This window comes from Dendropsophus ebraccatus, chromosome 10, assembly GCF_027789765.1.
Source record: "Dendropsophus ebraccatus isolate aDenEbr1 chromosome 10, aDenEbr1.pat, whole genome shotgun sequence".
NCBI lineage: Eukaryota > Metazoa > Chordata > Amphibia > Anura > Hylidae > Dendropsophus > Dendropsophus ebraccatus.
In genome coordinates this window covers 74254623-74367830 of record NC_091463.1, presented here as the reverse complement: position 1 = coordinate 74367830, position 113208 = coordinate 74254623, and the positions used below count along the sequence as shown (strand labels likewise).

The 113208-nt window shown below is 45.5% G+C and overlaps 2 protein-coding genes and 1 long non-coding RNA gene across 6 annotated transcripts; 2 read left to right on the top strand and 1 right to left on the bottom strand.

Moving 5' to 3' along the window:
• The first annotated feature begins 4120 nt into the window (after positions 1-4120).
• On the top strand, positions 4121-79908 carry LOC138766047 (uncharacterized). Its single transcript, XR_011358671.1, has 3 exons — positions 4121-4220; positions 79610-79740; positions 79822-79908. It is a non-coding gene; the product is annotated as an uncharacterized lncRNA (long non-coding RNA).
• On the top strand, positions 19476-45068 carry LOC138766046 (calpain-1 catalytic subunit-like). Its single transcript, XM_069943361.1, has 20 exons — positions 19476-19758; positions 22099-22168; positions 22636-22754; positions 23120-23253; positions 25344-25512; positions 26130-26213; positions 26605-26690; positions 27548-27622; positions 28542-28702; positions 30987-31138; positions 31515-31526; positions 32360-32568; positions 33967-34009; positions 34904-35024; positions 36208-36272; positions 36488-36556; positions 39342-39420; positions 39973-40089; positions 42684-42742; positions 43687-45068. Exons 1-20 carry the CDS (start codon positions 19519-19521, stop codon positions 43711-43713), a joined length of 2091 nt encoding a protein of 696 aa, XP_069799462.1. The 5' UTR covers positions 19476-19518; the 3' UTR covers positions 43714-45068.
• Positions 43889-90160, bottom strand: BICRA (BRD4 interacting chromatin remodeling complex associated protein). Of its 4 annotated transcripts, XM_069943357.1 has the most exons (16): positions 90136-90160; positions 89871-90052; positions 65874-65919; positions 62362-62404; positions 61694-61759; positions 56685-58613; positions 55538-55846; positions 52945-53640; positions 52005-52299; positions 50958-51067; positions 49266-49391; positions 48796-48857; positions 48411-48559; positions 48171-48265; positions 47111-47213; positions 43889-46722 (listed from the first exon to the last, which is right to left on the bottom strand). In XM_069943357.1, exons 3-16 carry the CDS (start codon positions 65912-65914, stop codon positions 45527-45529), a joined length of 5220 nt encoding a protein of 1739 aa, XP_069799458.1. In that variant the 5' UTR covers positions 65915-65919; positions 89871-90052; positions 90136-90160; the 3' UTR covers positions 43889-45526. The 4 variants fall into 4 exon arrangements, with proteins under 4 accessions (XP_069799458.1, XP_069799457.1, XP_069799459.1 ...); XM_069943356.1 differs by having other exon boundaries at positions 89871-90147; XM_069943358.1 differs by lacking the exon at positions 49266-49391 and having other exon boundaries at positions 89871-90147.
• Positions 90161-113208: the final 23048 nt, after the last annotated feature.

The window sequence follows — 113208 nt, the reverse complement described above, 5'->3', positions numbered from 1 at the left end:
TGTGATTTCCACGGAACTTACGTAGTGCTGCAGGCTGAAGGGATCCCTAGCGGCTCCGTAGAGAACTGACATGTCAGTTTTCTGTGGCCGCTGTTCAGTGAATAGCGACCACAGAAAACCCTGTCAGTGCACACTACGGAGCGAGCAGCTCCGGCCGTACGCTCCATAGTGTGCTGTGGGGAGTTCTGATGTGGGCGCACACGGATGCGCTCGCATCAGAACTCTGCGGCGCTAAAGATCATCATACCGTCCGGGATGATCTCCTCTGAGACCGTCCTTTCTGTGACCCGGCCGGGTCACAGAACGGCCGGTCTCATACATAGTGTGAACATAGCCATATACTGCATGTGACATAAAACTCTATGTAGGCCTGTATATAAAATAAGAGGTACAGGGGGGAAACAGTGTTTATACTTTTCTCAGGCCAAACTCTATAGGGGGGCATTTTAAAGTATTTTGGGAAATAATGGGAAATTATAAAGATGGAAAGTAAAGTAAAAAGTATTTTATGTTCTACGCAGAGTGGAAAGAATACACTACTTCTTGCAGGACGTACAGCAGCTGAAAAGTACTGGAAGACTTTTTTAATAGAAATAAATTTCAAATCTGTATAACTTTCTGACATCAGTTGATTTAAAAATACATGTTGCTCCTTTATTATACTGTGTACTTTTGTGCCTTCTTTGTCTTGTCAGTTTGCACGCTTATGGTGATTATTCTCCGAGGCTCCAAAAATAACCTTTTGATCCAGTCTGTTGCTGAAAGTTTTTTTTATTGTTGTATTGTTACATACTTGTGTCAATATATACGGAACTATTTTTACTTGAGTACTTTTCTTAACATTTACTTCTGTACAAGTGTTTGGATTGTTTAACCCTTTAACACGGCAACAATATTTAGATTTTTTTTAACTTTTATTTAATTTTGCGTTTGAGATGGACTTTTTTATAGCACCTTTTATTTTACCATATAGTATAGTACCAAGTATTGCAATTTTCATTTTTGCACTTAAGCTTTTTCCTCCTTGGGTTTAAAAGGCCACAGCGCTTGCATTTCTTCACCTACAGACCCACATGAGCCCTTATTTTTTGCGACACCAATTGTACTTTGTAATGACAACTTAATTTTTCCATAACATATGCTGGAAAATTGAAATTGAAATAAAAGCAATTTTTTCCATTTTGGGGGATTTCGTGTTTACGCAGTTCGGTAAAAATGACATGTTATCTATGTTCCCCAACTCAGTACAATTACAGTATAGGCATGTTCAAGTATAAGCTTTATTTTACCTGACAGCTCTTAAAACAATAAAAACCTTTTAAAAACTAAATGTGTTTAAAAGTGCCCTATTCCCATCCTTATAACGCTTTTATTTTTTGGTCTATGGGGCTGTGTGACGTATAATTTTTTCCGCCATGATGTGTTCTTTTTATCGGTAGCTTTCTTGCGTATATGCGACTGATTGCTTTGTTTTGCAATTTTTCTGGATTTTATGTGACCAAAAATCTGCAATTTTGCACGTTGGTATTTTTGGAATGCCATAATTAATAGTTCAGTTCTGCATGTGGCGAAAAAAAATATGTTTATTTATTTATTTTTATTTATAAAATGGGAACAGGGGTTGATTTAAACTTTTAATATGGGAAGGTTTTTTTTTTCATTTAAAACAAACTTTTTTAACTGTATTAACTTATACCCCACTAGGGGGCACCAACATACACTTTAATGATTTCTTATACAGATCAATGCAGTATACTGCATTGATTAATTAGATCAGTTTTCAATTGCAATGGCCTGCTGGACCCCATTGCAGCTGCAATCCCACCACCAGGGAAGGCTATTGAAAAGCCATTTAAATGCAGCTGTCAGCTACAGTATATAGCTTTTATTTTACTGCTTTGTAAACCTAGTCTTGGAGAGGTATTCCAGGAAAGATTAACTTTTCCCCTATTCACAGGATAGGGGGTCACGGGGGGTCTGGCCTCTGTACCCCCCACTGATCTGTTATGAATAGAGCACTGGGTCGGCACATGATCTACGGCTCTATTCATTCCTAGTGAGCGACAGAAAGTGCAGAGTACATCGCTCTTCTGGTGTACTCGGTGTATCGCCCCCCCCCCCCAATCTAAATCTATTACCGTCCGTGTCTGCGCCGTAATGGTGCTGATCCCAGCTCGGCACTCTATTGTTTTCGGCTGCAGCAGCCGAAAGCAGTAGAGTGCCTATCTCATGGATCTATACAGTATTACTATACTGCATAGCTCTCAATGAGAGATCAGTGTGCTCATACTAGAAGTCCCCCAAAGGGAATAACTCTAACCCCAGGGGGCTTCTAGTATAAGTGTAAAAAAAAAAATGTTTTATTATTAATAAATAATTCCCTCCCCTAATAAAAGTTTGAATCACCCCCCTTTTCCCATTTTATAAATAAAAATAAATAAGTAAATAAAAAAAACATGTTTGGTATCGCCACGTGCGTAATCGCCCAAACTATAAATTTATTTAATTGCTGATCTCGCACGGTAAACGGCGTTAGCACAAAACAAGTGCAAAATTGAGCATTTTTGGTTGCATCAAATCCAGAAAAATTGTAATAAAAAGCGATCAAAAAGTCTCTATGCGCAATCAAGGTATTGATAGAAAGTACAGATCATGACGCAGAAAATGACACCTCACATAGCACATAGATCAAAGGATAAAAGCGCTATAAGCCTGGGAATGGAGCGATTTTAAGAATTATATATTTCTTAAAAATGGTTTGAAATTTTTACAAGCCATCAAATAAAATAAAAGTTATACATGTTACATATCGTTGTAATCGTAACGACTTGTGGAACATATATAACAAGTCAGTTTTACCTCAGGGCGACGGCGTAACCCCCCCCCCCAATAAAAAAAAAAATGGTTTTTTTTAATTTAACCACACATTTAATTTTTTTCCTGCTTTTCAGTGTACTTTATGCATAAATTCAGCCTGTCATTGCAGAGTTCAATTAGTGATGCAAAAAATAAGGGCTCATGTGGGTTTCTAGGTGAAAAAATGCAACTGCTATGGCCTTTTAAGAACAAGGAGGAAAAAGCGAAAACGCAAAAATTGAAATTGGCCGGGTCCTCTAAGGGTTAAACTACCTTTTCCAGAAGGCTAAGTGAAGAAACAGCAGTTCTGACATTGTTCTTTCGCTCACTTACAGTGTTCACCATGCTGTGTAAATAACCTTAACTTTTAATAGTTTTGACATTTCTAATACCATTTATGTTTGTTTTTCTATTTTGGTACTTTATGCTATGTACACACTACATACGCTGTGGAACACTGCCTTATCTGCTATGGGATCCCGGCTGGAGCATATACACATAGTATATGCTCTGGCCTGGATCCCATACGGCGCCGCAAAGAACTGACTTCAGTGAATTGCGGCCGCAGAAAGACCTGTCAGTTCACACAATGAAGCGAGCGGCTCCGGCTTCATTGTGTGCTGCGTGAAGTTCTAAAGCGGGCGTGCGCTGCTACGCCCGCATCAGAACACTGCATCCGGAAAGATCATCTTTGCAGAGACCGTTCGATGATCTTTGCAGAGACCGGCCGGTCCAATACGTAGTGTGAACATAGCTGTAAGGTGTATCTGACAAGACATATAAAAGAATTAAAGGGGTTGTCCGGCGAAAAAAATTATTCACAGAATAACACACATTAAAAAGTTATACAACTTTGTAATGTATGTTATGTCTGTGAATGGCCCCCTTCCCCGTGTTTCCCCCCACCCACGCTAGACCCGGAAGTGTGGTGCATTATACTCACCGCATGTCGTGTCGTCCACGGTCTCCGATCGTCAGCAGTGACGTCTTCTTCGTAAGTTCGGCGGATCTTCCCGAGTGCCGGCCGCCCTCTGCAGCGTCATCCGAAGCTCAGCCGCGATTGGCTGAGCATAACTGTGCTCAGCCAATCGCGGCTGAGCAGCTGATGACGTGGCCGCGTCATCAGCCGCTCAGCCGCGATTGGCTGAGCACAGTGATGCTCAGCCAATCGCGGCTGAGCGGCTGATGACGCGGCCACGTCATCAGCTGCTCAGCCGCGATTGGCTGAGCACAGTTATGCTCAGCCAATCGCGGCTGAGCTTCGGATGACGCTGCAGAGGGCGGCCGGCACTCGGGAAGATCCGCTGGCCTCCCGAAGAAGACGTCACTACTGAAGATCGGAGACCGTGGTCGGCACGTGACAGGTAATGTATAGCGCACCACACTTCCGGGTACACGGGTGGGGGTGGTGGGACACGGGGAAGGGGGCCATTCACAGACATAACATACATTACAAAGTTGTATAACTTTGTAATGTGTGTTATTCTGTGAATAATTTTTTTCGCCGGACAACCCCTTTAAACCCCCCCAGCAAACAAATAATGGCTGCAGTTTTCAAGTAAGTGAGACACCTTGTGGCTGAATGTATAGCACTGTATTTCATACAGAAAACAGGCCGGTCTCTATACGTTGTGTGAACATAGCCTATAGATGCAAATGCAATTACGAATATACAACTGTGATCACATTAACAACATTCCATAGCCATTTATTTTCTTGTCTAAATGCCTATCATTTAAAAGAAACAATCCCTTATCTGTGCGTATAAAAGGACCCTTGGGGGGAGATTTATCAAACATGGTGTTCAGATTCCACCTTTCATTCCTCACAGACTCTTTGGAAAATGAAAGATGGAATCTGATTGGTTGCTAGGGGCAACTGAGCCAGTTCCACTTTACACCATGTTTAATAAATCTCCCCCATAGTGTTTCTGCCACAGAATCTGGAAAGACATATTCTACATTATTATACATCAGATTCCCAGCAGCCCTTGTTTTTTTTTTGTTTTTTTTAACACTTTCAACATAAAAAAATGTTGCTTAAAAGGGTCTTGGATTCATTGAGAATCTAATGAGGTTACAATAACTATTTCTACCCTCTAAATAACATTGTTCTTTAATCATGTATTATCAAAAGACAACGTTTCAACATCCGTCTTCAAAATCAATGAGCTGACACTTTGTTTTACATCCTTGCATCTATTGCAAATGGAGTTTAAGTGGCTTCTAATGAAGGAAATCTCTGCACCTATTTTTGCTTACAAATCTCCTATTAATTGATTGATTAGATTTTTAGTTACTCATCCATGGGGTTGCTATTGTCCCGGCCGGCACTATTTTCTTGTGAGTCTGCACCATTTTCTGCCATGGTATCCATGCTATTAGTTTCCTGCCCACTGCAATTCTTTCCATTTTTAAATATTTTACCATTTGATTCTTCTTTTACTGGCAGGCTTTCTGATCTCTAGCTTTGGGTGCCATTTTTTATATACTTAATACTTTTCGAACCCAAAATATGTTGTTTTAATATCTTCCTACAAAATCCTAAGTGAACACCTGAGAGATATAAGTTCCACAAATAGTGTCCCTGTGCTGTCACTGGGGTGACCGAACCCCACAGATTCCTTACATACCCGGTCATGATTTGACTGTGGCATGTAAAGGGTTAAACTGTGTGGGCTTAAACTGGAGACCTTTAAAAATATGGCACCGTAGCCCACCCAAGTCACTTTAGTGGCTGCAAACCTATACAGCTGGTCACTAAAGCACCTTTTATACGGGCCTTTTATTGACAAGGATTGTTGCTAGAAATCGCCCATGCAAAAGTGGTGGCGATCAGCAGAATAATGGCCGCCCATTGGCTGAACGCATCTTTTTTTGATGCTCCTGTGTAAACAGGAGATAGCCAACAGATCATCTCAACCCACACCGTGGATTAGGAGTTACAAGCGTGCAGGACAGTATCCACTACAAAAGACAATGAGCTAGGAACTCATCCGGGTGGAGCAAAGTTACTAAAAAGTCTATGAACTCCATCTTGCAGCGTGAATGTCAGCCAGGAAACCCTCAGCACTCTGCTCATCCCAGGTAACTAGGTCTGGGGCCTGTGTCACCTATTAGTACGGTTCAGCCAACGCTATTGACAAGGATTGTGTTAGGGCCACGGCGGCGTCCCGTGCTCCGGACCGCCGCCGCACCCTCTCTCCCACTTCTGCAGCAGCCGGTGTCCATATGCAGGGACCCGGCGCTGCTGTTGCTTCGGCCCCTGGGGGCGCCTCACCTCACCGCGCTCCTGCCCGTAGCTGTGCCGGCCGGCGCGCGCGTCCGCGCCTCCTAGGGCGCGCTCGCGCCGGCTGTCTCAAATTTAAAGGGGCAGTGCGCTCCTAATTGGCTTGATGTCAATCACTCCCCTATAAGTTCCAGCCCTGCCCCCTTCCAGGTGTTGGAGCCTCTACATGCTTCCCATAGCGTTTGGCCCAGCTCCCTGTTGTTCCTGATTCCTGTCCGCTACCTGGTCCCTAGTCCTTGTTCCTGATTCCTGTCCGCTACCTGGTCCCCAGTCCTTGTTCCTGGTTCCTGCTCCTCTGTCACACTATCGCTCCTGTGTTCAGCCTGTCACCTGCGGCTACGCCTACAGACCTCTGCCAGCACCATCTCCTGCCTACTGCTCCTGCCTCGCCTGCTGTCACTAGCAACCAAACCAGGGTTAGCGACCTGGGGGTCACCTGCCGCAGCAAGCCCATCCCTCCTTGCGGCGGGCTCTGGTGAAAACCAGCGGCCCCTTAGACTCCGCTCCCTGGTGCGGTTTTGTGCCATCGCTAGTGTCGGCCCAGTGGATCCACTACTCCAGGCGTTACAGTAGGCTCCAACCATGGATCCCGGTGAGGTGCCTGATATCCGTGAAGTAGCCCGAGTGGTCGCCCTACAGGCTCAACAGATCCAGCAACAGTCACAGCTGATCCAACAACTGACTGCAGCCGTACAGCATCATTCTACTGGCTACCAGAGTCTACACCAGGTTTTCCGAGAGAGAGGAGGAGGTCCGGCAAGAACGGCGTTTGAGTCTGCCCCGTCACCATCCCCTGCTGGCACCGGTGTTCCAGAATCCCGTTGCTCCTATGCCCCAGTCGTCTCCAGAAGTTCCTATGCAGGTGGAACGAGCTCGCCTGACGACTGAGGAGAGGGCCCGTCGACTGGAGCTGAATCTCTGCCTCTATTGCGGTGGCGCTGATCACTATCGGCAGAGATGTCCCCAACGTCCTCAGCGTCCGGGAAACGCTCGCACCTAGGTCCGGTGGGAGAGGCCTCCCTAGGTGTGAATGCCACCTCTCCAAGGTTGACTATGCCAGTCTCCATCCAGACTACTGCCCTCATCGACTCTGGCGCTGCTGGCAGTTTCATTTCTGCTTCGTTGGTCCAAAGATGGCGGCTACCCGTGATCCAGCTAGCCCAACCCCGGTCTATCTCTTCGGTCACGGGCGAGATTCTTACCGAAGCTGTGCACTGCCAGACTGCACCTCTAGTCCTCCAGGTGGGCGCCTTACATCAGGAGAGGATCTCCTTCTACATCTTGCGCCATTCCTCTTCCAACATCCTGCTGGGTCTCCCTTGGCTGCAATTACATACCCCTAAGCTGGACTGGAGAACTGGGGAGGTTCTCAGCTGGGGTCAGGACTGTCCAAATCGGTGTCTGAGGTCTCCTCAACCCAAGTGCTCTACGAGGTCACCTGCTTACGCCAAGCCTCTATCCGGACTACCAGAGGAATACCAAGACTTCGTTGATGTCTTCTCGGCCAAGGAGGCAGACTCTCTACCACCTCATCGGCCCCATGATTGCCCTATAGACCTTCTTCCAGGAACTTCTCCTCCACGTGGTCGAGTATACCCTCTCTCTCTGCCCGAGATTGAAGCCATGTCCTCCTACATCCGGGAGAACTTACAGAAGGGCTTCATCCGTAAGTCCACGTCTCCCGCTGGCGCTGGATTTTTCTTTGTGCAGAAGAAGGATGGTTCCCTCCGCCCATGCATAGACTACCGGGGCTTAAATAAGGTGACTGTCAAGAACCGCTATCCTCTTCCGCTAATCCCCGAACTATTCGACCGTCTCCGTGGAGCTAGGATTATCTTCAAGCTGGATCTCAGGGGAGCGTATAACTTGATCCGTATTCGTGAAGGAGACGAGTGGAAGACCACTTTCAACACCAGAGATGGGCACTACGAATATCTGGTCATGCCATTCGGCCTATGCAACGCCCCAGTGGTCTTCCAGGAATTTGTGAATGATATATTCCGCGATCTCCTCTATGTCTGCGTCATTGTCTATCTTGACGACATCCTGGTCTTCTCCCACGACCAGCAGACCCAGGTGTCACATGTACGGCAGGTTCTACGAAGACTACGGGCCAACCATTTGTATGCCAAGCTGGAGAAGTGCGTTTTCCATCAGTGCAGCCTGCCGTTTCTTGGATACATTGTCTCCGACCAGGGCCTACAGATGGATCCAGCCAAGCTCTCAGCGGTTCTCCAGTGGCCACGTCCTGTGGGACTTAGAGCTATCCAACGTTTCCTTGGATTTGCCAACTACTATCGGCAGTTCATCCCTCACTTCTCTACCCTGGTCGCACCCATAGTGGCTCTCACCAAGAAGAAGGCGGATCCCAGATGTTGGCCTCCAGAGGCCGAACAAGCCTTCAATAGCCTAAAGTCTGCCTTTGCCTCTGCTCCTGCTCTAGTCCGTCCGGATGTCTCCAAGCCGTTTTCTCTTGAAGTCGATGCATCTTCTGTGGGCGCAGGAGCCATCCTCATGCAAAGGGACACATCAGGCAAGACCAGAACCTGCGGGTTTTTTTCTAAGACTTTCTCCCCTGCCGAGAGGAACTATACGATTGGAGACCGTGAACTCCTGGCTATTAAGTTGGCACTGGAGGAGTGGCGTCATCTCCTAGAGGGGGCTAGACATCCGGACCACAAGAACCTCCTCTACCTCCAATCGGCTCAACGCCTCAATCCCCGGCAGGCCAGGTGGTCCCTCTTCTTCTCACGGTTCAACTTTACTATTCATTTCCGTCCAGCCGAGAAGAATATAAAGGCTGATGCATTATCCCGAGCATCCGATGTCATGGGGCAAGAGGAATCCCCTCGTCACATAATACCTCCCGATCGCCTAGTACCAGTTGCCACTTCTACTCTGCAGAGACTGCCTCCCGGTAAGACTTATGTGCGCCCCGCACTCCGAAAACGCATCTTGAAGTGGGGTCATTCCTCTTTGGTGGCCGGGCATCCGGGAGCTCAAAAGATCGGGCAATTGATCTCCCGTCACTACTTGTGGCCCAGTCTCCTTCAGGATGTCAAGGACTTTGTGGCTTCCTGCGCAGTCTGTGCCAGGAACAAGTCACCCCGTCAAAGACCTGCCAGCCTACTTTTGCCCTTGCCAGTCCCGGACTGTCCCTGGCACCACATAGGGATGGACTTCATCACGGACCTACCTCCATCCGCGGGCAATACAGTCATTTGGGTGGTGACTGACCGCTTCTCTAAAATGGCTCACTTCGTGGCCCTTCCTGGACTACCCTCTGCTCCCCTTCTGGCTCAGTTGTTCTTCCGACACATCTTCCGCCTGCATGGACTTCCTCTTCACATTGTGTCCGACCGAGGCTCTCAATTTGTCTCCAAGTTTTGGCGTGCCCTCTGCTCGCAGCTCCAAGTGAAGCTGGACTTCTCATCTGCCTATCATCCCCAGACCAACGGGCAAGTGGAGAGAGTCAATCAGATCCTGGGTAACTACCTACGTCATTTTGTTTCCAGCCGCCAAGACAACTGGTCCGATCTACTTCCATGGGCAGAGTTTTCTTATAACCATCTGGACTCGAGTTCCACAGGCAAGTCTCCTTTCTATGTGGTCTACGGGCATCACCCTCGTTCTCCTCTGCCTCTCTCTCCATCATCTGAGGTTCCTGCCGTGGAGGAATTGATCTCTAACCTTCAGTCGATCTGGGAACAGACTCGACAGTCCTTATTCAAAGCCTCTGAACGCATGAAGGACCAGGCAGATAAGAAGAGGAGACCTGCCACAAACTTTCTCCCAGGTGACAAAGTATGGCTCTCGGCCAAGTATGTCCGTCTCAAGATTCCCAGCTACAAGTTGGGTCCTCGATTTCTTGGTCCTTTCTCAGTGCTAAAACGCATTAACCCAGTCACCTACAAACTCAGTCTACCCCCTACTATGCGAATCCCGAACTCCTTCCATGTCTCCCTCTTGAAGCCAGTGGTCCTCAACTGATTCTCCAGTAAAGCTTCGTCCTCCACTCCACAAGCCGTCTCTGACGACGTATACATTGTTGAAGACATCCTAGCGATGAAAACTGTCAGAGGAAGACGTTTCTTCCTAGTGGACTGGAGAGGTTTTGGTCCTGAGGAGAGATCCTGGGAACCCGAATCTAATATCCTGGATCGGGATCTCATCAAGGAATTCTTGCAGACCAGAAAGAGGGGGAGGCCAAAGGGAGGGGGTACTGTTAGGGCCACGGCGGCGTCCCATGCTCCGGACCGCCGCCACACCCTCTCTCCCACTTCTGCAGCAGCCGGTGTCCATATGCAGGGACCCGGCGCTGCTGTTGCTTCGGCCCCGGGGGGCGCCTCAACTCACCGCGCTCCTGACCATCGCTGCGCCGGCTGTCTCAGATTTAAAGGGGCAGTGCGCTCCTAATTGGCTTGATGTCAATCACTGCCCTATAAGTTCCAGCCCTGCCCCCTTCCAGGTGTTGGAGCCTCTACATGCTTCCCATAGCGTTTGGCCCAGCTCCCTGTTGTTCCTGATTCCTGTCCGCTACCTGGTGCCTAGTCCTTGTTCCTGATTCCTGTCCGCTACCTGGTCCCTAGTCCTTGTTCCTGATTCCTGTCCGCTACCTGGTCCCCAGTCCTTGTTCCTGGTTCCTGCTCCTCTGTCACACTATTGCTCCTGTGTTCAGCCTGTCATCTGCGGCTACGCCTACAGACCTCTGCCAGCACCATCTCCTGCCTACTGCTCCTGCCTCGCCTCGCCTGCTGTCACTAGCAACCAAACCAGGGGTAGCGACCTGGGGATCGCTTGCCGCAGCAAGCCCATCCCGCCTTGCGGCGGGCTCTGGTGAAAACCAGCGGCTTCTTAGACTGCGCTCTTTGGTGCGGTTTTGTGCCATCGCTAGTGTCGGCCCAGTGGATCCACTACTCCAGGCGTTACAGATTGTTGCTATAAATGCCAATCGCCCATGCATAAGTGTTGGCGATCAGCAGAGGAATGGCCGCCCATTGGCTGAGCGCATCTTTTTTTGATGCTCCTGTGTAAACAGGAGATACACATCGGACAATAATATATTTAAATGGCTGCACAAACGATACAGTGATCATTCGTGCAGCCTGGAAGCGTGATTTACTGTGTCTTCTAAAGGCACTGCAAATAACTCACTTGCGTCCTTGCACTGCCACATGCAAAAGAACCCTAAGTAAAGAAGCTATATTACCCTCCAACACCATTCGCTGCTACCAGCCCGCAGTACTAAAGATTGCCCCAAAATCAGACCCATTTCCAGTCTTCCTTGAGTTCCATTGCTCACCACCTACAGGTTATGCGTATACCAGCCTGTCTTATCACATCCCTGGTGCCAACCACTGTAATCCAACATGACATCAGGGCCCCTCACCCAGCAACATCTACAATAAAAACAGGACAAACAAGTATCTAGTGTTAACTAAACAACATATATATGTCTGCTTAAATACAGTCAGAGCAGACAAAACTGTTTCTCAGATACAAACAATTAAAGGGTCAGACAACTAATTACAAAGGGCTCCTGTCTTGAAAGGAAGAATTTACAGTTTGCTTCCCTTCACACACAATCAGGGATTTTTTTTTTAGTTAAAGTGTCACTGTCGTGAAATTTTTTTTGCAGAAATCAATAGTCCATGCGATTTTAAGAAACTTTGTAATTGGGTTTATTATCCGAAAAATGCATTTTTATCATGAAGATGCAGTTTGAAGCTCTCCCCCCTGTCTTCATTGTTCTCCTATGGAGAGAGCTAAAGAAAAGACCAAAACAGGACAACAAAGAGTTAATCTACAAATCCCTCACGGGATATCTCCTGTGACAGTCACCAGTGACCTGTCTGAGCTCGGATTACAGCTGTCACCCAGCTCTGTGCCTGTAATCCTCTGTTATCTGCTTTCTGCTGCCGGCTAACTCCCTCCTTCCTCCTCCCCCCTCCCCTCTCCCTAGAGCAGACAGGGGACGTCTCCTGCAACAAGTCACAATTTTCAGATTTTTTGGAGTGGATGAAAAAGAGGAAGGAGGGGGGGACCTGGGAAAAGGCTTTTTACATGCAGATAATGGCAGATTTGGATAATAAACCCAATTACAAAGTTTCTTAAAATCGCCTGGACTATTGATTTCTGCAAAAAAAAAAATACGACAGTGACTCTTTAAAGCTAGAAGTGAATTAAAAAAGAATAGGAAATATGGGAAAGTAAGGATTTCAATTTATCCTCCTTGTTGGATCTACTTCTGACTTTGGCTCAAAAAGTTGCAGTAGCAGTTTTTAATAAAAAGAAAAATGCTGTGTCTAATACCATCAATATATGGTAAAAAAAATTCAGGCATGTCTTAGAAACATGTCAAAATTTTTCATCAATCAGGGTCTGGGGGTTGGGACCCCCCACTAATCTTTAGAGAGAAGCTCTTGGCCTAGCACTTCACTCCCCAGCTTGCAACCTTTCCCTTCTCACTGCAGGTGACAGTGTCTATTGTCTAAGTCTATGGGGGAGATTTATCAAACTGGTGTAAAGTAGAATTGGCTTAGTTGTCCCTAGCGACCAATCAGATTCCATCTTTCATTTTTCAAAGAATCTGTGAGGAATGAAAAGTGGAATCTGACTGGTTGCTAGGGGCAACTGAGCCAGTTCTACTTTACACCAGTTTGATCAATCTCCCCCTATGTGTCCTGTCTTTTACATCAAGATGGTGATCACAACAAGCCAGGGAGAGAGGAGCACAGCTATGCCCTTCTCCTGGCTCTAATGATCGGTGGGGTTTGAACACCCAGACTCCGACCAATCAATATTTTAAAATGTCTCTGTGAGTCAATGAAGAGATCTATCGACAATCCCGTTGACCATACAAATAAATGATTCATCTGTGCCATGTGGGAAAAGATCTCAGTATTGTGAGGTCTCAGTATTCACTATAGGGTATAGGAAAGGGTTTTTTAAACCGGACAAGCTTGTTCCTCCCTCTATGCTAGTAGTAATAGGAAAAAATATATGGTTTCATTTGTAGATTACATTGTCAAGCCGGTCACTTGCTAGATGTTGAGGTGTGACGCCAGATCTATGGTGGTTGGCCGAGATACAGCGGGCCTTAAGATGTTATGTTGTGACGCCAGTGCCGGTTGGGCACACAGGTGTGTTGGCACGCCTGTTTTAGTTTAGAAGGCTGGTTGTACCTTGTTCCCCTGGGGACAGTGTCCTGCAGGGCTGCTACTGGTTCCCTTAAGATGATATCACGGTGGGCCGGAGTGGTGTGGTGACCCTCCTGGACTATTGGAACTGCCACCCACAGAAAGGGGAAACGTCCCAAGGATGTGGTGTACACTGTGTCGGTGTGAGTTGAAGAATCACAGAGTCTCTTTATCATAAATAATCTTGAAAAGTACTTGTGTGCAGCAAGTTATACAGATTTGTTTTAACAGGGTGCAATACACTTGATAGTTCCCTTGATAAAGCACTTGATAAGACACTTGCCAATACAGCAACCAGATCTGTGATAGGGATACAGTGAGGAGTACAGTCGTGCCGACTGAGTAGCGTGTTGAGAGATACAAAGAATCAGAGGAGAAGAGAGGAGGATTTCGTGAGAGTCCCAACCCAAGTAGTACTGTGCTCTGCCGGGATGAAGTAGAAGAATATTTAGAAGAAGAAGAAAATACTTGTGCCCGTGTATTGACTTTGGGTCTTCACACCACCTAATGCCCACCACGTCTATGGAAACAACGGCCATTAGTTCACAATGCATAGAACAACAATGGCTGTCTGCAGCGATCATCAAATTAATGTTCGTGTTGTGGTCATTATTTAGCAAACAATGGCCGCTATTTTACGTTGTTCACGCATAGATTTTTTCACTGTCCTTTCAACATCTTTTCAATTAAATACAATGGACCTTTTAAAATTAGCCACACTCAAAGAGTGTCATCAACCTAAACTAAAATAATGCACCAACTGCCGTCATTGTTAAACGACTACCATAATTTGGAGTATCAATTAACAGCCGCTGAAAATCGTTGTGTGAACATGGCCGTATAGTGATATAATAAATGGGCCTCCCTGTCCAGGTCTATTACTCATTGGGAATAAAAGAGGGCGAGGAGGGATCATATCTGCCCTTATGGTGCTTTACACAGAGCGATAATTAAAGATTTCAAAGTAACAATGTGTTTTTTATAACGATCAGTGTTTAGATGGATTGATAAGTCGTTTGACAAAATGGTTATTACAATCGTTTTAAGATCGATTAAAGGGGAAGTGCGGCGCTAAGAAATTATTCACAAAATAACACACATTACAAAGTTATACAACTTCGTAATGTATGTTATGTATGTGAATCGCCCCCTTCCCCATGTTCCCCCACCCCCGCGTCCGCATCATCAGCTGCTCAGCCGCGATTGGCTGAGCACAGTTATGCTCAGCCAATCGCGGCTGAGCAGCCAATGACGCGGCAGAGGGGGGCCGGCATCAGGGACGGCTGCAGCGATTCGGCCGGCCTCCCGAAGATTATGTCGTTGACAGAAGATCGGGGATGGGGACGACGTGTGTCAGGTATGTATGGTACACTACACTTCCGGGTCCACGTGCGAAGGTGGGGGAACACGGGGAAGGGGGCGATTCACATACATAACATACATTACAAAGTTGTATAACTTTGTAATGTGTGTTATTTTGTGAATAATTTCTTAGCGCCGCACTACCCCTTTAAGCCTATTGTGTATGCCCCGCCGGTGAGCAGGGATAGACGGCTGGTCACAAGCTAGCTGGTACAGCATGACTCCACTAATGTAGTGATTGGCAGAGATATAGCTCTGCCCGGTGGTAGTTTGTTGTGAGGCCAGTGTCGGTTGGGTACACAGGTATGCTGGCACACCTGCTTTTATTTTAGTAGGCTTGCTATACCTTATTCCCCTGTGGACAGTGACCTGCTGGGCTGTTGCGGGGTTCCTTGGGTAGTTATCACGGTGGTCCGGAGTGGAGTAGTGACCCACCAGGACTATTTGTACTGCCACCCACAGAAAGGGGAGATGACCCAAGTAAGGTGTATTTCCTGTGTCAGTGCTTAGTGAAGAATGACAGAGTCTCTTTAGCATAAATATAATCTTGTTTACTGTGAAGATACTTGAGGTAGGCAGCAGATAATACAGCTTTGCCTTGATACACTTTACACTTGATAAGTTGCTTAATACTTTAGAGTCCAGATCTGCACCGAGAGTTGAAGGAGTGTTACAGTCGTGCTGACTGAGTTGCGTGATGAGAAGTAGAAAAAAAGGATCAGAAGAGTAGAGAGGATGATGTCGAGAGAGTCCCCACCCAAGTAGTACTGTGCTCTGCCGGAACTTCAGAGGTAGAATAAGTAGAATACTTGAGAGTAGAGAGAATACTTGTGCCTGTGTTTTGACTCTTTTGGTCTTTGCCCCACATATTGCCCACCATTGTTGGATGACCCGTCCTAGAGGGTGACAAAAGCTCCAGACCTTGTTACCTGGGATGATCAGAGTGGTCAGAGTTCTCTGATGACACTCGCGCTGCGAGATAGAGTGCATAGGCTTCTAGCAACTTTGCTGTATCCGGATCAGTTCCTTTACTTCTTTGTGGATACTGTCCTGCACTGTGTTCCTCTTTGTCCACGGCTTGGGTTAGGATGATCCCTGACTTGTCCTCTCTAGTTGTAGCTTAAGAGTGCGTTCACACGTACAGGATCTGCAGCAGATCTGCAGGCATAGATTTGAATCTGCAGCAGATTTGATGGCCTAGAGTTGGTTTGCATTGAATCTGCAACTTCAAATCTGCGCCATTAAATCTGCTGCAGATCCTGTACGTGTGAACGCATCCTAAGGCTGGGTTCACACTATGTATATTTGAGGCTGTATTTGTGAGGCTGTATAGCAACCAAAACCAGGAGTGGATTGAAAACACAGAAAGGCTCTGTTCACATAATGTTGTAATTGAGTGGATGGCCATCATTTAATGGCAAATATTTGCTGTTATTTTAAAACAACGGCTGTGGTATTGAAATAATGGCCGTTATTTACTGTTATATGGCGGCCATCCACTCAATTTCACCATTGTGTGAACAGATCCTTTCTGTGTTTTCAATCCACTCCTGGTTTGGGTTGCTATGAGGACCTGACATGAGGACCAAATACAGCCTCAAATATACATAGTGTGAACCCAGCTTAACACTGCATAGTGTGGAGTGAAGTTACTTAAAGAGAAACTGTGTCTAGATGCATGTGCTGTCTGTCTAGACCTCAACTTAGACTGGGGACCTGGCAGGAGCCAGGGCCCAACTGGACTGCTGTAGAGAGTGTTCTATCTTGCGTCCTTCCTCTACAGAATCCAAAGGCAAAAAACCCTACACTTCCTCTACCCATGTGACTTCCTTCCTACAGCATGCGTAAACTGTGCTGTGAGTGGGTGAGGAGTGTGTGTGAAGAAGTAAAGAGAGAGAAGATAGATGAGAAGAGGAAAGAACTCTGATTGGTGTACAGACCCATGTGGTACATGAACAAAACAATAACCCTTTGGTTCCTACAGCTGTGTAATATCTGAATATACGTAGTTATAACAACGACATCTTGTGGCAAAACTCTGGTACTACTACATTACCATTCTTACTTAAAAGTACAGGCTTTTGCAAAGGGTGTAAATAGCAACACACATAGGGTGATCGTACACTCAAAGCGATTGTTGTCACAAAAATTTGAATGATAATCGCACGGTGTAAAGGGACCATTACAGACAGTCCATTGACTGGGCAAATTTAATGGGAATGTATCAGCTACGTTCTATCTGATTATGGACGACCCCAGCCCTGTGATGTCTAAATCAGAAGCTGAAACCTGTGTGTGGAAAGGTGGAGAAAATAAACAGACATGCTATCAGGTTATTAACAGTAATAAAACTCATTGATCATCATTGTGTTTCAGGATGAGGTCAAACTGCATGTGATTCCAGTAATCTTCTCCTTCATGGTAAACATTAACCCAATGATTAATCTAGTTGGAGCCATCTTGGAAGAATATGACTTCATAGACCGTGTTCACACTGTGTTTCTGTATATTGTATAATCCTGTAATAACTGTAATGTATTCAGACCTGCTCTCGTGTAAAGTAACTAAAGAAGGTTTCTACTGACTGACAGCAAGCAGAGTCTGCCCTGAGCACCAGCATATGTCTTCATGACAGGCTCCAGCTTCATAAATGTTTGATGTAGAACCATCTCCCTGATGTTACTGGTGTTACTGGTGTGGAATGATTCCCCTGCGGTGTCACCTGAGCCCAAGTATGACAGCTTCTATGAATGTAATGGCAGGGGGAGTGTGAACCCGTCACTTGATCTTACTGACATACATATAGCTAACTACCTGTGAAGATTCCAGCTACGGACGCTCTGTTGTGGAAACACCCCGGACAGTTTTAAATTACCTGTTTGGTGTTTTTTTTCTTTTATTTTCTGAAGGGCAGAGCTATGCAAACAAAGTGTGACTAACATATAGCAGCTCGCGGCTCAGGTTCTCACACTATATTGTATTTGTAGCTAAAAGTAGAGAAAAACCAAAGGGCTATGTTCACACTCTGCAGCTGATTAATAATACATTGATTGGTTTTGATTGGCATGGCCGAGTGTTCCTGTGTTCTCTAGGGCACTGTTTCTCAATTCTAGTCCTCATGGGCACCAACAGGTCAGGTTTTAAGGATTTCACAGGTGATATAATTATACTCAGTGCATCAGGTATTACCACAGGTGTTCTTTGTATGGGATATCCTCAAAACATGACCTGTTGGTGAGGCCTGAGGACTGGAATCGAGAAGCACCAATCTAAACCGACATCACCCGTAGTGGTTGGTCGAGAGAGCCCCATAGACCTAAGACTAAGTTCACACAACGTATCTTTTGTATTACTCACGGCCGTAGTTGTAAATTGCAAAAACACATAGTAAACACTGAGGCCGGGATTCCAACTGTCCACATGAAAAACTGACATGTCAGTTTTGTGTGGCCGCTATTCATTGAATAGCAGCCACACGGACCTGTAAGTTTACAAAATGGAAAGTGCTGCTCTGGCCGCACTCTCCATTGTGTGCAATATGAATTGGGATGCGGGTGCAAACGAAGCACGAATGGGTGCCTTAGGCCGGGTTCACACTGTGTGATACACCGGCCGTTCTGTGACCCGACCGGTTCAAAGAACGGGCGGTGTCAGTGAAGATCATCCCGGTTAGTACTACAGTACCAGCTGGATGATCTTAATTTGTGCTGAATTGGGATGCTGGGGCATCCGCATGCGCCTCCATCCCAATTCACCATAGCTGACAATGAAGAGTGCTGCCGGAACCGCACTCTCCATTGTGTGACCTGTCAGGCTTGTGCGGCTGCTATTCAATGAATAGCGGCCACACAAAACTGACATGTCAGTTTTTCGTGTGGCCGCTAGGGATCCCGGCTGGAGTGTATGCTGTGTGTATACACTCTGGCCAGGATTCCCTCAGACTTCAGTGCTCGTAACTTTTGTATTAATCACAGCCGTGATTAATGCAAAACTTACGTTGTGTGAACATAGTGTGTTAGACCCACTGCTGCCTTCAGGGCCCTATTACACAAGACGATCATTGTGTGGAAAATCGTTATTGTGTTAAAATTTTAACGATAATCGTCCTGTGTGATTGCAGGCAACAATCGAAAAATCGTTCATGTGTCGTTGATCGTTGATTTAGATCTGGCACTAAAATCATTGTTAATCGTTCGCTAATTGTTCGCTAATCGTTCGCTGTAATTTCCACATTCGTTCACTAATCGTTCAGTGTAATTGCACTGATCAGATGGAGTAAACGATCGTAGCAATGATCAATGCAACGATCATAGCTAACGATTACGATTCTGTGTAATATGGTGAACGATTTCAGGTTTACGATAAAAAATCTAGTTTGCGATCGCTAATTGGTAAAAATTGCTTTGTCTAATAGGACCCTAAGAATTCTGATGACATCAACCCATGATGGCTGTTGGCCTCGTCTCTCGTGCCTCTCCTAGGATCTGTAATGTGTGTGCGCTGAATACAAGGGAAGTGGGGGGTATAGAGGATGGGGCTCATCCACTCTACATATGAATGCTGTAATTGCACATAATGGGAAGTCACTGGGAGTTACTTAGGTATTCACACTGTAGTTTTTGCTCTGCCATTTACATAGCTGATCTTCCCACAGTTGATTGTAATAGTAAAAGGCAGGGAAGCCGTCCATTGTCCACCGCAGGTAGGAGGCTTATCACTCTGCTTCTGCTCTTTGTCACCTGGCCCCTCCTTCCTCCTCTTCAGAGAAACATATACACCTGCGGCAGCTACTCTGGTGGCCTCAGTGATCACCATGGCCTTCACACCTTCACCCATTACTGTGCGTCTGGTGCACGATGAAAATCTGAATCTTGGAAAGAGGAATGTTGATCCCTTCCTTGGACAAGACTACCGGACCCTGCTCAAGGAGTGTGTGCAGAAGAAGCATCTTTTCGAGGACCCACAGTTCCCTGCTGGTCCTTCATCTTTGGGGTACAACCAGTTAGGACCATGGTCTCCTGAAACCAGGGGGATCAAGTGGAAAAGACCACAGGTACGGAGCCAGGATGGGGAATATGGGTATGTTCACACTCGGCAGATTTTCCCAATTGATTCAATTGATCTGCCGCTTGTGAACATAACCCAATACTGAATACACAGGGTGTATGCATCCTATAGAAGTAATGCAAATAACAATCGTATGATTTGGATTCTCTCTCCCTCTCTCTCTAGATATATAGATATAGATATATATATATATATATATATATATATATATATATATATATATATATATAGGCTGGTAATTTTTTTCCCACTAGTAACAGAACTCTATTCACCTGCTTCCATGTTAGTTCTCTTTCTGGGAAAGCTGCGTGACGACAAATACTATTTCCACTATAACTTCCGTAAGGTTACTTATGCATACTTTTGAGAGACCACAATGACAAATTTGCCTTTAGGAGTCTAGAAAAACTATGTGGCAGAACCAGTGGTAGCCGCAATGACGTCCAGATTGATTTTTATCCATCTGACCAGACATATCCAGAACTAACTCAACATCATTGCTTTTACTTGCCTGACAACAAATCCCACTTCCCCCGCTGTGCTAAATAAGTCAGAAAACCTGTTTTACCCTATTAGGTAATTACTAAGTAGATGGGGGTCTCTGTTCAGAACCTTAATTGCTAAGCCAGTACATAGAAAGGATGCAAAGAGTGTCTTTCATGTTAGACAACCTGACGCATCCATTCATTATTAAACGCTTAGCTCATTCATTTCTGGGCAACTTGTAATACCTCCTTTGTCCTGTGGTGGTGCTGCAGGGAAACTGAACACTTGCTTCAGGACTCCCCCACAGATCAGAGATAATTAAAGGGACATCTTTTGATCAAACCTCTGATAATGAAATAGGCTTGGCCAGATTGTCCCTTTAAGTCAACATATAGAAGTATTAGAGTATCTTAAGATCCACATTATGTAAAACCATTTAAATTGTTTAAGAAAAGGACAGTTCTAAGGAAAGTGTGGATACGTTATTAATGGATGTTACCTACCCAGAGCCTGTTACAATGTACAATATGGTGGTAGTATTATCACAGGTTATTGTAGTAAAGGAGGAACTGTATGGAGCTATCTTGTTCTACCCTGTGTCATCTCTATCCTCCGCACTCTCCTCCTCTTTTCTTATCTCTGTTTATCCTGATTCCTGGCCAGACAGTGACATTACCGGCCCCGGTGACTTCTACCATACACAGTGGTCACCCAATGTTATTGTATACGTCTTATCGACTTCATGGTCATTTCATGCATAGTTATCAGTTCCGTATTTGTTGAAGTATAGGGTAAATATACAATACAAAAAAGGCAAATATACTTTACAGCCAATGCCTTGTAGTCAGCTTGTTTCTCACAGTACATATATATATATATATATATATATATATATATATATATATATATATATGTATATATATATATACACTACATGTATTGATAGACTATGTTTGATGTATTCCAACTTATACTGGAATACATCAGTATTCCAACTTATACTGGTGAGAGAGCCCCAAGATGCGATGTGAATGAGGCCAAAGAAACTGCTGAAGCATCTAAGTATCCCGGTTAAGGCAGAGCAATAGGAGGGGCTTCTATCATCATTGTAGGAAAGGGTTCTTTACTGTAAAGGTGCCCATACACTTCCCTATATACAATGTTCGCAAAGCATTGTTTACTTCTAATTTTACATGACATATGATAATTCGTGATGAGCGAACTGGAAAAATGCCTATGGGGACTGGATGCTGCCCTATGGCCGCCAGGAAAACATAGATACAGCTTATGGCTGTATCCATGTTTTCCAGGACTCCCTTGGATGGCATACACGGTCCTTTTTCCGATGTTATCTCATCACTAATGATAATGTAACAAGAATACTTTTCCTTTAAGAAATACAATGGAAGTGAGAAGAAGTGTTTCAAGCGGACTGTTGGTTATAGCCGGACCTGTTTGGCAGCTGCACCTTCTATAACATTTATCTATAGTATTACCGGTCGTGTTTGCACTGCTCTTTATACTCTGTATTAAACCATTTGTAAAGTTGCAGACCGTATCATACAGGACTACAATAGAGGGGTGGGGCTTGGTTATAATTGCCACAAACCAGCATGGTTTATACTATATAGAGTAACATTATGGTCTGTAGACAACAAGATAGTAAAGAGTGAGTGGAGTGGTGGTCGAGCATGCTAACTTTTTAAATCTTTGGAATTTATTTTTTGCCTTTGTGTCGCCCATTGAGTAGGATGAGATTGTGCGAAAATTAAAGAGAAAAATAGTTTTTGACTTCTACCCCACTCTTCCATGACACTCTGACCTTCTCTGTCCGCTCTAGGAGATCGTCCCGTCCCCGCAGTTCATCAGCGATGACATGAAATGGACAGACATATGCCAAGGACAGCTGGGTGAGTGCAGTAATAGAAGGTGCTGCAGGAATGTGCGGGACATGATAACCAAACAGTGCAGTAATTGCTGGGTGTTGTAGTGGCCATTTACACATACAAAGCAGGGCGGCCATTCTTACATGGCCCATAGAGGGGGGATGTGTGTGGAATCAATGCATTACAGTACAGACGTGCAGCATAATAAAGTGATGTTTTTATGGCTACCGAACCTGTGGCTCTCCAGCTGTGGCAAAACTACAACTTCCAGCATAACCGGACAGTTTGGCTGCCTGTGCATGCTGGGAGTTGCAGTTTTGCAACAGCTGGAGAATCACAAGTTGGGGAACAGTACTTTAGGAGGGCAACTATACCCTGAGTGGTCAGCAACTGCTCTTGGTAAATAAAAAAAAAAAGCTACTGACCACAGTGTAAAGATGTGTGGAGTCAGAGGATGTAGTCATATTCATCGCTTGTACTTTTTCTTTCAGGTAACTGTTGGTTTCTCGCTGCAGCTGCTTCCTTGACCATTTACCCCCTTCTACTGGAGCGTGTGGTTCCTCCCCAGCAAAGTTTTACTAAAGATTATGCTGGAATATTCCATTTTCAGGTGAGGGGGAGGGGGGCTTGCCTGAAACCTGAGCCAGAACGCTCTGCATTTGGTGGCTGAAGAAGTAGGATGCAGCCCTAGGGAGTCCTGGAAAACATGGATACAGCCTATGGCCCTCTCTTTATATGCATAATTAAACACAGAGAGCTGCCAATCACTCAACTGAACCGCCCATATGACTACTTAGACCAGAATGAGCAGAGATTTACCTGAATAAATAACAAGTTATCCTGGATCTTTTCTCACAAAATTATTTATCCCTCTGCTCGGCTCCTCCTGACCTGTAACATGCTGCCTCCAGGTTGGACTAAATTTCCAATGTGAAAGGTTCCCTTTAAGTGAATCCTGCCCATTTTTCCTTCCAGTTCTGGCAGTACGGCCAGTGGGTTGATGTTGTGGTTGATGATCGTCTCCCTACAAGGAACGGAGAGCTGGTGTTTGTCCATTCTGCGCAGAAGACTGAGTTCTGGCCGGCCTTGCTGGAAAAGGCTTATGCCAAGTGAGTCACATTATCAAATGTTTTATCGCTATTTGCAGATTGTAAACAGAGTCAGCTGCCAGTCCATATATACTTAAAGGGAAGCCTCATTTCTTTTTATAACTATGGAACAACATTAGTTTGGGTTGTAATTACTATACTTTTTTATTATCAGCCATTTAAACATTCATTCAGTAGGTGGTGGGAATCCAGGGTTGGCCTAAGGACCGTTTTATACGGCCCGATGACTTCATGTAAGCAAGCCCTGATCTGCTAGATCGGTGCTTGCTTAGGGCCTTATTACACAGATCGATAATTGGGCGATTCAGGCCCATTCGGCCGATTATGACTCTGTGTAATAGAGACAAAGATTGGCCAATGACACCGATCATCAGCTGATTGTGTTTTTTGGTCCTGACATAAATTAATGGCCGTCGACCATGAATCGCTATGTGTGTTATTTGTACGTGGCCGACGGCTGAGAATTGTGTAAAAAAACTAATAAACATTACCTCACCACGGCCCACCATCTTCTTCTGCCCTCTTCTCGCTTCCCAGAGCCACCACTGTAACTTCAGAGCGCGTCTCTGAACTGACAGGCCACTCAATCACTGGCCTTGACGGCCCTGTCCTCTCAGGTCAGAGACCCACTCTGAAGCTACAGCAACAGCTCCGAGAAGTGAACAGAGAGCAAAATAACCCCCGAGACTGTAAAGAGGTAATGTATACAGTTTAAGGGCAAGGGCTGCACGGATATCGCTAACGATGTCTCTGCAGTCCTTGCTAAATGATTATCGAGCCGTGTAATAGACTCAGTAAGCGAGCGCCAATCTAGCAGATCGGCGCTCACTTGCAAGAGGCATTGGGCTATCTAATACGACCCTTGCTGAGCCCACATACAGCACGATAATTGTGCAGCAAGGGCTGCACAGACATCATTAGCGATGTTGGTGCAGCCCTTCAAGTTATACATACCTCTCCCCGGCAGCGTGCCAAAGCTAGCAGGACACCAGAGAGCATGGAGAGGTATGTATCATTTTAGAATTTTTTTACACAATCATCAGCCGTTGGTCGTGCATCACTATTATACGTAGCGATTAGCGCCCGGTGACCGATGATTTTAGGTGCGGATTTAAAGACACGATCAGTCGTAGTCTTTATTAAATGAAACAATGATCTGCTCTGTGTAATAGGGCCCTTAGATTGGATGCTGCCCTTACAGTGTAAGGGTACTATTACACCAACAGATCTGACGACAGATTATCTGCCAAAGATTTGAAGCCAAACCCAGGAACAGACTATAAACAGAGAACAGGTCATAAAGGAAAGACTGAGATTTCTCCTCTTTTCAAATCCACTCCTTGGTTTGGCTTCAAATCTTTGGCAGATAATCTGTCGTCAGATCTGTTGGTGTAATAGTACCCTAAGGCTATGTTCACACAACGTATATTTTCGTCAAATCACTGCGTTGTACAATGGCCTTGATTATTAAGAAAGTATACGTTACCTCTCCATCTATGGGATCCCGGCCAGAGCGTATACACATAGGAGGACATGTATCAAGTGGGGAAATGTGTTTTTTCGGCGGAAAGTGCCGACTTGTGAATGATTTTATCCGGAAATGGTCAATTTGCGAATAAAATATTCGCAAATGGGCACTTTCTGCCGGGTACGCCAGGGGGGCGGGGGTGTGGAGGGGGTGGAAAAGGGGGAGCGGACTCAGAGTCCGTGCGAATTATTATTGTTATCTCTTAAAGATACGCAGAAAACCTACTCTAGCTCTCAGCTGGCGTAAGTTTTCTGCCGTGCGCACCGATGCGCACAGGATTTATGTTGAGGCAGTCCGCCTCTACATAAATCTCCGTAGTGCTGGAGCTGCGGGGACATTTTTAAGTCCGGCGCAGAAAATGTAGTGTGCTGTGGGGAGTTCTGATGCGGGCGCGCACGGATGCGCCCGCATAAGAACCCTGCGGCCAAAAAGATCCCCCGGCCGGGTCATGGAACGGCGGGTCTCTTACATAGTGTGCACATAGCCTAATAATACAAACAATTACCAAATATCATTGTTGCAAAGCGAATGTAATATTTAACGCAGCCATGTTTGCTTCTAGGTTGAACGGCTCCTATGAGGCTCTGAATGGAGGTTGGCTCAATGAAGCTTTTGTGGATTTCACCGGAGGAGTGGACGAGAGTGTGGATCTCAAAGCTGCTCCTCAAAGCCTGTTCCAGATAATCCAGAAAGCTGTAGAGAAGAGGTCGCTGATGGGAGCCTCAATCAATGTGAGGAAACAGACCTGGTGGGAGTGTTAGGCCCCTATTCCACCGGACGATTATCGTTTAGATTATCGTTAAATCGTTCAAATCTAAACGATAATCGTTCGGTTGAAATGCAGTTAACGATTAACGACCGAACGAGAAATCATTGATCGCTTTATAAGACCTGGACCTATTTTTATCATTGCTCGTTCACAAAACGTTCGCATTGAATAAGACGATCGCAGTAGATATGAACGCGATAGCGAAGAAATAGCGAAGAAAAAACTATCGCAAATACGATCATGAGTAACGATTATCGAATTATCGATTATCACTCATGGAAATGAGTGAACGTTTTCAGGTCTTTCGCAATAGCGGTCGTTTGAGATCGTTAATCGTTAACGATTATGCGAACGATAATCGTCCGGTGGAATAGGGCCCTTATACTGGGAGTGTATTGGGGCTTCAAACCATTGTATGTATAATCTGATGTGGGCATAAGAAAGATTTTGGTAATACAAAGGCCAAACATATTCACGGTTTAGTATAAAAGTATGGGGCCCTATGACTGTATGTTTCTTCTAGGACAGAAATGTAGGAGTGCCTTAAAGTGACATAATAAAATCAGAACTTTTTTGTAGATCACGGACCAGACCGAAAGTGAAATGAGAACCCCAGAGGGACTTGTGAAAGGCCATGCCTATTCCATTATAGGTGTCGCAGAGGTAAAGTCAGATATTGTATATATGTATTTTATTATATTTATTTTGTGCTGTTGGGTTCAATTTCCTCAAATAATTAGAGGGGTTTTCCGGGCTTAGAAAAACATGGCCGCTCTCTTCCTGAAACAGCACCTCTCCTGTCCTCAGTTTTGGGGCAGTTTTTGCAGCTCAGTTCAATTGAAGGAAGTGGAGCTGAACTTTTAACCCCTTTAAAAATTTTGTTTGAAAAGTTCAGGATTGTGAAGTATGACAGGTATGCTGTAAAGAAATGAAGTAATGAATATTATTCAGAGGTATAAAAATAAGGATCTAACACAGATCTATTATACAATTTTTTTTTTAGTACAATTTGTTCTTTATCACGTCTTACATGTTTTGTTGTCACATTTTCTAGGTTGAATATAATGGGCGCAAAATCCCTTTACTCAGGTTGCGAAATCCATGGGGGCAAGTGGAGTGGAACGGACCTTGGAGTGATAAGTGAGTGTACATGACAAGTCTCATTGGGAAGGCATCTTTACTATAATCGGTGTAGAATATTATAGAACTTAACATTAGAGATTATCGAAAATCGTGAATTTTCAGGTTCAATCAAACTCGAACCATCTCGAACCTTTGCCATTTGGTTCCCGATGCCTTCCCGTTCCCTGGGGAAGGTGGAGACAGCCCGAGTACCGCCTAGAAAACAGGGATACAGCTTATTACCTAGGCTGTATCCCTGTTTTCCAGGCTTTACTCAGGCTGTCTCCACCTTCCCCACGGAATAGGAAGGCATCGGGAGTCAAATGACAAAGGTTCGAGTTCGATCGAACCTGAAAATTCCCGATTTTCGATCATCTCTACATAACATTACCCGATAGAGAGACAATGATAATCAATCAATGGACCTATTTTTATCGTTGCTCGTTAGCAAAACGTTTGCAAATCGTTCCCATTAGATACGAACGCAATAGCGAAGATATAGGGAAGAAAAAACGACTGCAAATACGATCATAAGTAACGATTATCGTTCCATGGAAATGAGTGAACGTTTTCAGGTCTTTTGCAATAGCGGTCGTTTGAGATCATTAATCGTTAATGATTATGCGAACGATAATCGTCCGGTGGAATAGGGCCCTAAGCCTTCTGCTGTCGTTCAGCTTGGAGACGTCTGGTTTCACGTTCATTATCAAAGAACCTTTTGATCATACCAGTTCCCCATTGTAAGGACAGATTGTAAGTGTCACATTGTTTTGCATATGTAAGCAATATAACTGTGAATCCAAGGGACCTTCCTGAGAATTAGGGCAACAATGGACATTTATCATCTAACACTGCCTCGTAATCTCTGCTTCTAGCTCCTCCATGTGGTCAGAACTGGACAAAGCAACTAGAAAGACCCTCCAAGTAACATGTGAAGATGGTGAATTCTGGTAAGACGCTGCTGACCTTTGACAGTTAAAGGGGTTATCCAGCGCTACAAAAAAACATGGCCACTTTTCCCCCTACTGTTGTCTCCAGTTCAGGTGTGGTTTGCAATTAAAGGGGTTGTCCGGCGAAAAAAAATTATTCACAGAATAACACACATTACAAAGTTATACAACTTTGTAATGTATGTTATGTCTGTGAATGGCCCCCTTCCCCGTGTCCCACCACCCCCACCCGTGTACCCGGAAGTGTGGTGCATTATACTCACCGCATGTCGTGTCGTCCACGGTCTCCGATCGTCAGCAGTGACGTCTTCTTCGGGAGCTTGGCGGATCTTCCCGAGTGCCGGCCACCCTCTGCAGCGTCATCCGAAGCTCAGCCGCGATTGGCTGAGCATAACTGTGCTCAGCCAATCGCGGCTGAGCGGCTGATGACGCGGCCACGTCATCAGCTGCTCAGCCGCGATTGGATGAGCACAGTTATGCTCAGCCAATCGCGGCTGAGCTTCGGATGACGCTGCAGAGGGCGGCCGGCACTCGGGAAGATCCGCCAAGCTCCCGAAGAAGACGTCACTGCTGACGATCGGAGACCGTGGTCGGCACGCGACAGGTAATGTATAGCGCACCACACTTCCGGGTACACGGGTGGGGGTGGTGGGACACGGGGAAGGGGGCCATTCACAGACATAACATACATTACAAAGTTGTATAACTTTGTAATGTGTGTTATTCTGTGAATAATTTTTTTTCGCCGGACAACCCCTTTAAGCTCCATTTACTCCGATGGAACTGAGTTTGAAACCCCACCCAATCTGGAGACAAGAGAGGGGAAATGTTTTGGTAGCACTGGATAACCCCTTTAACTCTGTTCAGTTTATTGGTGCTGGGTCGCCCGCTGACTCTCATCCTACATATTCCCTTTCAGGATGCAGATGGATGACTTTATGCGCTGCTTTGATACTTTGGAGATTTGCAGCCTGACGCCAGACTTAGCCTGTTGTGATTATGCCCATCCATGGAACGCCAACTCTTTTGAAGGCACATGGGTGAGAGGGCACAATGCTGGAGGGTGCCGCAACTACACAGGTGAGGAACCATGGGCTCATTGATATTTCACATGTTTTTTGTTTTTGTTTTGAATTCTAGAGACTGTCAGGGCATGATGGGAGTTGTAGTTTTTTCACCACTAGAGGGCACTGTATCATCTAATTAAAGTAGATGACCATTTTTAAAAGCATTTTAACAATACTCATGTCCCCATTATCTATAGCTGAGAGTTACATCCCCAGAGCACCGTTATACTTGTATATTTGCCTAGTGATTTTGCTATCCTTTTAGCAAAAACTGGGAAGGAATGCACAAAAGAGGTAGGCTCAGACTCTGTACTCCTAGGCCGTGTTCATACAGAGAATTTTTACCCGTTTTCACCATAAACCTGGGTAACAATCAAACATTTTTATGCTATTGAGTTCTATTGAATGGCAGAAGATGTTTAGACATATATTCATTTTACCCTGTAAGAATTACATGTCCTTTATTGTGGATAATTTTACAGAAAATTGGCAATTTCCATGGCCAGTATTTCCAACCGTAAAAAAAATGGCCATTTGTTTAAAAGAAAAAAAAAAGAAAAAAACACTTTTTTTTTTTTCTTAATTTTTTCCCCCCATAAAATACTAAATGAAAAAGCAAATGTGAACGCTGGCAAAAACAATGTGTGAACATGACATAAAACATAAAAAAGTATGTATAAACTATGTATAAAAATGGAAATGTGAATAAATCCATTTGAACGTATTGGCATGTTTGTTTTTTCTTCTTTTTTTTTCCAATGAATCAGTAGAGGCCCCATATCTAGAAGTATGAAAAGCTTCTTTTATTTAGTGCTGTTCTGGTTGGCTCAGTATACAATATGTATATTCAGTGCTGTACTGGTTGGCTCAGTATACAGTATATGTATACAGTGCTGTACTGGTTGGCTCAGTATACAATATATGTATACAATGCTGTACTGGTTGGCTCAGTATACAATATATATATATATATATATATATATATATATATATATATATATATATATATATTCAGTGATGTACTGGTTGGCTCAGTGTACAGTATATATTCAGTGCTGTACTGGTTGCTCAGTATACAGTATATATTGAGTGTTGTACTGGTTGGCTCAGTATACAGTATATATATTCAGTGCTGTACTGGTTGGCTCAGTATACAATATATATATTCAGAAAGTGCTGTACTGGTTGGCTCAGTATACAGTATATATATTCAGTACTGTACTGGTTGGCTCAGTATACAATATATAAATTCAGTGCTGTACTGGTTGGCTCAGTATACAGTATATATATATCAAGTGCTGTACTGGTTGGCTCAGTATACAGTATATATATTCAGTGCTGTACTGGTTGGCTCAGTATACAGTATATATATATCAAGTGCTGTACTGGTTGGCTCAGTATACAGTATATATATTCAGTGTTGTACTGGTTGGCTCAGTATACAATATATATATTCAGTGCTGTACTGGTTGGCTCAGTATACAGTATATATTCAGTGCTGTACTGGTTGTCTCGTGAATAAGATTATACCTGGGGCTAAGCTGAATTTGTCAGATAGTCCCTTGGCAACATGAAGAATACTGGAGCTGCATATGGCTCTAGGCCACAGGTGTTAAAGGCCCTATTCCACGGAACGATTATCGCACGTATTCGGCCGATATCGGCCGCTACGGACTATAATCGTCCCGTGGAATAGAGTGCAACGATCAGCCGACATCGTTCATGTCGGCTGATCGTTGCAGTCGCTTGTTTTTCAACATGTTGACTGATATAGCAGTGATCTGCTGCCGTCGCTCCATTGAATAGGAGCGTCGGCAGCAGACGCTGCTATATCCTATAGGCTGCCCGGACGATCAGCGATCCCCCGGGCAGCCCCCCCGCAGCTCCCCGCCGCCCCTCCCACACTCACCCACTCGCTGCTGCCGCGTTGAATAGCGGCGGCAGCGAGCGGGGAACGAGGAGCAACCGAGCGCTGAGAGCGCTCGTTTGCTCCTCTAACGACCCGTGTAATAGGCCCTCCAGCAAAACCACAATTCCCATTACGCCTGGAGAGCTAAAACTTTGGCTGTCCAGACATGATGGGAATTGTAGTTTTGCAACAGCTGAAGTGCCACAAGTTGGACCCCCCTACTCTAGGATGTCACATGAGTATCAGCGCTATATAGTTGGCTGTATCTGAGCAGCTCAATAGATAGGATTGATTATATTATAGACAGTGTATTGCATTGCATTACTATCCTTTCATGGGACATATATTATATTCTCTTAGTTCTTTTATATTCCTCTACACATAACAGGCACATTCTGGAGCAATCCTCAGTTCCTGGTGACGGTGAAAGGAGACGAGAAGAATCCCTGCACCCTGCTGGCTTCTCTTCTACAGAAGGACAGACGGAAGGCCAGAGCCACGGGGAGAGACTTCCTGGTTATCGGATTTGAGATCTACAAGGTGCAGTGTTGTACACAGATACATGGAGTTATTTATCACAGTTTTTATGAATAGTCTTCTATCAATGTAACATATGTTACTAGTGTCAGTGATGGAGGGCAAATTCTCCTCTCATTTACCCCAATGTAGAATATGGGCCAGTTTTAACTGGAAAAGTATGGGGTCGTCTTATACACCCAGTCGTCTTATACGCCGGAAAATACGGTATATGCTTTATAGCATATCTATGGGATGTATAGTAAATGTCTGACAGTCCTCTGCTAACCACATCTAGGTAACATCTCTTATTTATAACCATATGACAGTCCTGTATATAGTATTATCTCTGTCTTACTCTCTTCTGTCACAGATCTGATTTTACTGTATTATTTTGCAGGTGCCGGAAAAGGTGAATACTAAAGTCCTTTCCTAAGATGTCCAATTCTTCAGACCGACCGTATAAAAGCGTACACCCCTTCACTGACTGTCTATGCGATGCGTTGTCCCCTTCTCCCCACTTATTTTACCACCATTGCTCTATCTATTCACTGTACAGTTATATGTATGTTATATTCAGATCTTGGTTAAAGGACAACTCCAGCCAAAAGGTATTTTTTTCTATATGTTATTCTATGAGCAAAGTTAGACAAAATAATGTACTCTTATTATGAGAAATGTACATATAGTGCTATTTCCCTCCATTTAGTAGATCAGACAGGCTTCAATTTCTCTAAAAAAAAAAAGTGATCACAACTTGGGTGAATGTACCTAAAGTGTCCAGCAGGGGGCGCAGTATATTTAGAAATGTCATGTAAAAATGATGTTATCTACATATACTGTACCCCCTACTGGACACTTCAGGTATATATGTGCATTTCCCATAATTAGTGAACATTAGGAATTTGTCTAACTTTGCTTATGTAATAACATATTAAAAAATACATTTTGGCCCAGAGTTCTCCTTTAATCCCTATCACCACTTGGTTCTACTGTGATTGATCCCTACTCTAGTGATGTGCAGCGCATTGATTCTTGTTATCGGTTTGCCATGTGTGTGACCAATCTTGGTGTGCCGTTTTACTGGACTTATATATCACACAATACATTCAATCCTACGCATCCCTATTATTTTATGCACTACGATATTCCCCATTGTAATGCAGTATATCATTTATTGGTGTGCGGGATGACATTTATACCAGTATCCATATTATGTGACACCACTTATTTGACCTTTTCTAGTTTGGTGACCTAAGCCTGGTGTCCCAAAGAGCCACAGCCATCTCCAGCCTGATCCCTATGGCCCTCACACCGTATATAGCCAAGCGAGATGTTACCGGCCGCTATATGCTGCTCCCCGGACAGTATCTGATCATCCCTACAACCTACATGCCTCAAGAGGAGTCTTCCTTCAGTTTAAGGGTGTTCACCGAGACTCAGCACACACTCAAGTAAGAAAGCACTCACCACTAATGCTGTGTTTACACGGAACGATAATTCGCCCGATCATACGCTTAACGATTTCGAAGAAACAATTTTTTTTTAATAATAATCAGCGTTTAGACGGAACGATATATTGTACGGAAAATTCGTTTTGCGATCGCTTAAGCATATCTCGCACATAGGAAAAATCGGTGAATGACTGTTTACACGGAACAATCAGCGAATTTTTTGCGAGCAACGATTTAGAACATGTTGTAACATCAAAATGAACGATTTCTCGTTCGTCGCTTGATCGTTCGCTGCATTTACACGTACGATTATCGTTTGAATTTAATCGTTATCGTGCAAATTTGCACGATAATCATTCCGTGTAAACGCAGCATTAGGGCCCTATTCGCATTATTGTGCGAAAAATCTTAAAATCGTTCGCATTTAAACGATAATTGTAATGTGTAATTGCAGGCAACGATTGAAAAATCGTTCGTATGTCGTTAATCGTTTATTTAGATCTGAACCTAAAATTATCGTTAATCGTTCGCGGTAATTCCACGTTTGTTCGCTCAAGTTCCGCGTTTTTTCACTAATAGTTCAGTGTAATTGCACATTGTTCATTGTTTTTCTGGGATCAGAAGGAATAAACGATCATAGTAACGATTGCAATAACGATCATAGTAACGATGGTAACTAACGATTACCGCTCTGTGTAATATGGTGAACGATTTCAGGTTAACGATAAACAATCTCGTTTGCGATCGTTTATCGTAAGTCATTAAAAATCGCTCAGCGTGATAGGACCCTAAGGGGCCGATTTTCGCTCAGTGGAATAGAGAGAACGATCAGCCGATGATCGTGTCATCGGCTGATTGTTCATTTAGGTTCAGACCTAAAATCGTCGTTCGCCACCAGCGCATCACTACAGTTGAATAGCGGTGCGAGGCGGCGACCAACGATTTCAGCAGAACCATACATTACCTGTCCGGGCACAGGTCTTCTTCTTCTCCCGGTCCCGCGCGGCAGCATCGGCTTCGGAGCGGGGCTGTCTGAACTGACAGACCGCTAAGCCAAACACTGGCCGGGACCGCCGTGGCCAGTGATTGGCTGAGCGGTCTGTCAGTTCAGACAGCCCTGCTCCGAAGCTGCTGCGGCTCGCGGGACCGGGAGAAGAAGACCTGCGCCTGGACAGGTAATGTATGAAGCAAGGGCTGCAAGGACATCGATAACGATGTCCCTGCAGCCCTTGTTTCACGATCATCGGGGGCCGCGGAATAGGCCCAGTAAACGAGCGCCGATCTATCAGATCGGCGCTCGTTTACGACGTTACTCGTCCGGTGGAATAGGACCCTTAGTCTATGCAGGACAGTCTCTACCTCTGGTGGTTATATTAACCTCTCTATGTTCCTTCTCAGGGAGGTTGACTGCAAAGTAAAAGCAGAAGGAAAAGTGTTTCAGGTACGTTGTTTTAGAATTGTACATGACATCATACAGGGGGCTCCTATGGGGTGGGGGTCTTGCTCACATTGGCCTTTAAGTATGTTTTAAACCCAATCACTTCCCTTTTTGCTAAGAAGTATACAGTCCTTACATAGATGTTCCTATGAAGTAGACAATGCTAAGGACTCATATCCAGACCTTATAACACCATAGAACCATGGTAATATTTTACTATGGAGGTTCCTGTTCCTCATGTTTCAGTAGAGGTGTTTTCTGTACATTCTCCATGTGCCACTCTGTGAATAAATAGTTCATATTTCCCAGGGAGCAATGCACCTAAAATTTCACTGCATTGAGCGCTTTAACCAGCAGCCGGCAGTGATATCTTTGGCTGGTCTCAGTGATCTGTTTTATTGGATGTCAGACACAGATCAATTGAGAATCAACTGTGTATACCAGTCTGGTAAAAAAAAAAAAAAAAACCCTCATGATGGGAGTAGAAGCACATGCTACCATCTACTTCAAGAGTCCATACAAAATAACATGGTTTAATTTCCTGAATTACAGCATTACACTTTTTGGCAGGTCTGCGATAATACAGTTGTTTGGGCTTTTGTATTGTATCTTGATGCTCTTAAAAGTACCCCCCCCCCCCCAATTACACAAACCCTGTACTTGGGCCCATGGATGTTATTGTACCTCCTCCCTACCTGCATATAATGCTGCTGTTCTCTTTTTCAGCATTGGGGAGTATGGAGCTTTAAGGAGTTGGGGACCCAAATTGTTACGGCTACCTCTGCACCCCCATATAGCTTTGCCATTACTTAGCTTGTCAGCATCTGTAGATGGGGGGGGGGGGGGGTAGTGCCCATTGTCTCATATTGCTACATAGGTTCTTGTTCTTTCGTCCAGGAGAGTGAACTTCGGATGAGCAAGGAAGAGTTAAGGAAACATTTCATGCGATTGTCTGGTGGGGACCAAGAAATCAGTCCAGAGGAATTACAGACTATCCTGGTGCAAACTACCTCAAAACGTAAGACCGAGCCCACTAGGGTTTTCTAAAGGAAAAACAGGGACTATATATCTTTTTTAATACTTTCATTCCTTTAGACTTCAAGTGACTCCGAACCCACAATCTGACCGTTCCCCAAACCGCTTCTACCGCCGGATAGCTTTTTTTTTTTAAATCCAAGATCTGGCTTGGGGTTCATTCGGCAGATGATGCAGTTATTGTTCTAAAAAAGAACTTTTACACTTGCAGCCCTGTGTCAAATTGGCGTGGCCTAGAGTGTCTGTGCCCTAGGCCTGCACCGCCTCTCCGTCCCTCCTCCCCGCCCTCTTCAACATTAGAAACACCCCTGGAGGGATTTTTCCTATTCATCACTGTGCACATGTGCAATGTTCAGACAAGTAATGAATAGGAATAATACTGCCTGGGGCGTTCCTAATGGTGAACAGGGCAGGGAGGAGGGATAGAGAGGCATCACAGGCCTATGGCACAGACACCCTAGACCAAACCAATTTGACACAGAGCTGCAAGTTTAAAAGTTGTTTTTTAGGACAATAACTGCATCACCTGCTGAAAGATCTTGGATTAAGAAGCTATCCGACGTTACAAGCTGTTTGGGGGAGGGGCAGATTGTGGGTTCAGAGTCGCTTTCACATCTATTGCTGGATACAAAAACAAAACAATTCAGCTTCAATTCACTTCAATGAATTTTGATCATTTTTGGTCCAAGCTGCAGAACCTCTCACAGCCCATAGGAAGGAGTGGCGCCATGTTTTTGTCATTTTATGCAATTCCTCTAAAGGTAACGTGTTATCACTTTAATTCAACCCGCAAATCTTCAGGGCGGTCCTAGCCGCTTCCCACAAGCCAAGATTGACAGATCTATGTTTGAGTATAGGGAGAAATCTATTCATCAAGTCTTGCAGAAGCCACTGGGGTCCATCCCAATCACTCTTGGTTCAGGCAGCATGAAAATGATGACAGGATTGCATAAAATGAGACAAAACATGATTCCGCTTCTCCATTAGCTGTGTGTAATGCAATTCAAGTGAACTGAACTTCATGAATCAAACCTTATTTTTGGGGAGCTCAAGTACGTACTAAGTCATCATGTCTAACATCTACTGTTCCTGAGTTTTATTATACTCCAGAGCTGTATTTATAGTTCTACTTTTCATGTATTGTCTTCCTTCCTGCTTTTTTCTAGACGCACATCTGAAGACGGATGGGTTTTCCATTGACACCTGCCTCCAGCTGGTGGGAATCGCAGATGTATCCTTACCCTATCCATGTGGTTATTAGTTTATAGGCACCATGTGTCACCATGTGGTAAAATAATGCAGGTGTTATAATCCAGGTTGTGCCTTATAGTTCCACAATGTTCATAAAAGCTTATGAAGCAGAATGTAGTCTTACAAATAGTCACCATGGTGCAGTATAAAATCACCGCGTGTGACCGCCGCTTCTCCTTAACACGAGAACCACAGCGCAGCGGGAGCGGAAAGCTGAACTTTGAGGAGTTTAGACATCTCTGGAGCAAAATCAAAGAGTGGGAGGTAAATATCGGATCATTCTCAATATAAAGAGAGCACTATATAGATCTATATATGTATATAAAAATATATGGCTGCAGATCTACATATACAGTATAGGAGGAGCTATAGCGCACACACACACAGTATAGGAGGAGCTATAGCGCACACACGCACACACACAGTATAGGAGGAGCTATAACACACACACAGTATAGGAGGAACTATAGCACACACACACAGTACAGGAGGAGCTATAGCACACACACACACACACACAATACAGGAGGAGCTATAGCACACACATACACAGTACAGTATAGGAGGAGCTATAGCGCACACACACACACAGTATAGGAGGAGCTATAGCGCGCACACACACACACACAGTATAGGAGGAGCTATAGCACACACACACACACAGTATAGGAGGAGCTATAGCACACACACACACAGTATAGGAGGAGCTATAGGGCACACACACAGTATAGGAGGCGCTATAGCACACACACACACACAGTATAGGAGGAGCTATAGCACGCGCACACACACACACACACACACAGTATAGGAGGAGCTATAGGGCACACACACAGTATAGGAGGCGCTATAGCACACACACACACACACACACACACACACACACACACAGTATAGGAGGAGCTATAGCACGCGCACACACACACACACAGTATAGGAGGAGCTATAGGGCACACACACACACACACACACACACAGTATAGGAGGAGCTATAGCACACACACACACACACACACACACACACACACACACACACACACACACACAGTATAGGAGGAGCTATAGCACGCGCACACACACACACACACAGTATAGGAGGAGCTATAGCACGCGCGCGCACACACACAGTATAGGAGGAGCTATAGCGCACGTGCACACACACACACACACAGTATAGGAGGAGCTATAGCACACACACAGTACAGGAGGAGTTATAGCACACACACACACACACAGTATAGGAGGAGCTATAGCACGCGCGCGCGCACACACACAGTATAGGAGGAGCTATAGCGCGCACACACACACACACACACACACAGTATAGGAGGAGCTATAGCACACACACACAGTACAGGAGGAGCTATAGCACACACACACAGTACAGGAGGAGCTATAGCACACACACACACACACACACACACACACACAGTACAGGAGGAGCTATAGCACAGACACACACACACAGTACAGGAGGAGCTATAGCGCACACATACACAGTACAGGAAGAGCTATAGCACACACACACAGTATAGGAGGAGCTATAGCACGCGCACACACACAGTATAGGAGGAGCTATAGCACGCGCACACACACACACAGTATAGGAGGAGCTATAGCATGGGCACACACACAGTATAGGAGGAGCTATAGCACACACACACACAGTACAGGAGGAGCTATAGCGCACACATACACAGTACAGGAGGAGCTATAGCACACACACACACACACACACACACACACACACACAGTATAGGAGGAGCTATAGCGCGCGCGCGCACACACACACACACACACACACACAGTATAGGAGGAGCTATAGCGCGCGCACACACACACACAGTATAGGAGGAGCTATAGCACGCACACACACACACACACACACAGTATAGGAGGAGCTATAGCACACACACAGTACAGGAGGAGCTATAGCGCACACACACACACACACACACACACAGTACAGGAGGAGCTATAGCACACACACACAGTACAGGAGGAGCTATAGCACACACACATACACAGTACAGGAGGAGCTATAGCACACACACATACACAGTACAGGAGGAGCTATAGCACACACATACACAGTACAGGAGGAGCTATAGCACACATACACAGTATAGGAGGAGCTATAGCATACACAAATACCGTATAGGAGGAGCTATAGCATACACAAATACCGTATAGGAGGAGCTATAGCATACACAGTATAGTAGGAGCTATAGCACACACATACACAGTACAGGAGGAGCTATAGCATACATACATACAGTATAGGAGGAGCTATAGCATACACAAATACAGTATAGGAGGAGCTATAGCATACACAGTATAGGAGGAGCTATAGCATACACAGTATAGGAGGAGCTATAGCATACACAAATACAGTATAGGAGGAGCTATAGCACACACACATACAGTATAGGAGGAGCTATAGCACACACACATACAGTACAGGAGGAGCTATAGCACACACACATACAGTATAGGAGGAGCTATAGCACACACATACACAGTACAGGAGGAGCTATAGCACACACATACACAGTACAGGAGGAGCTATAGCACACACATACACAGTACAGGAGGAGCTATAGCACACACATACACAGTACAGGAGGAGCTATAGCACACACATACACAGTACAGGAGGAGCTATAGCACACACACATACAGTATAGGAGGAGCTATAGCACACATACACAGTACAGGAGGAGCTATAGCACACACATACACAGTACAGGAGGAGCTATAGCACACACATACACAGTACAGGAGGAGCTATAGCACACACATACACAGTACAGGAGGAGCTATAGCACACACATACACAGTACAGGAGGAGCTATAGCACACACATACACAGTACAGTATAGGAGGAGCTATAGCACACACACAGTATAGGAGGAGCTGTAGCATATACACACATACAGTATAGGAGGGGCTATAGCATACAGATCTACATAGACAGTATGGGAGGAGTGGCAGTATACAGGTCTCCATTAACAGTATATACTACGATAACTTCAATTTTCTGTTGCAGCATACATTTACAAAGTACGACTGTGACAGATCAGGAACAATGGATGTACAAGAACTGCGTCTGGCACTGGAAGCTGCTGGTAAAGAAAAAGTTGTATTCCTCCCCAAATGTAATGTAAAATTTATCAGTAGGATTTGTGCAGAAGGCCAAGCTTAAAGGGATAGTACCTATACATACCCTTTAAGTCTGGTTTAAACAATATGTGACCTGTATAAATACCTAAGTATCACATGGAACCCTACATACAATAGTCTCAACAGCAGTATCCCTGCTGCAACAACAGGAGGTTCAGCTACAGATGAGCGCACCTCGAGCATGCGTGACTCTGATCAGCATTTGATTACCACTAGCTGAAGAAGTTGGATGCAGGCCTCTACATGGACAGTATAGGAGGAGTGGAAGTATACAGGTCCTATGTAGCCCTAGTCTAATCGATGGGTTTTCTCACCTGCAACCATTGTAAATCTGTTCTAAATCACTGCCCCCAACCATGTACATACCTGCCATCATGCAAACAAGTGCTATATATGATATACCCTCAAGATAGGACTCTGGCACAGTCGTACAGGTATAAGATGCCATTGTGATGACACAGCAGTACCCGGGGTATAACCTATATCTCTTCCTCCAGGTTTCCAGCTGAATAATAAACTTGTGGAGCAGCTGTGTGTGACATATGGAAATGATCTGAGACGGGTGGATTTTGACAGCTTCCTATCGTGTCTGGCACATCTTGTGGGTGTTTTTGGTGAGTAAGAAGCCTACATAATACTAACAGTCAAATTACATTGGCTTATAAGGGACTGTCTCATAATAGAAAACTCTTATATGTGGGGCCTATGGTGATCAGATTATAGAACCATCATCTCTAACCCTTGGGGCTAAGTGCATAACACTGGAAGCTGCATCTGCTCATATCATTTGCATAGAACAGCTAGCTATTAGAGATAAGCGAACCTCGAGCATGCTCCAGTCCATCCGAACCCGATCGTTCGGCATTTGATTAAGGGTGGTATTACACGGGCCGAGCAGGGCCCGATAATACCTGTAAACGAGCAGCGATCTGCTAGATCGTTGCTCGTTTACTGGACCTATTACACGGCCCGATAATCGTTTGACAAGAGCTGCAAGGACATCGTTACCGATGTCCTTGCAGCCCTTGCTAAACTGGCATACATTACCCATCCACGTTCCAGGGCTGCTCCTGCGTCCGCTTCTCCCGGGGGTCCCGCGCGCTCTCTAGCGTCACAGCAGCCTGTCAGCTGGTAGGCCGCTCAGCCAATCACAGGCCGGGACCGCCGCGGCCTGTGATTGGCTGAGCGGCCTATCAGCTGACAGGCCTCTGTGACGCTAGAGCGCGCGCGGGACGCATGGAGAAGCGGACGGCAGCAGCAGCCCTGGAACGTGGATGGGTAATGTATATCGTTAGTCGCCGGCCACGCACCGCTATTACACGCAGCGGTGCGCGGTCGGCGCCCGACGAAAATAGGTTCTAAACTTTATCAACGATCAGCCGATGATCGTTGTCATCGGCTGATCGTTGCATTTATTACACGGAGCGATAATCGGCCGAATCGGGCCAATTCGGCCGATTATCGTTCCGTGTAATACCACCCTAAGGGTGGTATTACACGGAACGATAATCGGCCGAATTGGCCCGATTCGGCCGATTATCGCTCCGTGTAATAAATGCAACGATCAGCCGATGACAACGATCATCGGCTGATCGTTGATAAAGTTTAGAACCTATTTTCGTCGGGCGCCGACCGCGCACCGCTGCGTGTAATAGCGGTGCGTGGCCGGCGACTAACGATATACATTACCCATCCACGTTCCAGGGCTGCTGCTGCCGTCCGCTTCTCCATGCGTCCCGCGCGCGCTCTAGCGTCACAGAGGCCTGTCAGCTGATAGGCCGCTCAGCCAATCACAGGCCGCGGCGGTCCCGGCCTGTGATTGGCTGAGCGGCCTACCAGCTGACAGGCTGCTGTGACGCTAGAGAGCGCGCGGGACCCCCGGGAGAAGCGGACGCAGGAGCAGCCCTGGAACGTGGATAGGTAATGTATGCCAGTTTAGCAAGGGCTGCAAGGACATCGGTAACGATGTCCTTGCAGCTCTTGTCAAACGATTATCGGGCCGTGTAATAGGTCCAGTAAACGAGCAACGATCTAGCAGATCGCTGCTCGTTTACAGGTATTATCGGGCCCTGCTCGGCCCGTGTAATACCACCCTAACGGTGGCTGCTTTAGTTGGATAAAGCCCTAAGGCTATGTGGAAAACATGGATATAGTCATTGGCTGTATCCATGTTTTCCAGACAACCTTAGAGCTTTATCCAAGTTCAGCAGCCCCAGTTAATCAAATGCCGAACGATCGGGTTCGGCTGGACTTGAGCATGCTCGAGGTTCGCTCATCTCTACTAGCTATGTAATACAGAACGGTCAAAGTCACGGCTCTCCGGCTGTTGCAAAACTACAATTCCCATCATGCCAGCACAGCCAAAGGGTTAGCTCTCGAGGCATGAAGGGAATTGTAGTTTTTTTAAGCAGCTGGAGGGCTACAGTTTGACACTCCTGATGTAATACATCAGGGTTGGGGAACCTTCGGCCCTACAGCCGTTGCAAAACTACAATTTCCATCATGCCTGGACAGCCAAAGCCAGCAACAGCTGGAGGTCCGAAGGTTCCCAATCCCTGTATTACATGGACAGCACAAACAACTACTCTTCATGAGCAGCTTACAATTCAGGCTCATGGAGTGGGGTCTGAGTAAAGGACCGACCTCTGTGACATCCATATACTCTAATCTCAAAAGGTATGGGTTCCTCTCTGAATTTCTTGAATAATGGGGGAGATTTATCAAACATGGTGTAAAGTGAAACTGGCTCAGTCGCCCCTAGCAACCAATCAGATTCCACCTTTCATTTTCCAAAGAGTCTGTGAGGAATGAAAAGTGGAATCTGATTGGTTGCTAGGGACAACTGAGCCAGTTTCACTTTACACCATGTTGGATAAATCTCCCCTAATGTGTCTAATTTAGATCCCACATACCTGTAAAAGTCATGTGCTACACAGTTTTACTACAAAAATACCCATGGTGAGGTGTTTTTGGCCATGCAGCCAAAAATAGGTGAAAATAATGCTGTGTGTATATCAACCTGAATCCAATGGCGGCTTGTAATAGGGCAATCTGCTGCTTGATTTACCTATGGAAACTCACTTTAGGGTGGGTATAAGTGGACACTTGGGGCCTGTAATAACATTGCATTCCAACTCTCCTTTACAAGTTACAGAATGACAGCTGCATTTTATAACCAGGTTGTAAACTTTGAATGTGACCATTACAGATAAGTGCCGGAAGATGGACCAGGACAAGGATGGTGTCATCACTCTTGTGGAACAGCAGGTACGATTGGCAAGTCACGATTTAGATATATCACCAAAAGTTTACTGGTTCTCCCCAAAAGGTGGCTTAACATTCCCACCAACGCTGCCATGATTTACAAGACTGAACCTGAAAAGGCATGGCTTCTATAAAGTTCTGCACATATGAGGTGTTTCAGAAGTGTTCCTGGGCTCTGCAGGGGTGGGGCTTATAGGTCTACAGTAATGTGTTTCAGCCTAGGAAGTACTGAATATAGGTTCCACCCTCTCAGGAACGACTGCCCTCTGCTTTATGTGTAATAAAAACACTTCTACATATGACATCTCTTATGTAAAAGTCTGTTTTGTGTATTACAAAATATTGTTCTGTGGTCAACCTTTAGTAGGCCAAGGCAGGGCATGGCAATGAAATCCCTGCAATCGGCCCAACTGAGTGTGTCAATGCATTAACACAGGAAGCTAATAATGGCAGCCATAATATATATATATATAGTTTGATATTAACCTTCCGTATTGGGGGCAATTCCCATAATATTAGGTGGCACCAATATATACAATTTCCTAATATTTTTGCCACATGTGGAACCATAGACCTAACTATATGTCCCTCTAAGGGTGCATGCACACTACGGAATCCGCACTTACAACCTTCCGCTCATACCTGCTCGCGGCGGTGCGCATCTCTGCCCGTGCCATAAACACCATTTTATGGCTGGGCCGATTCGTCTGTGCCTAGAATGGAGTCTGTGGCACAGGCGGAGAAGGGGCCAGCAACGGAATCCGCAGCAGCCTTTCTGCGCGTATTCCGTAGTATGCATGCACCCTAATAGAGTGAATACATTATTATTTTCAATTGTGCTATAACCAGCTACATTTACTGACAGACATTTTTATGTAACCCACAAAACCTTATCAATACTGTTTATATAGTGCACTTATACATATATGTGACCTTATTATTTGCAGTGGTTGCGGATGACGAGTCTTCAGTGAAGCCACCAACCATCACCAAGTTCTCGACAAAGGATACTGACCCGAGATGATGGACATTACCTTTAAGTTAACGGCTGTAGAACTCTGCATGTCTCTGTAGACGCTGTCAATAAATGAAAACTTTACCACTGTACCATTCTGAGACATGACAAACACGGGCACGGACGCCTTCAAGCAACTTTTGAAACTCTGTATTTTTAAACGTTTTTTCAAAAAAAAAAAAAAAATCATATACAGGTTTTTAAAAAGGAGCAAATTTAATTTACACAGAAGTACTAAATGTACATCATTCTTTTAAAAAAATCATTCTACATTATAAATACAGTAGAAATTCTTTTATAGTACTATATTTAGACCGTAATGTTGGTTGGGGATCGGGAGGGTGAAAATGAATGGGGGGGGGGGGAATGGGCATTAATGAGTTTGGAAACTTTGCCAACGAAAATAAATACCTAACTGGCGATAGATTACTAGGATATATAAGGGAGCAGGTGTCAGAGTACGTCTGTCTGGATGGGGGGGCCTCTGCTCGAGTTTAGGAAGTACACAATGTAGATGACTCCACCCTCGCTCTAGTCACCAATGTATAAACCGTATGGACAAGCTGAACAACACTTATGTAACTTTCACTGACATTAAATATTCCTGCTATTGGTCCATCATTTCTCTTATATTTTTGGTACAATGTGTCTGCTCAGCTACATATAGATCACTCCCAGCCTCTGTAAATGTATCACAGGGAGAAGAGATTCTGCACAGTTTTGGTGCCGGAACTAATTTTAGGCAGATTCCGATAACACTGTATAACAAGAATGCTGAAAGTATGCCGTATCAATACCAAGTGACAACATCCAGGGGACGGCTATTATTTCCACCTTTTTTTTTTTTTTTGAGGCTCCTAGGCCTAAATTGACAAGTTAGATTTCGTGAATCACCATTTCCGCTACCTTCCACGAGCCTCTTGACACTTGATTCTCCCTCACCAACTTTGTACATACAAAAGGAACTCTTACATCCCAATCCAGAGCAGACGTACAAGCCCGACTCTGACCGAACTGAGCGGTTACCCGATCAAAACATTTACCACCCCCCTCTCCAATCTTGGTGCACCCCAAAAAAATAACAAACAAAAAAAGTGAATATTCCATATTTAGTTGTCCGTGTGCACTGTGCATTCATTTGCTATTTTCCCAGATAGGAAAATAATAATAAAAAAAATACAACACAGAACATAAAAAAATCCCCTGACTTGATGCTTGAATAACTTAAAGAAATATCATTACAATAATTTTAATACGCTTTGTTTTGAAGCCAGTCCCGTCTCTCGAGTCCCTTTCCATCTCCTCATTAAGGTCATAAGTTTTATTTAAATTTTTTTTCTTTTTCTTTTTTTTTTTCCTTTTTATTGACAGTTCAAGTTGAGATGAGAAAGAGATGGGAAGGAGGTAATAGGGAAAAACAACAAAAAAATAAAAGTTTTGAAGGCAACAGATCACCGGTTGTATGCGTCCTTTAAAAGGTTTTTTTTTTTTTTTCTGCAGCGGCTGGGGAGAAAAAAAAAAGTTGTCTCGCTTTGAGACATTACTACAATACAATGCTTTCCAACAGGGAAGAGGCACAATCTCTCCATAGATCCATTCGCCGCACGGTGCGGACGATTGGGAAAAAGAATTGAGGCTTAATCCGAAAATGTGCGCCCCCTGTCCCCAGGTACTGCAGCATCGCGTGTCACGTCCATGTCATGAACATCTGTCTCCCCAGTCAACGAATTGATTTACTTCTGACGGCTCGCTCAATAGTTTCCTTCCACCTGTTATCTGTTTAACGTCCTGGCCCCCAGGCCTCCGTTGTGGTTGGGGGTGAGGTACGAGTCTGTGCGGTGGACTGGTGAGGAAAAGGGAGAGGATGAAGAGGAGTGATGGTACGAGGATGGCGCTGAGGAGCGCAGTAGGGTATTGGAGCCTCCACCGCTTTGGGGCTGCTGCAGATTGAGGATACTGTCGATGGCGCTCTGAAGGTGCTCATTCAGGGTGTCATCCTGGGGGCTGTCACTGGAAAAACTGGCGTTATCCACATCGAACTGCTCTGACTTCAGCCTTTTGGCAGAGGGGAGTGGCATCTCCCAGCTCAAGTCGCTCTCATGCTCTGTTGGCTCAGTCTTGATTACCCGTCTGTAGAAGCCCGGATCTTCATCTTTAACTTCTCTCCTTGCACTCATGGTCGTCTCCTCATTTTTTATAGCCTTGTTGTCCCCCCTGCTGAAGAAGACCATCTTGGAGCTGTCCTCTTTCTTCCCTTTCTCAATCTCAGAGACCCCTTGCGTCTTGTGGGATGTTATTACACTCCGTGAGCCATCCTCCTGCTTCACAGCCTGTGCCACAACTGGTACTGGAGCTTCCACCTTCGACCTGGTGTCTGCTGGTTTACCCATCACAAAGGCATCCACATTCTCTCGATATGTTTTGCGCAGAGGCAGCCGACAGTATGTTGCCAGAGGTTTCTTTTCGACAGGTGATGAATGATCTAGGGTACCATTCATCTGTCCTGTGGGAGTGGTGGTAGTGGCTGGCGCTGGGTTAACTATAGTCTTGATAACAGTGCTGGCAGGAGTTGTCGGAGGAGCTGGCGGCTGCGGAGGTGGGGGAGGGTTTTGGTGAATGGGATCCAAAGCTGTATTGTGGACGACTTTGCTTAACCCAGCCTCTTGCTTGATCTTCAGTTTTAGCCCAATGCGACTGCGCGCCTCATAGGTCTTGATTGGAGGTCTGCTGCGGGAAGGGAGTGCATCATCATCTGCGTCGAGCGAGGGTGAAGCTTTGGCCCAAGTCACGGAGGGGGACCCACCACTGTGCTTTATCACTAATTTGGTAGGGTGTATTGGTGTTGAGGTCTGTACTGCAGCCGGTTTCAGGATCTCCGGTGCTGGGGCAGGACAAGGGGAAGACGACACAGAGGCCACAGGGGGGGCTATGTTTTGAGACCGTGAGGAAGAGGAGGATACATATTCATCTGTAAAAGAGAAAACACCAATACGTTAACTAAAAGCAACCTGCAACTCAGTATTTCCCAACCTCTAGCCCTCCAGCTGTTGCAAAACTACAACTCCTGTTATGCCTATTTGTACATAAGCTGGAAAGCCACAGGTTGGGGATCACTACTGTAACTCATTGTACTGTAGCGACAAGATTACATCACCATCACAAAGTAGCTCTGCTCCAGAAGGAAGGAAGACAACAGTCTCTCTGGTGCCACCTATAGGTAGCCTTGTATAAATCAAATCAATGTTTGACCCACTGCCTGGGAGACTCACTACAACAGCTGGGTCTCTGCAAGAAGAGTCAACACTTCCCAAGGGAATCACTCAATAATGACATCAAGTGATATGAACAGCAGATACCTGGTCTTTCCTTTGCCAATTGCCGGTCTGTGGACAAGGCCACTTTCTCCTCTTGGATAAACATTCTGTCAATCATTACCATTTCTGCAGAAGGGCTCACTCTCTGCAGGAGGAAGAACACAGATGTCAGATAAAACCAAGTGTGCAGGCATCAATTTATCACTGTCTAATGTAACAGTGACCTAGCTGCTTGGCATAGCAAAAATATTGGACATCCAGAAAGCCTCCTGATCCTGTTACCAGCGTAACACCAAGCGCACTAATAAAGTCATTACTTGCATTAAAGGGGTTTGGTGGGATAAACGCTCAGTGCTCATTGATCTGTTTGTATACAGCTCACTTCATGGAAGAGCTGCATATGAGTTGTGTACATAGAGATCAATGTACATTACTCTTCCAGAGTGAGCAGCATGCCCTAGTGTGTAAGTGTGTGTATAGAAAAACCCAGGCTGTCATAAAATACCAATGATCACAGCTCCGGGGGCTTACCTAATAGGAGTAAATAGCAAGTGTGCAGTGTAAGACTATAGACAACCAATCTGCTGATCAAACTATAGGATACTGATCTATGTGAGTGAATACCTTCTAAAAGACTATGGACATGTATGTATATATGTATGTGTGTGTGTGTTTCTATGTACGCTCACAAGGTGGCACCATCATAGGTCAGAGGTAATTATATTTTTATCACCTTGCTTGGCACTGTGCAGAATCTTTGTTTTGATGCTACCAGAGCATGCAGTGGGTGGCATTACCAATGTGGAGTACTAAAATCATCATGACTATGTCACACACTGCCCCTTTTTTTTACAGCTGTAATAGCTGCACACTGCTGCATGACACACAAGGTAAGCGAGAGAGCCAGGAACGGCCATGTGATGGCATATACTACAGGGAGGGGAGACATCTGAACATGGAGTTATCATCAGGATCACAATACTGCAGGAGAGACCTGCTAACAGAGGCATTTCAGCTACAGAATTTACAATGGTAAGTGCCAAATCAATCATCATTTACTAAAAAATAAGTCATTGTTTCCACATGTGAACGGAAGGCTTACCCTAGACTCTTCCAAAAGCAGCAAGCGATACTTGTTCAGCATGGCCTGTGTGCGCTTCAGGAGTTGTGTGGATACTGTTTCAAACTCATCATCCACTGTGAACAAAGAATAAGGAATGGATGAGGCACGATCGCTTCTGCACATAAAGGGCACAGTAAGAGACGTCTCCGTGATCACTGTGATAACTACAGAGGCTGTCAGTCACAGCATGGATGATGAAGCTAAATGAGACCACCTTACCCTTCTTTAGATCATGTTCGGCGGGAAGCAGGCCCTGGTACACATGGTAAGGAAGAAGTCTGTGCAGGGTGTCTTCAAACGAGTGAAAGGAGGATTTATAATCCGGGTGTAGAACGGCACCCTGGTGTTTGTGTAACTGCTCCAGGAAGCTGGGAAAAGAAATTACACTATTAAAGAGTGGGGCAACAATGAGATCCATAAACAGGGCAAATCACATATCCTCCTGGTTTGTGTAAGTAAATGCAGTAATCATCCCTGTAAAGTGACAACTAAACCTGCTGGGAAAAAGAATCCTACTACAAGACAAAAGTGCAGTAAATCTTCCCCATGGTCTCAATGAGATTTCTGAGTCATCCATATTTCAGTCCGCTATGCACACACTCACCAGGCTTCCTTGCTTGGCTGTAGTGTTTGAAGTTTCTTCAGGGCTCCAAATTTACTCTCAAACTAAAAGGGAAAACATAGTTAACAAAAAGGAAGCAAAAAACCTTCTATTCATAAAGACACTGTAACTAGCCTGCAGTCATCATGAGAAGAAGCAAAGAAGCTTTACAATGAATCCAGTGATAAGAGAGAACTTAGTAGTCTCTGATAGTTGCACCAGCATGATTATTAGATCTCACCATCAGGAAAAGGGAACTCTACTTATAATTATACATTAGAAACAGATCACTGATCTCAGGGAGACCAGCCAAACGATAACCCTGCCAGCTGCCGGTTAAAGCGCTCAATGGTACAACATGGCACAATATTTTTTTATGCAGTTTTGGCTACTAGGAGTAAGGACCTGTAATAATTATTATAGCTGTCATTATATAGAACCTGCAGCTGGCACGTCTCCTTAGTTGCATTTACCTGTGACTGAGTCTGGACCTGGCCAGTAGGAACAATCTGCTGGATCCCCTTCCCAACCACTTGGATCTGCAGGGAACCCTTTCCTAAGCTGATGCTAGGCACTGAGCTGATGACACCAGGTTTACCCTGGGAGAGGAAAAAAAATATAAGATTACAAAAATGCAGAAAGTCTCCAAGTTCATCATTCCATGGGCTTTAAAGTATGTATGATCAACTAAGCCTATATAGAATGTATATAATGACACGCCTATTGACAAAATCATGTTTAACAAAAGCATAGCTGTGTGCTTCAAGCCCTAGGGCAGGGATGGGGAACCTTTGGCCCTCCAGCTGTTGCAAAACTACAATTCCCATCATGCCTAGACAGCCAAAGCTTTAGCTTTGGCTGTCCAGGTATGATGGGAATTGTAGTTTTGCAACAGCTGGAGGGCCAAAGGTTTCCCATGCCTGCCCTAGGGTGTCTATAACCCACTCAGCCATACGAATGCTGTGCAGGACGGCTTCTATCTGGATACTATTAGAGTTATCCTAAATCACTATACAAAGCCTGTCCATATTTCCTCATATCAAATCTGCAGCCCTACAGCTATTGCAAAACTAGGATGGCCAAGGATTCGGCTGTCCTGGCATGATGGGATTGGACTGTTGCAATAGCTGGAGGGCTGCAGGTTTGACACCTGTACTCTATGGGGGAGATTTATCAAAGGGTGTAAAATTTAGACTGGTGCAAACTGCCCACAGCAACCAATCACAGCTCAGCTTTCCTTTCAGCACTGCCTAAATCTGAGCTGTGATTGGTTGCTGTGGGCAGTTTGCACCAGTCAAAATTTTACACCCTTTGATAAATCTCCCCCTATGGGTATGTGTAACTTTAAGAGGTGGAAGTCCCGTCCGAGCACGCCCACTGTCATAGCCAAAGTAAACAGCTGCTGCAAAAAAGCAGCTTTTTTGATGCTTATCATGTAATAAATTTCCCCTGCAGTCATTGTGGACTTTCTAGTAATTGGTAAAGCAGTTCCAGCACACCTGAATCCAGTTCTGCATTGGTACAGCCACCTTTATAAAGAAAAGGTGGGGGTGTAATCAGATTTAAGCAAATCTACAGAAAGATTCACTAATTCAGTCTTTGGAAAGGTGTCTCTGCTTACCAAATATTCAGATTCCCCAGGTAAGTCTAGTATGGCATGGTCCTAGGGGACCTCACACTTACATCAGACTTCTCCAAGGAATCAGAACATTGGAAAAGCACAATGACGTTTATAATAAAATCGGGTTAGGCAAATTCTAGTGTGGATTCAATCAGCTTTAGCTGTAATGGATAGTTAACCTCTAATGTATGAACAGTATGAATATAGTAAAAAAATTAAAGGGTTTTGACTTGTGTAAAAAGAGGATCATACTCATACACAGGTATTCTATCTGCACTAGCAGAAAAAGTGTATACATTCTGCCTGCTGAGTTCTGAAAGCCGAAATCTCAACTACACCTGTATATAGGCGCTATATTCTTATCTCTCCACTAGGAGGCAGAAGTGTGCTTAACAAACTGCAGCTCCTCTCCTAACATAATAGGGTAACATCACAGTTTCTCCCATTCTCTGTATACACCACGTCCTATGTAAAGTCTCAGTTTATATACAGCAACAAAGTACACGTAACCCTGCTTGCTGTGAAGATCACATGGGCGTCTTACCGGTGTCTGCACAGGAACTGCACTGACAGGTTTCCCCTGCACCCCAGGGGTTTTGATAGCAGTGCTGGGGTAAACATTGGAGTCTTGGGTCCCAGGAGCAGCTGCAGCACCTGTGAATCATGGAGACCATGAGATATTAGTTGTAGCAGAGAATCAGAAACTACATCGGTGCTATAAAAAAAAACAGTATATGAAATCAGTATAAATGAACCAATAGTGTTTGATGCAGTTTTAGTTCCCACCACTGCAGGCAATGAGCTACATACAGCAGCAATACAAATTTCTCTCCCATTACGGTCCATGACAGATACATCTTGCCTGACACACTGAAACAAGATCAGCAGCTGCATAAATAGCACTAGGTCAGGACAGCTTTTTAACCTCTGAATATAAAAGATATAAAGTTTCCATTCACAGACAGCAAGCTGAAACCTTGAAGCGTGAAAGAAATTGAAACAAAGTAAACTGGAAACTTAGGAGACCATTTTCATTGTTCGATGGTTAATGGGGTTATCCAGGGTTAGGAAAAGCAAATTTATCTCCATTCACTTCAATGGAACTGAACTGCAAAACCCACACCCAAACCCAAGACAAGAAAGGTGCTGTTTCTGTACGTTTAAGGCTGGGTTCACACTACATTTTTGCAATCCATTTTTTTCAAAGAAAAAACGGCTGAAAGATGGATGGAAAAAACAGATGCATGTGTGTGCATCCGTTTTGATCTGTTTTTCCATTGAATTTCAATATAAAAGAAAAAAAAAAAAAGGATCAAAACAAATCCGATTTTTAACGTACAAAAAAACGTAGTTGACCTCATTTTTGTGTCCGTTAAAAAAAAATGGATCCGTTTTGATCCTTTTTTTTTATAATGGAATTTAATGGAAAAATAGATCAAAACGAATGCACACACATGCATCAGTTTTTTCCATTCGTCTTATCTGTTTGTTTTTTTTTTGTTGTTGCAAAAAACGGATGAGAAAATAATAGTGTGAACCCAGCCTAAGCGCACAAAATCTGCACAGTGCCATTTTCATACACGTTTCTCACCTGAAGTCTTCACTAAAACCGATCCCTGCTGCTGCTGAATTAGTGTTGAAAGCTGAGCTGCCTGGGGGATGCTGCCGCCTTGCACCTTAGTCCCATCGCTGTGCACCACCTGTGTGGACTGGACCAGCACTTGACCAGGGGAGTGGCCGTGCAGGGGAGCTTGAGTTTGCACCGGCTGCCCCTGACTACTGATCAACACTGAAGACGTCTGAACAGTGAACTGTGTGCCAATTGCTGGGGATGTCTGTAGTCCGCCTTGTTGCTGCTGGGCTGGCAACATCAAGCCCTGTTGCATCTGTAGGACAGGAAAGTTCAAGGATGTGACTTAAAGATGTACATAACAAAAAAGAGGGGGGGGGGGGGTGGAACTAAAAAAAGGGGTTAGAGTACAGTCGGGTAGCTCGCGGCCAAATCTCAGGTCTCCTATGAAATAGAAGTGCTACTAAACACTATGGGGGAGATTTATCAAACATGGTGTAAAGTGAAACTGGCTCAGTTGCCCCTAGCAACCAATCAGATTCCACTTTTCACTCCTCACAGACGACTCTTTGGAAAATGAATGAAGGAATCTGATTGGTTGCTAGGGGCAACTGAGTCAGTTTTAACTTTACACCATATTTGATAAATCTCCCCCTATGCATGTACACATGTGACTGAGCAGATAACTATGTTTTGCTGTTCCTCCATTATACCTCCTGGAAATAGATTAGTACATATAACACTGGGTTTTACCACTTGCTTTGTCAATGAGGTCTGTTCCAGCACAATCTTGTTATTGACCAGTGTATACCTATGGGCAGGGCCTTGAGTCCAGTTGTCAATTTAACCATATAATACCAGGAGGAACAGGAGCGGAACAATGCAATGCAAAGTTGTAAGTATGAATGCAACAGAATTATAATATGCAGAATACAGGACAAGGCAGGGGAGCTTCCCTCACCTGTTGGTATCTCTCCAAAAGCTGTTTTTGCTGGGGCAAAGTATTGGACAAGGTTAAAGCCTGGAACTGGCTGGGGGTCATCTGGAAGGTACGCTGCTGCTGCTCAGGAGTCAAGTGGATGGTCTGTCCCGGGGTCTGGCCTTTAATAGGGGCCTGCGCCTGGAACTGCACAGGGAAGGTATGCGTTTGGGATTCTGAGGTGGGTGGGGTGGCCTGCAAGGAGACAGGGACTCCTGCCCGCATCTCAGGCTGGGTACTGCCCAGCTGTACTTGGAGCTGAATGTGCTGCTGAGGGGACGACAGGGTCTGCGGCATATCCGTGGCCATCGGCTGGTGAGGTGGAAAAGGCGTCTGTACCTGAGGCTGAGAAGGAGGACGCAGAGGATGCTGGGAAGAACCATGGGGAGAAGAGGAGATTTGGTTCTGGATGACATAAAGATTTTGCATCTGAGGAGTACAGGAGCGAGAAAGGGGCTCAGAAGGAGGACGAGGGAGACTTTGAGGCTGAGATGGAGGCCTAGAGTGAGGACGAGATGGCGGCCGGGATAATGGCTGTGGCTGGGAAGGAGGGCGGGACTGGTGAGGGGACTGCATCTGTGAATGGTGGGTAGCAGAGGCCTGAAGCTGAGGGCTGGGAGGGTGAGGTAGTGTATGGGAAGGCGACGCTCCGGGAAGCTTCTGTTGTCCGGCTGGAATCTATAAGAGGAAAGAAGAATATTACACAATGATCGATGCAGCATGTGTTATATAGATTCATCCCTGAAATATCTTCACTATATAAATGCAGTGTCTATATGTATACAGGACGTCCTACAGTATAAGAGCTACTAATATTGTCTCTGGGGATAAAGTAGTGATCCCCCCAAGAAACAGGGATTTCTCTGCTTTTCTGGCCCATAGTCTCATCGAAGAACATTACCATTAGTTGTTCTCCAGTCGTACCTGGCTTATAACAGGGAAAAACGGATGGCTATAAACTATAGATGAAAATGTAGGTGAGGCAGACTGCCCTGTAGATTACGGCCACCATTTATCCCCTCACACTCTATCCATGAGGTACTGGCTGCCATAAACACAGCTGAACATGTCCTAAAGAACCATCTAAGCAACCTAGGCCTATCATCAGGAATGGCTTAAGTGAGCAATAGCATATAAAACTAGCACGAGTTACTAAAACAAGTCTATAAAGAGAGATGGGTGAACCTGTAAGTAGCTTATACATATAAAAAGGTATACGTTTTGGGAAACACAATGCAAAACAATAATCCCACAGAACAATAATCCTTGTTACATTCCAAGCTTCCACACACACACACACAGCAGACCAAGACAGACAAGACACAGGAAGAGTCAGCGATTGACAAGAATAAGGCAAAGTGTGCAAGGAGAGAGGAGAAGGGGGAGAAATTAACCAGAGAACAGCCGCAGCATTTAGGGGAAAGAAATTAGTAACGGGACAAAAATCATGTGCAAGCAGGAGCCACCAGAAGAGGGGAAGAGAGACCCCCAAATGCCATCCGCAGAACAAGGGGTATGGTCAGTCCACTGTGCAGTGCCTCCCTTGGCGTCCATACAGTACGCCTCTCATTGCAATGATTGCTGATGTTCCGCGGGCAGGAACAGTGACATCAGTTTCTAAGGTGGAAAAATTGGAGATGACAAATATGGCCTCCATTATAGGTTGCCTACAGATCGCCATAGATCCTTAGATGCTTACGGCCAGGGGAGGCTGTGTTGGGCCAGAAATGTAAGTTACTGCTGAGGAAATGTGCTATTACATGCAGGGGCTAGGTACACCTAAGTGAGTGCTTGTGAATGGTTGTCCGAAATGACATCTATTTGCCCTATTAGGCTGGTTCACAGTTATTGCTGTGGGTTTCTGCTTTACATCAGCATCCAATCCAAAAAGGATAAACAGAAAGACTACTTCAGGGCCACGTATGCTGGACTGAGTAGGGCAGGGGACTAGGCTATTGAATTTCATTAAAATTTACATCTACCAGTGGGAAGTTGCCAGAACAGTCAGCAGTGAATGGATCCTCTGCCATGCACCTCAGTATATGTTGGTGATGGATGCTGTTATATAGCTGTGATGCACAGGAATAACATTATATGACCACGGCATAAAAAATGACCCCTTTAAGGTGCTTACATAGGTAACAATAGTTGGGAATGATATTACTGACTGATAGAAATTTGTTCAGTCAGTTGTGAGAGACTGGAAATGCATACGTGGCAGTCAGTACTCTTATGGACATTTCCATCATTGTATAGTGCACGTCCCTTTAAGGACTTCTGCTTCGAAAACAAAAAGTACCATAAAGCTGATCAGACTTGGGTCAAACTGTCTCCCCGAGGCAATCAGCAATCATCACGCAATCTCCATGGTACCCAATATCAATCGTCTGGACTTCATACAGGATTACTATTGGTGCAATAGTCAGCGTACAGGCTGCGGTACTGCATGGAGTCGCACAGTAAAGTGAGGTAAAAAGAAATTTGCCACCACAGGTTACGGGAAAGAAAATTAGAAGGGAAGCCAGAAAAAAGGATTAAGGTGAAAAAAGCAGACTGAATTGGGGATAGTGGCTACCTGGCAGGTCATAGCCTGCTGAGACTGGCTGGTAGGGAAATGAGGTAAGTGTCCTTTGGATTCCGGTGTTGTGGCATGGTTCTGGGCCAAATCACGGTTGGGTTGGGCTGTGGAGCCGGCACTGCTGCTCACAATGACGGAGGCGGGCACGCTACTGCTGCTGGAGGTACTGCTGCTCAAAGTGCTGCCAGAGGCGGCTATGCTGTAGATTGGCATAGAGAGCTGTGGGGCGGCAGAGGTTTGCACCAGGCTGCTTTCCTGCTGTGGTTTCAACGTCACTTCATAATATTGCTGCTGTTGCTGTTCCTTCTGTAATGGCCAACATTGGCAACCGTCTGTTAAACACTCACTCACACAAAACGTCATTTTAGTCATGTTTTATGATAACTACATAGGCCTGCTGCGTTCAGCTTCGGGAGTACATGACCAGCTACAATATACACCCGTCTTCCACAAGCCAGGATCTTTCCAGCTGATGCAAAACAATAGCTGGGAAGCCCCTGGTACGGGAAGACTGATATAGACAATGGCTTGTTGCATTCTCCATGTAACTTTCTAGGATATGGCCACTGGAGAACCACAATGAAAATCGGCCTAGAATAGACACAGGCTTTTCCACTATCCAGACATAGCTGTTTTTGGCCCTTGGATATGGCACAGATCAGCACTGCGCATTACAAGTCCACTGAGCCATTCTGGGTCATATCCAAGAAATCAGCCAATACCTAGATGATACAAAGGCTTTAACGAAAAAAGCACATAAATGAAGAAGGAAGAAACAATGTATTAATAGTAAAAGCAGCATTAGAGCATGCACGGCCCAACATATGAGCATTAAGAGATGCTGGAGAAAACAACTAGCACTGTCTGCACAAGCCTTACCTTTCTATACCAAGAAATGGCCATGGCCTATGCTATACAGTATATGCGGTTCACCCTTTCCTTAGTCTCTCCATTGGAATATGCTCAATGCAGGTTAATCTGCAACTACGTAAGGACTGAGAACGCAGTTACCTTAATGGAACATATCCAACGGAGGTGCGCGATGAATGAAGAGAAGTGGCGTGAGTGGCTCTCCCTATAATAGTGACATATTCTATCCTGCAGAAATGCAGTATTATTTTGTAGCACAGTGACCAATGCTTACCTGCTGGAGGAACATCTGCATGGATTCTGCACTGATGATACTTCCTGGGGTTGCTTGGCTAAGGATTATTTTGTCGGGGCTGGGTTCAAGATTGGGACTGGGCATTGCCTGTTGAGGAGGCGGAGGTGCTAAAGGCTGCGGCTGTTGCTGTACATTCAATTGGAGTTGGGCTTGTCCTTGTGATGGCTGCTGTGTAGTTTGGACGGTTAATATGGAGGTTTGCTCTGTGCTGGGCAGAAGGCTGGCTCCTTGTTGCACCATACCCGGACTCTGGCTGCTTCCCGTCGAGGCCTGTTGAATGCTCACTGCTTGCCCAAGGCCCTCAGGTGTATTGAACATGGCCACCTGATTGGGTAAAGTCACTCCTTGGATAACCGTTTGCCCGGCTTGGTTAAGTGATGTTGTTACTGCCGGCTGACTCTGCGTGCTCAGACTGCTGGCCAGGGATACTGGCATCTGGAACAATGTAGGCTGGCCAACCTGTCCTGCCTGCAGCTGTATGGGTGCAGACAGTATGTGAGCTGTGCCATGCGCGTTCTGAGACGTGAGGACCTGCCCCAAGTTCAGCTGACTGGCAAGGTTCTGATTGGTAAGTATTTGGGCAGGCAGGGCCTGGTTGAGAATCTGGCCTCCAGGACCTTGGCTGGCAATGATGTGGGCTTGACCACTGGGGTGGGAAGCAGCTAAGATCTGGCCACCCATGTTGGCCTGCAGTGCAGAAAGCTGCTGGACGGCTGAAGCTCCTGGCAAGAGGAATTGGTTCTGTCCCTGTAGCATAGCCTGGGCATGCTGAGCTGGGATGACTATGCTGCTGCCTTGGTTTAGCAACTGAACACTCATGGGTTTTCCTAATGTCTGCTGTTGTGGAGGTGGCTGCTTAAACACATTAGGAAGGCCCTGGGGAAAGCTGGACAAGACGACATTCTGCCCAGGTTTGCCAGCCATGAATGTCAGGTTTTGCTGAGCTTTTGGCTGCTGCTGCAGTGATGCATCTCCTTGGATGGTGAGTGTAGTATTGTTGGGAGCAAATTGTGGTTTGGGCGAGATTTGGTACACCTTTTGTTGGAGCACACCAGCTGGTTTGGGTTGTATAGGAGTTGGAGTCCGTTGTATTATAACCGGGCTGTTCAGACTGGAAGTAACGGTAAGGGACTGCGTGCACTGCGCTGCTGACACACTGCCAAACATGGAATTTCCATTCAGCGTGGTGGCCACTGTGGGAATTTTGTTCTGTAGGACCAACCCAGCATTCTGTGGAGACACCCCACTTGACGTTAGTGTGACCTGCTGCTGCTCTTGGGGGGTGCCTGCCAGGTAGCTACCCACTGGCAGATTGGCTACCTGTGTTGGCTGCACTGGCTTGGCAATGATCTGTTGTGTGGGCTGATTGATGGCCATTACTTGTTGTCCCACCACTTGTATTTGCCCGATCCCCAATGCTCCTCCAGGACTGCCATTAGGCAGCCCCGGTAGGTTGGAGATGGGCTGAATAGTAACATTACCAAGGCCAACCTGCTGGATAAATGGCTGTACGCTGATCGCCTTGTTGACCACATCTGCCCCCACAGACTGTTGAACCAGTGCTTGGTGTGTCAGCACTGCTGGCTGCTGAAGTCCAATAAGATCTGCTCCACCCGAAAATATCTGAGGGGTCCCATCCGGAGCAGCTGGCACCACTGGCTGAAGAGTAGGGAGTTGGAAAGAGCCCAAGTCCAGCTCCGCCTCGGCTTCAAGAGTCTGTTCTGTAATGTTGGCCTCCTGCAAGCTTTGCTGGAGGATGTCACATGGCTGGTCAGAATTTGTGAGGCTGGCACTAGCCCCGGATGGAGACCCAAGGATGTCATCTGGCAAAAAGTCCAAATCTACGCCACCAGCTGGGGGGTTTGGTTCTGTAGTTAAATGGTTCCCCGGAGTTTCCTGAACATGAAGCTGAAATCATAAAACATTACAACAGGTCAGCGGGAATAAGAATAAGAATAGAGCACAAATAATAAGTGGAGATTATAAAGATTACAAAGAAACTAAATGTATACAGCTAACAGGAAAAGTGTGTACAGATGCTTTCTTCACAGGATAGGCGATATGTATCTGATCCCAGCACTAGGACTCCACCATCACAAAGACAGGGGTCCCTTGCCTCCAACTCCGGGCTGAGGTTATTTCAAGGCAGCTCAGCCATTCAGCGGCCAAGGCGGGACCCCGCTACGACCGCTAAATCGCTGAGCTGCCTTAAAACTAGGGCTGGGCGGTATACCGCAAAAATACCGATACCGTCACTGGCGTCGGTTAACCGACCTCAACTCTGCCAGGACGGTATCTGCGGTATTTCCCCCCCCACCCGGCGGCCGCGTGCTCTGGTGCAGGGAGAGAGAGGGGTCCCGGGTGAAGAGGTGAAGGCTGGACAGCTGATGATCCGATTTACCTCCCGAGCCAGGACGCACATATACTGCTGCAGGGGAAGGGATGGAAGATCCTGCTGCGGGGGGCTGAAGAGGAAGACTGGAGATGTGACAGGCTGCACACAGACGGCAGGGTCCCCTCCAGTGAGTGCTTTGTGCTGCTGCTGCCGGGGGCTCACTTCTAGCTTCTCTGGAAGCTGCACGGTGAGCCCTGCCCCCCCTCCCCCGCACATACAGTTGGGGTCAGGTATCGGTCGGCACCTCCATGCTCCACTGGCCACCGCACTCTGTCCCGCACAGGAATTCTCGGAGCCCCGTTATGTTTTGTCAGTGCTGGAAGCGGCCGTGTGCGACGCTCAGTCCGGAACACAGATACATGTGCTACATCACTGCGTGACAGGGGCCGAGGATTCCTGTGCGGGAGAGAGAGAGCGGTGCCCGGGGGAACATGGAGGTGCCGACCTATACCTGACCCCCTGCAGCCACTGAGTGACTGGGGATGGATGGATGGATAGATAGAAGATAGATAGATGATATGATATAGATAGATGATATAGATAGATATCATCTATCTCCTATCTATCTATCTATCTATCATGTATCTATCATGTATCTATCTATCTATCATGTATCTATCTCCTATCTATCTATCTATCTATCTATCTCCTATCTATCTCTCACTATCTATCTCCTATCTATCTATCTCCTATCTATCTATCTATCTATCTATCTATCTATCTATCTATCTGTCAATCAATCATCTATCTATCTATCTATCTACTATTATCTATCGATCTATCTCCTATCTATCTATCTATCTCCTATCTATCTATCTATCTATCTATCTCCTATCTATCTATCTATCTATCTATCTATCACAATTTAGTGCATTCACAGTAATGATAATGGGAGTGCCAGCAACAGAGAATGGGTTAACATCTCCTCTTCAATATCTATCTATTATCTGTCTATCTATCTATCTCCTATATCTATCTATCTATCTATCTATCTATCTATCTATCTATCTATCTATCTGTCAATCAATTATCTATCTATCTCCTATCTATCTATCTCCTATCTATCTATCTATCTATCTCCTATCTATCTATCTATCTATCTCCTATCTATCTATCTATCTATCTATCTCCTATCTATCTCCTATCTATCTCCTATCTATCTCCTATCTATGTATCGATATCATCTATCTATCTATCTCCTATCTATCTATCTATCTCCTATCTATCTATATCATCTATCTCCTATCTATCTATCTATCTCCTATCTATATCATCTATCTATCTATCTCCTATCTATATCATCTATCTATCTATCTATCTATCTATCTATCTCCTATCTATATCATCTATCTATCTATCTCCTATCTATATCATCTATCTATCTATCTATCTATCTATCTCCTATCTATATCATCTATCTATCGATCTATCTATCTCCTATCTATATCATCTATCTATCTATCTCCTATCTATCTATATCCTATCTATCTCCTATCTATCTATCTCCTATCTATATCATCTATCTATCTATCTCCTATCTATATCATCTATCTATCTATCTATCTCCTATCTATCTGTCTATACATACACGCACACACACACACACACCCACCACCCACCACACACCACACACACATATATGTGTGTGTGTGTATGTATAGACAGATAGATAGGAGATAGATAGATAGATGATATACGTAGATAGGAGATAGATAGATAGGAGATAGATGATATAGATACACTCTGATGGTAATACAAACGTGAATTTATTACATATAACAATGTGCAGCAAACTTTACAAGTAATATACGATGTTTCGCCGTCTCCTACGCCATTTTCAAGTGGCACTTGAAAATGGTGTAGGAGACGCCAAAACGTTGTGTACTACTTGTGAAGTTTGCTTAGTTATATGGAATAAATCCACGTTTGTATTACCATCGGAAAATGGGGTTTTCAAAAGGGGTGTGGCTTTTAAAAGGGGCGTGTCATAATTATCGTTCAATTTATCGTTACCGCGGCTACATGTACGATAAATCGCGATATTCATTTAGGCCATTATCGCCCAGCCCTACTTAAAACGTCATGTCTCAAGCTGGAGCTCAGACCAGGAAGCGGCAGTGAGACAGGAGAACGGGGCGCTGCCATCCGGGACCCGGCGCTGGAACCGGGGAGGTTAGTGACTGACGACCTCCATTTTCACCCCTTCCCTGGCCATACAATAAAAATAACCCCAGCCCGGAGTACCCTTTTAATGATGTGACCCCTTGTATGCTTGACTACTCCATTCGCTCTCTATGAGAATGTCCAAAATTGCCAGGTACAGTGCCCAGCTATTTTTGCTAGTCCCAAAACAAGTGGGTGGACAAGCATAAGCACTGACACTCATTATTGTGATCAGTTGGAGTCCAATTGGTAAAACCCCCACCACTTTAAAGGATTAGAAAATAACATAACCAATGCAATGCCAAAAAAAAAGCCCATTGACAAGAGTGGCGCTTTTTCAGTACTTTTTTTCCTAGTCTTGGACAAACCTATAACACAGATTGTGTAATATGTGCACTGAATCACTGAGAGGTAAGTTAAAGCCATTTACCCCAGTGCCCACGAAGAAGGCACTTGCTGCATCTCCCGTGTTATCCAGCAGATCATCTCCATCAATCTAGAAGGATTACAAGAAAATATTTATAGGATATTACTGACAAAACACAAGTCATATATAAAACCAATGGCTGTTTCCTACTGTGGCACTACAAATCACAGCAATACATCCTAGTTACATGCACTGCACACAGTTGGTCCCTGTTAAATTTTATCAGCTTTAGGGTGCATTAACATGTACAGGATCCGCAGCAGGTTTGATGCTGTGTTCAGTTATTTTGACCAAATCTGCTGCTGATCTGCACCATCAAATCGGCTGTCATACGGTACGTGTGAAATTACCCTCAATCTGACTGACAACCTAATAGCAAGGGTTTTATTCTCCTGCAGTGCCTCCGCAGGGGAAATGAAGCATTACACTGTTCTCACTGATATCAATCCAGAGATATGGTACCAAGATGGGAGAGAGGTTGAAGGTGCGTAGGGGGGCCTAACTCACATGGATAAAAGAAGATAAATAACTACCTAAAAAAGGTATAGTGTTCTTTTCTGTAGAATCATAAGCACACAGTACTACATGTATGTGTGTTTACAGCGCCATAAACTTCTTTGCATAAGTAAAGCCAAAGAGTTACTTTCTCCATCATTCATGTGGGCACTCACCTTATCTGATCCATGCAAAAAGTCATTCAGAGCTTGGGGGTCGCTGTAAGAAGCAAAAACCACACATTAATATCAGTAGTTGACAGTGGGGGAGCCACAATAGGTTCGGTCAACACACACCAGGTGCTTTGGTTCTTATAAAAATTATCAGTTTTCTTTATTAATGGACAGGGTTGTCACCGACTGTCACCAACAGGAACAACATCTAGTCACAAAAATCCCAGAGAGGTCAGCCATCTTGGAGCATATAGTGCACTATAAGTAAAGAATGACCAGTTGGAAGATGTTCTGCCCTGCTGTATGCGCTATATAAGGGCCTGTTCACACTGCAGTTTGTACATCTGAGGCACGGATATGCCAGGAAACTGTGAAAATGGCATAGTGAAATGAATGAGGCCAGTGCCCATCTGGGCAGGGATACATCGCCATGTCACTTTAACAGTTTCCTGACATATTTGTGTCTTGGAGGCACAAATCATGGTGTGAACCCTGCCTAAGCCGGGCATTATGCCAGGAGATGACAGAGAATTAAGGGGCTTTACAGCTCCGTACAAATAAAGCGTAATCATTATATAACACATTATAAACCACCATATAATAAATAAATTTCCTCTCATTTTCCAGATCTCTCCTTGTTGTCGGTCAATATGTTTATGCTGCCATCCATAGGATGAATACTTCTCCTGATTATGTCCATAGTCATGAGCTGTGGAGTATCTGGTATCTGTCGGAGGTGATCAAGACAGATCTGCAGAGGTGCAGAACAATAGAGCACTAAAGGGGTACTCCGGAGACTACAAATGTATTTTTTAATACACTGCTTTAATAAAGTTTTATCACTTTGTAATAATATATATTGTTTATTAGTGTTAGTCTCCGGAGTACCCCTTTAAAGCAAATCACAGAATGTAGCAAAACTCTGATCTTACACAAGCTGTCACTGAGGTCTAATAGAACCTAAAGTACAACTAAAAGCATGTCACCATAGACAGTCCTTAAAGGGAACCTGTCATCACTTTCATGCTGCCTGAACCAAAAGTCATCAGGGAGGTCCCCGGCAGCTTCTCCGCACTCCACCAGCCTTGAAGGACTGACTGATCTCTTTCTATATCAGAAGAGGACAAAATCTACCAATCAAGATTAGTGGGGTGAGGAGAAGCTGTCAGGGACCACCCCAATGACTGAAGGATTAGGTGGCATGAAAGTGGTTCCCATTAAACAAATAGCAAAGCGGCCTTCTGAGATCTCCACTAAATACAACTATGAATTGGGGTTCTTAATAGGTATTCCCATCATAGACATTCATAAAAGAAATGTTTATGTTCAGGAATACTCCTTTAAGTATGTGAAAGAGACTTGGCACTCATCGCATGGCTAAAATCCAAGTCGCCCACCTCATTCGGAGAAGCAGATCAGGCGATCCACATAGCTGAGCCATAAGTGGGCTGATAAAAAAGTCACAATTCATTGATCAGTCTGGAACCTTGGAAAGAATAAGATCCAACACAGAAGGTGGCAGCAAAAATACTGAATGGCCTATTCCACAAGAGTCACCAAGTGTCTAGTATGTTTCTAGTACCATGGTGGTGGTGTTGTAACACACCTGCTTTATATGTGAGGCTATACAGGCCATAGGACAATCTGGATGACCCACTTGCCGTATTATGGGTTACAGCGGAGTTCTTCTTAAAGGGTCCTTTTACATATACAGATAAATCGCTTAAGCAATTGTTTAGTTAACGACAAGCGATGATTTTTTTTTTTTTTAAATGATAGGCATTTAGACCAGAAGATAAATCGCTACAATAAGTTGTTAATGCCATTGTATATACCGTGAATATTCATAATTGCGTCTTTATCTATATACTGTGAACGATGGGTGTATACACTGACTTGAGAACGATTAACCAAGATTTTGAGGTCAGCTCCAAAGAAACGATCAAAGACATACGAGCAACATTTTGTTCGTAGTTTGATCGTTGCTGCGTTTACACCAGAAGATTATTAATTGAAGTGACTCTGTACCCACAATCTGACCCCCCAAACCGCTTGTACCTTCGGATAGCTGCTTTTAATCCAAGATCTGTCCTGCGGTCCGTTCGGCAGTTATTGTCCTAAAAAAACTACTTTTAAAGAGGACCTGTTAGCCCCCGTTCCGGGGTGACAGGCTCCCGACCCCCTGTTAGATCCCCCTATACTTACGTGATCCCGCCGGTTCCCGCTTCCTGAGCCGGTCGGGTCACAGAGATTTCAGCGCCCGACGCCCGGCGCGCGCGCTGAGAGATGAGTCCGATGCCCATAGAGAATGACGGAGCATCGGACTCCCCATTGATTCTCTATGGGCATCTGACTCTGCTGTCAGCGCGCGCGCCGACAGCTTCGGGCGCTGAAATCTCTGTGACCCGACCGGCTCAGGAAGCGGGACCCGGCGGGATCACGTAAGTATAGGGGGATCTAACAGGGGGTCGGGAGCCTGTCACCCCGGCACGGGGGGTGACAGGTGTCCTTTAAACTGGCAGCCCTGTGCCAAACGGGAGTGGCCTAGATTGTGTATGCATTAGGCAGGCACAACCTCTCTGTCCCTCCTCCCCACCCTCATCATCATTAGGAATGCTCCAGGCAGATTGCCTCCTATTCCTCACCTGTGTCAGCCCGGCTCATGGGCTGGATCGTTAAGACACCTGTGCAAATGTTCAGCATACAGAATGTTCCAGTGGAATTCCTAATGATGAAGAGGGTGGGGAGGAGGGACGGAGGGGTTGTGCAAAGTTAGGGCACAGATATTCTAAGCCACGCCTGTAGGGCACGGAGCTGTAAGTTTAAAAGTAGTTTTTTAGGACAATAACTGCATCACCAGCTGAACGGACCCCAGGACAGATCTTGGATTAAAAGCAACCATCTGACGGTACCAGTGGTTTGGGCGGGGGGGGGGGGGATTAGATTGTGGGTAAAGAGTCACTTTAAATCTGAACGATTTAACAATTTTTTGCATGGTAACATGCCCATGTAAAAGCTCTTAAAGGTGGCCATACACCTTCAATAACCAACGGCTAAACAATCACCAGTTATGTCTAACGGTCCATTTACACAGAAAAATTATATGACAGATTATCTGCCAAAGAAACAAACTATAAACAGAGATCAGGTCATAAAGGAAAGCCTGAGATTTCTCCTCTTTTCAAATCCATTCCTGGCTTTGGCTTCAAATCTTTGGCAGATAATCTGTCAGATAATCTTTCTGTGTAAATGGACCCTAAGGCTACCCGTCCTCTCCATACACAGGAATATTCAGCACAATTGAGCGTTCCTGCATTTTCAATGGGGAGGGGTAACCTGCAACCAGAGCGCTCTGGCTGCAGCTTATCTCTCCCTGAACAAAGGGGTTGGCCGTAATTCCTCATCACACCTAACATCATCTGTCAGTGGTTGTTATAGATAGCCCCATACACCGTAGATACACCGGAGACAAAGACACACCCTCACGAATATCACCGAGGTTCATGACTACTCACCAAATTACATCTAGCAAACATCGGCCATCTTCATCGTCCATGTCAACTGTAAAAAAATAAATAAATAGTAAGTCACTAAATGCAACTAATATTCATAGGTAGGCTGAAATCCAAGAGGCCATGATATCAGAACATATTTATTACAAACATTAGGCATATTTTGGAACCAACCATATGTCAAGGGTTTCAGATCGTTGAGGATCTGGCTATAGCTCATAGCAGGGAAACCTGCTGCCAGGCTCCAGGCCCAGCGCCCCCCCCCCCCTCCTCTCCTGAACAGGGTCCCCCTATATAACATCCTTGTCCTCACAACAAACCCTTTTAATAAAGTCTATCATTTTGTTGAAGTCTATAGCTCCAATGCATCTCCCTGCTAAATCTTTGTGTTCCATATGATGGTTTATTTTACTACTACTACCGTATTTACTAAAAATATACCGTATCTGATCCCTGTGGTCACTACTATTGCAGCCTGTCAGCAGTGATCACAAGGGAAACCCCATGAGGAGGGATAGCGGTAACAGTTCTCCCTGCTATAGGCTGGTGCATGTAAATACATAGATCACAATCCTAGTCTCTGAATGATGGGCATAGCCAGGGGCACATATCCCCATTCATTGTGAAATGACAGCTCGCCGACAAGATGACTGTGGTGATGTGCCAGCAGTGGCAGCCTGCACCACCCCGCAGACAGCCCTCCCGTAAGGCCCATGTTATTACAGATTGATTGTCACCTCCCTGGACAGCCGGCGGTGACATCAGAAAGCACAGGCCAAGCGATGGCCGGGAGCTGCCAGGTGAGAGGTGACTTTGTACTGGAAGATGAGAGATTTGGCTGGCGGCCACGGCTGGACAGTGGCCAAGGAGGTTTCGGTTACAAGCCCGGAAGAGAGAGTTTTGTGCTGTGCAATGTGCACTACAGCTGTACTCCAGCATGGCGAACAAAGGAGAGCCCCGCAGGAGTCAGCCCGCTGCCTGTCAGCCGGGACAATGCTCTGCATTATACACAGTGCACACTGGAGGCAGCCTGTGTTACCGAGCCGCGGCATATGTCTGTATAATACACATGGAGAGTACACCGTGTACACTGCACAGCAGCGTCTCTGAATACCCCAAATACTATTTCCTGTGATATATATAGCACCGACACAGATTATACATCAGTCACATCAGTCCTCAATGGAGCTCACAGTCATGTGGAGACAACACACAGATTCAACCCGCCACCCGGGACTGACCAAAGAGCCACAGTCTGTCCTGACGGACCGTAAGATTGTGACGCCATAGGATGCCTATATACCCAGGCTGGGGTCAGACAGCTAGATTTTACAGATTTACTACATACAGATGTAGCAGAGCTAAGAGAGTGACAAGCAGTGCACTTTATTTAGGCCGCAATGACAACAGGTCTGAATGGAGCTAATGTCCAATGTTTTTTTCTATAATTTTTATTAAAGGGGTACTCCCAACTCGAAAGCTACTCCCTACCCACAGGATAACAAGAGAATTGGTGGAGATGTGCAAAAGGAAGAAGATTGTCCCCTGAATGAATGGAGCGAAGGGCCTGTGTGTGGTCGGCACTCCATTTATTCTCTATGGCAGGGATGGGGAAACGTCGGCCCTCCAGCTGTCGCAAAACTACAATTCCCATCATGCCTGGACAGCCGAAGCTTTAGGTTTGGCTGTCCAGGCATGATGGGAATTGTAGTTTTGCTACAGCTGGAGGGCCGAAGGTTCCCCATCCCTGCTCTGTGGGGCTTCTTTTCACATCCATATTTCAGCAATATTCAGACCCATACTGTAGCGTTACCCAACCTGTGACTCTCCAGTGGTTGCAAGACTACTCCTCCCATCATGTTTGGGCGTCATCGTAGTTTTGTACTCACAGGAGAGCCATGGATTAGGGATAGGTCTGCAGCAGAAGGGACAGAGAAACAGAAAGCAGCCACCTACACACAGCACAGCGGAGACCTCACACTACCTTATTACACAATGGTTGCACAATCTGGGATCCCTAGCAGGGGACAGGGGCCTGTATACCGCCACTGTGTAAGCAGCACTGAGCCCCATGGCACGGAGATAGTTACACAGTCAGAGCCAACACAGACACAGATTCCTTCCCCTCACACAGCGGCCGTTCAAGCTGCAAACTATCAAGGAGGGGGGGTGGCAAGTCCCATAAGTTTTGGGAGAGGAGAGGACTCCGCACAGACGCTCCTGAGGGCATCTCTGCTTTATGCAAAGTCCAAGGCAAAGCAGAGGATTCCCATTGTCAACCAGTGTGACCAGAAAGAACTGGTGGGGAGGGGGGCTCTGGACTGGGAGGACAGGGGCTGGGTGCTAGCAGAAATGAATGGGGTGCTTATCTCTATCCAGCCCAGCCAGAACGCTCACCCACGCACTACAGACGAGAAACGAGAATATTAATTCCTGTCAGAGACGTCATGTATGGGAGACATTGCCAGCAGTCCCAGAGTAACAAATCTGCCGGCCTAATAATCGCATTGGTGAGAGGACTCGCCTTCATGTGTCTATTGGTGATACCCACAATATGGCCGCCTCTAGGCAATCTCACCTCACACACATCAGAGCTGTCAGCTGAACCCAGCCATTTAGGCAGGACTGGCTAGCTAATATGTATGGGGGCCTCCTGAGTCTCCTTCTACAGAAGACAAGAGAAGGATCAGGCATGCTGGATTTAAACTGCCTGATCTTATGGTTACTGTAAAGATAGTTTACCTCACTCCCCCCTTCACTTCTGAAAACAAACGTTCCGACGAGCTAAATTTCCATGGGTATGGAGGGACTGCAAGAGCCACCTGTCATTTACATGACAGCTATTGTATGTGCTCACCGTCATTATACATATATGACATATTAGGCTGGGTTCACACTGCGTTTTTGCAATCCGTTTAACGTATACAATGTATGGAACAAAGAGAATGGCAAAACAGCACAGCCTATTTCACATCAAAGGCTGGTTGAAGGAAAGTGCACGGAAGCTTGTAGCCAACTTAAGACCTATTGTCAGGCAACCAATGTGGTGCTTTACTGCAGTAAGACTTGGATACAGGATACTACTAGTAGATAAAAACAGCGGCACCGTTTGATCCGTGATTTTTTTTTTTTTTAAATTGGAAGTCAATGGAAAACGGATCCAAACGGATGACACACAATTGCATCAGTTTTTTCCATAAAATGTGTTTTTTAAAATGATTGCAAAAACACGGTGTGAACCTAGCCTTATACAGACTGGTTGAGGTCTGGATGCCAAGACACCCCTCCTATTATTAGAATTGGCAAGAAGAAGTACTCAGCTAGGCACTTCCCTCCCTGGGTTCTATACCCTTGTTTATACTTCAACAAGGAGAAAGATGCGGATAAAATGCACTTAAAGGGTCATCCAGCGCTACAAAAACATGGCCACTTTCTTCCAGAGACAGCCCCACTCTTGTCTCCAGCTTGGTCGGGGTTTTGCTGCTCAGTTTCATTGAAGTGAATGGAGCTTAATTGCAAACCATACCTTAACTGGAGACATGAGTCGTGTTGTCTCTGAAAGAAAGTGGCCATGTTTTTGTAGCACTGGATAACCCCTTTAATGTTTGGTGGCCACATGAATGGTGGGCAGGTGGCCACCATTAATTCCAGAGAGAATTTTGTCCCCGTCCTTGGCATCATTGGAGGTCCCAGAGATCAGAAGTCTACTGAACAGTTTGTTATCCCCTACTGACAGGGGAATACCCCTTTAAGCTCCCCCCCCCTCCCCATATAGTGCTATCTACTAGGGAAAAAAAGCCACCGGGAGGCAGTTCACATCCCAGTTTCCCATCAGTGTACATGAGTAATGTCTGTGCACGCGTGTGTACACACATCTTATTGATGTGGTTTCCAGTAAGTAGGATATACATAAGCCCCACACAATGGCGCTAAATCCACATCCAAAATCACAGCACACAAAAGGGAAAATCCCCAGCAGAAACATGATAGCATGCCTCAGATGGCTACCACGGATCCAACACGGATGCTAGGATGGAAAAATCTGTCATGTGAACATGCCCTAAGGGTAAGCCTGAAGTGCAGCAGATATCACTGAAAAGCCATGTTACACAGTAACCACATAGGAGTAAAATCCACAATGATAAATCTAGAAAAGAAACTGGCATGCTGTGGGGCTGAGGTTTGTATGAACATACCCATCACATTCTGCGCAAAACCATGGTAGTGGAATGCTGGGACACTATGATGTACTAAGGAGTCGCAGGTAGCAGACCTCCTCCTCCAGCATTGAGTGCTGTGTTTTTCTATATACTCTTGGGGGGTGATGCATCATTTAAGGTAGGCACGGCGGGTCCAGGCACCATCTGTTTTATGCCGCTCATGGTTTGGGCAGCATAAAACGGGCAACTTGTTCCCTTTAAAGAGGAGAATATGGAGGACACAAAGTTTGTTTGGAGTTTATAACCATGGAGACACATACATCAGCAAATGAGCTGTATGTACAAAATTGTGGAGCAATATAAAGAAAAAATAAGTTCATATTGCCTTAAATGTTATATCAGCAGTGCAAGTATTATAAAAAAAAAAAAAAACACAACACACACACACAGACAGGGTGCTGATCTCCTTGATTTTCCATGAAAGTGATCCCTGCTGCGTGTATCACAACCTGACCTAATAAAACCAGACTGACAAACAGCTGCAAGGGAAACATTCCAGGCCTGGCAGCAGAGCGGCAGCTCCACTAGGTATACCACACGCCAGGCTGCCAACATAGACGGGAGGAGGGCAAGTAGTACAGTTAGAACGATAAAGGAGAGGAAATAAGGATTAAAAAAAATACTGACAGATCCAATTACTTCCCCTGCTTTGGTGGCAAGAAAAACGCCAAGCGACCAGTCGGGGACAGGGGTGAAGATGTGACAGCGTTAGAATTTTTGCATGTAAAATCCATAGCAAACAAGTGATTTTACAAATCTCATCAACGCGCTATGGAGCAATACAGATAATAGTAGATACAGATGGAGGGGAGGGGGGAGATGCAGCTGCAGTTAAGAGGTTATTTAAATTAACACAAAAAGGGAAGAAGACTCCTGTCAATTTATATATCCTTCTTATAAAATACCATATGCATCTGCTCCCTTTGCAGATCCTACTGGTGGGGCTGTATGAGGTGCAATTCAGCGATTAAACGACCAATACAAGTCCAGTGACTCCCCCCTCCTGTCTTATTACAGCTACTAGTGATATCTGGTATTCTGGGTACTGAGAGAGTTGATCAGAATCTGAAACGTCACCGACCCAGGTGAGTGTATAGCTGTACATAGTCACATGACATGTTTGCATAGCAGCAAAATAGAGTACCTAACAAAAAAAAGGCGAAAAACGTTGCCTAATATTTTTTTTAAAGGCCGGATAACAACTTTAAACAGTGCTTCACTGTGAAAGAAACCAAACATTTTTCTCATATACACAGCACAACTTTATATTCACATTAGGAACAGCTTGTCAACTCTCGGTGACAAGTCTCCTTTAAGAAAACGTACAGTGGGCCTCAAAGCCTTCCCTGACAAAATGCATCCTTTGTGCCCACAGCGATCCAAGATCAGTTTTCACTTTCCAAACTGAGAAACGGATTTTACTAGGCCCAACAAACAGGAAGCTGTCAAAGTATTAGGCCCTGTTCCCACTTGAATGAAAATCCTGCTCAGTTACCTCCATGGTAGTAAAACGGAAGGCAGAGCTGATCCCAGTGTTGTCAATGGGATCGAACAAGGTATCTAACACGTCAGTGGGAATGACGGGCTGGTCCAGATGTCGGTGCCTCGCAGCGTTGTCTTATCGGACTCTGAAACCTTTGTAGCACAATAGTGACCCATAAATATGAATATACATGATACGTTTTCTCTCTGCAAAAGCTTCACTTTAAACTGTTCAATACACAGATTATCCCACAAATGTAAAAGGAACCACCATTCTATATGAGACATCCCAGAACCTTCTGGAGTATTTATTTATGATGCAGAAACTGGAGTTTGTTCCCCAGTCCTATTATCTCCCGTACTTGTCTGCGATGACTAAACGTCAGACTGTGACTCATAATGTGTATGTTATATACCCCTGCAGGGGACATCAGACTACTACGGATACGTCAACACAGTCTGTATGGTCGGCAATGTGTAGCACTGTAAAACAACAAGAGGCAGCAGTCCATGTATGATGGGAGTAGTAGTGTCACAAAAACGAGGCCCCAGGCTGCCAAGCACAGATATCCATTATAACACAGCATGAAAGAGGTTAACGGCAGAGGATGCAATGCGCTGAAGGCCGCTCCGCAACAGTTAACGGCTGGGAGGGGGTGTGAGGCTCAGGACAGGAATGCTGTCTGGCCTGGTACATAGTTGTGAGGCCGCACTCGCTCACATACAGCCGAAGCCCTGGGAACTGAGCTCCACACAGCAGATCTGTTCTCTGACCACCACCACTGGCTATACTGCCTGCCACATTTTCTGTCATCTCTCCATTACATCGTATCCCTGTGGACAGGGCAGGTGGTGACGATGAAGGCCCCAGCCTGAAAAAACCCACAAAGCTCACAGGGCTGGCTACACCCTAAAAATAAAAAATGGAGGGCAGGTGAGGAGCAGAGGAGATGGCCATAGCAACCAGATTCTATAGAACTATAAGAGGAGGGGAATGGAGACTTGTTGCTATGGGAAACTCCATGACATCTCCTGTTTTTGGTCCAAAACCACAAAGATGGATACTTGTGACTATAGCTATATCAAATTCTGCTTATTCATGCCCCAATTTTTGCTAAACCCACAATATGATAGAGAAGTGTGAATAACGCATTAATGAGAAAATTTCCATCTAGTAGAAGAATCAGAGGCAAGATTCATCGAAACCCAAATGCCGGTTTATTTAGTCTTGGAAAAGTCTTCCTGCTTTCCAAGTGTTCCGACTCCCCGGAGAAGTCTGGAATGAGTCTCTGGACTGTATCACTCCAGGCTTCTCCGGGGAATCAGAACACTTGGAAAGCAGAACGCCTCGACAGTCAAGTCATTAGATTTGGGTCTGACAGATCTTACTGTAGATTCCCTTAACTCTAATAGGAAGGCATTCATCTTCCCGACACAGGGACCACCTCATCCAGTCATGAGCTATAACAGCAAGAATGGACAAAACATTGGGGTAAAGCTCCCAGCGCATATGTCAAATGTATCCATAGGCCTCTGTTCACCAAAGGGAGGCCAAAAGAGTGACTTTTCACTAATGCGAAAGCCTAAAGGGGAATTCTTGCCCGGTAAAAACAAAATTAAAAACATTAGATTTTACTGTTGGGCTGGAGTACCCCCTTAACTCTCTGCAGAACAGCGCAGTCTGTTGCACTATTTCACACTATTTCACAAAGCAGAAAAAAGGCCTCTGTGTAAATAAGTGTCAGGCAGAGGCCTAATGGATACTCTTGAATGGATGGGGGCCTACAGATATATCCATCTTATGTACCAAGTAAAATTGTAAATAAACACTTCCAAAATCCAAGAGAGTTGCATGAAAACAGATTCCCCCAATGAAAGGTTAGAGCCTATTTTTCATTCGTTACTTAATTTTCTTAGGGTACTATTACACGGAACGATAATCGGCCCGATTCGGCCGATTATCGTTCCGTGTACTAAAGAGAACGATCAGCCGATGATCGTTGTCATCAGCTGATCATTCAGACCTATAATCGTCGGGCGCGACCGTGCACCGCTACGTGTAATAGCGGTGCGCGGCCGACGCTGACGATTAGCAAAGAAGAATACATACCTAATCCATGGTCCAGGGTTCCTCTTCCTCAGAGCTTCTTCTTACCGGGTCCCGTGCGCTCCGGCTTCTCAGCGGCCTGTGTCAGCTGACAGGCCCCTCGGCCAATCACAGGCCGGATCCGCCGCAGCCAGTGATTGGCCGAGCGGCCTGTCAGCAGAGACAAGCCGCTGTGAAGCTGAAGTGCGCGAACCCTGGGAGAAGTTAAGAGGAGGAACCCTGGACCATGGATTAGGTATGTATACAGTTTAAACAAAGGCTGCAAGGACATCGGTAACGATGTCCCTGCAGCCCTTGTTTAACGATTATCGGGCCGTGTAATAGGTCCAGTAAACGAGCGATGATCTAGCAGATCGCTGCTCGTTTACAGGTATTATCGGGCCCCCATCGGCCCGTGTAGTACCACCCTTAGACACTGAAATTGCATTATTTCTTTTGTCAGAGTAAAACATACAGTTCAATGCAAAAGGCACAAAATGCGCCCGAGTAGCTAGTGAACCTATTCGACTGTAGCAACCCTCAGCCCGACACACCAGGGGGATTCTCAGGAGGTCTGCCAAAAAGTGTGAACATAATGGCGGCACATGGAGTCCCTATAGATCTGTATATCATATCATATCATATCATATGGTTCCTCTGCGGGGCGTTCTTTCAACAAATGAGGCATGATAAGAGTTGAAGTTTATTTTATGCAATGTGTTGTATAAATATTTATATATACACACAAATTGCATAAAATGTTGGGGGAGAGTTATCTTTGTCTTATAAGAATATTCGCTTTGTTGCCCATAACAACCAATCAGCGTCACCTTTAATTTCCCACATTGCTCTGGTAAAATGAAAGCCGAGCTGTGACAGGTTGCTATGGGCAACAAAGAGAATCTTACTATAAAGACTGACTGAATTAATATTTTTAATATTTCAGTTTGTGTTTTTTTAATAGATCTTCCACCCACTGACAATCCCATATAGGCCCCTTACTAGAGGAAGGGGAAATGTTGGTTCTCAGCTGAGCACTTTTTTTTGCAGGATTGGGAAATGTGAGTCACCAATCCTATAGACCTGCATGAGTAGGATTGTGAGTCATTGCTATGTTTATGTCTAGTCCCCCCTTCTATAGGTCCATGGCCCAGTCTGGTATCTCTTCTATAGGTCCATGGCCCAGTCTGGTATCTCTTCTATAGGTCCATGGCCCAGTCTGGTATCTCTTCTATAGGTCCATGGCCCAGTCTGGTATCTCTTCTATAGGTCCATGGCCCAGTCTGGTATCTCTTCTATAGGTCTATGGGCCCTATTACATGGGACAGTTATCGTGCGAAAAATCATTATATCGTTCAAATTTATACGATAATCGTTCTGTGTAATGGCAGGCAACGATCGAAAAATCGTTCGTATGTCATGGATTTAGATCTGAACCTAAAATTATCGTTAATCATTCGCTAGTCATTTGCTGTAATTCCACATTCGTTAGCTCAAGTTCAGCATTTGTTCACTAATGGTTCAGGGTAATTGCATATTGTTCACTGTTTTGCTGGAATCAGAAAGAATAAACGATCATAGTAACGATCGTAACTAACGACCATCGTTCTGTGTAATATGGAGAACAATTTCAGGTTAACTATAAACAATCTCGTTTGGGATCGTTTATCGCTAGTCGTTAAAATCGTTCCGTGTAATAGGACCCTATGGCTCAGTCTGGTATCTCTTCTATAGGTCTATGGCCCAATCTGGTACCTCTTTTAGAGACCTATGGCCCAGTTTTGTATCTTTTCTAAAGGTCCATGGCCTGGTCTCTTATCCCTTCTATAGATCTATGGCCCAGTCTCATATCACTTCTAAAAGGTGTGTGGCCCAGGTCTGTCTTTCCTTCTATAGGTCTATGGCCTAGTCTTAAATCCCGTCTAAAAAGGTCTATGGCCCAGTCCTGTCTCCCCTTCTAATGGTCTATGGCCCAGTCTCGTATTTCTTGTATAGGTCTGCACAGATGTCCACTCTCACAGAGTGATATTCTGCCCTCTTCACCATCTCAGCTACAGTCTCTAGACCTACCAAAGTCTCCCCCCACCATGAAACAAAACAGATTCCTTTGGAGTGACACTGCGGGAAGTGCAGGCAGCCCCTTATCTGTAGGGAGGGTTTTCTAGGACTCGCTGCCCTTTAACCTATGACACAATTTGCTCTCGCTGAGAGGAGACAGACTGGGATTACAGCCAATAAACCAGAGATAGAGGCCTACCGTCAGCACCTCAGTCTCCCTGCAGGCCCCTACCTCACTAGACGGGGCTACGCTCTAATACGTCTATAGTTCAAGTGGGTTTTATCACTGAAGAATGAACACTGGACACTGTGTACCGAACTGGCAGCTGCGACAACTATGACACGGTTTCCAAATGTTTCCATGAACTGACAGCAAAGGGAAATCTTTACTATGTTTCACTATAGGATTGAACTATACTGACATAACAATAAAGATACAGTAGGTTTACAAGTGAGCTGTGCCAAATGACAAACCCAGCTCTGTTACATCTAAGTATATGAAGAACACATTGACTTGTTTACAATCCAAGAGGAGATGACAGTAGATACCAGGTTATCAGGTGTACGTGTAATAATTCACTACGTGTGAGGAAGTGATAGCAGGGCCGCTACGGATAGACTGTGGTTATAAGGAGCGATCGTGATGGATTGGCTGCGGAGTATACAAGTAGTGTACAAAACAGGTGTGACCTGCGCCAAGTGTAGTTCTGTACGTCCCGAACATGTAAATGGATTTATGATACATATGAGGAGAAGCCAGCAGAAGCAGGCCTTTCTACTAAACTCCCCGGCAAGGATTTTGTGGCAAGTATAAGTGCACACCGGCCACTGTACAGCCAGCGGGGGCACGCGCCAGTACCTTGCGGCCATGACTGGCCCACTGATCATCAGCCAAGGGAAGAGACAGAACACAGTGGCTGGTAATGGGGGCTCTGTCATACATCCAATAGCTTTATTATGGGTGCACGGCCTATACTGTAAAGGTAGAAAGTCTGGAAGTATGATTTATGCCGACAGTCTGGCAGTCATGGCAGCAGGAGGACGGCTCTGGATAACACATCTTATGGGGATGGAAGGAGACTTGTCTGATGACCTATTACATCTGTGCTGAAGACATCTTCTACCAGCAAGTACACAACATGTAGACGAGGGCAAAGCCGTGTCAGGAAATATATGGAGTACACAGACTCCAGCTGTCACCAAAAACAGCAAGACAACAAGGCAGTAACCAGATGCTTCCTATGTATACAAGACTGAGAGGGGAACCAGTGACCGCTACAGAAAATATACACCCGACTGTACCTACACAGCACAGAGTACACTACAGTTACTGCATACACAGTACAGAGTACATTAGTGACTGCATACACTGAACAGAGTACACTACAGATACTGCATAAAGCACAGAGTACACTACAGGTACTGCATACACTGTACAGAGTACACTACAGATACTGCATTCACAGCACAGAGTACACTACTGGTATTGCACACAGCACAGAGTACACTACAGTGACTGGAGGCATAGCACACAGCACAGAATACACTACAGGTACTGCACGTACAGCATGTACAGCACAAAGAATGTTAAACTGATTGTGGAAACATCACATGAGCAGCACAGAGTACACTGAAGACATGGCATAGATAGCACACACTGTAGCACAGTGCCAGCAGCACTTACAGGAGACCTGGCATAATATGACAGTCCCTGAGAGCACATTACACTGTACATATAACAAACAGCATAAAATAAATGAAAGGGATGCATAGCACAGAGTAGACTACAGTGACTGGAAGCATAGCATACACAGCACAGAGCACACTGCAGGTACTGGAGGTATAACACATTGCGGTCAGTGGAAACATGGCATAGGCAACACAGGCCGCTGCAATCACTGTCCCCATACACAGCATAATGTACACCATCAGCACTGCCAGCGGAGACATCACATACAAATACCCCATACTATGTGATCACCAGACAATGACACTCAGCAACATCCCCACAGACAGATCGGGACTGCTGGGCAATATGGACCAGAACATAGAACAAATGAGCAGTACAGTAAGAGTCATGGATAATCCCAGCACGTGATATACAGGAAAGTGACGGCCTCACCTGACCTGGAGATTCATCTGTGTAATAGTGATGTATATACCTGGACTGGAGGCGCCATCACTGCCAGTGTACTCACCTATGACTAGTCACCAATGTATGGCAAGACTGCGGGGTGTCACATACATACTGTGTAAACAACCACAGCCTCAGCACTGACAGATCAAACCTTTATCAGTATATCCACTAATCTTATCTACTCAAAGCATTCTAGATGAGGGTATATTCACACGTAACAGATTCACCGCAAAGATTTCTTTCAGTGAAAATCTGTTCCATACACGGGGTTATCGAGGATTAGAACTGCACCACCACTGTCTACAGCTAGTGTGTGGTACTGCTGCCTAGTTCTCTTGAAGTAAATGGAGCCCGGGTGTAATACCACACACAACCTGAGGACAAGTGAGGCGCTGTTTTTGGAAGCAAGCAGCTATAGATTTCTTATTCTTCATAACCCTTGAAAAGGGTTGTGCCACCATGAACACATTATCAGTTCCGTATTAGAATAATGCAGAATGCAAGAGTACATGTTTTCAACCATAAACATACCCTAAAGTTCCCCTTTAAGGCAACATTCACTTGGATGGGGACTCCCCTGGTCATTAGGTAAAGCCGACAGCTGCGTCCAGATCAGCTGCCAGCCCTGCGGGACCGAAATAGAAACAATAGGTGGTATGGATACCATAGAGTACAATAGACGCTGTGTTGCTAACAGTCGCTCTCCCCCCCATCACTCCTTGCAGGGATGAGTATATAAGAAAGCAACGTACACTAGAGGTTATGAGGCACAAAACAGCGTCAAATGTCACTGCCAAAAAAAAAAAAAAAGGGCTATTCACATTGCAATGCAAAAAAACAACAACAAATGTGTGCTGGCATCTGGTAGGATAACCTTCCTCACACGGTGCTGCCGCCTTGGGCTATTACATTACAGGAAGTCGCTCTTCATCAGGACTAAAGAAGAATGCGGCTTCCTGACAGACAGACGCTGCCGTACACTTCCTGGTTACATTGTGATGAGCTCAGCAGCACACATCTCTGTACATCTCCCTCCAGAGCTGCGCTCTCCTTCAGTGTCCGCTGCACCATGCTAGGAGCGATGACAACATACGACACGAATAGCAGCGGCACTCCTATACAGCGGGCAGCCCAGGGCCTCTACAGGCCTGTGTTCACCTTTGAACGTGGTTCACAGAGATATAATCTGTAGAAAGCATTGAGCACTATGTAAACACGGAGTATTGTCACTCAGCCTGTACTGAGGGGCCCTTAAGGTGCTATTCACACACGCCATTGCTGCAGCTATGATGCCGTAACTAAATGATTGAATACGACCTCAAATCTGCAGCAAACACCCATAGAGTCCAGAGCTGCAATCACAATCCTGACACTTGTCATTGGAAACAGTCAATAAGCTTGATATCGCATCCCTAGCTGCTTACATTTTTTTTTTCTATTTATTACACCATATGTTCTATAGAGACCATGGAGCGAGCCCCTTTTCTATTACAACGCAGCTCTCTGATGGACCTAGCCTATTCATATGATGCATGAACGGTCATTTACCTGAATGACTTGGTTGTAATACAATGATCCTCTTTCTGTGGCTCTCCGGATGTTGCAAAATGCAACTATAAGGCAGTCAGGACATGCTGGGAGTTGTAGTTTTGCAGTAGCCGGGGAGCAACTGTTATAATACTATACATGCTTCACTCTGAAACCCCAAACATCTATGGAAGATATCATTATCACCTTGTTCCTCTTATTCTGACAGAAAAACATCCTGTAGCTCACTGGAAACCATCAATAAGTTGCTGTTGACTGATCCGTCGTGCTTTTGATGTGTTTCTACTGAATCAACAACTGCCACCCTACTCACTATACCATGTACACTAGTATACCCAGGTATGTAGGCATCCGTAACGTATGGGTTATGTCATACCCTGGATCATAGTAGCCATTACTAGAATTGAGATCTGTTTTCAGCAGGGAACCAGCTTGTTGGTGGTTTCCAGGCACAGACAGTCAGTGCACAGAGAAGAAACAAGCTCATAGAAGGTGAATTGCAGGTAAGATGTATACTGATATAGGATATAATGTTATCTACACACACATTATATATATATATATATATATATATATATATATATATATATATATATAAAATGTATCCTCCTGTTCTGTCTCCAGAAGAGGTCCAGTGAGATCACTAAGGCTATTTGCACCCTTGCATCTAGCATGAGGTTAAGGCTGTCGTTCCGGCTCCGTCCTATTTTCCTGGCAAGGACGGACAAGCATCAGACAGGAAATACTTGTCCTGAACATTCACACCAAATTATTTCTAGGCAGGGAAGTAGCATAGCAGGCCGTACAATCTACCCGCCATAGCAGGAGGCACCACAAATACCTGGCGCACAGGCTTCCTATTACAGCGCTCATGGCATCTGCTGACCGGATCATTGCCTGCCATGCACAGCGAACAGGACTACCCACCTATGCCATCCATCACATCACCACCTAACAAACAGCCATCACCAACGCTCCACGGCAGAGCTCAAGGTTAGAGACGGAAGGGACAGGACACATGCAGATTAGGCTCCATCGCTATGAACAGGCCCATTAGGCGCTATGGCTGCTCAGAAATATAAGCCGCTCTGTGCTTCCCTTTATCTGGCAGAACAATATGTCATGTTTCCACCGCTGAAACCAGCGCCGGGCATCATGGTGAGGATGGTAATGAGTTTCAGTCTCACACATGGCTTCTGGTCCCTGGAGGAACAAACTAATGAAAATATGCACGAGACGTAAGAACGATCCGGGATGGCATTTCCATGTAAGAATAAAAAGAAAAGAAGAGAACAACAACGCTACGTATCACCCTAGCGAGTACAGGCGCCCCTATTCTGGTGAGCTATAAGACAGGGTTACTACCAAATGTAAACACAACAAGCTTAAAGAGATTATCCAGAATTAGAAAAACCTTCCAAAAACAGTGCCACACCTGTAACTCAGGTTGTGTCTGGTATTACAACTCTAAGGGCAGTATGCAGCAGAGGACCCTTCATATATCCTGTTAGGTCACTACCTCAAGGAGGCTGTCAGAACTGGGCAATACAAGTCTATACAGGTGCATTGGAGGTGACCGTTAACTTCAACTATTTTATCATAATGTGCGCTATAACTAGGGATGCCTTCATACTGGAAACAATGACGACGGCGGCGGCTCCGCTAAACAAGGGACAAGCATGTCGACATTGAATGGCATGTATAGAATGAGGAGGTGGTGGGTAATACACGCTACAGAGCACAATAAAGAGTAAGATGGCATGGCTGACCACTGGAAGGGCTGCTACACTTATTTAGGAACAAGCAGACAGTCTAACAATTGATTTACTGTCAATATGACAATGTTATATCGGACTATCAGCTAATCACTCTGCCCATATCTAGGAATAGATTCTTCCATGTAGAACAACTGCGTGAAATTGGCTCACTATGACGACGCAGAAGGCGCCGCTCACTATGACGACGCAGAAGGCGCCGCTCACTATGACGACGCAGAAGGCGCCGCTCACTATGACGACGCAGAAGGCGCCGCTCACTATGACGACGCAGAAGGCGCCGCTCACTATGACGACGCAGAAGGCGCCGCTCACTAGGACGACGCAGAAGGCGCCGCTCACTAGGACGACGCAGAAGGCGCCGCTCACTATGATGATTCCAGGAGAGAACACACACTCCAGCCTCATCACCATATAGCTGTGTTATAGATGCTCTAACCCTATACACCATCCATGCCATAATTCACATACTGCACGCTCAGAGTCTTTGCTGCTGGCATAAGGATCCAGTCTTGACAGGAGGAGTCAATATATATTATTAATGTACAGTTATTACATAGAGCCGCAATGAGCAAATGGCAAGGAAACAATGGCTATAAGAGTAAGCTCACACCTACAGGATCTCGCTGCAAATCCGCATGTGTCAAACAAAAGATGAGCAGTGCGCGCTGTCACCTCTGCTACATGATGTCGACTCCATCTATTTGTATTATACTATAAACTGCTGCAGATTCCACAACATGACGCCATGTGTGAACACGGTCTTAGATATTATTCACATGTTGCGGTGGAATAACAGGCTAGTCATTGGAGTGTGGCAAATAACACAATTCTTTTTGCATAATTTCAACCACAGGGTGTGAACACGGCCTTACATGACTCCAAGCACACTGATTTAAAACAATACCACAGATAGAAGTAGTCGGCTAAACCAATCCAGCCACCACTTTTCTATGGCGATTCGATAGAATAAACTTTATTTAACAGAACACAAGCCAAACAATTTAGCATGGTGGCGACAAACTTCTGGCACAATGAGCGCCTCTTGGGTGCTACCCATCCTGACAGACACATGGCACCACAGACCACCTAATGCTATACAGATGTGGCATCATACAGAGAACAAGCTTATGACTCACATGGGATAGAAATGAATACTACTAGAGGAAAAAAAAAAAAATCTATTCAGCAGTTTCTTAAGGGGGCATACACCAATGTGTATGGGGGGGTCTGAACCCTTCCCTGAATAAGGTTATGGCTGACAGCTATCATATGTGCTATCCTATGATGCCGGGACAAGTTTCTAGAATGGCTTCTATGTGTAACTGAGGTCTCGTGATTCTATGGTTTGCCCAAATTAAAGTCACAGAGAAAACAAAATAACCACAACATAAGCACAAGAAAACCTCAAGGGACGGGGGGCGGTGTGGTTTAGAGGGAAAAAAAAATTATGACGTGTTTCCCTCTAAACCTGCCCAGCTATTGACCTTGTTGTGTGCACAGATTTATCACTCTGCCCAAAGCAACCAATCACAGCTCAGCTTCATATCTCTTAACAAGCTTGGCAGGCTTGTGATTGGCAGAACCAGATGGACTTGGTTTCAGATTGAGAAATCGGGACCAATGTGCGTAAATGTCCTTTTTACATGGACCAATTATCAGCAAACTATTCCCAATTTTCAGTAGGTGTAAAAGGGCCAGCAATCAATCAATGAACAAGCAAAAGCACATTTAATAGCTGACAGGCGTTTTCTAAAGCCGGCAGCCAGCAGGGGGAATTATACACTCACCGGCCACTTTATTAGGTAAACCGGTCCAACTGCACGTTACCACTTAATTTCTAATCAGCCAATCACATGGCGGCAACTCAGTGCATTTAGGCATGTAGACATGGTCAGGACAATCTCCTGCAGTTCAAACCAAGCATCAGTATGGGGAAGAAAGGTGATTTGAGGGCCTTTGAACGTGGCATGGTTGTTGGTGCCAGAAGGGCTGGTCTAAGTATTTCAGAAACTGCTGATCTACTGGGATTTTCACGCACAACCATCTCTAGGGTTTACAGAGAATGGTCCGAAAAAGAAAAAACATCCAGTGAGCGGCAGTTCTGTGGGCGGAAATGCCATGTTGATGCCAGAGGTCAGAGGAGAATGGGCAGACTGGTTCGAGCTGATAGAAAGGCAACAGTGACTCAAATAGCCAACCGTTACAACCAAGGTAGGCAGAAGAGCATCTCTGAACGCACAGTACGTCCAACTTTGAGGCAGATGGGCTACAGCAGCAGAAGACCACACCGGGTGCCACTCTTTTCAGCTAAGAACAGGAAACTGAGGCTACAATTTGCACAAGCTCATCGAAATTGGACAGTAGAAGATTGGAAAAACTTTGCCTGGTCTGATGAGTCTCGCCTGGTCTGATGAGTGTACGTCTCCATATGCCAGTGGTGAGCGGCCATTGGACGTCAAAACCCGGATGATGTACTGGCTGCTCAGCCAGTCATTGACTGATGCAGGATGCCACTCCCGTCACTGATTGGCTGAGTGGCCAGTCCATCAGCTGGGTCATGATGTGGACACCCCGGAGATCCTGGAGCCTGGCAGGGGTTCTGTGGACGCTCCCGCTGCTCAGAGCTGGCACAAGGAGAGGTAAGTTGTTACTTGAAATCAATTTCCTCCCTCCCCCTGCAGACTTACGGCTTTTAGAAAACACCGGATTTCTCCTTTAAATTACCCGGCTATGTAAAAAAGCCAGCGATCAGCTGACAAATGAGCAAACACTTGTTTGTTGGCTGAATGGATCTTTCGTGCGCCCAATGAAATCAGTTTAAGAGCCACACGATTCAGTGATTGTCCATATGGCCCAGCCACAAATTTAAAGAACTCTGGCCATATCTAAAAACCCCGGGCAGGCAGGGAGAACATAATAAAGAAGTCAAACTTACCCATCCCTCCGAAGCACAGTGCCACCATTCATGGACCCTTTCCAACCTCCTGCAGCTCCTGGTACGGTGACGCCACGAGTCAGAAAGGTCCACTCAGCCAGTGACTGAGGAGGGACACCCTCAGAGGGTACTTCAATCTGGGATGCGATGATGCAGGAAGCTGAGAGAAACTGTAGACCAGGCGCCGACAGAGAGCTGGAGACGCTGCGGGGGCACGTGGACAGGTAAGCATAGTTTCTTTATTATGTTTCCCCCACCCCTGGATTTTTAGATTCGGCCGGAGTTCTCCCTTAATAGTAGAAGGCTTAGTAAATGAGGGCCAATCACAGAAAGGCGTTCCTTATTCTCCCCCGTTGACCATGTAAAAGGGTTCACACTGACTTTTTGTTTACATTTAAAATGTTTTTCTAATTCGAGAAAGTTATCCACTTTAAGTTCAGCCTGCCTAATTCATGCAAGGCTGCATTTTTATTTCCAAAAGCTCGAAGATAACTTACCCCAATGAAAAAAAACCTTTAAAATGCACACGTTTATACTCTTGAAAGAGTTAAAAACATATACACGTTATAAAATGCTATATACTATAAAATAGTTCACAGATCACACTAAAAAAGATTTTTATTTGCTGTAAACAATAGCATAGACAAGTACACTATGCTATACAGCAAAAAAACAAAAACAAAACCCAAACAAACAGAAAACGGTGAAACGTAGGGAAAAGGATTCTTGTGTTATTCTATATAAGTAATTGTATATGTTATGTATACACAAGGATAAACATAGAAAACGCAGTGCGGTGTGTGGTTTTACAAAAAAATTGCGCAACTATCAGATTGATTATTGTCTGTGTTGTTCCTCATTAATATGTAAACCACACTGTTTGGCGATAAGAACGCATGTTCTATGGTTTTCTGATGATGTATGTATTGTCTATATGTACAGGGGTCAATAAATCCTGAGGGCTATGACGAGACTCACTGCCAGTTCTAATGCGTATGGGGGGAAAAAAACAGTCCGGTGTGATCCATTGTTCCCCCCCCTATGGCAGTATACATATACGCTCAGCTGATATGAGAACGCATATATATGAAGAAGGCGGGAAAGATCTTACATGTATGACCGGCTTAAAGAGGTTTTCCAGCTTTGTGTAGCGTACAAAACAAACAGTACACATAGCAAACACTGACAGTACTATAGCAGTGAATAGAACATATTGTACTAGAGCCGGACACCCCCTTTAAATTGAGATGACCAGAAAATTAAGCTGCGGATGCTTAATTTCATATTATTTAAAAAATTCCAGAAAAAATAACTCAGTGACTGTAAAATGACAGCTCTCATTGTAGTCAGTAGAGACTGTGAGGCGCTATTGATGTCTGTCATGTGACAGATTTGGCAGCGCCATCATTTTTGTTGTGCTGCTACTATGATCTTGCAGAACAATGTAAATAAGCAGCATAGATGTGAACAGGGCCTTAGTTAGCCGGGGAACAATTACCACATTAGGCTCAACCAAAACTGAAGGTTTAGACCAATGATCGGGAACCTTCGACCCTCCAGCTGTTGCAAAACTACAATTCCTATCATGCCTGGACAGCCAAAGCTTCGCTTTGGCTGTCCAGGCATGATGGGAATTGTAGTTTTGCAACAGCTGGAGGGGTGGAGGATCCCCATCCCTGGTTTAGACGCAACTCAATAGTGTTTTTAAGAATCAAGGTGTCTCAACATAAATGCGGAGGACTTAGCAGCCCATTTACTACAATGTGCGATCCACAATGTCCACACTCCTGCAATAACGGTGCATAGGGACTAGTCCTTAGACCCCTAGTAGTACAATAAATCAAGGGTTAGAACCAAAAACAAGCAAAAGAGGGAAATGGAATGTGACAAGTGTACAGGGTTTGCGCCACATACGTGTGACTGAGGGGAATCTACAGCACAACATGTACACAATGACCAAAACCACATACTAAGTATGTACAGATGCCTCTATTGTTGGGCACAGTCCGCTATAACCCAACACCATGAGATGCAAAAGGTTTATACCTGACATAAAGGGGATTCACAGTACTGCTAATCCGTACCGGAGCGGTGGTCACTTAGGAAAGTTTGTCCAGTTTTTAGCATTTTACAGTGCAACCTTCCTACTGTTACAGTACGTGTTACCCCTGTCAGAAAGCCAGCGGAGCACAGTGACCCATGAGGAAACTACACAAGGAACTTCTGCTCTCCCCTCTTTTCTTTACTCACCTCACTACAGAACTGCTTTCTCACAGATTTTTACCTTCATAATGGTGCAGGTAAAATCCACGGCCGAATACAATCCCGGACACTAAGAACGGCGAAAACCTGCCCTGTGTGAATTTGCCCTTACAGGAATGACAGATGAGAGCAGCCCATGTTCTTCCACAACATGCTCGACATCATAGAGCCCCCTATGACATTTTTTTTTTTACTGAAGTACGGAAGGTTGGAAAGTTCAGTACAGTTTCGGCCCGTTTCAGATTAATGTAATAGAGAGGCAGTTTTACATCTATATCACAACTGCAAGTCACAGGCCCAGCCATAGGTCTATGGGTGCCTTTACACAGAGAGATTTATCTGACAGATTATTGAAGCCAAAGCCAGGAATGGATTTAAAAAGAGGAGAAATCTCAGTCTCTGTTTATAGGCTGTTCCTGTCTTTGGCTTTAAAAATCTGTCAGATAAATCTCTCCGTGTAAAGGCACCCTAATGTCCAGAACCGATAGCATCAAAGTTACAATGCGATGCCATCAAGTCGGGTGCTGACACCCATCAAACCGGGACCTGTGTGGCTGTGATAGAGATATAACACATATGATACTGGCTGTAGTGAGAGAAAGTTTGGGGCAATCCATACTGCCTTGCTGCTCACCCTCCATATGTCGCCTTATATACTGTACAGACAAAAATTTCTAACACATTTTTTTAATTAAATAAAAAATAATAGGTTTAATAGAGTAATTTTTCTATGAACATCTACATTCCTAGATGGTTCCTGGCAGCCACAACAAAGCGTAAGAGGGTTGAATGACACTGTATAATAATCCAGAAAATAATCTAACGTCTGGTTTCAGACTGGGTAATCCAAGCCTGGGACAGGGACCGATGTGAATGGTGAGACTCTGTGTACAGCACTTCAGAATATGTTGGCGCTATCTGAGCAATGTGAAATACATGACCTCATCCTGAGTTCACCATTAAGTCATGTGTAATAAAATATAATGGACTAACAAACTAAAATTACATTTTTTCTCAGCCGCACTAACTTCTTTAGCATCAGAACATAATGCAAAAAAAAAAACAACAACAAACACAACTACTACATTGCATAGATTGATCCTCAATGTAGTAGTCAACTAAAAATAAGGCTGAGGCATGGGTTAAAGGGAAACCCCCTGATCTTTCCAGATATTTCCACGACAATGACCCTCAACTAGAGATGAGCGAACCGGGTTCGGGTTCGAGTCGATCCGAACCTGAACGTTCGGCATTTGATTAGTGGCGGCTGCTGAACTTGGATAAAGCTCTAAGGTTGTCTGGAAAACATGGATACAGCCAACGACTATATCCATGTTTTCCACATAGCCTTAGGGCTTTATCCAACTTCAGCAGCCACAGCTAATCAAATGCCGAACGTTCGGGTTTGGATGGACTCGAGCATGCCTGTGGTTCGCTCATCTCTACCCTCAACCCTATTTACCATGAACTAGTCCATTATGTATAGAGGGAGAAGCATAATAAATCACACTATACACAACTAGTAGATGAGATCGCAGCTACACGTAGAGCTTACTAGCTATAGACCTGTGTACATCATGGGTACAAGCTAAAGGCGCAAGCCAAGATGCAGCATTATTTCTTATCTTAAGGGTCCATTTACACAGAAAGATTATCTGACAGATTATCTGCCGAAGATTTGAAGCCAAAGCCAGAAACAGACTATAAACATAGATCAGGTCATAAAGGAAAGCCTGAGATTTCTCCTCTTTCAAATCCATTCCTGGCTTTGGCTTCAAATCTTTGGCAGATAATCTTTCTGTGTAAATGGACCCTTAAGGATTAACCATCCATGGTCACTGGTATACCGAAGTGTGTTAACCCTTACAGGTATAAAACATTATTACATACATCTGACGACTAGAGTTGAGCGGTGTTGTCGAACCCGAATGCTCAGTGTTTGATTCCCAGTGGCTGCTGCAGAAGTTGGATGCTGCCCTAGGGCTGTCAGGAATACATGGACACAGGCTATGGCTCCCTAGGGCTGCATCAAACTTCTGCAGCAGCAGAGAATCAAATGCCGAGTGTTCAGGTTCAGAGAACTTTGTGGAATCTGAGCAGTTTGACAGGTCCGCTTGACACTACAGATTAGATAGGAGACTCATAGACAAATCACATGTACTTTATATACAGGATGACCTTAATGTGGGTTTAAAGGGAAACCCCTCATTGTTTGTTTGTTTGTTTGTTTTGGATGGTGATTCCCTAGAATGACCTGGAGATAACCCCCCATACTAAGCAGGAGCAGAGACTCCTTAGGATTTGTGGATCTGCCTACCAGTGCAGGTTAAAGGGAAACCCCTGCCTAAATCAGCCACAGATGAAAGGGAATCCCCCTAATCTGGGAGCAGGTTAAGGAATAACCTCTTCTAATCCCTCCATTACACAATACTCCATATAAACACCTTCCCCTGTTTACAGTCATATGACAAAGTGACCTGGCTTTCCCCGACTCCTAACACAAAAAGCACTCCGATCCTATATAGGGAACCCCTGTACGCAATAGCAGGGCCCCTAAAAAAACATTAGGAGATGGCACTTTAAAGGAGACTCCTAACCTCCATTCTTTTAGACACAATAGATATTATATAAACCAGGGATGGGGAAACTTCGTCCCTTTGGCTGTTGCAAAACCACAACTCCCATCATGCCTGGACAGCCGAAGGCTGTCCAGGCATGATGGGAATTGTAGTTTTGCAATAGCTGGAGGGCCGAAGATCCCCCATCCCTGTTATAAGCCAATGCAAACATCTAGCGCAGCATTTCCCCAACCTGGACCAAACTACAACCCCCATCATACCCTGCCAGAGGGGAGCTGTAGTTCAGCATAAGCCATAGGGGATATATATATAGCATTCAGTAGTTTGGTGAAGTTAAGGACACACAGTATTATAGAGCCTTCCTATATATATATATATATATATATATATATATATATATATATATATATATATATATATAGGGATCCCCAATCCTGAGCATCACTTCCTCTTCATTGTCCTCTTCTCCAGCACAGGCCCCAGCTCCAGGACACTTGCACAGCCTCTAGCCCATAGGATACAATGCAATGCCACTAGGCACCAGTGCAATAGAGGGGTGCAGTGCCATAGATGAGCCCTGACAGTGCAGCCCCCTATGCCATAGTGCTGTGTGCACTGCATCCATCCCCGGCCGGGGGATGAGCAGGCCCCGGGGGAGGGGGGGGATGAAGCTGCACCCCACTACCTTGCAGGAGAAGCCCCATTCCATCCTGCAGACGTGACAGGGAGAAGAGGAGAGGGAAGGAGAGGGGGGTGAGCTGCAGGAGAGCAGGGGCAGGGGGGGGTGGTGTTGGGTGTAGGGGGGGCCGGCTGCTCCCCCTCTTCCCCCATCCCCGGCTGCTCCCGCGGAGGGTGCAGGTAAGGGCAGACTTATAGAGATTTAAAGAGAAATTGCTACAATTGTAACAAACTCACCGCGGTGTTTGAGCAGCAGTCGGCCCGGGGTCTCCAAGTCATCCCAGCACGGGCTCTCAATGCAGGACCCAAGTGGCCTAGACACATAGAGGGTTAGCGCAGCGCCTGAGCGGATGGTGCAGCGGCGGCGGGCATAGCGGGGGGCTCCGGGCTCCCACCGGACCCGGATCACGTGTCACCGGCTACAAAAAAAATAACACGCATTAATTTCTCATTTTTCGGCCAAAAATCATCGCGGAGGGTTATTTTTTTTTTTTCCTCTCACTTCCCACTCAGGAGTGTCTCCTCCTTCCTCTCCCCTCCTCCAAAACAATGGAACCCACCCAAATAGGAGGGGCTGAGGGCAAGTCTGCCCTCACACTGGGCACTGCCTGCTTACATCTGCATGCAAAGCAGCCCAAGAGCTAATAGCTTACATAGTTTCCCTCCAGAGAGAGAGAGAGGGAGAGCTGGGTGTATAGTGCGAGGAGAGGGAGAGCTGCTCCTGCACCCTCACAGAGCAACCTGTGTGACAAAGCAGCCCCCTCCCCCACATGACACCATCTTCATGGATAGGGAAGTGGGGCTGAACTCCCCACACACTCAGGCGGACAGGATAGGGACTCACTCAGGACTCACAATAGGATACATTGGATATGGAGACTTTTTTCTTCTTCTATCCAAGGACGGAAGCCGACGGGAAAAACTGGAAAGATTCCCCCCCCCCCCCCCCACCCCCCCCCCTTTTTCAGTGTTTTTTTTTCTTTGGTTTAGCTAAAAACACTGACTTAATGTGTGTGAACACGGCCTAAGGCTCCACGCACGTTATGGCATCGGCTTCAAGGACACAAGTCCCGGCCTGACCGCAGGTTACTGACAGCTGTCACCTCAGCTCAGGCTGGGTTCACGCCGCGTTTTTTGCAATCCGTTCAACGTATCCGTTTTAAATTGGTTACTTTTAACGGACGGAAAAACGTAGTCTTTTGTGTCCGTTACAAAAAAACATCCGTTTCAATCTTTTTTTTTTTTTTTATAATGGAAGTCAATGGAAAAACGGATCCAAAGAGATGACACACAATTGCATCTGTTTTTGCGTCCGTTTTTTCCCATAAAACGTGTACATTTAACGGATTGCAAACGTATTCGTTTAACAGATTGCAAAAACGCAGTGTGAACCCAGCCTTAGGGCCCTATTCCACCGGACGATTATCGTTCAGATTATCGTTAAATCGTTCGAATCTAAACAATAATCGTTCGGTTGAATAGCAGTTAATGATTAACGATCGAACGAGAAATCGTTGACCGCTTTCTAAGACCTGGACCTATTCTTATCGTTGCTCGTTCGCAAAACGTTCGCAAATCGTTGGCATTGAATAAGTCGTCGTTCGGTCGTTCGCAGTAGATACGAAGGCAATAGCGATGAAAAAACGATTGCAAATACGATCATAAGTAACGATTATTGTTCCATGGAAATGAGTAAATGTTTTCAGGTCTTTCGCAATAGCGGTCGTTTGAGATTGTTAATCGTTAACGATTATGCGAACGATAATCGTCCGGTAGAATAGGGCCCTTAGGGTCCATTTAGTCTAGGGATAGGGATTGGGAACCTTCGGCCCTTCAGCTGTTGCAAAACTACAACTCCCATCATGCCTGGACAGCCAACGGCTGTCCAGGCATGATGGGAGTTGTAGTTTTGCAACAACTGGAGGGTCAAAGGTTACCTATCCCTGATTTAGGGTCCATTTACACAGAAATATTATCTGCCAAATATTTGAAGCCAAAGCCAGAAACAGACTATAAACAGAGAACAGGTCATGAAGGAAAGCCTGAGATTCCTCCTCTTTTCAAATCCATTCCTGGCTTTGGCTTCAAATCTTTGGCAGATAATCTAATCTTTCTGTGTAAATGGGCCCTTAGACTAAGCGATTTTTCGCTTCCACCGATTAACGATAAACAATTGCGAGCGTTTTTGGGAACGACCTGAAATCATTCACCATAATACAGGGAATGATAACCCTTAAGCTGCGCTGACATGGAACGATTATCGTTCAAAATTTGGCGATGACGGTCACATTTGAGCGATAATCGGCTCGTGCGAACGCAGCGAACGATCAAGCGACGAGCGAGAAATCGTTCATTTTGATTTTTCAACATGTTCTCAAATCGTCGCTGGCCGTTCGCTAAAAATTTGCAGATCGCTTCGTGTAAACAGTCTTTCACCGATTCACCCGATGTGTGAGATAGGCTTAAGCGATCTTAAGACGATCGCAATAACGATTTTTCTTACGAATTTTCTAACGATTTATTCGTCTAAACGCTGATTGTTATAAAAACCAAATCGTTGCTTCAAAATCGTTAAATGATCGATTGGGCGAATTATCACTCCGTGTAAACGCAGCATTAGTTACTATCGTTCATACACCCTAGTGTACGAGCGATCCTAATTACGAATGATCTGTGACCGGTTAACAATGATTTTATGGTCAACTCAACAAATGCCATCAGTGACATAGAAAGGAGCTTTCATTAGTTCTTTGACCGTTGCCTCCTGCATACACATATACGGTATAATGATTTATCACGTGATAATCTGTCCGTGTAATGGGGCCCTTGTACACTGATGTATTTTCTTGTAGGCGACTGCAGACAATATAGGACCCGTTGGTTTCTACAGCCCCATGCACACGCCTGTGTTTTGCACAAAAATAGGATAGGTTCCGCGTAAAATAGGATCTGACGTTATTCCAGCTGTATGTTGATGAACGGCCTTAGGCTATGTTCACATTACGTGATCTTTCCGGCCGCGGAGCTCTGATGCGGGTACATCAGCGTGCGCCCGCATCAGAGCTTCCCATAGCCCACAGTGAAGCAAGCGGCTGGAGCCGCTCGCTTCACTGTGTGAACTGACAGGGCTTTCTGCGGCAGTTTTTTCCGGCGCCGCATGGGATCCCGGCCGGAGCGCATATGGTGTGTGTACGCTCCGGACGAGATCCCATTTAAAATAAGGCATTGTTCCACTCCTGAAAACTATGGCCGTAGTTCTGCGGCGAGAACTACGGCCGTAGTTTTACGTAGTGTGAACATATCCTTAGGCTGCATTCCCACGTTTCGTGTTCCTCACGGACGTGGAATGCCTGTAACGGACCCTCCCCCCCCTGCCCGGGCAGCATCTTTGATAAGATGCTGGGAGTGGGGTAACTGTACAGATATGCGCCACATTTAGGGTGGACAGTCCTGATGAGGCTGAGACCCATGGCTGTAACACACGTGGGATGAGGCCTCATAATAGTCGTAGGTCCAGATTTTTAAATCTGCCTGAAACCCAAACAGTCTGGTTCTGCCCATAGTAACCAATCACAGCTCAGCTTTGTGAAGATATTAGGGCTGAGCTGTGATTGGTGGCTGTGGTCACAATGGGGGACATTTATGAAAAGTACAGCAGGGGCCTACACCAGAGAGAAGGTGCAGATTTGCCCCTTCTCCTTGGTGTACACCTGCTGTATCCCCCACTCCTCCTGTGCCTCATTTATCATGATTGAGGGTGGGTTCATACTGAGGAATTCTCGCGGATAATGTCCACAGAATTCCGCTGTCTGTCCGCGCGCCTTTCCGCCGGCTCCATAGACACCATTCTATGGGCCGGTGTATTCCGCTATCCGCCGAAAGAAGTGATGAGAATTACTCAGTATGAACCCATGTAGCTTCACACGTACCGACTCGCAGCGTTAATAACGTTGCGAGTCGGCTAGGTCCTGGCAGATCATTTTCACTACATACACGCAGCGGTCTGAACGGGCGGCAACAGAAGGGGTTAAGTGGCCGTCACAATTACATACACGCAGCGGTCGTTCAGACCGCTGTGTGTATGTAGTGAAAGTGATCTGCCAGGACCTAGCCGACTTGCAGCGTTATTAACGCTGCGAGTCGGTACGTGTGAAGCTACCCTAAGGCCGGTTCACAAGGCGGGGAGAAGGCATCATAATCCAAATCTACACCTGTGCCCGACCTTCCAGATTCACTAAGAGGCGTGCGCTGGGGGTGGGACTTAAGTTAAGACTGGCGTACTTGTACCAAATCTCCCCAATCAGTTTTGGTTTTCGGGCAGATTGATAAATCTGGGCCATAATGTCCACTATCGCCGTTATATCTATGAGCACATCTCACGGCTTGTGAACAACCACAACGTCCGATGTCTGATATTGTAAGGGGCCTAGTAGTTACAATTTGCATTGAAATTCTATCTCATGAATAGATGATGTACAGCTAGGATAGGCCATCGCTATTGGATGGGCCCCAGGGGATCAGACCTGAGAATGGGAGGGACCGCAGCTCTAATACAGAGATGTTGCATCGACTACTGACTGCTTTCATATCTATTATATTTTGCAGGACTTAAAAGCGCATTTAAAGGAATATTGCTAAATTATCCAGCGCTACAAAAACATGGCCACTTTCCCCCTACTGTTGTCTCCAGTTTGGGTGGGGTTTGGAAACTTAGTTCCACTGAAGTAAATGGAGCTTAATTGCAAACCGCATCTGAAATGGAGACAACAGTAGGGGGAAAAGTGGCCATGTTTTTATAGCGCTGGATAATCCCTTTAAAGTCTATAGGCCTGGTGGGTGTATGCTATAGTATATACATGGGGAATACATGATGAGATCATAGCCTAAAAATTGTGTATACAAATTTTGAACCGTTAATAAATAGCCTAATGGTAAGTTTACACGGAACGATTATCGTTTGAATTTTCCCGATAACGATCGCATTTGAGCGATAATCGGCTCGAGTAAACACAGCGAACGATCAAGCGACGAACGCTAAATTGTTCTTCGTGATCTTTCAACAACTTCTCAAATCGGCGTTGGTCGCTCACTAAAAATTCGCAGATCGCTTCGTGTAAACAGTCTTTCACCGATTCACCCTGTTAAGATGAGATGGGCTTAAGAGATCGTAAAACGATCGCAATAACGATTTTTCCATACCATATATCGTTTTGTCTAAACGCTGATCGTTATAAAAAAAAACACATCGTTACTTCGAAACCGTTAATCGTTCGATTGGGCGAATTATCGCTCCGTGTAAACGCAGCATTAGGATCCACACTACAGCAGGATAGGAATCCTTTTGCCCTCCACTTCTTGCAAAACTACAATGCCCATCATGCCTGGACAGCCTTCGGCTGTCCAGGCATGATGGGCATTGTAGTTTTGCAACAGCTAAAGGACCGAAGGTTCCCCATCCCTGCACAAAAATGGCGGCTATATTCCGACCAGCTAATGGCTATGACTACCATGTGACTTTGGTCGGGTAGTGCACCAGTAAATCGTATCTAAGGCTGTCAGGGTATGATGAGAGTTGTAGTCTTGCATCAGGAAGCACTGCTCTAGGCTAATCCCGCTTCTGCATTGCTACCAGTAATGACATTTTATATGGAATTGCCCTTTAAGCAATTATAAAACAATCTTTATTCAGAGTTTCCTGAATATACATGACTGTACCAGTGTATGACTGTCCTCAGCCACCTGTAGTGTATGTATGTCATAGTAGCAGCAGGAGCTATACAAGTAGTGTACACACAACACCCAGAGATCTCCCAGCACTTCTGCTTCCTCTCTCTCAGCCTATTTATGTTCCTAGCTTCCCAAGCAGGCAGTGCTCAAGCCGCCTATAGCCGGGGTCCTAGCTGGAGCCATTATAAACTGGTTCTGCCAGAGAGACAACAACGCACTGTGATTGGCCAAGGCTCAGGCGAAGTGGGCGGGACCTTGTGGGCCACCCTGCTGACCGATTGGGCGTGTTGAAAGTGATTGACCGCCGTGCGTAATAATTAATCAAGGGGGAGGGGCTCCGGGTTTGTTTGTGCGCAGCCATTGGTTGGATTTGAATGGCACAGCGTCCTCTCGGTGACAGGGAGGGCACGGGCGCATCTCGGGGGCGACAGGACGGCATATATATAGTGCGAGCGGCGCTCTGTGTGCCGGGTCTGTGCGCCCGGGACGACCCCGGTGGTGCCGGCCCTCGGCTGACGACAGGAGCGGCTCTCGCTTTACGATCAGCTCGTGCACTATACATTGATATGTGTTCCCTGCTGGAAAACTACAACTCTTATTAGGCATGATGGGAATTGTAGTTTTGAAACAGCTGTAGAATGACAGATGCTGCTGAGGAGCTGTCAGGTTAACTCCTTCTATAGCAGGGCTAGGGAACCTTGGCTCTCCAACTTTTCCAAAACTACAACTCCCATCATGCCTCAAGCTTTAGCTGTGACTGTCCAGGCATGATGGGAGTTGTAGTTGTGCAAGCTAGAGCGCCAAGATTCCCTACCCCTTTATATATAGCCTTCATGTCCAAACATATATACTGCATACTGGACATACTACTATGATGTAGCATCCAGACATTAAAGGGGGGCTCTGAGAGGCTTATATTAGTGCTGAAAATGGTCCATGCATCAAGACAAGCTGATTCTATATACAGTGCTACCTTGGTTTAAGAGTAACTTGGATTAAGAGCGTTTGGTTTAAGAGCTCACAGTTTTTCAAAATTGTGACTTGGTTTAGGAGCATTGCTTTGGTTTGAGAGCTCCCTGTACTGGGTGGGAGTGGGGGAGGGGCATGGTCTGCACAGCGTGGTCTACAGCACTGTACTCTGACCTAGGAAGTCTCCCTCACCTTCCAAATTATAGCAGATCCACTTCAGGCTGGGGCTTACATCAGGGGACAGGACTGTGGAGGTAATCTCTCCATAGCTGTAACCCAGTAGTGGATTATATTAGGGGCGTTCCAGGCGGCAGCCCAGGGCCCTGAGCTCCTGGGGGGCCCATGACCACCCAAAAAGACTTATACTTTCAGTGGTGTACTGTCTCCTGGATACACTTCCGCCATGATTTGCAAAAAATCACAGTTTTTTTTAATGGCAATTTTGCACAAATCAGGACATCATGACATTATCTATCCTGTACTATGAACGCCAGGCTAGTGCTGCCATAGTTACAGTGGGGTGGGGTGGGGTGGGGGCCTATGGTAAAGCCCGGGGCCTATGGTAAAGTTAATCCGCCCCTGCTGTAACCCCTCTCTCCCCGGACAGAGAGCGCTGCATGTATGTGCCCACATCTGTTTTGTTTATTCCTTCATGCTCCCTGCAGTCTCTGTCCGCCCTTGTGTTTCCCATCCTCTCCATTACTGTACAGTAACTTATAATATCACATGTTCTGCTGTTTCTGAATGTTTGTTTCATTTGTTTTACATGTCATTCAGAATAATAAATCATTATTTTTGGGGTGTGGAACCAATTGTCTGCATTTCTATAATTTCCTATGGGAAAATTTGCTTTGGTTTAAGAGTGGATTTGGATTACAAGCACGGTCCCAGAACAGATTACAGTCCTGGGCAAAAGTTTTGAGGATGATACAAATATTAATTTTTACAAAGTCTACTGCTTCAGTTTTTAAAACGGCAATTTGCATATACTCCAGAATGTTATAAAGAGTGATCAGCTTAAGGCCCCGTTCACACATAGCAAAACTAGCAGAATGCCACGGCGGAATGCCGTTAGCCTCCCTCTCATAATGTGAGTCTATGGGAGGCGCGCGCTGCTGTTCTCACAGCGTCTCCGTGCTGAAGAATGAACAGCAGCGCGCGCCTCCCATAGACTCCCATTATGAGATGGAGACTAACGGAATTCCGCCAGTTTTGCTACGTGTGAACATAGCCTAACAGCAATTACTTGCAAAGTCAATATTTGCCTAGAAAATAAACTTTATCCCCCAAAACACATTTCAACATCATTGCAGCCCTGCCTCAAAAGGACCAGCTAATATCATTTCAGTGATTGCTCCATTAACACAGGTGTGGGTGTTGATGAGGACAGGGCTGGAGATCAATCTGTCATGATTAATGGTGGTTTTACACGGAGCGATAATTCGCCCAATCGCACGATTAACGATTTTGAATGAACGATTTTTTTTTTTTCATAACGATCGGCGTTTAGACGGAACGATACATAGTACGGAATATTCGTTTTGCGATCGCTTAAGCCTATCTCACACATAGGGGAAATCGTTGAAAGACTGTTTACACTGAACGATCTGCGAATTTTTTGCGAACGATCAACGACGATTTGAGAACTTGTTGAAAGATCAAAATGAACGATTTCTCGCTCATCGCTTGATCGTTCGCTGCGTTTACACGTACGATTATCGTTTGAATTCGACCGTTATCGTGCAAATTCGAACAATACATCTTTCCGTGTAAAACCACCATAAGTAAGAATGATACCATTGTTTCTCTTCTGTTAACCATAGTTATCTCTAAAGAAACATGTGCAGTCATCATTGCACTGCACAAAAATGGCCTAACAGGGAAGAGTATCGCAGCTAGAAAGATTGCACCTCAGTCAACAATCTATCGCATCATCAAGAACTTCAAGAAGAGAGGTTCCATTGTTTCCAAAAAGGCTCCAGGGCGCCCAAGAAAGACCAGCAAGTGCCGGGACTGTCTCTTAAAGGTGTTTCAGCTGCGGGATCGGGCTACCAGCAGTGCAGAGCTTGCTCAGGAATGGCAGCAGGCAGGTGTGAGTGCATCTGCATGCACTGTGAGGCAGAGACTCGGAGCAAGGCCTGGTCTCAAGGAGGGCAGCAAAGAAGCCACTTCTCTCCAGAAAAAACATCAGGGACAGACTGATATTCTGCAAAAGGTACAGGGAGTGGACTGCTGAGGACTGGGGTAAAGTCATTTTCTCTGATGAATCCCCTTTCCGATTGTCTCATGCCAACTGAGGTGGTGTCTAGACATGAGAAAAAAAAGAAGTAGGTAAGAATCAAGAAGTGAATGGGGAAGAAAAAAAACAAAAAAAAACAAACATTTGGTTAAAGGGGTTTTCCCATTAAAAACATTCATCATTGACTTACAGGGTTCCATCTGCTGTGTGAACAGAACTGTTACCACCATTCCTTCACAGTCTATGAGACTGATATTGACACTTGAATACAGAGCTCTGCTATCTGTCGGTCCCATAGACATTTAATGGAGCACTACCACTCTATATACACAGGAGACCCTGGGCCCTTGTGATGGGTGGTGGTCCCAGTGGTCTGATCTCTCTCATATTATACTCTTCTCTGCTCACTGATCCTCTTGTGCGTCTTTGCCATGTCTAAAGCCCCTATTACACGGGGCGACATTGTAAAGCAAACAAGAGCTGAAAGCGCTCGTTTGCTCCTAATTCCCGGCTCGCTGCTGGCGCTACTACATGCGGCGGCAGCGAGTGGGTGAGTGCAGGAGGGGCCGCGGGGGGGCTGCCCAGGTAATCGCTAGATCGTCCGGGCAGCCCATAGAGGATAGAGGCGGTCTGCTGCCGCCGCTCCTATTCCACGGGGTGATGGCAGCAGATCACTGCTATCATAGTCGTTTGTCTTTCATTGTTCATGTCAGCTGATCGTTGCCTTCTATTACACGGGAAAATTATCGCCTGTGACGGACAAATAGGGCTGATAATTGTTCCGTGTAATAGGGCCTTAATTCCTGATTCTTCTCCTGATGTGTGACAGTATGGTTAGTGACATATGATCCCAGTATGTTTCTGACTTTATCACTTCCCTTCTCTCCCTGGTACCTCCGGCTATGCACCAACCTCACCAGCACCTGCTGGTTCATATAGTCCAGTTGACACCTATTAGAGACTGTCCACGTGAAGCTTACGTAACAGCAAATATAATCCCTGTGTGAGATAGTAAAGAATGAAGACAAGGGATCCAATATCTCATCATTGCAGCTTACCACCTCTTCTGTGATAGATCATGTCTGTGGATATTAGGTTGTTAATAACTCTTTTTATTTCAAATCAACTGGTTTCAGATAGTTATACAGATTTTTAATTTACTTCTATTTCAAAATCTCCAGTCTACCAGTGCTTATCAGCTGCTGTATGTCCTGCAGGGTGTGATGTAGTCTTTCTGGTCTGACACAGTGCTCTCTGCTGCCACCTCTGTCCGAGACAGGAACTGTCCAGAGCAGCAGCAAATCCTCATAGAAACCCTTTTCTGCTCTGGACACAAGGTGTGTTCACACTTCTGAATCCATGTATGAGGTTCAGCAATCTCGTTCATTAGCTGATCGAATTGTTTATGCAGGCATTATTAGTTGGTTGCCCATTGGCCTATAATGTTCACTTATGCTGCGTTTACACGGAGCGATAATTCGCCCAATCGATTGTTTAACGATTTTGAAGCAACGATTTGATTTTTATATCGATCAGCGTTTAGACGAATAAATCGTTAGAAAAATAATTAAAATTCGTAAGAAAAATCGCTATTAAGATCGCTTAAAAATCGTTTTAAGATCGCTTAAGCCTATTTCACACATATCGGTGAATCGGTGAAAGACTGTTTACACGAAGCGATCTGCGAATTTTTAGCGAACGACGATTTGAGAACATGTTGAAAGATCAAAATGAACGATTTCTCGCTCGTCGCTTGATCGTTCGCTGTGTTTACACGAGCCAATTATCGCTCAAATGCGATCGTAATGGCGAAAATTCGAACGATAATCGTGCCGTGTAAACACAGCAATAAGAGCGCTGATCCAATCGGTGTTCATTTCTGGCACATGTTGGCCTGTCTGAAGGGGCCTTCAATTTCAATGGAGATAACCTGCCCCCTCATGCTGCGTTTACACGGAACGATTATGGTGCGAATTTGCACGATAACAATCGAATTAGTAAGATAATCGTACGTGTGAACGCAGCGAACAATCAAACAAAGAGCGAGAAATCGTTTATTTTGATCTTAAATCGTTCATCGTTCGGAAAAAATTCGCAGATCGTTCCGTGTAAACAGTCGTTCACCGATTTTACCTATGTGCGAGATAGGCTTAAGCGATCGCAAAACGATTTTTCCGTACGATATATCGTTCCATCTAAACGCTGATCGTTATAAAAAAAATCGTAACTTCGAAATCGTCAATCGTATTATCGAATTATCGCTCTGTGTAAACGCAGCATTAGGTGGCTTGTTCTGATGGAGTGGAATGTGCGGGAGAAATGAGAGGGAATAGCTGTCAGCTGAACATGGGCTCGGCCAACAGCTATTATAGTTGTATAGGAACCTCATGGTGCGTTTACACAGAGAGATTTATCTGACAGATTTTTTAGGCCAAAGCCAGGAAAAGACTATAAACAGAGATCAGGTCCTAAAGGAAAGACTGAGATTTCTCCTCTTTTCAAATCCATTCTTGGCTTTAGCTTCCAAAATCTGTTAGATAAATCTCTCTGTGTAAACGCAATATCACTGTTTTGCATGGCATGCCAAAGCTGTCTGTGATCAGCTGATCAGTGCAGGAGAAATGTAGTAGTACACAGTATCTGCAGCACTTCTGGCTGATCCTCATAGGGTCCTAATAGGACATATGGATGGGCTTGTAATAAGACCACCCCTTAAAAGCAACATAACATTTGCAACCATGTCCATTTACAATACAACAAAGTCCCCTGAGGAAGAAATCCTTTGTCTTAAGGTCTATAATAATGGTTCCAGGCTCTGTGGGAGGCTAAAGAAGATGTTCAAGAAAGACAAGGTTTTACATACTAAGGCGGCTGTACAATGAGCAGAGTCCATCCTCAGGTCTCTATGCATTCCAGGACAATGGTGGTTAACTGAAAGAAACCAGGGAAATAGGCAATTCTTAAGATTTAAGGATCCCCTGGAGAGATGTGACTATTAATGGCTCAAGGCTATTCGGAGTTTTCCCTCTTAAAAGCCTTAAGGAATACTTTTATTCACTGCGAGCCGACCATAGACTTGAGATGATTGTTGGCTGATTTTTCCTATAAAGCGAGCGCTAATCTGACAGGTTGGCACTCACTTGCTCCTCCTAATTGGCCCATGTAATAAGGCGGTGGTCCAGTGAAAATCTTTTTCTTTCAAATCAAATGGTGATAGGAAATTATACAGATTTGAAATTCACTTCTATTAAAAATTTCTCACGTTTTCCAGTACTAATCAGCTGCTGTATGTCCTGCAGGAAGAGGTGTATTTTCTCCAGTCTGACACAGTGCTCTTTGCTGCCACCTCTGTCCATGTCAGGAACTGTGCAAAAAAGGGGGTCCATGGAGCCTTGGTTGCGAGTCTCAAAACATGGAAATAACCAGATATCCCCAGCCTGTTGCCAATGGGTGCCTCCAGATAGGGAGAGCACCAAGCCACCCTGATCCCCTTAAGCCCCATTCGGTTGCGAGTATTGGAACATAAATAGGGAAACAACAGGGTGGCCCCTTTAGTGTCAAAGTCTAACTCTGGTGAGTATAGCGACTTGTCAAGAGTTTACAAAGGCAGGCATCCATCCACAGACAGCCGTCTCGGGGTATTTGCCCCTCATCAGTGTGGAGCAGGACTCTGGCTAGTGGGGGCAATGACGAATCAACCAACAGAACACAACAATGAATCATTGGAATCTTTCACTGATCTCCTTGAGCTCAGTGATTGTTGTGTTCTGCATGTCAGAAACTGTCCAGAGCAGCAGCAAATCTCCATAGAAAACCTCTTCTGCTCTCCTGATCAGAAAGAATACACCACTTCCTGCAGGACACACAGCAGCTGATAAGTACTGGAAAACTGGAAACTTTTTTATTAGAAGTACATTACAAATCTCAGGTTGATTTAAAAGAATACCCCTTTAAGTTTTAGTGGAAATATAATTCGTATTATGGTTATTATAGATTATTATAAATCTGATGGAAGACACACAGAGCTATCATATGTTTGCCAAGGGGTAAAGACACCATGCTTTTCATTCTGACATCTCTGATGGGGCTTTTTTTTTTAAAGGAGACATTGGCTCAGCTATTTCTCCAGTGGTTTTGTACAGATTGGTAAGAGCATGACCACCACTCTGTATACTAATGGCAGTGTCGCTGTCAGAGCACAATGTGGTCAGACCCAAAGTCTGAAGATTAGTTGGAAGGCAACAAGCTGGAGGGTTGAAGGTTCCCCATCCTTGGGCTAAAGCATCAGGAGTGCAGTCTAGAGAAAGCCAGTGATCAGGACCTGGAGTAGTAATACAGATACAGCCACATGTAGTATCCAAGGGTCGAGGCAGTAGCGTAGTCAGATGTAACCAGGAGTCAGGACCAGATGCAATTTTTTTTTTAGGGGTTTACGATTACAATGATATGTAACTTGTATAACTTTAGTTTTATTTGATGTTTTTTAAAAAATAAAAACTTTAAAAAATTATATGAAAAAATAAAATAAAATAAGTTCTTTACATTGCTCTATTACCATTCTTTGGTCTGTGGGGCTGTGTGTGTGAGGGCCCAGACCAAAAAAAACAGTACCAGATAACAAGTAACAAATAACACCACCACATACTGACTAATGCCACCGCCGCTACTGAATAAAACCACCACATACTGACTAACACCACCTCTGCTACTGACTAACACCACCACATACTGACTAACACCACATCTGCTACTGAATAATCCACTGTACAAAGATTAATATCACTTCAAACAGTCATAAAGATCTGGCCCCAACTCCATACAGGGTCTATATACCTTATACATTACAGTGCAGTTATATCAAGTGACTCACAGGGGACTCATTTTCATCTTCTTCATCATCTGCCCTGGGCCGTTATAAGAACTTCTCCGAGCCACGAATCCACAGAATCTGCCAGACAGACATATTAGGCTCCTCACTCTGGCACCATCCTCATCACTATACATACTGCACATCTGTATTGGCCCCTTTACACCCTCATTTAGTGGGTAGCCTGACTCTATGTGACCCCCTTATAGTATATGCCCTCTGTGTAGCCACCTTATAGATGGCCCCGGGTGCATCTCTTTGAGAGCCCTCCCATGAAGGTTCCCCTATAGTAGATGACATCCTAGTAGATGTGCATCCCCTATAGTAATGGCCCTCCTCTTTGTAGCCCCCTTATAGATATCTCCTCTGTGTAGTCCATTGAAGTATATGCCCCCCACTGTGCATCTTATGTTGTTCCCCTTATGGATGGCCCCCTTTTGTTGTCCTCCCCTATGTTGTCCCTCTTATAAATGTCTGCCTTGTCCCCTTATAGATGTCTGCCTTATGTTGTCCCCTTATAGATGGTCCCCCCTATATTGTGCCCCTTAAAGATGCCCCCCCATGTTTTTTGCTTATAAATTGTCCCCTTTATAGATAGCCCCACCTATGTTGCCCCCCTTATAGATAACCCCTTCTATGATGTCCTCCTTATAGATGCCCCTCCTATGTTCTCACCCTTATAGATGCCCCTCCCCCTTTTAGATGGCCCTCCTATGTTGTCCCCCTTATAAATGCCCCCCATGTTGTCTCCCTTATAGATGGCCCCCTATGTTTCCCCTCCTATGATGTCCCCCTTATAGATGCCCCCCATGTTGCCCCTTATAGATGCCTTCCCCATGTTACCCCCCTTATAGATGTCCCCCCCTCTCCCCTCTGTGCAAAGCAGATAAAAAAAACGAAAAAACAAAACAAAAACAAAACTCACCTAACAACGCCGTTGAGCCTCTCTTCTCATTCACTGTCCCCTGGCTGATGTGCGGCTGCGTGTCCTATCCCCGGCAGCACGCGCATCAGAGCTCACTGTGCACTGGGGCTGGGACTTCCGGCACAGGGAGCATCTATTTAAGATGCTCCCTGTGCCGGAAGTCCCAGCCCCGACGCACAGTGAGCTCTGATGCGTGCGCTCCCGGGGATAGGACGCGACACCCCCGGCAGCCGTGCATCAGCCAGAGGACAGCACAAGCCGGACTCTTGTGACCGCAAGCAGAACAATGAGTGATTGAGGGTGGCGGGGGGGCAGTGCGGTGGCAAGGCGTGGCAGGCCCTGTTGCAATGGTAGCTACGCCACTGGGTACCGCCACCCACAGAAAGGGGAGATGACCCAAGGAAGATTCAATGACTGTGTAGGTGTTTGGACAAGAATCACAGAGTCCCGTTACGATAAATAAACTCTTCTTTACTGCAGGAATACTTGATAAAGTGATACACAGTAGGCTTTTGACTCGATAAGTTACTTTAGACCTTAGTGACCGGATCTGTGCTTGGAGCTGAGAAAGAGTACAGATGTGCTGACTGAGTTGCGTGCTGAGAAGTAGAAAGAGGTCAGGAAAGTAGAGAGGAGGAGGTTGAGTCCCAACCCAAAGTAGTACTGTGCTCTGCCGGAACTTGAGAAGTAGAATAAACAGTTATACTTGAAAGTAGAGAGAATACTTGTGCCCGTGTTTTGACTCTTTTGATCGTTGCACCACCTATTGCCCACCAGTGTCGGGCAACCCGTCCTAGAGAGTGACACAAGCCCCAGACTTTGTTACCTGGGATGAGCAGAGTGGCCAAGATTTCCTGGTGATACCCACGCTGCGAGATAGAGTACGTAGGCTTCTAGCAACTTGGCTCAAGAAAGAAGTGCTCTCATGTCTCGTGTGTGCGTCCACCACCACACCTCAGAGTACACTGGACCAATTTGTGTCCTCTAATAGGGGACCTAGCATAAGCCAGGGTCCAGCTTGACCGCTGTAGGGAGCGTAAGGGTTGCATCCTTCCTCTACAGAATCCAGAGTGAGGCTATGTTCACACTACGTATATGTCCGGCCGCATATTTTCGCGGCCGGACATATACGTGTTAAACTGCGGGCGGGGATTTATGTAAGTTGCTGCCGGCTACGTACGGTCCGCGAACTTACGCCCGCAGTCTACTTACGCTTCCCGAGCGCCCTCTGTAGCGATCTGACAATGGTCTTTTACTTGGAAATCTTCGGCTAGCCCCGGACACCCCACAGAACCTTTTGGATCGGCAAAGAAAAGTGCAAAAATGAAGAAATCACCACTACGTACGGGACCGCATGTTACGCTACGGACGTAAGTTACAGCATTTTCGTCCTCAAATAATGGTCTGGTTCGTTTTTCACGGCGCCACGTACGATCCTGGCGTAAGTTCTTACGTAGTGTGCTCTGTGCAGCCGTAGATCGTATACTTTCCATTGTACGCAAACTACGTAAATCTCCGGCCGCTTATTCACGGAACGCGCTACATCCGGAGACTTACGTAGTGTGAACATAGCCCCCGACTTCAAAAGGTGTGGCTACACTTCCTCTCCCCATGTGACAACCTCCTACAGCATCTGTGACGTGTGCTGTGAGTGGGTGAGAGTGCAAGGGAAAGAGAAGGATAGAGATAGGTAGAAAAGAGAAAGAGCTCCTATTGGTGCACAGATCAAAGAACCAATAACCCTTTAAACACTACAGCTGTGCAATACTTAAGTATACAGTACACATACTAGCGACTTCTAGTGGTAAAACTTAAAGCAGAAGTCCAGCCAAAAGTATTTTTTAATATGTTATTACTTATGGAAAGTTGGACAAATTTCTAATGTACATTAATTATGGTAAATGCACATATACTGCTATTTCCCTTAATCTATTAGATCATGGAGTGTTAGAATTCTCTCAGAAACCGTGACGTCACGACAAAGGGTGTAATTCCTATGGAGTGTCCAGCAGGGGGCGCACTATATATAGAAGTCAATGAGTACCATTGACTTCTATATATAGTGCGCCCCTGCTGGACACTCTATTGAATCAATGGATGTGTATGTAAAAATGTAAGTACGTCTTGATTGAATACATTGATGGAATACTTTGGGGAGCAAGTGTCCTTGCTCCCCAAAGTATCCCATAAATGTATTCAATGAATACATTTGGAGGGCACCGAGCAGGGAGGGAGAGAGGCGCCTGTGCATCTACCTCCCCCCTCGCTCCCTGCTCGGTGCTGGGCACATATACACAGTACTACTCCTTCCATCCTCTGCTCATAGTATGAGCAGAGGATGGGGAGTAGTACCTGTGCTATCCCCATTACGCCGCACCGCACAGCTGCTCATCACAAGGGCTTCATCATGCCCCCTCCTCCCAGCTTCCAATATCTCACCGCCGCCGGCCGCCGCTCTCTGCTCTTACATACCGGCTCCCAGTCCGCACTGCATGCTGGCCGCATCTGCCCTCCCCTACCCCGCAGGGAGCACTGCGCTCCCGGTGCTTTCTGTCCCCGGCTGTGCCCAGCACCGAGCAGGGAGGGAGGGGGGAGGTAGATGCACAGGCACCTCTCTCCCTCCCTGCTCGGTGCCCTTCAAATTTATTCATTGAATACATTTATGGGATACTTTGGGGAGCAAAGACACTTGCACTAAATATAGAAGTCAATGGTACTCATTGACTTCTATATATAGTGCGCCCCTTGCTGGACACTCCATAGGAATTACACCCTTCATCGTGACTTCACGGTTTCTGAGAGAATTCTAACACTCCATGATCTAATACAGGGGTACTCAACAACTTTTAGTGAAGGTCCACTTACCGGGGTCTATAGTCAGGTGAAGGTCCGAGCTGAACATCGTTTCACAAACGTTCAACTATTTACATACAGAATTGCTGCTCATTAGCGGGAAAACTGGCATATTTTCTCTCTCACCAGCACTTTGATATAAGGTACAAAGGGGGTGACTGCCCTGGTAGTATATAGCCCCCCCTGTTGCTCCCCCAGTAGTGTATAGCCCCCTGTTGCTCCCATAGTAGTATATAGCCCCCCTGTGCACTCTCCCCCTGTAGTATATAGCCCCCTGTGAGCTCCCCCCAGTAGTATATAGCCCCCCGTGCCCTCCCCCTGTAGTATATAGCCCCCTGTGCGCTCTTCACCAGTAGTATATAGCCCCCTTTGAGCTCCCCCCAGTAGTATATAGCCCCCCTGTGAGCTCCCCCCAGTAGTAAATAGCCCCCCTGTGCTCTCCCCCTGTAGTATATAGCCCCCTGTGAGGTCCCCCAGTAGTATATAGGCCCCCTGTGCTCTCCCCCCAGTAGTATATATAGCCCCCTGTGCTCTCCCCCAGTAGTATATAGCCCCCCTGTGCACTCTCCCCCTGTAGTATATAGCCCCCTGTGAGCTCCCCCCAGTAGTATATTGACCCCCTTTGAGCTCCCCCCAGTAGTATATAGCCCCCCCTGTGAGCTCCCCCAGTAGTATATAGCCCCCTGTGAGCTCCCCCCAGTAGTATATAGCCCCCCTGTGCTCTCCCCCTGTAGTATATAGCCCCCCTGTGAGTTCCCCCCAGTAGTATATAGCTCCCCCCAGTAGTATATAGCACCCCTGTGCTCTCCCCCTGTAGTATATAGCCCCCGTGCTCTCCCCCTGTAGTATATAGCCCCCTGTGATCTCCCCCCAGTAGTATATAGCCCCCTGTGATCTCCCCCCAGTAGTATATAGCCCCCTGTGATCTCCCCCTGTAGTATATAGCCCCCTGTGAGCTCCCCCCAGTAGTATGTAGCCCCCCGTGCCCTCCCCCTGTAGTATATAGCCCCCTGTGCGCTCTTCACCAGTAGTATATAGCCCCCTTTGAACTCCCCCCAGTAGTATATAGCCCCCCTGTGAGCTCCCCCCAGTAGTATATAGCCCCCCTGTGCTCTCCCCCTGTAGTATATAGCCCCCTGTGAGGTCCCCCCAGTAGTATATAGGCCCCCTGTGCTCTCCCCCCAGTAGTATATATAGCCCCCTGTGCTCTCCCACAGTAGTATATAGCCCCCTGTGAGGTCCCCCCAGTAGTATATAGGCCCCCTGTGCTCTCCCCCTGTAGTATATAGCCCCCTGTGCTCTCCCCCTGTAGTATATAGCCCCCTGTGAGGTCCCCCCAGTAGTATATAGGCCCCCTGTGCTCTCCCCCCAGTAGTATATAGCCCCCTTGTGAACTCTCCCCCTGTAGTATATAGCCCCCCTGTGCGCTCTACCCTTATAGATGGCCCCCAGACAAAAAAAAAACAAACCAACCCCAACTCACCTAGCACCTCGTTCCCCGCTGCAGCTGTCTTCTCTTCTCCTGTCGGTCCGGCCCCCGGCTGATACGCGCTCTGTAGGGATGTCCCGGGGATTCCCCAGCAGAGCGCGCATCAGTGACCTCAGTGTACGCCGCTGTCCTGTACTTCCGGTAGAGCAGGCTGACGGCGTACACTGAAGTCACTGGTGCGCGCTCTGCTGGGGAATCCCCGGGACATCCCTACAGAGCGCGTATCAGCCGGGGGCCGGACCGACACTGCCCCCAGCCCCACAGGCGTACTGCAACCGAAGGACAGTACGCCTATGGGCGGGAGGCAGTGCGGTCGGGAGCGGGACCTCCTAACTGTCCCAGAACGGACCGGATTTGGGGCGGTTTGGAGGTCTGACCAGGGGTCCGGACAGCTGGCCTCCGCGGTCCGGGTTCGGACCGCGGTCCGCCAGTTGAGGACCCCTGATCTAATAGATTAAGGGAAATAGCAGTATATGTGCATTTCCCATATTTAATGTACATTAGAAATTTGTCTAACTTTCCATAAGTAATAACATATTAAAAAATACTTTTGGCCTGACTTCTCCTTTAAGTAATTCTTCATCAGCACTAATACTTTAAAGAACAGGCTTAGTGAGAGGTGTAGGAACAAGCAACACCCGTGGTGGGACACCACACTTCCCCTTAACGGCGTTGTTAAGAGGTTAAAAACACTGTACAATATTGTTTATGAGGAGCAGCTGTTGCCACTTTACTGGCTGCGTAGCTAAAGGGGTTATCCAGCAAAAATGTTTTTCTTTCAAATCAACCGGTGTCAGAAAGTTATATAGATTTGTAATTTACTTCTAATTAAAAATCTCAAGCCTTCAGTACTTATCAGCAGCTGCGTGTTCTGCCGGAAGAGGTGTATTCTTTCCAGTCTGACATTGTGCTCTCTGCTGCCACCTCTGTCAGCAACAGGAACTGCCCAGAGTAGTAAGAGTAGTAGAGGTTTTCTTTGGGGATTTGCTACTACTCTGGCCAGTTCCTGACACAGACAGAGGTGGCAGCAGAGAACACTGTGTCAGACTGGAAATAATACACCACAGCTGATAAGTACTGGAAGATTGAGATTTTTAAATAGATTTTAATTACAAATCTATATAACTTTCTAACATCAGTTAATTCGGAAAACAAACAAACATTTTCACCAGAGTACTCCTTTAATTTACCAGGCTCTTTTCCTACCTCTTCCAGTCTGCCCTAAACGCAACAACAACAACAAATGTTCAGAGGCAGAAAGTCACAGAGAGATGCTTCAGTAGCTTGTAGTGAGTGTTAGTAGAGATGAGTGAACCTCCAGTATGTGGCATTTGATTACCAGTGGCTGAAGAAGTTGGATGCAGCCCTAGGTAGTCCTGGAAAACATGGATACAGCCTGTGTATACCCTATACACACTGTGTATACCCTTATAACATGCAATAGTAACCCGAATGGAACAGTTGATCAAACCACATGTACCGGGAGGGTAGTACGCAGCAGGTTCTGTGCACGTATCTGACAGTAATAATGCCCCAAGGCTACGCATATGATCTCTTCAGTATACAAATAAAGCAGTGGAGGGAATTGTTGGAAGATCATTAATATAAATAGGCCTAAGGCAATATCATGTTTATCTTGACGGCTGCCAAGTGAATTTATGCAAAATCTTGGCTGGCTTCCTTGTTGCAGGTAACCTATAAAAGATGAACTAGACGGGGCTCCTGGTTTGAAGATTAATACGCTAACGGCGGTATGAGGGCGAGAGCAGGAACTATAAAGGAGACCTCATTATATAAGAACATGGCTGATTAATATTGTGCAGCTGCCGGAAATGCAAGGTACAGCGTATCAGCACTACGGAAACAGTCTCTATCCTGTGGCTTTCCATTGTGGAACTACAACTCCCAGTATACTCATGTATGTAAAAAGAAGTCAAGTTACTGTCCTTTCTTGACCCCACCCTCGCTAAACTTACCAGTGTTGGATCATGGAAATAACACCATGGGAGTGATATCAGTAAGTTTACAGCGCAGGATGAAATAACATGGCAGGAGGTCAGAGCATCCTTAAAGGGGTACTCCGGCCCGGGGGTATTTTTCAGCTATGGCCGGGGATGGGGTGGTTATGGACGGCGGAGGTCACTTACCTCCCCGGTTCCAGCACCGGGTCCCAGATCGCGCCGCCCGGTACTCCCGTCCCGCGGCCGCTTCCTGGTGTGAGCTGCCGCATGAGATGTGACGCAAAGTCCAACCTCGGCCGCTGAATGGCTGAGCTGCCTTGAGATGTCACATCTCATGCGGCAGTTCACACCAAGAAGCGGCCGTGGGATGGGTGTACCGGGCAATAAGATCCAGGACCCGGTGGTGGAACGGGGTAGGTAAGTGACCTCCGCCATCCATAACCACCCCATCCCCGGCCATAACTGAAAAATACCCCTGGGCCGGAGTACCCCTTTAATACTTGTCTTTAAGAAAGACTAAATGGCCTTTTATTTCATATTTATACTTATATCTCCCTAATAAGTAGAGATGAGCGAACCCGCACACTTGGGTTTGGGTGGACCTGTGCGTGCTTGAGGTTCGCTCATCTCTACTAATGAACTGTGGTGAGTTGGTTGCTATACCCTCCACCACAGGGAAAGGCGTTGAGTAGAAAGATTACCTTAAAGGGAACCTGTCACCCCCCGTGCCGGGGTGACAGGCTCCTGACCCCCCGTTAGAGACCCCTATACTTACCTAATCCCGCCGGGTCCCGCTTCTGGAGGTGGTCGGGTGATGAAGATCTCAGCCGCTGCAGCCCAGCGCGCGCTGAGAGATGAGTCCAACACCCATAGAGAATGACGGAGCGCTGGACTCTCCTGTCATTCTCTATGAGCGTTGGACTCATCTCTCAGCGCGCGCGCCGGGCTGCAGCGGCTGAGATCTTCATCACCCGACCACCTCCAGAAGCGGGACCCGGCGGGATTAGGTGAGTATAGGGGGCTCTAACGGGGGGTCGGGAGCCTGTTACCCCGGCACGGGGGGTGACAGGTTCCCTTTAAATGCAATATTTTATCCTATGCTGTGTATGTCCTAGCTTGGTCTCTGTTTTTGTGTTATCTATATTGATCACCTTATTCACCTATGTAGGATTTTGGATTATCTTACCCGCATTGATGTCTCATCAGTAAGGGTTCTGCCTTAATACATAGGGCCATAAAGGGTCTTTTCAGGAGGGCCGAGTGCGGGATCGGCCTTATAAGGGCAGCTACACCGGCATGATAGGCAGGGTTTCTCAGACTAGGGCTTTATCGGGGCAAGGTACCAACCATGTCATTGGGAACCCACATGTCCATATGCATGGTGAGAGTCCATGAGCGAGATTTGTCTAGGGTGGTCTTAAAGGGGTTGTCCAGTGAAAATCTTTTTCTTTCAAATCAACTGATATCAGAAAGTTATATAGATTTGTAATTTACTTCTGTTTTAAAATCTCAACTCTTCCCATACTTATCAGCTGCTGTATGTCCTTAAGGAAGTGTTGTTTTATTTTCATTCAGACACAGTGCTCTGACATCTCTGACCAAGACAGGAACTGTCCAGATTAAAGGTTTTCTTTGATGATTGCCATAGTAAACCTCTCCTGCTCTGGACCGTTCCTGTCTCAGTCAGAGATGTCAGTAGAGAGAACTGTGTCAGGCTGAAAATAAAACATTTCCTGCAAGACATACAGCTGCTAATAAGTATGGGAAGACTTGAGATTTTAAAATAGAAGTAAATTACAAATCTATGTAACTTTCTGACACCAGTTGATTTAAAAGAAAAAGATTTTTGCTGGATAACTCCTTTAACTAAAGCCCCGCCCTCATGCAGTGCGCCACATTTACTAAAGGGTGCAAATGATAAACCTTCCCCCATGTGTCTATGTGTGTATCTTTATTTGGGTCTTTGGGTTTTTGGGTCTGGTCCTGTGGCATGGGGGTCGCAGGGCCATCCCATGGCCTCCCTTCCCTGACTGTGCACGCCTGCGGGGTTGGTGGCCACTGACCGGCACAGTGTGGACTTAGTGTAGGGACCCATGTGTATCAGATACCTGCACGAGGTACATGGGGCAGTATGGCTTGATCAATTCATACACAAAATTCTGATGTGTTTTTTATTTAGCCTAGGGGAACTAGTATCAGCCATAGGTGTGAGGTGCAGCGCTCTTTTTCTTCCCTGAACCGTATTTTCTTCCCTGAACCGTGTGTGTATCTTTATGTTGGCGCAATCTGGGTGTTTTTTATATGTTTAGCGTTTCTATGATTAAATAAGTTCCATTGTCCACATAGCGGCCTTGGTGGCGGCAGATAGGTATTTCTTGGAAACACGTGTGCTTGGTGGAGCTGACGGTACACGTGTCTTGCTAAAGATGTTCCACCTGTCGATCCCAGGCCCTAAGATTGTCTCGTTATAATCACGGCCACAAATAATTGTTATCATTGTGTGCAGCTGTGATTATAACAAGATGGCCGCCTTTCCCCTCTATGT

Excerpts from the sequence above, each read along its gene's own strand:
- LOC138766046 (XM_069943361.1), top strand. The coding sequence starts at position 19,519 with ATGGCCTTCACACCTTCACCCATTACTGTGCGTCTGGTGCACGATGAA. Across the intron at positions 23,254-25,343 it reads CTGGAAAAGGCTTATGCCAA|GTTGAACGGCTCCTATGAGG; the intron begins GTGAGTCACATT and ends GTTTGCTTCTAG. Across the intron at positions 28,703-30,986 it reads AGGGTGCCGCAACTACACAG|GCACATTCTGGAGCAATCCT; the intron begins GTGAGGAACCAT and ends TACACATAACAG.
- BICRA (XM_069943357.1), bottom strand. The coding sequence starts at position 65,914 with ATGGACGATGAAGATGGCCGATGTTTGCTAGATGTAATTTG. Across the intron at positions 55,847-56,684 it reads TGCAGATGTTCCTCCAGCAG|AAGGAACAGCAACAGCAGCA; the intron begins GTAAGCATTGGT and ends TGGCCATTACAG. Across the intron at positions 48,560-48,795 it reads CAGCCAAGCAAGGAAGCCTG|CTTCCTGGAGCAGTTACACA; the intron begins GTGAGTGTGTGC and ends TTCTTTTCCCAG.